The sequence below is a fragment of the Culicoides brevitarsis genome, chromosome 2, assembly GCF_036172545.1.
Source record: "Culicoides brevitarsis isolate CSIRO-B50_1 chromosome 2, AGI_CSIRO_Cbre_v1, whole genome shotgun sequence".
Taxonomy (NCBI): Eukaryota; Metazoa; Arthropoda; class Insecta; order Diptera; family Ceratopogonidae; genus Culicoides; species Culicoides brevitarsis.
The window spans coordinates 29044619-29168930 of NC_087086.1; the positions used below are offsets into that span (position 1 = coordinate 29044619).

Genomic DNA, 124312 nt, shown 5'->3' on the forward strand with positions numbered 1-124312 from the left:
AAACGGGAAAATTAAAGAGGTGAATGACCTTTTGTGTGTAAAAATCGGTAGAAATGTATGAAAAACTCTTCAAACGATGTCTAATATATGGGAAAATTTTATTTTTAGATGGATTTAGACAAAAAAAAAATAAATAAATTTAAATCGTTGAATTGGCGTTTGATGAAATTGAGTTTTGGATTGATTTTGTATAAGATATTAAATTCAGAATAGAAAAAGATTTAAAAAAATCAATAAAATTTTTATTAGATTTAATATTTGACTCTTGAAGTTAAAAATTTTCATCCATTAACAAGAATTTCTCATAAATTTATTTTAAAAATTTTCAAAAAAAAATTTTAGACCTAAAAATTTTATTTAAACAGCTGATTTCAAGAGATTTCATCATAAAATATTTAAAAACCAGTCAAAATTATATTTTTTTATAATTTTTTATATACGGAAAACATTAAAAAAAAAAATCATGATAATTTACCAAATTTTTTTTAAAATAATTTTTTTAATTTTTTTTACTATCACTTGCTCAATTTTTTTACAATTAAATAATTTTAAAATAGAAAAATGTCAAAAATTGAGCTTTTTGACATTCAAAAAAAAATTGATTTGTATTTTAATCTAAAAGAGTAAATTAACCAGTGACGAAAATTTTATCCCAAAAATCTTACGAACAATCATAAATAAAAAATTGCGTCACAGCGAAAAACATATGTACATACCTTCCACTCGTTCGTTCGGTCATTTATCGTCGTTGGAGGTGTCTTTGAACTTGATCAATCTCATAAATTTTTTTGCTAATTTTTTTATTTTAAAATATTTATTAATGACCGAAACGTTTATAAATAAAAGCAAAAAAAAAACAAAAAAGTAGGTCTTTGAACTTGAAACACTTTCCTCCCTTTTTTCGAATTTCATCGCAAAACACCCGAAAGTTGCTCTACGCAATCGATGCGCTACCGGTCCTTCACCTTTGCCGGTCATTACTCATTTTTGGTTGTTGCTACACACAAAAAATCGACTAATTTGGAAGACTCATTGTTAATATTCGGGTTTTTTGTTCTGTATTATTAGAATTATTGATTTAATGTCAAAAAAGGTGTACGCACGTTTTTTCCCGTACGCCGCGGTACTTTTATGAGTAAACACGGAAAATGGTGGCAATGAACCCCAAAAACCAAAAAAGGTTTCCGTTGCGTGAAAAAGACACGAGGGTGATTGGTGTAGGTCAATGTTAATTCGGATTTTTATCGCGTTGAGGCTCTTACACAATTTTTTTTTCTTTGATATTTATTCAACAAAGTGACACTGAAAATTCATTTCAACTCTCTCTCTCGCTCTGTGTCGTGTGGGGAATTCAGTCGCATCTGTGTTTGCTTATCGCTTTGCACTGCGCACAAAAGGCCTGCACTTAAATGGCATGATAAGCGAATCGGATGCACATTTTCATGGACGTTGCGTTAAGCCGAATGTAATCGCTTGTTGTCACAGATTTATCGAGTGTGTTTCGGTGGAAAAAGATAAATATTTCTATTCCGGATTTTTTCATTTTGCGTCGACGGTTATTTTGATCAAAACAATCAAGAGACCGACAATTGCGATAAGAGGAGCGACCTTGAGTGCAATGCGTGTTTGTGTGTGCATTTTGCATGATTTTAATTTATGGACGATGGGAATTCAAGTGTTTAAGCTCCCACGTGAAGTTGCGAATAAGAGAGGAGAAAGTTTCTTGATAAAGTGGAGAATGAAGAGGTTTGAATGGAAGTTGAGTAGATCTAACTCCTCTGTTAAAGGGCTTAAAAATATTTAAAAAAAAAAATGAATTTTAATTAGACACAAAATTATTATTTTTGAATTAATTTTTTTTCAACGAAAAACTTAGAAATTATTAAAGAATTTAGATAAAAAAAATGTTGAATAATTAAAAATTAATAAATATGAAATAATTGCAAAATCAACTCTTTTATTATTAATTTAAAAATAATTTTAAAGAATTTCGAGCTTGGATTTTTTATTGCTTAAAATTTGATTTAACTTCATAAAAAAAAAATTTAAACAACCTATTTTTAACTTAAATTATTTAATATTATTTATTCAATCATTTTAATTTTTTTTTAAATATTTTTTAAATTTTTTTTTTATTTTATTCAATATTTTTAATAAAACAATTAAATTAAATTATTTAAATTAAATTTTTAATTAAATTACATTAAATAATTAAATACATTAAATAATAAATAATTTTAATTGTAAAAAAATTTCTTTGGATATTTTATAAATATTTCTTTAAAAATTATTTACTGTTTAAAAATAATTTATGTAATTTTTATTATTTTTTTCATAATTTTACTTAGAACGAATAATTTTTTTTAATAAAAAACTTGTTTGTTTATTGAATTTAATTTAAGAACATTTTTCTTGTAAAAAAAGTATGTTAGTAAGTGCAAGAAATAAATGTAAATAATTTCAAAAAATAATTTATTTAATGAAAATTATTTTCAAAGATATTGAAGTATTATTTTTTTTAAAATTTATTTTGAATTTATTACAAATAAAATTTATTTTTTTATTAAATTAAATAATTTTTTTTTAAATATAATTCATAATAAAATTTAAAAAAATCAATTTTTTAAAGACTTAAAAAAATCACCAAAAAATTCTTCCAAAAAATTAAACCACTTTCTATTTTTTTCTGCGTAAAAAACTTCACCATAAAAAATTCTCATCATTTTGGCACGAAATCCCAATTCTCTCAAATCCATCAACAAATAATTCTCTCTTTTTTTCACATGCAAATTCAAAACAAAAACAACATAACACAACAAAACCGCCAACAGAATAAAAAGAAGACCTCAACATTTTTTCTGCATTTACAGACACACACAGTTTACGACACGGCACGCAATTATAGACATAAAATGTAAAATAAGACAGAAACGAAACACGACAAAAACGAACAAGAATAACATAATAAGGAAAATAGAATATTATGCAATACTTTGGCATGTAAAATAAAGTTACGGTCGGCTCTCTTTTTTTTTGCGCTTGCATGTGTGTTGCATTTTTCGCATATTTATCTTCTTCATCTTCTTTCGAATATTTAAAGTTTTTTTTTGCACTGCACTTCAAAATTGATCGAAGGACTTCCAAAGCTATTTAAAGACAATAAAGCACCTAACTCGTTTTTTTTTTGTCATTAATTTACGTCGTTGTCGATCGCTCGCAAAAAAAGCAAATAAAAACAAAATAACAAGGAAATAAAATCTGCATCGAAAATCACGAGCATATCGTTTTGTATGGATAGCCAGCACACAAAACATCACCTTGGGTTTTCGTACGAAATTTATCTATTCATTCATTCAGCTCTACGCGTGTTTGGTGAGCTCGTCGTTGTCGTCGTACGATTTATTACACTGCCTAGCGGTTGTTTGTATCAACTAACACTCATACTTTATATTAATCATAAAAAACTACATTACGAAGGTCAATATATTCTAAACACGATTTGATTTGCACTTTTTTTTCCACTCACACAAGTCATATGGCTCTGTGACGTGGAATTGCAGCGGTCAGCAAATATTTTGGATTTTTATTCGGTACTGCTTCAAATTGCGAATCTACTTTCATTTTCTAGCTAACTCGGAGTCATTGGCTCAAGTTTGCAATTTCACGGTAGAATGGACGAGGAAAGTACTTTATTTTTAAAATAATTCGATGGGATCACCTGAGTTCACATGTGAGTAGCTCATGTGGCTGCAAAATGTTTGCAAATAATGAATTTTAATTGGATTATGTCAAAAATGTCTTTTTTTAAAGACGTTTAAATCAAGGGTCAATGGAATAAACCGCATATATGCAATCTTTTGGCTGAATTGAATTAAAAGTGAGAAAATGTGCGAAAAAGCTCCATCTATTTACGGCGTTGAAGTAAATAAGGCATTTTTGAACATCTCGTCAATCTTCTGTTTAGTAGAGCCTCTGGAATCCATCCGTTGAGGTACAACATGGATTTGGTCAACCTGGCATATGACAAATTGAGGAAAACGCGATATTTATGTATTATTACATCGACAATCGATACCATAGTGTTATCTAAACTCAGTGGGACGAAATTAACTTTTTTTAATGCCCTGAGGTCTTGAAAATAAGGCCCTCAAACTTTTATCTGAAAATTTAATAAAATTTTTATTTTTTTTGCAAAAAAATTTTTTTTTTCATTTTTTTTTCAAAAAAATTAAAATTTCGGAATTCCTCTATGTAATAGTTTGAGGGTCTTATTTTTAAGACCTTAGGCCTTAAAAAAGGTTATGTCGTCCCACTGGGAAAGATTATGGTCAAGTTGGCTGACGCATAAATGAATTACCGTCGTTTTAAAGCGACTTAACAACTAAGCCTGTAAAAGTGTAAACGATCCTTGTTTCTTGTAAACGATAGAAGAACCTTAGATAGAAACGGGTCATCTGAGGAGTGGTTACCGAATGTCAATGAGATCGGAATGAGCGAATCGGAATGTGATATGGAAGAAAATGAGTCGGAAGAAGGAAACATGGATATAGAAGAGTCGGCAAAGGGAAAAGAGAAGACGGCATTTAATAATGAAATGATGAATGATATTTAATGATGAAATGGAAAATCCTCCAAAACCCGGCATCCCAAAACTCTTAAGAAACGAGCTTTTGAAAGACCAACTCCGTAAATTATTGGATAAAAATAAAGTAAATTGCACAGTGACGTTTAAGGATTGTGATTCAAACAAAAAAGGATTGAAGCTTCGAGGGTACTGCGTAAATAAAAAGTATCGCAAAAGAGAAACCCCATTCGAGCACGACAGAAAGTTCAGCGCATTTGTTGAAGGAAAGAATGTGAAAATGATGACTAATATAGAACACGAAATAATTCACAAGTATCCAACAGCGCGCTATCAGTCGGAATTTTACGAACCTCCTTAATTTAAGATGTACTTCTTAAATATAATAATAAAGTACTAAGGAGTCAGCTTAGTACAGTGGTTAGCGTATCGGACTGATGAGCGTAAGGTCGTCGGTTCGAGACTTTAAATCATGAAAAACTTTTCTGACTCCAATCGGGCTCAAAATATACTAAGATCTTTTAGAAACCCTTTGGGACCTTCTGGGAGAGCTGAGTGAATTTTGAGGGCGCCTGCTTGGGATGACAGGTACGATTTCACGGCTTATGATTTCACAGTATGAAGTACAATAGGACTCTTTAGAGACCGCGGTGCGAGCCATAATAGACCCTACCCTAAATATAATTTTCCCTCCTTTCACTTGTTCCCCTCCCCCTCCATAGAAAATTTATCCATTTTAAATGACTCACAAAAAAACTGCATATGTGCGATTTATCCTATTGACCCTTCAAATATTTTTGTTTTCTATTCCGGTAACGTTTTCGATGGAGACGTCTGGTAGACGACGCACGAAATTCGCACAAAAGTTAATCGTCTTGCACGAGTTATTCGCACACCGAAGAAACACTCGTTAACACACAAAAACTGAGTAAATTCTTTTAAGGCCATTATTAATATTATTCAAGGTAAATTAAATCATTCAAAAGCTATTCCACTCAGTGTCAACAACAACAACAAGTATTTGCATGCATCTCGTTTCGACGTACTCCGACTGGATATCCGCACACATGTACACGATTAAGTTTTTTTTTCTTTTCCTCATTCGATCGTTCGTTCGTTCATTCAAGCAGCATCTTTTGTGTCGTGTCGTTGTCGTCTTTGCGGAATCTTCCACATGTTGCTCGCTCGCTACCTGACGCATAAAGGAACGATGGATGGATGACAAAAAAAAAATGACGTGCGAATAAATTTTACTTTCATTTTACGACATTTTATTGTTGTTACAAGACCGATCACAGCACATTAACTCGCTGATAAAGCAAAGCGCAACAAAAAAAACTGTTGCGTTAATAAATTGCATGACAGGCGAGAAACGAGATAACAGACAAACCGCAGTAATGAGCGATAAGAGAGACGACGACAAGCGACTGTGTTGTGGGATAGGTCAGGAATTTATTTCAATTTTTTTTTATTCAATTCAATTTCATTATTCGAGTAAATCGAGTGAAGGGTCAAGGAGTGCATACAAGGCAAAAAAAAAATCGAGGCATGACAGGAAAATAAAAAAAAATAAAATCATTATTTCCATTTTTGGCGAATTAATTTTTATTTTAGTGCGACACGCGCTCGTAATAAGACAAAACAAAATAATTCAACACTTTAAAATTAATTCATTTCCGGAATGTTGTTTGAATATTTTTATCTTTCAAAAAATTTTAGTGCATTTTAAATTCGGACAAAATGCATGATTTGCCATGCGAGATAAGAAAGAAGGCAACGAAAGAATTTATATTATGGAGTAACCTTCAAATATTTTTTTTTATTGAATTTCCTTGTTTTTTTAGAGGTTTTTGTTTTTATTAATTTTTATGATAATTTTGGGAAATTTTTTGATAATTAATTTTTTTCTGTGGCATTGTCTTATTTTTTTATTTGAAAGGCAAGATTTTTATTAAATGACGTAATTTTATAGAAAAGAAAAGTAAGAAAAACTTTAAAATTGGTTCCGGAATGACAAACAAATTTTGCACAAAAGTACTCTTGAAGGTCCACAATTGATCATGAATTTGTTGAATTTTCCATATTTGTGCAGCTTAGCATCTTCGAATGTCATGAAAACCTTGAAAATTACATTTTTGCGCATTTAAAAATTATCGTTTTTTTTTTGTTAATAATTTGAAAGTGACCAGAAATATTAATTTTTAAATGTTGACAAGTAGTAGAAAAATTAATAAAAATATTATAAATTTATCAAAAAATGAATTATTAATTATGGGTATTTAAATTAATTTTTAATAACTGTTAAAATAAAATTTTAAAGTTAAAAAATTTAAAAAAATAATTAAACAAATTTTTTAAAGTATTTAAAAAAAAAAACATGTTTGAAAATTAATAAAAAAAATATAATATTTTCAAAAAATATTATAAAAAATAATAAAGATAAAAAACAAACAAAAGTTTGCGACAGAAAAAGATGAAAAATAATTTTTATTTAATTTTTTTTCCAAAAATTCAATTAAATGTAATTGTCAAAATTAGACAAAATGAGTCTCAAAAAATTAAAAAAAAAATTTAAAATAAAATATTTTTTTAAATGAAAAAATAGTTTATATGACAACAAAAATTATAAAATTATTTCCAAGCATGTTCAAACTGCTAAATCGCTAAAAACATGCATTCTTCGAAAAAATCAAGTCATACTGAAAATTCGTTAGAATCATCTTGACTATTCGACTACCTTAGTGATAAATTTAAGCTCATCCTTCAATCATCTTCAACTGCTGAATTTTTTTCATTGCTCAAATGGAAACTCCCATCATAAAAATTTAAATTTTATTCACCTTTCGAATTTCTGATTACAAATTATCATAACTCACTTAAGTTGTCACCTCCGATCAAACTGTAATTGGATAATTCTTCAATTTTCATATTTTTTCAATTAAATTGTTTTTTTTTCCATCAAATGTGTTGAAACAATGCAAACGATCGGTAATTAGCAGGTGTTGATTGCTAATGATGATTTGATGTGATTTTAAAATAATAAACACATTGTCAGTTAATTGCAGTGCCAGCATGTTCGGTTCCTTTCTCCTTTCTATTTTTTTCAAATCGAAAGTTCTTAAGAGAAGAAAAATTGTGAAATCTTGTGAAATAATCTCGCATAAAAAAATAAAAACTTGAATCACGTTCATGCCGTGCACGATGTACGCACAAAAATCATTGAACAACAACAACAACAAAACAGCAAAAAAAAATCAAAACGAACGATCACTCGCTATTATTGTTGTTTTTTTAGAATTGCACTACACAACGAGCGCTACACGAGATACTTGGGGGTATCCTTGAATAGAAACATTTCCTGAATCTATAAATGTAAACATTTTAAATAGTATAATATTAGACGCGTCGTCGTAAAATGCCTACATTTTCAGGGGTGGTAGCTGAATTTTCGCCAAATTTTTCACGAAAATCTAAAATTTAACCAATTTTTGTAAAAAAAAATAAATTTTTTAAAAAGAAAAATTAATTTTTTTGGACAAAAATTTGAATTTACGTCCCTGAATCGCCTCATCGTGTATAAGTTTCATGCATTTATTTGTCGATCGTACGCTTTTTAGTAAACAACAGACACACAAAATCTACGAGTCAAGTCTCAAGTGTAGGTATACATTTTTCAAGTATATTAGAATATCGTAACATAGTCAGTCAGTCACTACTAGATATTTTTCTCTCCTCTACTAAATTGTGATGTGAACAACATATTTAATAGCATTGTACTTGAGATTTAGTCGAGTATCGATTAAGATTGCAATTTTTCATGTCATTAAAGTCTATCACGAAAAAAAAAGCTGTTGGAAGAATTTTTTTATTTGAATTGCTGAGCTGTGGGAGGAGGAGGAGCAGGATGGGGAGGACGATGAACGAGAAATAAGCGAAGAAATTCATTCCTTTGAGAATCGAACGTTGAGTGACGGAATGTGCGATTTTATTTTTATCTGTTTAAAATTACATTTGTTGACCTACGATTGAATTTAAACTTGGTGCAGGTCAGTTTTGTTTGTTTTTCGAATGTGCTTTTAAGGATACGCGCTTTAGAAAGGCGAGGTGTGACAGAAATGTTGTCAGTCACGTAAATACATGAGTGGAAAATTTTTTAACGTGGAGTTAAAATTGACGTCTTTTTGAAGATAAAATTTTTGATTTTTGCATAATTTGAAAAAAAAATGTAAGAAAAATAGTAAAATTTAAGATTTTGAGTTAAAATTAAATTTTATTTTTCTCTAAATACAGACAAAATTTGTGATTGAAGATTTTCAGGAAAATCAAAATATTTTTAGAAGAAATAAAAATTAGTTTTGAGTTTTTCATTGTTTTATTCACAAAAACATCGAAATTTTTATAGGAAAAAAAAATTTATTAATTTAATTATAAAAAATTTAAAAATGCAATTTTAAAATTTAAGATTTTTTAATAATTTAATATTTTTTTAAAATAAAATTAGAGACAATATCGAAATTTTTTAAAAATAATTTTAAAATAATATTTTTGACGATAAAAATAATTAAAATTAAATGCAGGTCAAATTAATTTGAGGTTATTTTTAAATTTATTATTTTTATTAAATTAAAATTTATTTATTTTTTTAATTAAAAAAAAAATTTTACTTATTAATTAATAAAAAAAATTTAATTATTAAATTAAAATCTATTAAAAATTAAAGATTAACCTCCTAAATTCATTAAAATAAAAACAAAAAAATTAAATTTAAATTAAATGTATTTATTCTTAAATAAATTAAAAAGTTTTTAAAATTGATGTTTTTTAACTTAATTTTTTTTTAATAAATTTTTATTAATTAAAAAAATTATATTCAAATAAAATATTATTTTCCTAAATTATTACAAATTAAAAAAAAATAATTTAAAATTTATTTATAAATTTTTAAAAATAAAAATATTTTTTTTTTAATTTTTTTTTTTTGGATCACAGCCAAATATTTTCAAGCCAAATCAAACCCACTAACGTCACATCCCTGTCATTTAGACAGCTAGAAAGGCATTAGAGAACGCAAACTTTTTACCATAAAGTTGAAAGGGATCAATGAATCACCGATTGTTTCTTTGTCCCATGCGAGTGCTTCTTACTCTCCGTCTCCACACACACACAGCTAATCGACATATTTTTTCCATATCGCCACACTTTCCGATTGCAGATTTTTATATTTTTTGCATGCACTTTTCGTGTGTCGTGTGCAGCTACGGCGCGGCGTATTGTCGTCGTCGTCGTCGTTGTCGATGCTCGAGGTATGGAGTGAGTAATGTATATTTTAAAATTTAATTGCTGTAATTTTTCATTATGAAGGACTTTGCAATTAAATGTGCCTCTATGTGTGTGACGTTCGGTGCGAGCAGCGACATCCACGTACAGCCACGTCTTTCTCTTTGAGTGCCGATATTATTAATTTTATTACAATTCTATTGATTTGATTATCGGCTCGCACACACTCGCTCATTTGCAAATAAATTTGCTATTCAATTGAAGAGTTGGGCCTTGAAAAGCGATTAAAAGCGTATTATTGTTACTCTCGAGTGGATGAAAGGTGTTTTTATTTCATTTCATGATGCTTTTGATTCAATTTTCTAACGACTTTTATTTTTTTCTTGTTTCTTTGCAGATTTGACTCACGATGAAGATCCGTCTCAGGAACCCAAGTGCTCTTTTTTAGAGGTAATTTGCTCGTCAACCCTCACAATTGACACAATTTGCTCCCCTCTGATCAGCAATTGTCCCACTTTCCTCCTCAATTCGACATATTTCCTGTCCAACGACTTAATTTCCATTTTTGGCAAGACAATTCCCATTTTTCGCAGTTTCGTTAGCGCCACTTCCGCATCCACGGTGTTCGCAAAAGCAACATTACTCGCACTCACACACTTTTTTCGGCGACGCCAAATCTCTTCGACCTCCGTGACTGCGACATTCCAGTGTTTGTCGAAGGCTTCAAGAAACCCTGTGACAGTGCCACGGACTCCGTGCTCTTTTCGCACGTAAATTCGAACTCGCACGCGATCGTCCATGTACTTTTTCAACGTTCCCAGGGGGCCTTCGTAACCGGCCTCGATGCGTTTTAGGAGATTTTTGCTGAATTTCGCGGAAGATTTCTTCTCGACGAGCTGCTGATGCGGCAAGAAACGACGTTCGACGGCATCTGGATCGACAACCGGCTTTTCGCGACGCACAAAAATGTTGTCGGAAAGTAATTTTGTCTCGAATTGGTTGTCGATTCGGTTGGCAGCAGCGCGCAACATTTGAATGTTATCGAAAACTTTGGGATTTGGCGTCATCGGAGGGTTTTTCGCAGCTAAGGCCTTTTGTGGGTTGAATTTGGAGCTGCACGGATCGATTTCTGGGTCGTATTCTGACATTTTTTACGGAGAAAAAGTGTCGAGTAAAGTTGCCTTGATTGTTTATTTTGAATTTTTGATATGAAAGGCAGCTGAAAATGTCTATTGGGACGTAAAAACGCAAGTTTTCGTTCAAAAGTTAACAAATCGCAGCGTTTTACTGCGATTTTGTTTGAAATAACGCAAGTTTCTGCACAAAGACGCTTACTTTGGGCTTGAAAGAGACATCAAAATTTTAACGATTTTTTAAAAATAAATTTTTCAGTCCTTTTTAATTATTTTTTTCAATATTTCTTGTTAAAAATGGATTTGTGCCAAAACTAAAAAAAAAATTAAAAAATCATAGAAAAAAATAAACGAAATTTAATAAAAAATGACTAATATAATATATTTAAAAAATTGTTCAAAACTAAAAAAAAATTATTTTGTCAGAAATTTATCTTTGTTAATTTTTTTTTTAAATTCTTTGTTGGAAAAACCGCAAAAAAAAATATTTTGATGAATCTTTAAACATTTTTTTTTGGCCCTTTTGACTTTTAAAATAAGTCAAAAGATTTTAGTTCGTTTTTTAAAATTTCATTATTTTTGGATTTTGAGCTCTCTATTTTTTAAAATATATTTTATGATCATATTTTTTGTAAGATATTGTTTATAATAATATATATTTTCGCATTTTCTCCGATTTTTTTAAATTTTTTATATCAAATATTTTTTTTTTACGGCGCATTTTTTTTGAATATTTTTTTAAATTTTCTTTAATTTTTTTTTTATATATTTTTTTTTTATTTTTATTTTTAGTGTATTTGGCCGTAAACATTTCATTAAATCAAAAAAAATAAATTAATTCATTAATTAATTAATAAAAATAAATTCAAATAAAAATAATTAAAATTATTAAAAAAAAAGAAAAATTTATTTTTATCAAAAAGAATTATTATTTTTTATAATTATATTATTTTTTTAAATTTCAAATATTTTTTTTTAAATTTAACGTTAAAACCGCAAAAATTTAAAAAAATATATTCAATTTTCCGTTACAGATTCACCAATCAACCGTCGTTTCGTAGCAACAATCACCAACTATGAGCCTTACGAGAGTTTTTTACAACGAAATCAACGATAAAATCACAAATAATCTGCCTTACAAAACACCACCAACAACGTTACTTCTTTACAACGAACATAATATAGACTGATTTTTAAATTATAGCGTTCCGTTTGACTTTTTTAGCGTAACGACAATTAATTTAGCGTTTATATTATATTTTTACAGCGAATTTTTCTCTCTCCAGGCAAGAGAGTGACACCCAGAAAGAAGCAGAAAGAAAGAGAAACGCAAAAATAAACTGTTTGGTGGAAGGGGAAATCGAAGGGGCGAGTACAAAATTCTTGTTGACACTTACTAAAGTAGCGTTCCAATTGCGTTTTTTATTTTTTTCTATTTAAATTTTCGAAATTGATTCGAAGTTGCTTTTTCCGTTATTTTCCAAATTTGATTTTTAATTTTTTTTTTCGAAGTTCATTGGAGAGTTTGTTAAAATTTTTCTCTTTCTTTCTACTCCTTTTTTTCCGTTATCCAATTTAGAGACCCTTTGTAAAAAAAAAGTTCCCCCAAAAAAAGAATTTTTCGAATTTTTCCCCGGGGCCGATAGACGAGAGATTCTACGCTGGCGCTTACGGCAACGAATTATCGTGGCGCCCTCGTGGCAATGCCCACACTGGACGACGAGTTGCTCTGGTGTCCCGATAACGATGGGCACATTGTCGACAGTCTCGGGCAACTTGGACAAGCGCTAGGACAACAGCAACTCCAACAGCAGCAGCAGCAGCAACAACAAGGGAACGAATGCATGGCAGCAACTGGCGACGATGGCTCGAATATGACCGCTGCCATGCTCGAACAGATGAACGCGAATGGCATGAATGCCTTGCAAGGAGTTGCCGACATGCCGGGCACTTCGGCAGTTTGCGATCAATTGAACACGATCGACCAGCTGCCAAACGATCCGGAATTTTTGATGCAAATTACCGAGTTGGAAAGCTTATTTGGCGAGAATTTGTTCCCCGTGAACATCGCCGACATCAAAGAGGAAAATAATAACGATTTGTCGCTCGACGACGAGCAAGATTATCTCACATCGACACAAAATGAATTACCAAGTTCTTCCAGTAACGAAAATCTGAATTCGCTGAATGGCGTGTCGCATCAACAGCTTCTCGTTTTGTTGCAACAACAGCAGCAGCAGCAGCAACAACAACAGCAGAATCAAGGAAGATACTCGGCAGCAAATCCACTTCTGGTCGAGAGACTTTCGTCGCCAAGTCTCACGAATTTAGACAGTTTAGCAAACGGCAATCGAGGACGACCACCGGATATCAAAGGTAAGTCCCTCAAACTCTTTCGATAAAATTCATTCAATATAAAAACGGATTACTCATTGCCCTTTTGCGGCATTTCCTACTTTGATAACAAACAATTAATAATGAGGTCACTCACCTGCTTTCGATTGCCATATCGATAAGTGTTTATTACATAAATCGCACAAATTTCCTTAGAAACGACGCGTTCATTCAACGCAAAAATGCAACTTGTCGAAAAATTTCTTGTATCATCTAATAACGAAGTGATCAAGCCAAAGTGCACTTTTTTCCGAATAAAAAAAAAATTTCGTGTGTTTTTGTTTGGATCGAGTGATTCATATTTCATGCAAAAATTATGAACTTTTTTTTAATTTATTGACTTTCAGTTCTTTAACACTTTTTCAGATGCATTCTGTGGTGCAATGACACCCATGTGCTTTTGTTGTTTTGTAAAATATATTTTTTGTTAGATTGTGGGAAAATTTAAATTTTTAATGACAAATGACAATGACATGAGTTTTTAAAGTGCGCTGAAGTTTTTTTTTATCGCTGTTTCTGTTGTAACAGTAGTACCAGTTCGATGGAATTGGAAATGTTTCTGCAAGCAGTTTTTTTTGTATCATCAGATTTTTTCGTTAATTTTTTTTTTGCGCAATGAGGATATACGCCATGCGAGTAAATGAAAGGAAGGTCAATGAATTTGGGGAAGGGAGTGGATTGAACGCGTTCTGGAATGTTTTTGTGTGTGGGAACGCCAGGTGATTTTTTTCTGAGAAATTTTAAAGTTTTTAAAACGTTGACCTAACAAGTGATTTTTTGATTAAAATGAATCATTTTTAAGATTTTAGGTTAATTTTAGTCAAGAATTTGAATTGTAATTTAGTGTAGAATTTTTTAGAAAATTATTTTAAAAAATTAAAAAAAAAATTAAATTCAGAATCAAAATTGGCTAAAAATTCTCTAATATTAATTCATAAAATTTTAATTTTTTTAATATTTTTTTAAAAATTTGATTAATTTTAATTAAATTAAAAAGTATTTTTGTAAATTATAAATTTTTGCATGAAAATTGAATTTAAAAATTTCTTTCATCTAAATTTACAAAAAAAATTTCAACATACTTACATTTTGTAGGAAAATTAACAAAAATTTTAAATTAATTTTGCTAAAAATTTAAATTAAAATTTTCAGGGCTTAAACTGCTTTCGACTTTTGCTTTTGCTTTATTGCTATTGCTTTGACTTAAGCAAAAGTTTTTAAAAACAATTTCTTTTGCTTAATTCGACTTCTTTCTTGACTTTTTCATTTTTTTGACCAATTTTTGTGTAAAATATGCTTTAAGGTGAAGAAAGTAAATTATTTTAGATTTTCATTCATTTTTTGTGTAAAAAACCATAAAAACTTTTGGAAAATAATTTGCTTTTATATTGCTTTTTTTGCTTTTGCTTTTGCTCAAGCAAAAGCAGAATTAAAAATTTTGCTTTAATTTTGCTTTAAAAGCAAAAGTCAATTAACAATTGCTTTTGCTTGAGCAAAAGTCAAAAGCAAAATGAATTTGACTTTTTACAAAACTTTAGTTTAAGCCCTGAAAATTTTTATTTATAAAATTTAGTAAAAATTTTTAGAAAATAAAAATTTATTAAATTCAATTAAAAATGTTGAAACATACAAAATTCTTTCATTTAAATCAAAATTGTTCACTTTCGTACAAAAAAAAATTTTAGGTAAACTACAAAAAATTAAGACTTTTTTTAACAATTGAAATACCTATATTTTCATAAGAAACAGAAGAAATTTTTGGCTCTAACAAGTTTTTGCTAAAAAAAAATATTAAAAATTGATTTCATTTATTATGAATATTGCTTTTCGAAATAAAATGATTAACACAATTCTTAGTATTTTAATAAATAGGTTTTATTAAAAGCAACAAATTTCATGGAAAATCTCCCAAAATTACTCTGAACCTAATTTATCAGACAGATTCTTCAGTTAAAGCTAATAATTGATATTAATGATATTAATTTTCATTGAGAAAATCAAAAAAAAAATTTTGTCAATAGTAAAAATCTTTTGCCAGATGACAAATATTTCTATTTCTAATCATTTTTACTTTAAATTTTTGTTATGCGATATAAAAACTTTGACATTTTTGACTAAAATCCTTTTTCAATCACCAATTGCTCCGAAAGCAAAAATCCTTTCACTTGACACCAAGAAGTTACCAAATATTTAATAATCAAGAGAGGAAGTGTTACAGTGTTTCTTCGGTCGTTCACTCTTCTTTGTTTTTATTTGTAATCTGGAATAATCATCGAAAAACTTCATCAATTCACGTAGTTTTGTTGCTCTATCAATGAAATCGCACTGCAACATTTTTCGCGAGTAAATCAAATAAATCAATAAATTAATAAATTTGTTACCTGATAACAAGAAGTCATTCAAAAAAAGCCCGAGCAACAAGGAATTCAAACGGATCTGCTCAACTGATAAGCAAACTCTTGAATGATCGAACCTCAAAAATGATCAAGATGTTTCCTCAATAAATTGGACCACCTTTCACTTATAAAAAAGGAAAAAATTGTTATCAGTTCTTAATTCCAAAAAAGAATCTCAATGAAATTCAAACTCATCATTTCCTTTATTATTTGATTATTTTTGAGGTAATTTAATCAAAAATCAATCAAAATATTGTCGAGTTTGGCAAGTTCAATATTCTTTCTTCGTGATAAGAAAGTTTTCAATTAATTTTATTTAGAAATTGAGCAAAAAATTCCACGTTGACAGTAATTTGTCGCGTCCCGTTAAAATAAAACGAATGACATCACTCACAAAATTCCCGATAAACAATTTTTTTGAGGTACGGCTGCAACGGATCAGCAGCGGTTAAAAGCAGTTGAAGGTCCTTTGTGTACGAAAAAAAAAAATCATTATTATTTTTTTTTATCTTGCAACATAAATAACGCAACGCTCACCTATAAAAAAAACAACACAAAATTGTGAGTTGCATATTTTTTCGATGTGCTTTTTTTCGCCGAAATAAAATTATGACGAAAATGTTTTTGGTCATTGTCCGCTACAAGGTAACTTACTCGCGCTCGCACTATCTCTCGTACAGTTGCTGCATGTGTCCAAAAAAAAAACGTAAAATTTTTGATTCAAATACATAATTCATAGTGGAGTTGTTGTGACGGTATGGTGGACAACAACCTTCAAAATCTTAAATACGTTCATTGATCCGAAATTTTTTTTGGTTGTTTGTGTGTGGCGTTTATTCGGTAAAAAGAGTTACGAAGGAACCGTAGACAATTTTTTGTGTGTACAAAAAAAAAATGAAAGTGAAATAACGAGTCGGTGCTTGCTGTGTCGCTCAGTGTGGATATGTTGGCAAACAACACCTTTTGGCACAATTTTTTTCCTCTTTTGCTTTACTTTTTTTGGGCATCACGTATAATTCACGCGTATGCCGAGTGAGCGAGCAACACGTTGTATTTCACAAGCGTACGAGCGACGAAGACAATAGTAAACATTTAACTCACGCCGCAATTGAATTGTGCCGAACACTGCTATAAAGTGTTGCATAACAATCGAGTAAATGGGTTTAATTGTTGTTTAATTGTGACTCGGGACGGGCGAGTCTTCTTGAGGAGTCGCAACGGAGACCTCCATGCATCTTGCAGGAGCTCAATGTCATATTGACTCAATTTCCGTTGAACTTTTTTTTTTCGTTTAGTGATTAAGCCATTTTATTTTTAAAATTATTATAATTTTATTTTTTCTGTGTGCGTCTGTACGAGAGAGAAAAAAAAATAATGCGAAGCATGTCGTAAATAATTATTTAAATGGAAAAAGGCACGAGAGTATTGGCACTTTTTTAGGATAAGGTCAACTAGAAATTGTTACGTTTTTGTTGCTCGTGTATACGGAGAGCGCAGTGTTCACTTTTTTGTATTTTAATGAATAATAAATGTCTAAACTTTTGTCGCATTGTGTGTCTCATGATTCAGTTTCCTATGAGCTGAAAATGGGCGTTGGAGGCAATCTGTCACTTGCATCGTTAAAATTTATTTCTAATTGCTGAGAATAATGGAAATTTTGTTTTTTCTACTAAAAAACATCATTTTTAGTATTTCGGTAGCGAATGATTTAAGTCACAGTGGGCCAAACTTGTCACAGTTGACGAAAAATTATTGTGATGAAACTTTTTTTTGAATTGTAATTTTAAAAATTAATTTTGAATCTTGAACTCAAAGCATAAAAATTTAATTTATTAATTTTTACTAATATTTATGAACGGGCACTTTTCTGTTAATCTAAAAATTTAAATTAGCTATCACTTCTTATTTGTAACCCAGGCAAAAATATGACCTTATTTGTCTGTATTCTTTTTTACTTACTCGTAGTAAATATTTTTTGATTTGATCATATTTGAACTTTTTGAAATCATTTTAAATTTTCAGACAACGAAAATTGGACTCATCATGTTCGAAGTTTTGCTTGTATAATTTTGCGAATTTTTGCGGGCCTTGAAATCATTTTAAATTTTCAGACAACGAAAATTGGAATAATTATGTTCGAAGTTTCGCTTGTATAATTTTGCGAATTTTTGCGAGCCTTCTTTCGGAATTTGGCTTCAATTTTTTTCTTAAACAGTACTGGTTCGTCCATTTATGTTTAAGTTTATGTTTAAGATTCTCTTATAATTGGCAGCAACTCAATGTTTCAAGGCATTAACCTCGAGTACAATCACGGATGTTGGTACAAAACTGCTAAGAATATTCCTTGAAGTTCATATATTTTTCGGTTCTGCCACAATCGGTGAGCACTCGATGTGAATGTTTTTTCATGGCATTCGCTTAAATTTTCTGAGGCAACGGAAGTTAGAATGACTAACTTCATCGTGGATAAAGTTGCTGTTTTTAAAAATATAATAATTTATGATAAATTTAAGTCTACAGATCTTTGAAATAAGTTTTTAAGTAAAAAAAGAAATATTTTGAAAACATGAAAAACTTACCTGTATAATTTCTATGACATTTTTTCAAGATTTACCTACCGTGATAAATTTGGCCCACTGTGACATTTGAAAAAATAAAAATTGATGTTTCATCAAAGAGATTCCTCAAATTCAGAACCTGTATTTGAGGATGATTTTAATGACTAATAAAAAATCTTCTCATATTTTTTGTAAGCCGATTAAAAGACTTGCTCATCATGAAAAACCGCAACACGTATCTTATTGTCGATAAATCGCTGTTTGTTTAACTAGAACGACATTCATCAAAACTGATTAAGACTTTGCTTCACACAGCGTGCTAGATCATGTCGCAGATAAAATTTCGAGACAACATCAAACACATCTATTCATCAACAACTACCGGCCACCGCGCAAAACTCCGGTTAATTTTTCGCAGTAAACACACAAAATCTCCGCGAACGCGAGACACAAAATTGATCAAAACCAGCTTAAAACTGTCTTCGTCTCGTTGTCGCTGTGCGTCGTGTGTACAAGCGAACAACTCACTTCGCATAAAATAACCATATTGGACTGGGTCATGGTCAGCAGCCTGTTTACATGACGTGCATAAGACCGTAAATACATGTCATGATGTTGGTTTTCAGTTTTTTTGAATGTTTATTTATTTTTTTTTTCGTATATTTTAAATTAAATGCAACCAGCGCACTCGTCGTTCATATTATTTTTAAACCTGACATGACGCTTCGGTAATATTTTGCGTTTTTTTTTCTGTAAGTAGGTGACTTCTTGATGGTTTTTTTTTCATTTCGTGTTTATGTCTTGAAACCAAGCAGAGGAAATGAAAAATTTACATACATGATGCATTTTTATGTTTTTTTTATGATTTTGATGGATTTAACAGATTTTCAAGAGAAAGAAGGAATTCGTTTTTTAGGGTTAGAGAACATGAAAACCCTTTCATCTGTAGAAATTTTTGAGATGACTTCCTTTTTTTTCGACTTGCATGTTAACACATTTTTAACATGTGTTCCGTTCAGAAAAGGTTAAATAGTTGTCAGTTGACATAATTTGTTACGTTTATGAGTTGAAAGTTACGTGTTGAAAAGGCGGAAAATGTTGATCAACAAGATTTTCAATAGATCGTTAACAGGTCAATAGTTACTCCTTTAGAAGCTCTGAAGGTTAAATCAATGACATTGAAGTGTTCATTTGACTCCCAGAGAATCTTTTAATGTTTTCTTGTGATCTCAGGTTAACTTCAAATCATACGTTGAAGTCTTTTATTTCAAACTTTTTCCCCCATTTTGTTTATCAAAAACGGCGTTAAACCCTCTTTCATTTTAACTCCAAAACGTCCTATGAACAAAAAAGTATCAGATTTTAAGTTAAAAGGTTAGATCAACCCCTCGGTAGTTAATTCAACCTATTAAGGAATTAATTTAAAATTTAAAAATTTCATCTTTACTCGAAACCTCATATGAACATAAAAAACGGATCAGACTTTAAGTTAAGGGGATACATTAACATTTTGAGAGTTAATTTAACCCCTTTAGAATTTGACATCCGCAGACCAAAAGTATAAAGAGGTTAATTTAATCCCTTTAAAAGATAAGATTGATTCCTTCAAAAGAAAATTTCAGCTGCAGACAAAAAACTTTAAAACCTTTCAAGAGATTAAATTAACCCCTTTTGAGGTTAATTTCTTTTGAAGGAATCAATCTTATCTTTTAAAGGGATTAAATTAACCTCTTTATACTTTTGGTTTCCGGATGTCAAATTCTAAAGGGGTTAAATTAACTTCCGATGTGTTAATCTAACCCCTTAACTTAAAATCTGATCCGTTTTTTGCCCATTAGACGTTTTTGGAGTTAAATGAATATTTTAGCAGCTTCCTTGCATCTCATTAAATATCTAAACCATTTTAAATAGTTCATAAAGCTTTGATAAGACTCTGTAGACCTCTTTTCTTCATTACTCAAATCCAGTCTCATCAAAAAAAATCTCAAAATTCTGTCTATCTTACACAATTGCCTCGCCATGCTACGCCATCATCGATCTACGAATAAAAAAAATGAATAATGCAAATATTATTTAGGTCTCACATCCGTAATTTTTTCTCATTCTTTATTTTTTTGATCTTTTAAAACAAACGAAAAATAAATCGAATCTGAATGAACTGAGCCACGAATGAAAGAAACGTTTTTTTTCATCATCGTCGTCGTCGTCGTACAATTTGCATGAATTTTCTCGCCCCGCTACCGCTTTTAATGAGATGCACTTAATTATGAGAGATCTTGAAAAAAACACACCGTTGTGTCTGTTGTTGCACCCGCGTAATAACTTTCGGAATTTGGGTCACCTGGCAAAAGATGCAAAACGCGCAGCAGAAGAAAAAAAAGTCATTTTGCAAAATATTGTAAAATCTAAATATAAAATAAAAGAGATGCAACGAACGACACGGGAGAGATATTTGTGTCAGTCAATCAAGATGATGTTGATGGCGCAACAATAATAGCATAACACATAAAGGAAGTTACCTTTCAAAAATGTTTATTATTAGCAACTTGTGTTTTTTTTTCTCGTTTTCTAGTTCATCGTCTGCACCGTTCGCTGCACTTTTCTCGTGCCAGCAAATGATTCATCTCTCGCGCGCACACACGAAAAAAATCAACTTTCTTTCATGAATGAGTTCAACTTTTCGTCGGGAAACGACTCTAAATAACGCAAAAGGAACATTAAATTAAATTTATTTATGAATATTTTATTCTAACACTCGTCGTTCGTTTTGGTGCACCGCGTCGCAAGAAAATCATAAGACATGCAAGGCGCGCGCGATAAGATTCCTTAATAAATGACGAAGACGGTAAATTACAAAATTTCATGCGCTTTGCTTTCTAGGACGACAACGAGCGACATTCATATTGCATGAGCTGAGTCAATCGCTCGCAATCAAGGGGAACGAAGATGTCATCAAACTTATTTTGTCTCAAACTCTCACAAAAAAATTGTATTATAAAATCCAGACGATTATCATAAAAGAGTGCAGCAGCAGTAAATTGTTGGAAAATTGCATGAACGTGTCCAATTTTTCCACATTACAGCTTGTCATGTACAATTCTGACGGGAAATGAATAGTTTTCATACGTTTTCGTGCACACCGAAGCAACAATGCCTTTGACTTCTGTTCTGTTCTGTGCAGAGAGATGCATGGCGAACAAGAAAAACGGGAAAATCACATGTCGTTCAGTGGAAATGTCCTTGAAACGACCCCAAAATGCGAGTATAACACTCTCATTTAACTCCGGTGTACGCTACAAGGCAACGCTGGCAAGATAAAGGGTGGCTTGGTTGTGCAGAGGGAACGTCTTTGTGTTAAGTCAAGCAACCACTGTACGAAATGAGAACATCAAATAAGACAATAAACAGACGCTACGTGGGATATTTTTGTGTTTTGCTACACGACGTGTGCTTTTATGTGTGAAATGAAAAGAGCAAAGGCCTACCTCAACCCCCATTAAGTTGAACTTTCCTTCTTGTTTCGAATATTTATCGTTGGCAACGGAAGGATATTTGTAGCGGATTTGATAAAGTGCGTGGTGAGGAAGGAATTAAGACGTGAAGCGGTTTTTCGTCTTCTTAACAAAAATTTAAAGTAATCTTCTAAAGAACTCTAGAACAGAGAAATCAACTTGAAAAACTTGACATGTTCATTAAAAAAAGTATTAAATTCCTGAGAAATCTTCAATTTCATACAAATTTGACCAATTTGTCAACAAAGAAAATTCCTATGAACAGACAGACCCTTAGAATCCGGTCAAATATCGTCCCACACAGCAAACTAACGTTTCATGGCTATAAAATTTACAACAGCCAGAAATGCGCATGCATGAATGGCATGTATACCTAAGCACATTCAAACGAAAGAGTGAACATCCGCATAATTGTCAACAACAAAAGTTGAACGGATGCGTTGGATTCTTCCTTTCTTCTTGCTTACTTTGTGTGCGCGCCCAACATACATCCTCTTTTTTTCTCTCCATTTTCTTCGTCGTCTTCAACATAATAATCGTCGTCAATAATCGTAAAAGTCAATGCTCACCTACCTACCTACAGCAACAACAACAACATCTACTTAACTTTTTCTATCTTTTACACTTGCAAGTAAATGCAATGTGCTCCCACAAAGTCATAAGACGAAGAAGAAGAATGAAAATGAGAAAGAGATAGAAAGATAGTTGTCGTTTAGTTTTAGGCACAAGGCCATTTCCCAAACAACAGCTACGCCGCTCGCTTACAGTTTACCTATTATAATAATGACCAATTAGTTTAATTGAAATAACTATGCAATGCAATTCAAGCAGCATCAAACCTTTTACAGCCTACAGTTTCAGATCGATGACAACAAACAGCGACGACGACGGTGACAACGACAACAGAATAGAAATAATGCGCGCTTTGATTGATTTTAATATTTATTTCTGTTACTTGCGAACATAATTCTCAGCACATCGCGCCGCATTCGTACACTTATAGAACACAGAACGCAGAGAGACAACAACAAGTAAAATTAATAATAAATAAAATAATAATAACGAGCACTCACTTATTTGCTTCACCTGACCGCCTTGACATGATTCGCAAAAATAAAATGCTGCTAGTTTGTTATTTTTATTTATTATTTCTATCTAATATAACTCTCTGACAAAAAAACACAACAACAACAACATACTTATAAAGTATGTACAGCGAGCGCGATACGAGCTAAGATACATCTACCTGTGTGTTGCACTTGAAAAATGGACACGAAAAACGCTTTAAAATCATTAATTTTATGGAGTTTCAGAAAATTTTAAGATTTTTTAAGCAATATTTAATGAAATTTTTAATAATTTATAAAATGTACAATTTTATTTTAATTTGGGACATTTCATACATAATTTTGTGTTTCGGCGTCGTTCATTTATGATGTCACTTATTATCTTATTTTATCGACCCTCTCAATAAAACATATGAATTTCGCAAAATGAAAAGAACATACAAAAAAAAAATGGTAAAATATAAGTTTCATGAGTCTTGACACGAAGAGCGCCAATCTACCCTGCTCGTCGGGCTGTCTGTAATAGTCGAGAAAATTATAGACAAAACTGGTAATACTTTATTCATTTGTCAGATGCTAGCAGTCAATCACTAAACTCTTATTTTTTTATATTTATTAAGTTTTTTGCCCCTCATTCTTTATCCAGACTTGGGACTGGCAAATACTTTGTTTTGAAAGCATTTGGTTAAGTTTGCAAAAGCTGATGATTCTCCCTTGTCGATGATCTTTTGACGTCTAGAGACGTCGTGCGGCGTAGTTCATGATGTTGATTCTAATTTTCTCCTCCAACTCATCTGGTGTGATGCCAGGGAACCAGGCATTGAGGAATCGCTCCTCTATTTCCTTGTAAAGGTTCGACCCGTTGAAAGGCACAGATGGATTTCGCTTCATCGAAAACTCCCAACAAAGAACATAACGAAACGAATGGTGAAACAAACGTCTCATTAGTCTTGACACAAAGAGTGTCAACCTGCCGTGTTCGTTCGGCTCTCTGTAGTAGTCGAGAAAATTAGCGGCAAAACTGGCAAAATTCGCTTCACTAGTCAGATGTTCTTCAATGACGTTATATTGCGTACAATCGCGGATCGGGAATATTATCGTGAAGCCAAGGTCGTCGCTAGTATAATCAAGCAAATGAGGTTCATCTGCATCAGGATGTCCCCCATTGTCAAATACTAGCGGATCCACATTAGCCTGCTCAGCGGAAGGAGAATGGGCACCCGGTTGCTGCACCACTTGCAACGGATCTGCCTCGTTCCCGACAATAGCTGGAGGCACCTGAGCGTCAATTGCCAATCCCCTAGTAGCAAGCTGCTCGCTAATGCTTGCCAGTTGCTCCTGCATTTCGCCTTGGTTCAGCTCGATTTGATCGACTCGCTGACCAATATGGTTGACGCGCTGACCCATAAGGTTCAGATGCAACGTAAGTTGTTGCATGCTGCCAACCATGTACTGCTGAAAAGTAGACAAACCTTCCGGCGCAACGAGCGAAACAAGCAAAGGTATAGCTGAAACAAAGAGTGAATTTTTGAGTATTTTTTTTATAAAAAAAAAATACCTAAAAATACTCAGACAAATTCATCACAAACCAACGCTAATTCAATTATTTGTATTGAATGCAAAGCTTGTTTAGTTCTTATGAACATTCTTTTTAATTTAGAAATTTTTGTTTATATATTTTTGCTTATGATATTTTTCACACTTATACTTACTGGAATTTATTACTCGAAGAAATCTAAAAATGACTCAAACTTTAAGCGTTTTTCACGTCCATCCATCTAATAATATCCAAGCATAACAAACATTAATAGAAACAAGTTACACGTATAAGCACTTTGTAGCGCACACCGTTGCATCGTGCACAATGCCAGTAATAGATACCGAACTAGAGTTCAAGAGAAGTTATATTTGAATGTCGAGTTAAACGATATTTTTTTCGCATTTGTTCATGATTTTCAATTATTACAGCAGCAACAACCTATGATTACAACTTTTGTCTTGTTACAATCTCAAAGCTGCACCGTAAATGGAACAGTCTCACATGACATTCGACGTTCTAACTTTCAGTTCTACTCTATGCGAGAATGTTTCTCGAAAAAAAAATATCAAAGGATATTACAAAAAAATGTTTTAAAAAATGAAGAATTGATTTACGATGTTGATAAAATTACAAATTTATCCCTTCCTTCCTCGTACAAGAAAAGGCATGAAGAGGAGACGACGACGTGCGTGTGTCAAGAATTTTAATTACAACAGATGTTGGCAATCAATTTTTGTTTCTTTTCTTTATGTTGAAAGAAGAAGAAGAAGGAAGAACGAAAGAAAATGAAGAAGAATGGGACAAAAGTGCAGCTAACAAGTGACGTAGAAGCAACAAAACAGCAGACAGAAAAGAGACAAAATTTAAGGAAATGCGTTTATCACTCGCTTGTATCTTTTTTATACGATTTTAATTTACAAACTGATTTTTTAATTTTTTTTGACTCAACGCCTGTCATCAAGAATGTTAATGAGGTAACTTTGGGTGGCATGCGCGGGTTTGTGTGTCCATTTTCGAAGGAATTTCGTGAGTATTTCTCACATTTCACAAGAAGCAAAATTTTATGAGTTATGAATTTGAATTGCCAAGTGTTCCCTTTTGCGCTTTCTGGAAAGGGAAACAATCGATTATGATAAACAAATCGAGATGTACTTCACCCAATTCCGTGAAGTAAACACTTGAGTTCGTCTGATATGCTTCCTCAGTAACACACACATAATTTCTTATCAAAAATCCAACGCGCACTCTAAAGTGCGTATTGAGACACCTTTTCAATTTCTTATCAATATCAATGACCCAGATATCCATATTTCATTTTATTTTACAAAATAAAAAATAATTTCCATTAATTACTTAATTATAACGCAGAAACACTTTTTTTCATTCATGTTGCATTAGACAAGCACGACAACATCGTCGCCCGCCGACAACAGCAATAGCAAGAAGATAAAAAGAAGAAAATGCAACAACAACAACAAGTGACGGTTTTGTCGTCGTTTCGATGGCATATCTTTTTGCATTTAATTTCTCTTTCATCTTCTTCATAACGCAACCAACTAACACACAAAATGCATGTGGCATAGTAACATTTGTTGTTTTGTTTGTTTATCTTTCGCTCGTGTGACGTACGATTCTTCAGTGTTCATAAAAAACGCATGCAATGCCAGTATTTCCACTTTCCTTCTTTTTTCATGCATCAAATGAAAGTGAGTTTTTCTTTTTGATAGCTCACTTTCATTATTTATTGTGAACATACGAGGCACTGCTAAGCTGCATTGATAGAGAAAAGACTTGTTTTGAAATTAATAACACCATATAATAAGTTGTTAGAAACATTGAAAAGGGGGCGATTGATGATTATGTGGTTTTCTGAGACGAGAATCGAATTATTTTGGAGGAAAATTAATTGAAATTATGGAAATAGGAGTCTATTTGGCAGGAGTCAGAGCTGAAAAACAATATGATTTAAGTTGAGTTAAGTCAACTTAATTAAACTAAGTTAAACTAAGTTAACTTAACTAAGTTAACTTAACTTAAGCTTACAAAATTTATTTTACTTAAGAAGATCATAAAAATGAGCTTTTGGAAAAAGCTTAAGATTAAGTCCAAAACAAATTTAAAAAAAAAATTAAATTAAGTTAATTGATTCGATATAATTCAAACGTAATTGATTTATACCATAGCTTAAGTCAAAAAACTAGTCTACCAAATTTTTGAAACCGACAACATATATTGACTTAATGCTAAAGAATAAGTCAAACAAGTTGACTTTTGGCTTAAGTCCAAAAAGCAATAAGCAGCTCGAGACAAACTTTTTAGTTTAAGTCACCTAAGTAGATTCTAAAAGTGAACTTAAGCCAAATATGATTGACTTCTACTTAGGTTAGGTTTGATCTAATGTTGATCTACTTATTAAATCAAATTTTTAAGTCAAAGTTTAAGTCATGTTAAGTTTTCCAAAATTATAATTTTTCTCATTAAAAAAAATCGTAAGAATTTTTAGGTATCATTTCTTTGAAAGTAACGATTTTTCATGAAAAAAATTATATTTTTTGGAAAAAATGTTTCTACGTCAAAAACTTAAACTGACTTAAGCATTCTCGCTCAAATTAAAGCTTCAAATTTTCTTTTGACTTAATTTTTTTTCTACCCTTGACATGAACTAAGAAATTTTTATGAGATTTTTTGATAAACTATGTTAGAAAATTCGCTATCGTTCCCCATAACAACATCAAGAGATAAAAATTTAATGCATTAATGCACTCTGATTGCACTTTTTTGTTGTTGTCTCAATAATAATAATAATAAATACGAAGCATAACATCAACAACTGCTAACTTGTACATTGTACATGCCTCGCTTATTAGATACTTTTTTTTACCTACTGCTCTATAATTGTAATTATTATTAATTTTTAACGTGCTTTAATAAATGAAAAGATAGACAAGACATAATTATAACATAACTTGCTAGTAGGAACGATGATGGAACGATATCCGAAGAAACCGAGAAGCGAGAGCGGAGAAAAAAAGCTCAAAACGAATTAATTAAAGTTAATCATTTAATAATTTCATACTCGATAGATGAGAAATTGCTCGTGGAAGAAATTGAATGACAAGTGTTGTTATTGTTTTGATTTATGTCGCTCGAGTCCACGGAACGACAAGCAATTAAAAAGAAACTTTTTTGCAAACAATTTTGTAAAAATAAATAGACAAAACACGATAAAAGTCACACAAAATTTTGCTCGCCTCCTCGACACTCGAAATTTATTGTCTGGTAACGTTGCCCTTTCTCCTCGTGCGCCAATTTGAGCAGCAGCCGGGAGCTATTCATCTCTAAAACTTTGACAACCCGACCATTATTAACAAAAAAACACCTAGATAGATGTTTATTAATTACATCATTCCACAGAAATTCCTCCTTTCCTTTCGCATTGTTGTCGTCGTCGTCGTTGTCGTTGTCGTTTGTCGGTTGTTGAGACACCTTTTTCAATGTCAAGGTGAAAAAGGGAAAATTTATACGAAACCAAAGCGAACAAAGCCATAACAAACAAGCATTTATCTTAATTTTGATTGATCTTTTGAACCTTTTTTCGTGTACGTCGCTCCTCCGTCGTCTTCTTTCAATTACCAACAACACTTTGTAATGAGGCGAAATTGAATGAACGTCGTTGTGTGAATATTCATTAGCACGCAGGTGGTTTTCCTCTCTCTCTGCATGTCTCTCGACAATCGAACGACGAACGAACGAGTTGCGAGAGGTGCTAAGACAATGCCTGTAAGAATGTCATTTTTCCGCATAATTTATTTTGTCTGTGATTTTTGCTGGTTGTTGTCTGTTCGAGTGTGCTGTCTAGCCGAAAAAACAAAAAGGTATCAAAAGTGTGTGGTGTGCTAAAGAAAAAAAGGTCAATGAAACCGATTTTTTTTTCGAAGCTCTCTAAGACAACAAACAACAACCATCAACCAAAAAAAAAACATCGACAATTGAACAAAAAACACAAAAAAAAAACTGAGAAGAAGAACAAGAACGGAGAATCAAACTGTAATAAAATTCAAATGTAATTATTTTGAAATCTTATTCCTTATCTAACAATAGCCTGCCAGTAGCGCAAAAAGTCATCCAACAACAATAAAAGAGCAATCCAAGCAAGCAATCGAAGCAAAAAATTGTATCCATTGCGTTGCATTTCGGACATCGTTTTGTTTGTTGTTGTTGTGGTTCTGTGGATTGTAAATGTTAGCAAATGACTCGATGGCAGAAGAGCTGTCATGCTGTCTGCCCAATTCTGGAATACAGTAATAAAAATGTTAGTTATTCTGGAGAGTTTTTTTACGAAAAATGCTCTGGAATGGTCATTTTTTGTCTTTCTGTCAAACAAAAATTCATCAAGTCTCAATTTTAAGGCATTTTTTATAAACAAATTTGATAAAAATTTATTTTGAGATGTTTTTTATTAAAAAAAAAATATTTTAAATAATAAAAAGGAAATGTAAATTTTAATTTTAATAAATTTTTTAATTTTTTTTTTATTTTATTATTTAAAAAAAAATTAAAGCTTTAAGTATTTTAAAAAAAGATGAAAAATTTCAAAATTTTTTATTAAAAAAAATATTTTTTAACATACTCAGACAAATTTTTTACTCAAATTATTTTAATTTTTAAAAGAAATAATATGGTTCAAAATAATTTTAAATTTACTCTTAGGTAGAATAGAGCAACAAAAATTTATTTAAAATAAATTTAAGAAATAATATTTAAAAAAAAATTTTTTTGATGCATTTTATTAACTTTTAATTAATAAATCAAGTTTAATGAAATAACTTTTACTAAAACTACGAAAAAAAATCGAATATTATTTATTTTAAATATTTTATTTTTTTAAGTAATACCTTATTTGTTTTATTTGCGTCTTAAAATCGAAATTTAAAAGAATAGGCTAAAAATATTTTTAAAAAATCCTAAAATTTCGATTTAAAAATATTTTTTTAAAAAATTAAAGGATTTTTTTTCAAATTGAGTCTTTAGAGAATAATTTTAAGTAAAAATAATGCAAAATTTATAAAAATTTATCAAAATTAGATTAAAAACGATTTAAAAGTGATTTTTTTCAAAAAATTTAGTATTTTTAATTGTAAAAAGTGAGGTTTAGAAAATAATATCAATTAAAAATATTAAAAAACCTTAAAATAAATGTACTTTTAGTCGTAAATCAATCAAAATTCATCCTTTTAAATGATATTTACAAAAAACAGTCAAATATTTGTTTTAATTTCCCCCACAAGCATAATTTCAGCAAAATCAACAACTTGGGAATCAAAAAATACGCTCATTCCAGTCTTGCAGTCCCATCATTAGCCACATAAAAATTAATTTTCCTTTCAAAATTTATTCAATTTGTGTGCCTTTTTTTCTGTGCGACGAGGCTTACCAAAGTTTTTTTTTCATGCCTCTGCACTACATTTTGTCTTGCTTGAACAAAAATATCACGGACGTTGAATTGCCAGAATTAATTTTTGTTTAATGGACAATATTTTTTATGATGCGATTCTATCGTCGCTCGTTCGTTGCTTGCTCGCATTGTGTCGCAACGAGAGAGAAAAAACTATCGTATCATTGTCTTTCCAAATCACGACAAAATGCAATTCAAAGTCTTATCATTTTCCCCTTGCCAGCCACAAACAATTCACTGGATTACAGAGTTTTACTATCGTCGTTCTTTTTTTTTTTTTTTTTTTGTCGAAAACAGTCATGCACAAAACTATTCGGATGGAAAAATTGTGAAGCGAGAGAAACGCGTGGAATGAGAAAAAGGAAAAAAGCCATAAAGACAAAATGCATTAAAAGTTACTGCCGAAAATGCAGTTAGTTATATTCACATTTATTTGATTATTTGTCTCTCTTTCGTTCGTTTCTCTGCCTGTCAGCGACGGACCCTCTTTAAGCATTTCGATCATGTCTCTGCGAATATTCCGAGCTAGATAGAACTGCTTGGTATGCATCAGATAGACGAAAAACCGCATTTCAAATGCAACGCAAGCCTATGAGCCGAGTCAGTTTGTCAGGGAAAGTGAAATATATTCACACAGCGATAGAAAAAAAAAATAGAAGAAAAAATTCATAACGAAAAAAAAGTAAACAATTTCATGCAATATTATTCGTATTTACTTGGGAACAGCAAAAGAAACGAAAAGAACTCATAAATAAAATGTAATGAAATGGTTGCTCCGACGTTAAAACTATGCCCGGAGATGCCGCACTGGAGAAAGGGTAAATAGACAAGACAAGACACTCTCCAAAGGGAATCAAGTGTCTAGCAACGCAAACTTTCTTCTTCTTCGTGTAGTTGATATTCCTGTGAAAAAAAGGAAAATGGACAACGCAAAAAATTTTTTTTTGACAAATTTCCTTACTCTCGACGTCTAAGACGAAGCGATTAACGAGCAATAAATCTACTGAAAAGTAGAAATTTTTTAAAGCTCGAAACAGGTCGATGTCATATTTCAATGTCAGACAGAAGCCAGACCTTTCGGTTGTTACAATAATAAAAGCCTTCTTCTTCTTCGTTAGCTATATTTATCACAAAACATAACAAAACAACAACAAACGAGCATACACACGAAATATTTGTGTATCTTTCCTTCCATCCTAGCTAGAAACGGAGAACGAGAGCTCGAGTTTTGATTTTTTATGTCTAGGCTTTTATTTAAATAGAAATAATATATTTGTGTGCTGTGCGATACTCAAATTCAATTTGCAAAAATTATTATAGAGAAAAGACGTGGTGGCTTCGTTTCGTTTTTTTTTTTATTTTGTTTGGTTCGTACGAACGTGTTTTCATATAACTTGATATTTATTACAACAATTTACAACAAATAGATCAAATTAGTATTGTCTGCCGCAGAGAAATGTTTCTCGTTCAGTACTTGGTTCAGACTTCAAACAGTAGAAAGTAATGCAGGGAGCAAATATATTTAGTCGAAGATTATTATGGATTGTACAAACTCAGGCGAGACAGTGGATTTGTGGGAACTTTTAATATGAGATGAGGAGCTCGGAAGATGGAAGTGACTGGCACTTTTGAAAAACTTTTTTTTATGGGTTTGGAATGAAAAAAATAGAAGAGATAATGAGTTTTTTAAAATAAAAGTTTTTTTAATTTTGTTACTAATTCTAGACAAAAGATTCAAATCTATGGATTGCCCGTCGGAAATTTAGGCCTTTTTTTAGACCCTCAGAGGCTAAAGTTTTCTTAACAGTTTTTCAATTTTTTGTAGGTTTTTTGAGAAATTTATTTTACAAAAATGATAATTTGAGTAAATTGAATATTTTATGGCTCAATAGTTCGATTTTAACTCGCTAATTATTGAGAAAATTCCATTTTTGAGCCCAAACTCTATTTATCATACAATTATTACAATTTAGTATATTTTTCCATGGAAAATATAGAAATTTTTGACTGCAAATCATAAAATTTACTCAATTTTTCTTTTTTCTAAATTTTTTTTCGAAAAAAATACAAAATGTAAGAAAACTGCTAAAAAAAACTTTAAAAGGCTTTTATTTTAGTCCCTGAGGGTGAAATGCTATTGATTCCTTTTCAAAAAATTAAAATTTTCCTCGAAATTTTCCTTACTTGAATTTCTTAAATCTATTTAGCTTTTTAAAAGCTTGTTAAGCCAAAACAGTTTTTCTTATGGCTAAAGTTTTAAGTTTGACTTAAGTCGAAATTAAAAAAAAAAACTTTTGACTTATTTTAACTTTTTCTTAAACTTAAATTAATTCTAAGAATTTTTTTTTTCTTAAACTTAAGTTTAAATTTTCCGTCAAGAAAGTTTTGTAAACTTAAGTTTAAGTCATAAGTTTTTGAAGTTCTGCTTTTATGAAGCTTCTTTTGGAGTTGATCATGCGCCTCCTGATGCTTTGAATCAGCAGAGGATCAACTCCAAAGAAAGCCGAATTGACCTCGATTTGAAGAAAAGGATTGATTTGTTTATATAAGAAATCAAATTGATGTCTTAAAATGAATTAACAAATACTATTTTAAAGACATTTAAGATCTTTTATTTTAACATTTGGACAAATTTTCGAAACAAAAAAATTTTCAAAAACTTTCTAACGACTTTTTTGAAAATTTAAAATTTTTGGCAAATTTCAAATTATAACTTTTTTAATTTTTTTCCTGTGAAAATTTAATTTTTTTTGAAAAATTGCAAAATATAACAAAAATTAAAGATTTCAACCAATTTTTGATGATTTTTAGTAATTTTTCTAATGTTGTTAAATTGGTTGAAATCTGTAATTTTTGTCATATTTTGCAATTTTTCAAAGATATTTTTCAATTTTCCCAGGAAAACAATTAAAAAATTATAATTTGAAATTTGCCAAAAATTTTAAATTTTCAAAAAAGTCGTTAGAAAAATTTTGAAAATTTTTTTGTTTCGAAAATTTGTCCAAATGTTAAAATAAAACGTCAAAATTTTTTCATTCTCCTTTTTTTGAAGAGCTCGTTTCAAGAACAAGTACTCTGTCAATTATCAAATTATTTTTATTTCGAATTCCTTTAGATTTAAATTTGTGAAGAGTGGGTTTTTTAAGAAGTCAAGACTTGGCTTGATTAAAAATAAAATATTTTTTTGAATTAAAAAGTTTTCAGCTTAAAATTAAGAATATTTTAAAGTTTTTGGTTTTTCAATTAAAATTTTAAAACAAATTAAGTTTTTCATTTTGATACAAATTTTCTCTAAAATACTAAAATTAAATCCTACTAAAAACTCCCATCCTACTCAGATAGCAAAAAAAATCAGTAATCTTCATGAATTTTTCGGTGCATGACAAACTAAATTCAAGAATCATTTACCAACTCAATTCCTTTCGTTCTTCTCTTAACTTTTGTGACTGTCATCAAATTTCCACACCACATTTTCCAAATTACCACCTCCAACAAAGAAAGCAACCGAGAAAAACTCCCTTCGTGCAATTTCCATCCATTTTACGCTTTTAAAAAGCAAAGCTCCGTAATATTCAAACATTTTGCCGAGCAATTTATCGCCATCACACCGCACTTTTCATTCATTCATAAATGCTTTGCAAAAACTCGTTGCAGCTGGTGCGCCTTTTAAACGTTTTTTTGCTTCATCTTCTTCTCAAAAATTTTAAGAACAATTTGTCGCATGCTAAATTTTGCTTTCCTCCTGAAAAAAGCGGGTCGGGTTGTAGTCGGCATACCTGAAGCGAATTCGGTACGTGTCGTCTGTCTAGTCAGCAAAAAATTGTTCTTTAACGTTGTGGGTGGTGAGAACGCTTATTTTTTGTCTTACTATTATTTTGTTACTGTCGACGTCGTTTTTTTCTTCTTCTTCTTCTTCGACAAAAACTTTTCAAAAATTTTTCTCGCAAGAAAACTCCATAAACTAAACTCTATCATTGTAAAATTTTGTGCGACATGACAAGCAAATTGCAGAGCAGTGCAGACGATAGAAGACGACAACGACGATGAAAACTGCAATGGCACGAAATGAATGGAATATAAAGTGAAAGTACTTGCAAGTGTCAATGCTATCTTTAGAGTTTAGAAGAAAATTGTTGCAATGAGAAGGCAATTTGTCGGAAAAACTATAGTCGGCTTAAAATGATTCAATTTAAAAAAAAATTAAATAAATTTTTATTTAAATTAAAAGGAAAGAAAATTTTTTGCAATTTTGAACAAATCCTTCATTTTTTTATTATATAATTTTTTTAATAAAATATTTATTTTTTTTTTAATTTTCCACAATTATTAATTATTTATTTTTTTTTTAACTTCAAAAAAAAATTATATATCATCTCTAAAATTTTTAATTAAAATTTTAAATTTGCATTTTTAACTAGATATTATTTAATAAAAATTTTAAAAAAATAATTATCGAACATATACCTAAAATATTTTTGACGATGAAAAATTAGATTTCAACCAAGAATGTCATAATTTTCCTTAACTTAAAAATTATTATTAATTATTTTTTTTAATTTTTACACTCTATAAATAATTATTAAAAAATTAAAATAACTGACAAACTGACAAAAATTTTGACAACTGTCATCTGTCAAAACAAATTCTTTGGACTTATTTAACTATTTGTTTTAATTTTTAAAATAATTTAATTAATTATTAATAATTAATTTTTTTGTGCCAAATTATTAATTTAATCAATTTATTTTAATTAAATAATTATTTTATAAAAAAATAATTTTTTAAAATAAATTTTAATTAGTTAATATTAATTAAATACATATTAAGATTTAATTGAAATAAATTTTATTTTATTTTATTTATTTAAATTGTTTATATTTATTTAATTTTTTTATTTAATTAATTTTTTGAATTGAAAATTATTTAAAAAATATTTAGCCAAAAATTTTTTTTTTTTACATTTTTCATCAAAAAATTCCTTCTTTGTGTAATTTTTCGCCTCTCAGACAACAAAAAAAAGTTATTCAGTCCACAAGAGATTAGCGACTTTATCTCTAAAGTTAAACTCAACTAAGAACTGTCTCTTCTCTGTTTTTTGTTTATCTCCAACATTGAGACATAAAGCTGTCCAATTTTCGCCCATCACGATAAATTACCCGAAAAATCTTCATTGTGGAAATGTTTTGATGGCCCGACGTCATAATATGCTGCGACTTGATAATTAAAGCAGGTACGACAAGGTGTCGACGACTATCATTCGGGGGAGATATGCAACACTTTACAAATTTATTCCATTCAATTACGCCACATTTGATGGTTGCAAGAGCGCGCGCGAGTCTCCTCTATCTATCCATCTATCGTCGTCACTTTTTCGCTGTGTGTGCGTTCGCTTGTCGTTGTATGTTGTGCTATTTCAGCGGATTTCGCGTCGCGTAGTGCATCTGTGTGCATTTATATACAACAAAAAATTTTATGTGTTTGCGACACACAGCCGAGATTCGCTCGCCCGAGTACGAGATTTGTTTCGCTCTGTACGCGGAGGCAATAGCGCGCATGGTGACTGTGGTATGCAGCCTTGAAATCGTTCGCTGCACTCGGTTCCCATTCGCATTCACTATCATTTTATATATATTTTTACTTATGTACATAAACATTTTATTGCTTTTTTTTTGATGTGCTGCTGCTGTTGCTGCTACTAGTACTGCTATGTGTGCAAATTTTTTTTTTCGTATGTTTAGAGAAGAAAAAATTTCAAAATAAGAAAAAATGTAGAAAAAAAAATATTTTTGTTGGCAAGAGGAACGACGAAAAAAGAACGATTAGCGATCATTGTTTGCTCTTTGCTCGTTATTTAGGAAGCAATTTGGGTGCAGAACAATTTTTAAACAATTACGACTTTTTTTTTCGTATTTCGCGATGCCAAACACAGAGACGATTTGACGCGAAAAGCAAGAAGATTCGCGCAAGAAGAGCAGCGAAAAAATAAATAAAAATTTTTATTCAGGGTCATTTGTCGAACTTGGAACAAACAAATATATTATTACTTCGGGTGGTCACACACATGCGAGTGTGCGGGAAACGCATTATATAACAGCGCGCAGTTATTGAATTAAATTGATGCAATAAGAAGACGGAGCGATCATCACATGTGCGACGTAAATTCTTTTCACGCAAAATAAAAAAAAATAATTTCTTGTTGTAATTTTACACGATGAAAAAAATTGCGTTGAAATTTTAATGAGTGACTTATCACTTTATCAACTTGCCTCGCATGCGGAGGAAAGTTATGCAATTCTTGCGACAATCTGTTGAATTTTTTTTTTTTTGATAGATAAGGAAATAAAAACGGAACTCATTTTAGATGTTGTTTTGTTCGTTCGTCGAGGAAATCTACACTGATAACGGAGGTGATTCAACATGTTTTTTTGATAAATTTTGTTCAAATAAAATACATTGTACTTGGATACAAATTTTTGTGATTTTCCGTGATATGCAGTGAGTTTCGAAAATGTAAATGTTTACGGGAATATTCTTCAGAAATATTTTAAGGATTTTTTCTCGTAAAAAAGAAAATTTTTTATTCACATTAGAATATTCTATGATATTTTTTTTTTTTTAGAAAAAGAGTAATTTTTAATGCGTTTTTCTATATATATTTATTTTTTATTACAAAATGAATTTCAGCTTCAAACAAAATTTCTGAAAAAAACTTATTTTAAAAAACTTTTTGCAACCAATATTTTATTAGTATTAAAAAAGGTCTAGAACGCGTTTTTAAGGAAAATATGACAAATTTCTGAATTTTAAAATAAAATAAAAATTATTTTATTTTTTGATTCTTTGCCTACTTTTTATTTTTTAAAATAAGGCTGCTAAATTTTTTTTCTATGTTTTTTTTCTAAACCTAAAATTAAACTAATTTTGTAAAATTAACCATGTTTTTGGCATTTTCCATATTTTTTCAAAAAAATTTCAAAAATTTTTTAAAATAATTTTTATTACAAACACAAATTTTCTTTTTAAAAAATATTTAAAAAAAAAAAATAAAAATTTTTTCAATCCTCAAAATTTTAAAAATTAAATTAAAGCCAACAATGTCCATCTAACCATTTCTGTTCAATTTAAGTGCCCTACGGATTGAAAAGTGTTGACATTAATCCCTTAAGTGATTAAATTAATCCCTTATTTCGTAAAAGGGATTCATTTAATACCTTAAGGGATTAAATTAACCCCTTAAGTGATCAAAATAATCCCTTAAGGGATTAATTTAACCTCCTTTGGAGTTGGTCACCAACAGCCCCAAAAAATTAATCCCTTTAAGTGGTTAATTTAATCCCTTAAGAGGTTAAAATAATCCCTTCAAGTGTTTAATTTAACCCCTTGAGTGATTAAATTAATACCTTTTAAAAAAGTATCGATGTCGTCAGAATCATCAAAAGGTATTAATTTAATCGCTCAAGGGGTTAAATTAAACACTTGAAGGGATTAAATTAACCGCTTAAAGGGATTAATTTTTTGGGGCTGTTGGTGACTAAAAAAATTAATCCCTTAAAATTAAAAAGTTGAACAAATTTTAAAAATTAATCCCTTAAGGTAAAATGAATCAACAATGTCCATTAATTTAATCTGTTCAATTTTCAAGTGTGTAATCCATAATATTTTACATGCATGCAGTTATGATTAGTAATCAAGTCACTTTAAGTTTACTCAATTGTCATTTATTGTGTAATTCAAGTTCTTGATCAATAAACATTTTGAACGAATATAATGAAAAAAAAATATTTAATAAATTTAAAAGTCTTAAGAATATTTGAAATTTCTTAAAATTAAATGGGTATTTTTAAAAAAATTTTTTGAAGTTCAAAAAAATAATTTTTTAAAATTTTATGTAAAGTTTATCTAATTTTTGAGGCGAGAATTTGATAATTTTCCAGTTTCTTGTTTTTTTTTTCTTTAAAAAATATCTAATTTAATATTCATTAATTGGCATGTATTAAACATTCTAAAAATCTCTTTCTTTAGTCAAAAGACAATTTTACGTTCACATGAACCATAATTTCGGATAATTTTGAAAGACTCCCTAATTAAAAAGTACAAATTCAAATAAATTGCAGTCCTTTCTAGAACCAAGTTTGCTCATAATAATTTAATTACATTGTAAAGCACAGATCAGAATCATGTTTTAATCATAAAAGTTCTGCTGAATTGTGTCACAGACACATTGCATTAATAAGCAGCTAATTGCCAGCAATCCATTTTATTTCTTACGCCAAGATAGATATCTCTCTTTATAGTTTTGCTAGAAATAGAAGGTAGAAGTACCTACCATGATTAGACAACAATATAAATTTATAAATAATGCAAAACACTTACAAATTCCATTTCTAGGTCTAGGCTGAATGACTGGTTGTGCCTGTACGGCGTTCGTCAAATCGTACAACGACTGCAAAAAAAAAAAGTTACAATTGCACACACAACGGCAAAAAATGACAACGACATGCAAACACTTTTTCGTTCGCGGTACGCGCGAAACATAAGTCATCAGACTTAGAATTGAGCTGCGTTCCATTCCATTTGATCAATTACTTTGCTCGGAGTTAACGTTCGCTCGTCGGTCGTTCGTTCGTTGTATAATGCATGCGAGGCTGAATGAAAATGTGCCTTGTTTGTGTGTCTATTTAACCCGACTTCTAAGTCAAGGAATGTTTTTTCTATGCAAATAACGAGGAGGCACATGATCGATTCGCGCTACGGACTGGACAAGAAAAAAAAACGACGATGAAAATTCTCTTGTGACGGCATTTATTTTTAGCATCTAGAATGCAATTAATGTCTAAATAGCGAATTTTTGGTGTGCATTTGACGCCCACCGACCTCCGTTGTTACATTGTTTCGAGAAAAAAAAAAGTTTTTCATTATTTAGAGGAATATCTACGCGGAAAATTTGCATTTTATGATTCATTTTTCGCGCGCGCGTTATTTTCGCTCGTTTACTCGGGGAGGGGTAGATGAACCTTTTTATTCATGACACCGATTAGATCATCAATAAAAATTATTTATTAGCGGACTCGCATTGTATTTTAATTGTGTTTTTGTTTTTCTTTGTCCGCGCCTCGTCGTCGTTGTCGTCGTCGTCGTAAAACTTTTGGCATGGAGACCCTTCGAAAAGTGTCACGTGACTCATTTTGCGCTCTTAGAACGCCAGCGACATGACTTATGACCATTCACTCCATAATTGGTTGTTCTAGATACGAAAGCCGTACCTTAACAAACAAAATAAATTCTTGATCTGCTGCCCGTACTTTGTGAATGGCGCAAATTTCTACCTGTCCCGTGTCTCTAATTGCAAAAAAAAAATGGAAAAAAAATTAAATCTTGCCAACCAAAGTATAAAATGTACGAACATGAACCTAAAAATGTAGTAATTTAATAATATTCAATGTCTCTGACAAACGACAACGAACGAAAAACTCGACTCTAAACAACAAAAAAGCGTACCTATGACAAGTTTGTGTGTGTTGTTTTGTAAAATTATTTGCAATTTTTCGTACAGAGTCGCATGCATGGAGAGCGAGCGTTGTTAAAATGAAATAAAATTTAGGTCATATCCGATTGTATTAAATGCAAATAATAATAATAATAACTAGTATGAAGTACACGTAAATGCTGTTAAATGATAGTTGTTTACAAGTTGTAATGTTACGATACTTTTTTTGGAGTATTTCAGCCGAGATAAAGACGCAGACCGTGTGACAGGAGTGGAAAATTTTTCGCTTCGACGAAATTCTTCTTGAATGGTGTCAAGAACGAAAGTGATCTTATCAGGAATTTTATACGATGGAACTTTAATAGAGCTTTTATGGGGAATATTTTTGCTTTTTATATTGCTAGAAACGAGAAAATTTTGATCTTTGAGAAGATTTTAGTCATAAAATAGAATGATGTTAAAAACATGTAACATTTTCAACTGGTTTTTGACAATTTTCTAAAAATGTGTTTTATTTCTCCTGAGGTTCAAATTATTTTTTTCAGAATTCACATTTATTTTTAGAAAATCTAGAAAAATTTAGAAAAAAATCAAATTTTGTTTTTTTTTTTCTATTTAAAAAAGTAAAATATTTTTGTCAACTAAAATTCCAAAATTTATTAATTTTTTTTTTAATTTAAAGCCATTTAAAAGATTTAGAAACAGACCAAAAATGAAAAAAAAAACATTTTGAAACTTAATTTTTTTTTTTCAAATTAATTTTTCAAAAATTTATTAAAAAATGCTAAACATAAAATTAAAATAAATAAATGATTTAATAATAAAATTTTGAAAATTATTTTTAAATAAATAAAATTTTAGAAACAGACCAGCAATAAAAAAAATTTGAAAAATAATTTTCATCATTTCATTTTAGACTTTTTTCTGAATTTATTTAATTTTTTTAGTTTTTTTTTTTAAATTTAATATTTATTTTAAAAATTAATGTTGTAAAAAACTTAATATTTTAAAAAATATTTTTTCACTAACTACTAAAATTTTTTTGCCTAATTCTGTTCACTCGTTAATGCGTTTTTAGGACAATTTTGTGTAAAAAATTTCATTTTATTATGAAAATCACCTAATATTTCGTAAATATTTTTTATTTTAATAAATTTATTTGACAAAAAATCGCATAGAAAAATTTCCCTACATTTTCCATTAAAATTACCTCATCCAATCACTACTGAACCGTAAATTTTCCTCCACTAGTTTATATAAACTTTCAATCGACTAGAAGAGAGATGTTCCGTAAGAAAAATACTGAATAATTTATCAGTTCGTCCCCAATTCATTTTTATTTCAAAAAGTTCTTCTGACTCTTGAATTTTCTTATGCCACAACGAGATTCAACGTCATTGTTTCACCTTTCACTCTGCGTTCTCACGATTTCCTCAGAACTTATCCAACTTCCTCGAAAGCAATTTTCCGTAATTAGAAACAATTGTTCACGACTTTAATCGCACAATAATTTCAATTAAATCAGCTCCGAGCGTGAATCGGTGACAGTAAATCGAACATGTAACGATGATTTAATTCACACATAAATTAATACAAAATTTTTATATTGAATGAATTTTACAAGGGAAAAGCTTTAATTCTAATGAAAAAGACGCCAATTAATTTTTTCTTTTTTTTCTCTATTTCCAGGTAAGAAAGACATGGACAAATTTGTTGCAAAAAAAAAATATTTTTGGTTTAGTGCGTGATTTCGCAGCTTGCCGGTATGTGATTTATGAATTTTTGCTAAAACAAAACAGAAAGAAAAAAATCGCAATGAATGAGATATTTATAACACGAATTTTGTAACAACGTGCTATTTTGAGTAATAAACAATCGTTTATCGTGTGTGACACACATCGTCGGACAACTAACAAAGACCTAAATAAAATAAAAAGTTTAACAAATAATAATAACAGGAACGTGCATTTTGATCACTTTTTGTGTCGTTTTTTTTTTGTGTAATTCAGCGTTGAAATGTTTTTTTAGTCCAAATCAATGCGTTCCGTTCCGTGAGTCGTTCTTATAAGAATGTCGCGGAGACGCCTGGTTCTTTGTTGCCAACTCGTGAAATGGAAAGTTATTTGACTTGGAGACAGGAAAAGTCCATGCCATAAATTAACGTCAGTTGGGCAGACTGTTAAAGTATCGTCAATTGTGTGGTGGGAGTGAAAATTGTTCTTCGCATTTCGAAAATTATTTCTCTCGTCAACAACAACGAACGAATAAACAGTTTTAGAATAAAATATGACTAGCAGCAGTAAAGAAAGTGGTTGAAAGCTAACAAAAAAAAAGTGAAATATAAAGTATTTCCTTTCTGTATAACTAAGTAGCAAGTTATGTAGTGATGTAGAACCCATTCTCCATGCATCTACCTAAAAATATTCAAACGATTCGTCTCTCCATCTCTCCAAGGAATAGACAGGACACGTACTTGGTTCGTCGCTGCTGTACCAAACTAACTACATAAAACGAGTTATTGTTTATTATTGTTTTGCAGTACGAACGACGACGACGAAATACATGTTTAGGTAGGCAACATGCAGTGGAATGAATAAGTTGGCTGTGCACGTCGTGTCGTAGTCTGGCTCGACTGTCTGCGTTCACAAAAATTGTTTCGTTGTAGGTGTTTTTTGTTGTTGGTGTGTGTCAGTGGCGAGTGTCTGTGCAACGTCTATCTACGCGATGTCTGTCTCATTGTACAGAAATCTTCGCTTTTGCACGTATTTTCGTGTATATAATCGTGCAAAAAGCAGTGGTGTGGCTTGGTTTGGATTAATTAGAGATTAGACTGTTTTCGATAAGTTTGATTCAAATTTTTCTTTTAAAACTGAAATTTAAAAATATGTTAGTTTTATAAATGCTTTAAGTGAAATTTCATTTGATTTTTTTAGAGGAAAAAAGTCAATTAATTTTACAACTTTTGTTGCTAAAAATTTTACTCAAAAGCAATATTTTAACTTTTTTCAAAAATTTTCTGAATTTAATTTTAACAACTCAAGAAATTAATTTTTAAGGTTATTTTATTGAAAGGATAAAAAGGATTTTACTCAAAGGTAATATTTTACCTTTTACCTATTTTACCTAATTTTCTGAAAACTACATTTAAAATAATTCACTAACTGGTAAACAACTCAAAAAATAGAAATATCAAATGTTGACTACTTTGTGACAAAAATTTAAAAAAAAAATTTTTAAGATTTTAAGAGTAAATTTTCAGCTCTGGATCAGTTGCAAAAATAAATAATAATATTTTTTTAATTTTAATCAATTTTGCTGAATATTTACTTTACAAAACTCGTTCTTCACTTTGTTTAACTTTCTAAGCTTATTATAGAACAAATAAAAAATTATTTCGCATAAACTTAAATTTCTAATAAGAATTCAAAACTTACCTGTGATACCTCTGCTGCACCTTTTCACATGTCCGCCTCTGTCCCGTGTACACACGTTGCATACACATATTCTACATATCGTCACACATGGCACGTACATGCCGTGCAATTCGCGCTACGTACGAGTGAAAGAGAAAAAAAGTCCATTTGGAAAGTAGAGGAAGGTCGTGTACTTGCATATAATGTACATTTTTTGCCCATGTATTGGTGTAGACGGAGATTATCAACATATTATTTATATATTTATATACATCTCGTTATGTACTTTGCGCGCCATATGACTATACACGTCGCTGTGCACGACGTACATACAGAAAAGTTACTCGGTTTCCACCGTGTGTGTTTGTTGAATATTTTGAACCATCATCATCGTCATTTTGACTTTAGAACGGAATGTGTTAGCACGCGTTTTTATAAAATACAAACTATCTACTTACTATTATTTTAAAATAAATAAAAAATAAAATAAAATAAATACAAAACAACAAAAAAATATATTTAATCGACAAATATCGCAAAAACATTGTAAAGGCAAAAATTTATAAAAAAAAGTGTAAAAAAGTTAAAATTATCACACAAAAATTTGATAATAATAATGCAAATAAATAAATAAACTTGAAATGAAAAATCAAAGTAAAATCTACACAACAACATTAAAAATAGTGAAATTAAAAAAATAAAATAATATTTAAATAAATAAATTATATTTAATAGATAAATTCACTTCTTGTTATTAATTATCATTATTATCATAAAAAAAATTATCAAAAAAATATATATATGAATATTATTATTATTATAAAAAAAATATAACTTTAATCAAACAAACAAAAAAAATATATAAAAATAAAAATTAGATCACATCTACCTCAAGTAATGTGCTGTTCATAAGAGATATAAAAATAATTAAAATATATAAACAATCGCATTAAGGAACGAAAACTAAACCGAAACGAAAGTGCAAAAGAAAGAAAAGAATATATATACAAATTATATATATATCAGGAATTTCAAATATGTGTGTTATGTGATTGAAAGTGAAATGTAACTTGCACACTTGCAATATTATTGCAGTGCGTGACTCACAAAATTATTACTCTACAAAGGTTTCAAGGATAAAAAGAGAAAAAAGAATTTTTAAGAATATTATACGAACTGTTAAATTATTACAAAATGTGTAAAAAACAGAACTAAGAAAATACCAAAACGTTATTCATCTAATAAAAAAAAATTAAATAAAGAACAATTTACGAAGAAAGTTTCTCAAATACCATAAAATGATGATGCTTCAGCATCTTCCTGTCGTACCAGCGAACGCTGCCAGCGGTACAAGTGTCATTTATCGCCACGACTCCGATCACGAGTTACACAGAACGTACCATTCGCGATCCAGCTCGCCCGTTCACACAGCGTCCTATGTGCGCGAACGCTCGCCCGTCATCATCAAGCGGACCTACAGCACGGAAGACTTGAAGCACTATGCGGCACGTGAGGGCGGCGCCGACAACATCGTTGACAGCGACGGCGATCACCATCATCGCGTTGTCCATCATCACCGAATTTATCCGCAACGGCGTTACGTGATGCTGCGCGACGACGAGGAAGAATACGAGCGACAGGCACGGAGTCCGTCGCCGCGCGTTGTCATTACGGAGGATCGTCGTCGACGGTATGTGGTATACGAGGAAGAAGAGGATTTGCGTCGTCGCGTCAAACGCGAATCGTCTGTCGATGCGGGCGTCGAAGAACCAGAGGAGCACGAAGAGCACGATCCCGATGCGCCGCTCGACTTGAGCATGAACAAGTACAAGCGGAACAACTCGACGAGCGACAACGGCGAAAGTGGCAGCGATTCCGAGTCGGATTCCAGCCGACATGGCGCATCGCAACGCAGCAGCGCCTACAAGAAGAGCTTAATGAAGCGTTATTGTGAGTATTATTACTCGATATTCTGCATTTTATTATTATATTTACGTCGCTTTGTGTTCCGCATAACACTCTGTTTGCGCTAATATCCTACCGTGTTATGACCTAGTTAATACTAGTTTTTTTTTTCACAAAGTACTCGCATTATGGCAATAATGCACAAACTTTGCCTTATGACATCCTTCCTGCATTTAAAAGCCGTATTAAAAAGGTATATTATGACTGAGTGTTGCAATAATAAATTCACACATGACGACGCCTTCTCTATCCGCTGCTGCTGCTGCAATTATTTTGCCCGAATTCCTCGACAAAAATTGTTTATTGAACTGACTCAGGTACCCCAAAACCAACTCCTTTTTTGTTCCTTTTTTTTACGAGATCAATTTTTAATTTTTTTTTATTTATTTTTATTACATTCAATATAAAGCATGAGAAGAGCGACAAAAAAAAAACTCGTCTCGAAAAATAGGTCACCGATTGTTACAAAATTATAAGGTACTTGTAAATTTAATGGAAAGTACGAAATATTTAGACGAGCGAATCGATTTTTGATCAATAAAATAGTGTAGGGTAATAAAGAGTCGACAAAATCTATTGAATTAAAAAAGTTTTGTAAAAAAAAACGAATAATTGCGTAACAGTTGGAGATAATTTGGAACTAAAGGAGTTCCTGTTCTCGTAAAATTTTTAATAATCGAAGTTGATGTCTCTGTTTGGTGACGAGATTTAGAGCAAGTTTCCCAGAAATTATAAAATGTTGTGACATTAAGTTAGGTTGCGCAAACTCACGCGTCATTCACGACCTTCTGCTTAAAAGTCGCTTCTTCGGAGAAGATCAGAAGAGAGAAAAATGAGATTTGAGTAACGCTAAAAATTGATTTTTAAGATATGAAGCTTAAATTTAAGGTTTTTGATAACAAAGAGACTGATTGATTTAGAAAAAATATTTTAAAAAATTGAGTAATAAACTTTTGAGAATATTAATTTGTCTTCTATATTATTAATTTTTTAACAAAATAACTTCAACTACAATAGAAGAAAAAAAAAAATTGAATTTTTTGAATTCACTTTAGGAATTTTTGTTGGAGAGATTTCTTTAGGACTCATTTTTTTTATTTTCCAAAAATATAAAGGGCCGAAGCTCAGAATTTTTTCACCAAATTTTACATTTGGGAGATTTTTTGTCTTTAAACGACCCAAATATACTCAAAACTTTTTTCAAACTTATTTTTCTTCCACAAAAATCTTATTTCACACAAAAAAAATCCTTTATCGCATAACATCAAAAAACCGCACTGTTTGTAAACTTATTGGATTTCATCGGCACAACATTTCAATTCGTGGGACGAAACATCCTTTCTTTCCTCGAACTATCGGCAAATTTAATCAATCACTCGTCTTACTCACAAAATAACTTCAACTACAATAGAAGAAAAAAAAAGTTTATTGATACAATTCCGTCTTTGTGACAAAGCGCCTCACAAAAGAACAGACAATATTGCACTAAATTCGGTCATATTTCAAAGGATTCAATTCAATTACCGGTATTACCGTTTTCGCCCCATTATACTGCAAAAAAAAAAGAATCGAAAGAAAGTGAAAAGAAATTTCATTATTTATTTTTTTTTGTGCAATTACGATCATAACATTTACTCCACAAAGCAACGAGTTGTAAGTCTTTGTCATGCAATTTTCTGCAGAAAAATAGCAGCCACGCTGATAAAGAAATTTCTTCGCTACTTATTGCCTTTGTTGTTGTTGTTATTGCAGTTAGTGAGCGAGCGCAGCATTGTTGATTGTAATTTATTGTGCTAGGCTTTGTTGTTGCTCGATGCACATTGCGTTGCATTTGAAAGAAATTTGCAAAGAAATTTTACCCGAGATGAAATAGAGCATGAAAAAATGTTTGATTGTGGTAAAAAATTTTCCAATGCTCTATAATTATTTGTTTTTTTTTTCTTCTTCTTCACTCTTCATGAAGCACTTTCGCCCAAAAAAAACAAAAATTGCATCTAAATTTAATATTTTTTAATTTTTTGTCACTTTTTGGGCATTTTTCTATTCTTTTTTTTTTTTTTGAAAATATTTCAAAATGAAAATTTCTTTAAAATATAAGAGAAGAAAAATAATTTTAAAAAATAGATTTTGTCACGTGACTAATTTTTTTCGTCTAAATTTCTAATTTTTGATAAATATAAAAAAAAATAAACTAAAACTGTAATTAAATCTCTTCAAAAAAAACAGAAGGGTTAAAAAACAAAAAAAAAATATATTTAAGAAAAGTTTAAAAGAATCACAAAAAAGTGTCGAGAAAAATTCCACTTTATATAATGAAGTGATAACATAAATAAACAAAAACGGCGTAATCATTTATTTAATATTTATAATAATAATAAGTAATTCAAACAAACTCACGACACTCTACGCCAAAGATGCGTACAAGCTGCTTTCTTGTCTCGAGTTTGTACGAAGGAAAAAAAATTTTTCGCATACAACGGCGAAAAAAACGCGAAAGAAAGCAAAAAGAAGAATCAGATGATGATGATACCTCGTCAAGTTCAAGGTCTTTCCAGTACCCGACCACAGTAACAAATACACGAACGAAGTGCGTGCTGCGTATCATCATTTTTTTTCTCTGTCGACAACGACGACGCACACAGTCAGCGTCGGACAACCCAACATTCCGGAAAATCGTTATTTTTTATGATTTTCATGCTATGTTGGGTTAGGTTCTGAAATGTGTCTCAAATCATATCTAATCGCCGTCTCGCGAGTCTATAAATATATATATCGAGAAGGTGTACACATATTGTTGGTAGCGAGTGAAATTGTTGCGAAAGATACACAGACACAGAACCCATAAAATATAAAAATAATCTTTTTTTTTCATTTTGGGTACCTACATTCAAATATTGGTTTTTTGTTTGTCTCTGGTGTGTGCTTGGTGAATGTCGTTGTTGGGAACGAAAGAGGTGAATATGATGAAAGGGAAATTATTTGGCACCGAAAAAGTTTGAAGTGTCATCATTTTTTTTGCTGTTGGGTTGTTACGACAGAACCCGATCGATGAACAAACAACAGAAAAAGGGAAGTTTCTTTATGAAAAAATGCTTTTAAAAATTTTTAACGGTCAATTTTCAAATTGACAGCTGTCAAAAATCCAAATTTTGACCTAAAAATGAATAATTTCTGTGTCAGCCGCTCCTTTAAATATTTTTTTTTATCGACAGACGCCACTTTTGATGATAACAACTCAACTCGTTCTACTTTTTTTTCTTTCACTCCATCGACATTTGTTCGTCACATTAACCGAAAAACAATTTCCTAATTCAGTTCAAGTCCGCTCATTGGTCCCATTTTCTGTGACAATTTGTTCACCGCGACTAGATAAAGCCGAAAAAAAAGCTGTAGATGGATTATGCAATGCGTCAAAAAAAAAAACATAAAAATGAGTCGGTACATTTGGAGTACAACCTAATACAAATAATGATAAAAAAAAATGTCTCTGTAATTTGTTTGAATAACCGAAATTTCAGGTGTCTTTTTTTATATAATTTTTATTATATTTTTTTTTTCGAAATGTTTACTTAGAATATTGCATTTTTTTCGGTGAAGTATTTTTCCGTCGTTTTTTTGTCATTATTTATCTTATCAGTTAACGCAATTCCAGTCACAATTGCCGGGCGGTGTAATTATTTAATTTTTCTCTCTCTCATGAGACAATGACGATGAAGTTTATTTTTTTTGTCATAAATATTCTAAAAGCTTGACCTTCGACGAGATTGTCAGTAATAATCGATTTTCCCACCTACAACGGATATTAACGGTACGGTTGGATGGAAATATTGTTTTGTGCTGGCAACAAGTAATGCTCTAATTATTAACGAAGAGTCTCATTAATGTTTGAGTGGATGATGATAAGTTTTTTTTTTGTTTCCGTGAATCCGTTCTAACCTGTTGTTGCATGAAAAACAGAAAAAATGTCTCTTACGACATTTTTCTTTAATAAAAACTTTGAAAAAAAAAATATTTTAAATCCTTGAAATGTAAAAAAATAGTTTTGTTTCAAAAAAAAAATATTTTGAGTGAAAAAAAATTAAATTTAAAATAAATTATAATTAAAAAAATATGATAATTAAATTAAAATTAATTAATTAAAAAATTTTTAAATTATTTTTTTTTAATTTTAATTTAAATTTACAAAAAAAATAATTAAAATTTTAATAATATTATTTTTTATTTTAATTTTATTTTATTTTAATTTTATTTTAAATTTTAATTAAAATTTTAATTTAAAAAATATAATTAAAATAGAGAAAAAATAAAATTACAAAAGATTTAACTTCCTTTTTAAGTCAAAGATAATTTTTTGTGCATTTTATTTTTTATTTAATTTTTTAAAACCGGATTTTAATTTTTTTTTTTTGCTTTTATTGAAAATTTTTTTTCTTCAATATTACGAAATATTTTCCTCTGTTAACAATTCACGAAAAGTAATAAAAAAAATAATGAAATCTTGTCAAAAAAAACTGTCACAAAATTTTCCTCTAACTTTCCCAGAAAAGAAAAAGAAAATTAATAAAAAAAAAAGTCAACCAAGTTTTATAACTTACGATCCCTTTAACGTTCATTCAAGATGCTCTTCCATTAAATCTAACATCCATTGACAACCAGTCAAGTAGTCACGCCGCCATCGTATCGGAAAACCACAATAGCTCGCTAGACCCGTTTTCGTTTTCTTACAAAGATAAGCTGTCACTCTTATCGTCGTTAACTATTCATTCACGTACACAAGCCGTAGTAGATTCGTGCCCGCGCATACACACCGCCATATAGCTGTTGATGTTGTTAAGCTAGGTCATGGTCTATACTTACTTAGTGACTTACATGAAAAAAAGGCGATTGTTTCACGATTAGATCGGAATTTTTTTTTCGTTCTCGTTCTTGCTCTCACTTGAACTTTTATGAGTGTGTGAGTGATATGAAATCCGGTACTTGAACTGAAAATAAATAAAAACGAACAATAAAAGTTATGACTCTAAAAAAAATTATCCACTCAGTCACACACCTTTAAAATTTGCAACATTATATAACGTTCCATATAAATTTTTTTATTATGATTTTTTTTTTATTTAAACATTCAGTTGCGTCAACTGTATCATGATCTTTACAAAACGCGAAAAAAAAACTAGGCAATGTTGTGTACCCAGTGTGTAGCTTACGGCGTAGACAGCACGAACGGCATGCTATATGCATAATATTATATTATTAAAACGTTGTTGTTGTTGTTTATAAATGTAAATATGTACTACATGTAAGTTTCTTTTCATTTTATTCACATCAATAAAACAATTCAGGACAAGGTCGATTGCCTTTACATTTATTTATTTATATTTTTTTTTCGACGCAGAGAGGCGAGAGACGCATAGAGAGATATCGAGAGAAAAAAATCGAGTCACATGTGCAAATTAAATGCACTTTAATGATACAAAAATTAGTGCGAAAGATAGATTTCTTGCAATTTTCATACAAAAACTCCGTAGAAGAGGAAGTTTGAGAACAAAGCAATAATTTTGTGACGCTTCATTGCTTTTAAATATTTTTTATAAAAAAAATTAAAATAATCAACACAGAGAAGAAGAGTTACATCAATTGTACTTGAATCCACTAAAAATCACTGTGTTAGTTGTGTCAGTAGTCTAAAAATATTTAATAGACAGAATTTGAAAAAAAAAACACATGAAACGAGATGAAACAATATTGATTGCGGAAGTTCTTCTTTTGCTGCGTACGGAACGCGTTCATTTATGATATCGCTGGTAATTTAAAATAATGCGCGAAATTCTCTGAATGTTTATATGGGAGTGAGATTGAAAAACAGGAAAAGCGCGAAAGGAAAGACGTAATTAGCTGGATGAAATATTTTTTTTAAAGTACTTTAATGACGACGAGAAGAGCGATCGATGGGTGTCTGGTTTCGAACATTAATTATTTTTTTATTTTAAAATTAAAAAAAATCTTCAAAATAATTATTTAGTTTTTTAAAAATTAATCGAATTATGTTTTGATTTTTTTAAAATCACAAATTAAAAAAAAATTTCGAAAAGTTAAATTAATAGTTGAATAAATTTTTAATATTTTTGTTTATTTTTAGACATTTTTTGACTTAAAACATAAAAAAAAGCTCTTAAATTTTTGTTTTCGAATTTCGAAAATTTGAGAAAATTTTTTTCTTGAAATTTAAAAATTTTTTAGTTATTTTTTTCAATTTCGAAAATTTTTTTTTTTTTTTTTTTTTTGAAAATTCTCTTTTTCGAATTTTTATAGTTTGAAATTCTTTTTCGAAATTAAAAAAATTGAAGTTATTTTATCCAAACTTTGAAAATTTGAAATTCTTTATTTCGAAAATTTAAAATTTTCTTTTTCGAAATTCGAAAATTTGAAATTTTTTGTTCGAAATTTGAGTTTTTACCGATATCGAAGCCAGAAAATGTATCACGAACGTTAATTCTCGTCTGTGACTCACTCTTCGTCTCGTTTTCGCGTCAAATTTACCAAATGAGAACGATTTTATTCAATAAATATTCGAAATAAACACAACATACACACAATTTTTTGATCGACAGAGGACAAAAAGGTGAAATCAACCGACTATCTAGACATATCACATAAAAATAAACACAAAAACCACTTTAATAGGCGCACACATCCGTACACACTCGTACTTTAATAAATCATAAAATCGTTTTTCCTCGCCGGAATGCCTGTAACAAATTTCGTCACAGCCAAAAATGATTTTTGTTATTTCCTTTTTTCTCGTGAACTGAACAAGAAAGAACCTCGTCGCTGTCGTCTCTCGTCTCCCTGTTGCGAAACAAACAGCCAAAAATTGAAAAAGAAGACGAAAAGTAAAAGCAAAAGCGGAAAAGAGGAAGTGATAGGAAGTAAAGTTATGTATATAAATAATAAATAAAATGAATAAAATATGTGTGTTACCTACCAAAAAAAAAAAAGAGCAGAGCCGAGTAGGGGACACAATATGCCGGTCGTTCGTTCGTCGTTGTCGTCATCGGACGATCGAATCGAATAAATGCGCTGTAATTTTCAAAGCTCGTTGTACAATAAGCAAATGTGTGTCACACATATGCGAAAAGTGACTGCCTGAAATGTGAAACAATGAATCGAATATAGAGGCGTTTCATTTATTATTGCACGAAACAAATATCTCCGCTCTCCCTGAACTCAATAAAGAATCATGATGGGCGATTGAGACGCGGCGATTGTAATCGATAGGCGAGAAAAAATGGCAGATTCTAGCGCATTCTCGTTGCATGTCACAAAACATGACGGGGTCCCATGACGGAAGTTAACATCGAGTCACTCTACAAAATGAACCACTTTTCTCCATCGCATAGCTCCGTACTTTGATGAATAAACACACAAAGTTACTTCCACATGGCGGGCGCACGACACACATACGAGCACCAAGCAACTGAGCGAGCAGCGACGTAAATACATGCAAAACATTATAATATAAAATTTAGCCTAAATAACGTCGAGTGTGACGTTTTCCGTTCGAAGACTGAGGGAATCAATAAAATGTTACTTTTGTTTGTTTTTCGTGCGATAGACGACGAAATAAGAACAATCAGCTGTTAATGAGAGAATTCAGAGCAGCGCGTTTTTTTTGTTTTTGGGTGAAGTCACATTCACTTACAACATGAAAGGCCTTGTCCCAGAATAGACGTTCCCAGAAAAGAACGTTTCGCTGCAATTGCTCGCGTTGAGTCACAATTAAAGTAAACAAAGGAGAGACACGAAAAACAACGCAACTCCGGTATCGGGGAATGGTGTTAAATAATAAAATAAAAAAAAACCTACTTATTTTATGATTTCACCGGTTTTGCTGCCAAAAATTTTTTTGGAACGAAATTGATTCATTGTTGAATGTGACGATTGCTGTTCAAAGGGAATTTTTTATAGAAAAATTGGGAAAAATGCTCCAAAGTGGATTTTGAGGTCTTATTGATTTTTAAGCTTACTAAAATATGATTTTAATTTATTTTTTTAAAATTCTATTAAAATTTATTTTGAACTTTTTAAATTTTTAATTTTGAAATTATTAAAAATTGGTCAAAAATTAAAAAAAAAATCATTAAAAATAATTTAATTTATTTTTTTTATTTATTTAATTTGATTTTAAAATATTTTAATCAATTTATAATCAATTAATTATTTTTAAATTAAATATTTAATATAATTTAAATTGACTTTAATTTAACTTAAAAAACATTTTTTTTCTAATTTTCTAATCTTTATTTATTTATAATTTCAAATATTACATTTTTTTGTAATTTTGAATAAATAATCCTTCAAAAAAATTTTTCTTTTTAAAATTACTTAAAAAGTTTTAGTGTAAAAATTTTTTTTTGTCAAGTTTTTTAAAATCTTTAAAAAAAATTCAAGTTTTTTTCTGAAGAAAAATTTTTCATTCAAAAAAGTGCTTTTATCTCTACTTTTCTAATGACTTTCCAACAAACAAACAAAAATAAGTTTCTTCATAAATTTTCCATTTTTGGCCAGAAATCATTACTTTGTCTGGTTCATTGTCATTAAAAACAAAAAAAAAAAAAAACAAATAACAAACAATGAAAAAGTCGCGTAAATTTAGATCGAATATTAATTTAATTGTCTTTTGATTTCCTTGTTTAATTCACGAAAAAAAGGCAAACAATCAAATAAATTGAAATAAATAAGCGCGAAAGTGTTGGTTGAATGTCCGCACACTGGAAATTATGTCAATTTTTCTGCATTCTGCAAAGAAAACACTCCGTCGTCGTCGTGTACATTGATCTTTGACGCGCGCGATGCGATGTGACTATAAAGCGATGGACGAAACGGAATTTTCTATCGGAGTTAACAACAACAAAAATCACTCTCACTGCGCCATTAGCAATGCATGCAACACATATTTTCATTATTTTATGCAAAAATTTCTTGCAGTGTTTTCTCTTTCATTCATGTGAATTTATTTTTTTTTTTTTTTGCTGTTGTTGTCTTGACTGGCTTCTTTTGCATAGAGAGCGATAGGCACGCATACAAAGTGTGCATGTGGAAAGAGAACGAAGTAATGCACTTTTTCTTTGGAAACGGCGCGCATGATTGTTAGAAGAGTGCTTTGCTTTGTAAAAGTGCACAAGAAGACGTTTGTATGGCCAGCAACTTTCTATATGCACAAATAGGTTAATAATATGCCATTTTTCTGCATGCAGTCTCGTGCAGCGAAAAAAAACTAGACAAACGCCTTTGTGGACAAGAAACACGTTCAATAAGGCGATAAAGAGTCGGTTCACTTGCACTTTCAAATCTAAAAATTGATTTTTTGAGGATTTTAAGCTTTTCGAACCACTCTAAAGAGCTTAAAATCCATTTTCCCGCCATTTTTCCAGTTTTTGCTTCTAAATGTCATTAAATCCAGCCAAAGAAAGCACGTAGGTTGTCAAACATATGGGTCGCCACGATCGATTTCATGCACCTACCACGCCAGTGCAATCATTTATGCAATTCAAGTTTACTTGGTTAATACTAGCAACTCCGTTAACAACATGTCAACAGTTTAAAATACCTGTAGAACCACTTTCCATTAAGTTATTTTTCCACAGTTTATTGATCGGATACTTGAAATTTCTAAAATTTTCCATCCGTCATCGATCCGTCCCTCATTCATTCGTTTTTTTTTTTTGCTTCGTCGAAATCTCGCATCGCCCAGAAGGTAATTATGTGACAATCGTAGATTTGTCGCGCGCGACCTAGTAAAATGTTTGCAATTCACTTTTTTTTCGGTGGTGTTGTAAAAAAAATGATAGTTACCATTATTTCTGAAACAACCGAAAAAAAAATATTATGCAAGAAACTACGACCAAAATAAAAACACAAAAATATCAAGGTCTCCGCAGCTAAGAGTTCATCACCTTTTCAGCGGTTTGAATTTTTTTTTTCGTATATTTATTCAAAAAATAAAATAACATGATGGTCAGTTTCGTAATGCATTTACCGGCATGGTTCAAATTTTATTTTTTTTTTATTTTTTGACAATTATCGCTGGTCTTCGTCGTCGTAGTGGTCAACAACAATTTCAATAATTGTTCCACCAGCTAAATAAATAAACACACGGCATATCCGAGCAAATGAAATTATTTTTCTTTTTCTACGAAAAAATTATTATTATGAAGAAATAATGTTCAAGGTCGTCGAATTTTTTTTTTCGTTTGTGTATATATTTATTTATTTCTTCGCGCAATATGTTCATTCACTGGCAACCAATTTGTTGCTGCTGCTGCTGCATATAATCAACACAGCAGAAAAAAAAAGATTTTTGTCGATTGAATCTATTTTCGGTGAACCGTCATTATCAACGCTTTGCTGCGTTGTATTTGTGAAAGATTAAAAAAACACGGTGAATCTGAATCTATTATCATCAAAAAAAAAACTAAAAATAGGTTGCTGCAATATGTTGCTGCTCTAGCATTGGTAATCGACGGTTATCAGTTTTTTTTTATTTGGGGTGATTTTGATGATAAAATTTTCGATTGTACGTGAAGTGTAGGCGATTGATATATTTCGATGGAAATTATTAGACTAATGGATGGTTCTCAGGAAGAATTGTGACGTATCTACATGAATGGATTTAAATGGCTTTTGGATGATTTGAGGAAATATTTTCAGATTATTTAGGCTTTAGTTACAGATTAATGGAGTTATTGGCGGAGCTGTGACAAGAGCGGATCGAGAGAGGGGAGGCCAATTGCACCCCCCTTTGAAGCTTAAAAAGCACTAAATATCACAAAAAAGACACAAAATTTAACAAAAAAGGTGATTTTATATAGATTTGCACCCCCCTTCGAGGTCCGCTGATAGCCCTTTAGATCCGCCCTTGAGCTGTGAAGACTTTTTTTTTTGATTTACAAACTCTTGTTTATTGGAGATCCAATAAGCCAATGGCGAATCCAAGAAAAAATTTACAGGGAAGCGATTTCATACAAAGTTCAAAATTTTTCCCGCAAATTTTTGAAATTTGTATGGAAATATAAGCTATTATGGGGGCCTTATATGCACCCAGCCCCCTCCCCCTGGATCCGTTTATGCAATAGACACCTTCAGCGTTTTAAGAAGAGCCTTTGATACATCATGTTGAGATCTTTTTCTATTAAGTTCGCTCAAACCATGAAATTTAAAGTTATATTATTGGAGCCGCTTGAATAGCCATTTAATTGTTCCTAAAGTACATGCAGTTGCTTGAACAATCTTGAATGATATGTCTCATTGTTTATATTGAACTACAATCGCAGTTTGGAGAATCTTTGTCCATTAGTATTTAACTTACATTTCTATAAGACTCCGATACTAATACTCATGATTTTTCCATTCACTTTTTAAGTATACATCGAAAGATTGTTCTTCAAAGATCCATCCATAGATGTGAATCAAAAGATCTCCATGAAAAAATTCAAAATAATTTTAAAATGTTGAAATTTCACTCTAGAAAATATCAAAATAGATTCTTAATCATTAAAAATCACCTTAAATTTTTAAAATCGTTATTTTACGGACCTTTTTTGATCCTCAAAGTCCAACAAGTCAAAAACTTTGCCACTTTTTTGCCATTGAACTCGATTTCTCTCGCCAATTGGCTAACATTAACCCGCTCGCGTCATGCCTTCACGATAATCAGTGGTCACATATCACACCGGAAATCTTCTATTTATTCCATCCACTTAAAAACTTGACTACTAAACTTGTTTTAGTTTTAGTTCATCTAACATCTAGCCAATTGTATGTACCTATGCTCGCACTTTGTTCCGAAAAAAAAAATATTCAATTAATTAAACAAAAAAAAAACCTTCACATCGATGACGTTTGTCGATGTTCAGCTACTTACGCGTATCTACATTGCGCGCACTCATTTTCCGTTTCTATGCAGGAATTGCAACTATTTCCATTTTCTGTGCATTTGCACACGGCACTCCACGCACACACACACACACACGGAGTGTAGCATTGTTTTGTATCGTTTATCCATTATCCGAGAGTCCGTGTGTGTATGTGCGCGCGCGGTGCATGCGAAATAGAGAACAAGGGTATTTCAAGTGCATTAGTGCATTCAACTTTGCGCTTTAAATATATTTATTTACCTCTAGAGAGACTTCGTATATATTCGCTCTCCTCCGTTGACGTTGTTGTTACTACTTGCTATTCGTTGCTGCTGCTGCTGCTCTTTTTTATGATGATTATTTCTTTCTATATATTTTTTTAAATGATCATCTTGTTATTTTTTTTTCTTCAATTCCATTTCGTTCCGTGCGGTGTGTAGCGAGTGTCTCTAACAAACAAACGATAAAATAAAAATAATATAAAATTGTGTTAAATTTGACACAAACAGATGATGATGATGCCAATAAAATGTGCGAAACACAAAAAAACAAGGAACAAAGCAGAAAAAATTATTTATTTTTATTTTTTTAAATTTTTTGCTCTTATTATGAACTTGCATCACACACACACAAGTCACATGCGGCCGATTATTAAAGCGGCAACAAATTTAATTATGTGTCAAAAAATGTTAAAAATGACTCAGAGACACGAAAACATGTTGGCATATAGCAGAAGCAGTTAGTCCAGATACATGTGCGCCCGAAAAAGGAAATAAAGTGAAAGTTCGCGAAAAAAAATCCATTACAACATAAAACGCTTTGTACCTGTTTCTTACTGCTTGTTTGTTTGTTTACGGTGTCACTCTTGCGAACAAATAAAATACACACGAAAAATTTCATATAATATTTATTTTTTTTTTAAAGTTTTTTTTTCAAGCAATTTTTGAATTTTTGGTCGAAAATCAAAATTTTTTCAAAAAAAATTTTTTTCACTAGACCGCATTACGAAGGAAAAATCGCTCTTTCAATATGTCTGTCTGTTGTATATGCGGCACTGTATAAAATATAATTTTTAGAAAATTTCTGCCGAAAGATTAATCTTAACCGAGAAGGTGTCTAAAACTACTTTTGTTATATTTTCCATGTTGTATCATGAAATTGCAGAATCAAAAATAATTTGCTTTCTGATGGATGTGGTAGCTTTCATAAATGTATTGATGAGTAATTTGAACATGAAAAACTGGAGACTGTCATCTTAAGAGCAAGTCGCGTCAATTATGCGTAAATTTTGACGTTAAGTTAGAGTTTTTGAAAAAAAAAATTCAAGGCAACCCAAAGCTACAAGTTCTTCTATTGGACTTGTCCAAAAATCTGATCATTTTTGCGGAACAAAAAACATAAAATTTTTGTAAACTTTCACGGCTTAGCTTAGAGTAGCATAAACAACGAGGCTGACGAAAATTATTCAGATTGCAATTTATCAGAGGGCAGTTAAGCTTAACATTCAAAATAATTAAGAAAAGCAGTAGCAGGAAAAAAATGAAAAGAAAAAATTTGCTTCTAACAATAACTCTAGAAGTTGTCAATATTCCAAGTATCTTGTCCATCAAATATAAGCATGTTACCAAAATTTGTAACTGCTGTAAAAATAACTAATAAAAAAAACGATAGAAAGTCAGAATATAATTGTTTGTAATCAAATCAATTTTTTTCTACCTTTTTGAAAAGAATGTATAAAAATTTAAAAAAATGCGCTCTAGTCAAACGTCTCAAAAAAAAATAATTACTTAAATTTTAAAATTCTACAAGATTTATTTTTACAACACACAGCACTGACTGAGTGAATGAGTGAGCGAGCGAGCGACGTCGTTGTAAATGCGATAAAACCTTGACCCAATTGTAAATATCTTTTTATTTCGTATTTTAATATAAATAACAAACAACATGCAACAGCATGCACTTCATAAACTTGTAATATTTATTTAAATTGATAATAATATGAATGAAATTTTTTGCGAATGTGTGCGAAATTGCCGTACGCGAGATCATTCTCGCATTACTACTACTGGGATGGAGAGTAAAAAAGATAACTGCATCCATTTCATAATAATAATAAATGAAAATATTTGTACTTAAATAATAACAATAATTTATTGTGTAAGATTATGGAATAAAAGTGTGATATACTAGAATGGAATATGGATGGGATTACGTCGTTGTCATCGTTGGTCATTTGTTGTCTCGTTGTTCTGTTATGCGGGTGATTACAGTTAGGTGATGAAGGGTGTGTTTATTGCAATTGAATAATGAACTTTCGTTGAAGATTTTATTCAAGAGAAAAATTTACTTTTTACGTTACTTGAATTTTTTTCGTTGCAAGTTTTTGAACCAAGAAATATTTTTTAATACATGTTTTATTCACGTTACGTTTTAAAACTAAATTTTTGGTTAGTCCAATGTTATGACCTAATTGAAAAGGAAAATTCATCAAGTGAATTTTTTTTTCTAATTCTATAAGTTTTGACTCCTTACTTTGTATTGATAAAAATTGATCTGTGTCATAATTAAAAACAATTACAGATAAAAAAATCATTTTGACGTCATTTATGAAAATATTGGTTTTAAGCCATATTTGTTAAGTAAACGAAACGTAGTCAACAAATAAATATTCTTAAAATTTCGAGAAAAATTACGCTATATTGAGCAAACATGGATTATTTTTAATTTTTTTGTTAAAAAAAAATGCCAAAATATTGGTATCAAAGTAGTGAAAACAAGAATTTATTCCTCAGTCAATGACCCCTTATCTCTAATTGTCACTAAAATCACTCTTTAGCTCGAGCTCTAACTGTAAACCTCCTTTTCTAACGAGTCTCCAGCAACATTCACACTCAATTTAGTGCCAATTTGTGACTTATTCTCTGCCATTATACGTTTCACTTTATGTTTCGACAACATATTGTGTCTGCCTTTATCCTTTTTATCCACTTGCATTCACTTCATTCCCTGGCTGCAATGAACCTCTCCTACTTTGTCGTCTCCGTTTTGCAGCGCACAGGCAACTTTGTCAAATGTGTCTTTTGCAGCGACGACCGAGGCAACGTGCTCTGACGGTGCAAAAAACAGGCGCACGAGACATTCGACAAAAAAAAAGAGTCCATTGGCACAAACTCCGCATGTTTATGTCAATTCCCAAAGCACTAAATTATAATTTAGAAATGCAAGTAATGGCATAATAAATGTTGTCTCGTTCTCAAATTATCGCGTTTTGCTGCCTTTTGTTTTGTCATTTTTTTTTTAAGTTAGTGTATCGTCTGTATGTCGCTCGTGTGACACATATCAGTTCAGTGACTTTCGGTTTCGATTTGAATATTTTTTTTTTGCATCAAATTGTTATGACACCATGTCTGGAAAAGTGTTTTTGTTCCTCCAGCATGTGAAAATGTGTGTGGCAGCATGAAAACGGGAGTGTTACTGGGATTACGAGACACGCAACAAACGCAGTGGTGGAGTCACATGTTTTTTGGGATGTAAGGCTGCTCATAAATTTTTTGCTTGGTTTGAATTAATTGGAATAAATTTGAAGCTTGAAGGGGCCCATTTTGATGACAAATATCCTTGACATGCTCGCAACTGATTTTTTTTCCTTGAACGATGATTTAGATTGTTGAAAGAGTCGTTTCCTGTCCGTTGCCCTTTCTTTCTTTCCTTCGTTCCCCGATTTTTCTTCTTACGTAGTATTTGTCTAACTCTCTTATTATAACAAGAACTTTCCCTTTGAATTTCCGTTTCGTCAATTGAATTGAGTCACACAAGCACACACAGACGAAAGTGTTGAGGAATGGAGAATGGAGAACGACGAAAATATATTCACTGTAAAATTACACCACAAAAATGTCTAGGCTTCAGACTTCGTTTATAAAGCATGAACAAATGTTAAATTTGCACCGGAGGAAGGGGCTGGAGGGTGACGATGAACGCATGTACAGCAATTTTCCAGGGTGGCTCGTCTCGTACGTTCGTCACACTTCGTGCCACGTCGGAGCTTCGGTCGATATCGGAAGGAAGGCTGTAACACCCCGGTTATAATGTTATTCACTCTCATATCCGAAACACAACAAAAAAATCCTTACCTCATTCCGCCTGCTTTTCTGACATAATCCTCGCCCAACGACGACGACGACGTGCTGTGTGTGTGTGTGTGTGCGTGTAAACACACGAAAAACTTCCAAAGTACTTTATTTGTGAAATGATGTCTAGCCGTATTGATCCATTTCATTTTCAGAAGTTGACTGTAGGCACATGTTGTAGCTGCTGTACACCCAAATAGTTCGGTAGCTCGTAACACACAAAAAAAAATATTTATGAGAACCAGACTTTTTATATACTTTTTTTGACAATGCATTGCCTCTACTTACTTTGCGTGTGCATTTCACGTTTTGGTATTTTCTAATGCATTTTCACTCTCTTTCTCCGTGCACGCGGCAACAAATAACTAGGTGTGTCTGTGCGAGATATGAAAAATAATAAAATATAAAATGATGATAATGGTGATAGACTTAAATGAAAATGAGAGTTTTTCATCGTGTTTGCTTGCAGTGAAAGTTTTTCTTTTTGCGACAATAAAAAAGTTAGAGACAGACGACAGCAGCAATGTTGTTGACGAAGAAAATATGATGATGATGATGATGACAACGACGACAAATGATTATTATTATTATGCCTTCTTCGTCTGTGATTTATTTTGATAGCCTGTAAATTAAAGCGTCGTTAGAACATTTACGTTTGAGCGACGAACGATAAGACGCGCCAATTTGTACTTAATTTGATCGAATTAAAAGCTAATCCAATTATTTTTTTTCTTTTTTCTGTCGTTCCAGTAGATACGGAAATCCCCATTTTACCGCAGTCCCCGAGCCCAAGTCCACCGGATCACAAATACAATCAGCATCAGCAGCAGGCGCAACAGCAACACCGGACATCCAATAATTCGCAGCAGCAACAATCATCGACAAATGGCTCGCAAATGCAGGCGAGACCACTGCTGCATGGGCTCTTGAGCGGCACGCACATACCAAATACTCCGTATCATCATCATCGTGGCTACAGTACATCGAGCACTGGTGAGTTTTAATTAGATTTTACAAATTTATTGAGTTGTCTTACCCTTTTTTGTGGGTTCTGGTCCCTCGATGTTGTTTTTTTTTTCTTTGACAAATTACGACGACGATCATAAATTTTCGTTTCTCTGACTTTATATTGAAATTTGAGCTTTGAAGATAATTTTTACTAATTTAGGCCGCTCCAAATTTTTTTTTTAAATTTTTGTCCCATGCCCCATTTCAAAAGCCGAAAATCCAATGGGGCAAAATAAAAAAAAAATTAAAAATGTCATCAAAATTGATTATTTTTTTAGCCTTTTTCTATATTTTTTCAAAGAATTTTCAAAACTTTTTAAAAATATTTTCAAATTTTAAGAATTTTGGTATTGAAAAACGAAATTTATCATGAATTTTCTTCTCTAAAAATATTTTCAAAAAAATTATTTTTCAAAATTTTTTGACAGTTATTTTTACGATTTATTTTTTGTTTAAATTTTTAACTTTTTAACATGAATTTTCAATTTGTTTTTCAAAAAAATTATTTTTCAAAATTTTTTGACAGTTATTTTTATGAAATTTTTTTGTTTAAATTTTTAACTTGAACTACTCAATGTGAATACCATAAAAAACTAAAATATTCATTTTGTATGAAAAAGTATTTCAAACCCTTTTTTTATTTTGCCCCCCCCCTATTTTGAAAAAAATCTTTTGGGACTAAAACATCAGAAAAAATTTGGAACGGCCTTAGCTTAAGAAAAATAATATTTAGGATGATAATTTCAAGTTTTTTAATTTTTAAATTTATGACGAGTTTGGTCTCCTAAAACGTTAAATTTTGGCTTTCTAAACTTTCAAACTAATTTTTTTAGACTAATATTAATTCATAAAAACTCAAATTTTTGCTCTAAAAGTGAATTTTGAGCTCGAATGACAATTTTATTTCATGTCAGACGTCAATATTGAGACATAAAGTCAACATGTCAACCAATAAAATAAAATTTTATGCCTAAATGGCGATTTTCAATTGACAGACTGTGCTTTGTAGGCAATTTTCAATTCATAAAAAGTACATTTTTGGTCTTAGATTAAATTTTCGTCTCAAAAAAGAGCTTATTCATGTCCATCAAAAATCAATTTCTTACCTCATCGTAACTTTTGCACCTTGAAAACCGTGCTTTACCCTTGCCATCATCCCTCCGTCTGCAAATGCGGTCCTTTTCTTGAACTCCCATCAACTCGCACCGCTGCAATCAAAAAACAACCGAAAAAAAATGCAGATGTTCATCTCATCATCTATTCAAAATATTACCTAAAAATGCATTTTGATATCGCATTATCACCATGTCATGGTCGTTCATCTCCTCTATTATTACAAAATGCCATATAAAAATACAAATTTTAGGTAAAAAAAAAATCCGAATGAAATCGATCGATTATAATTTTCTTCTCTTTTTTTTTGCATCCCAGACCCAAAACCGAAAAAAAAATGATTAATTTTGCCAACACATTGCAACAATATGCGAGACAAGTCTTTTATTTGCATTTTGGGTTAAAAATGAAAATCAAATTTATATGACGAAAGTGTTGCAAATGCAGGCGCAAAATGATGATGCAAAAAAGGATCATATTTTACCCTTTTTTTTCCACAATTTTGTAATTTTTTTTTTTCTTTTTTGACGTGACATGTTCTTGGGCGTTGTTGCATCTGCACCGGAGCGTTGGCTTGGCTTATTGCGCATATTCACCGAGTTTGGGTTACAATTTCACTTTTATTGTTGATGCAACGCGCGCTTACCCGAAAAAAATGCCACTCAGACATGCAGATGTTCGTCCGTGCTATTTACTTATCCTTTCAATTTCACTTCGAGTCGCAACAACGCATTGACAGACATGCAAACATATACTCGAATGTCACAGCAAATAATTTTTTTTTTGTTGTTGTTGTGTACTTAATGATGCAAAATGCAATTCTCTCGAGAGTATTAAAGGATTAACCCGAAAATTGTTCTTTGTGTCCGTTTTTCGGGCGAATTTGAGGGACTTTTGTGTTGATTAAATAACATTTTGTCGAATTGAATAATAAAATGTGTCAATATTTTTCAACACACACAATACGGGCCAGACGACGATGATTGAATCAAATTGTTTAATTGTACGGCGGACGACATCTGTTTAGGGATTGGATTGGAATTTCATTTAATATTATTAATAATGGCGACAAAAATCGACGAAAAAAAACGTAATAATGAGGGAAACTCGCCTCGACATGATGTCGTCCATTCGTCACGAGGGATAGGGAGGGAACGCCATTAAATTTTCCCTGGATTGATTCAATCATTATTATTTGAAAAAAATCATCAAAATGACGGCTTTCATGAAAAAAATTCAGAAAAATTCCAAATCTTTAAAAATAATTAATTTTTTTTAAAGATTTTAAATTTTCTTTAAATAATCACTTAAAAAACGTAAAAATTGCCCCATTTTAGATCTAATTCGCTGCTAAAATCCAAATTAAGACAAATTTACGTTTTTAAAGTGATTTTCATCTCGCATCTTTGTAATGACAGAAAGTTCGTTAAAGATCCAGTACCTTGATGGTCAAAATTATTTGCTTAGTTAATGTTTAGTCCATTTCGCTCTCTTTTCTCTTTCACTAAAGACAAGCAAAAAAAAAATCTCGTAAAAGCACGAAGGGTGAATTCTTAACCCTTTTTATATTTTCCGTTGATATCGTCATCACATGACATGCTTAAAATATCCTTTCGGACTTTATTGTTCATTCTTCGAACATTTGATGAAGCAAGAAGGAAAAAAAAATAAAATTTTTATATTAAAAGATTCCTTGCACTAAAAAAAAAATTATGTCTTTGATGTCCATTACCTGATTATTATTATTTATTGTGTGTCGTCATATGAAGTTGTTGTTTTCTTTTCTTGCAAAAATTCTGTCGAAGCGAAAAAAAAAATAAGGGAAGAAGATTGTCTTTTGATTTTGAGTGTGGGAAAGGAAGTGGTTGGTAGCGAGTTGTGTTGTTTTAATATGTAAATACGACGGAAAAAAAGGCCAAGGGATAATAGAAGAAAGAAATGATAAATGGACAATGGTCATCGTCGTTTACCCTTCCTTGTTGTTTGGGTGTGCTGCATTGTCTTCTTTCCTTCCGTCATTCCGTTCGTCTTTCTAGCGATGATTGAATTAAGGATCTTCTTCTTTCGTCTTTGTTTCTTTTTGTTATTTGCTCGTTTGACCAAAAAGATGTTGTTTAGAATTTGATTTTTTTTTTGTGCGCGCGGTATTCTAATCAGATTGTTAAGGATGATGAGGAAATTTAACGAACTTTTTTGATGCTAACGGCGATTGTGACATTTATTGCGGAGAAATTTTGTTGACAGGAAAGAATTTTAATGTTACAAATCCCACAAAAAAACTGGCTAAATTTTGATTTTTTCTGAATTTTTTTCTAAATTTATTTTTCTACGAAAAATTAGGCTTAAATTCTATTAAAAACTTATCAATATTTTTCTTCCAAGAGTTTAATTTAAAAAAAATCAAAAAATTATAAGATAATTTTTAAAAATTATGAAAAACTTTTTTAAGCAAATAATAATAAGCAAATTTGAAATTGTTTACTGAAAATTCAAAAATTAAATTATTTTTTATTTTATATAATTTATGGATAAAATTTTCACAAATCGAAATATTTTTAACGAGTCTGGATTTTTTTTTAAATTTGAAATTACTTTAATTAATTTTTCAAAATTTTTTCAATACAAAATTATGTAAAAAAAATTAATTTTCGGTTCCAAAACAATTTTTAAAAATCCAATGATTTATTTAAAAAAATCACAATTATATATAAAAATTTAAAAAAATTATTTTTATATTCGAAAATGTTTTTCTTTAATTAAAATAATTTTTTAAATCAATTTATTTTGACTCCTTTCAAAAAAAAATTATAAAAAAATATTCCATTCTAAAACTTTTGTCACGATAAAAAAAAACTCTTTCTGCAAAACCTTGAACTGTCAATTTTTGTACCAAAATTCCAAAATGAAAGTCCCTGTCGCTTCATTTGAAACCCAACTCCGCATTACCGCAGCCTGTTAATCGTTCGTGTCTATTTGTAACATTAGACGTAAATTATTATCGATCCCGAACATCACAAAAAAATCGTAAATAATAACAAACCAAACCCGAAAATCATTAAAGGATGCAAAAAAATCCTTTTAAACGACATAATTTTTACATTAAAATCCAATCTACTTTAACACACTTTTTATACCCTTTTTCCTTTCAAAACTAAAAAAAAATACATTTTTTATCTCATTTTTTAAGCACATTTACACACATTTTTTACATAAAAAAAAAGTCGATCGAAGGACAGAAACACATGCTCCACATAAACTTTTATCTGTCGTACATGGAATTGGATCAGAAAGAAAGGAAAAGTGCAGTTGCATGGTCTGACCCGAAATAAACATTCGTAAACGATTATTTAAACATTATCTCATACATCACATGTAGTCCTTTTGCCAATAAGCCGAAACCAGACACAATATTTGCTTACATGCATAATAATATTAACAAAGTCCTTTACCTGCATCGTCTTAATTTGAATTGCATCTGTTTGAATTCAATTGACTCTTGTTCATGCACAAGAAAAAAATCTACAGGTAAAGGGGTGAATTTTTTAAAATAAATATTGATGAATCATGCTGCAATGGACCTTCGAAGGGGATTTTTGTGTGAATTTTTGCAAAAAGTCGATGACCAGCAATTTTTTGCTATTTTCTGAATTCTGAATTAAATAACAGCAAACAATGATTAACGACTTCTTGATCTAAATTCCAAGTTTTCAGGAATTATTCAAGTAGAAAGTTCCTCTCTCACGCGTATTATTTCTTATAATTTTTTTCCTGTAAAAAATGTAGACTAGACACCTACAAAAAAAAATTAATATAAAATAGAAATCGCAAAAAAAAAATTTAATCCTTACCTGATTCAATTTGATTGCCTTTCTTATAGAGAAACTTTTATCGAAGATCCATTGTTGTGTCTAAGAATCGAGAAAAAAAGGTTCGATCGATCGTTCGTTCGTCTATCAAAACTCTCACCTGCACAAATGTTAATTCCTGGATTGATTTCATTCATTGACGAAATTTTTTATTTTATTTTATTTTGGCACAGCAAAAAAAAAGGTCGTTTTTATTAAAAATAAAATTGGAATTTTTCGATGTGACTGCTGAGAAAATAATAACCCACACATCAAATTGAAATCAATTGCATTGATGATGATGATGATAATCATAATTTTTTGTTGTTGTTGGAAATTGCAATCGTTTACCTGAACGACCTGCTGTGATCTCTGCTGCATTCCCAATTGTACTTTGATGTATTTAGAATATTTTTGAGGGTAAACAAAACTCTTTTTTTTTCTTCTTCATGCGAATCGTATGTCGATCGGAAACAATGTGAAACGAAGAAAAAGGGTCGTCGTCAAAAAAATAAAAAATTTAAACCTTTCATGTTTATTTTTAACTTTTCTGGTTTTGTTTGGAGATTGTAGACTATTTCTATCCCACGCGTTTTTTTTATGCACATTTGTTTACTTTATTAATAAATATTGGTTTACTTACCTGGCAAATTCTTTCTTTGCTTCCGTAGGTTCATTGCCACCCAGTCCAGCCGATAGCGGAGTATCTGACGTCGATAGCTCAAGTTCCGGCGGGCAGCCATGCAGCGAGGAGCTGAAAGCGCGTCTCAGTATGCCGCCACATGCAGGCGGCGGCACCCAAGGAGCTCCATCATCACAGCAGCAAACGAATGGCGGCAGCATTGCCAACGGTAACAGCAGCAACAACGGACATTTACCACACGGAACATTTTTACATCCCAATTTTTACCACAATTCACAACCGTCAGCTTTAAACCGACTATGGAATCGAGGGAATTTGTCGTGTAAGTTTTTATCTCTTTTTTTTTCTTGAATTTTACGTCATATCAGTGTTACGCATTCAATTCAAGGTCACTCGTTATCGTATAAGGAACTCTCTTGCTTATTAAAGTTTTTTTTTAATTTATCGCGAGCGCAAAAAAAAAATAAATATTTGATAAGAGGATTGCACCGAAAACAATTTTTGCATCGTACGAGTGTTGAAGGCAGGTGTAGAGTAAAGTAGGAATTGATAAGATATTAGCTACTAAACGCATTATCAAAGACGAGAATTTTTTACGACAATTGTCACAAACAGGTCATAAAGCGGAGATAAAGATATTTGCATCGAAACAGCTTTATTTTTTTGTGTGCTTCCTCGTTTTGATAAGAAAAGATTTTCGGGAATTTTTGACCTTTTTCAAGGTCTTTTGCGATTTTTTTGAAATTCACTTTGAGAAAAAAAATTTAATTAAGATTAATTTTTTTTATATTCTAAAAATTTTTTAAAACCGGAAAATTTGTATCAATTCGGAAATATTTTATCAGTTATTATTTAATTCTGATAATTTTTGACATTTTTGATTAATTTATTAGTTAACCAAATTTTTTAATGATTTTTTAAAAATTAAAAAAAAAATATTTTCATAAGATATTGGAATAAATTTTTAATGTACAAAATTAAAATTTTTAAAAAAATTTGTATTTTTTTAGATAATTCTGATACTCAAATATCATTTTCGGGTACAAATTTACGAGCTTTAGAGAAGAAGTGATTTTAGACTGCCAAATTACTTGACAAATGGAGCACAGAACTCATTTTATTACAAAGGATTAAACGAATACAACAAAATGAAACGAGTAGTAACACCTTCGACTGCCTCTCGAAAGCTTTCAGAAAATCTCAAACTATACGTTAAAAATAACTCATTCACGTGAATTTATGAAGCTGATTGGTTAACATCATCTGTAAAAGAAAGACCCATCTCCAAAGTAGCCCATTTCCCATTTTGACCAAAATTCCCATATAATCGCATGCAAAATCGACGCAAATCCCTCTCAATCACCTACAAATCCACTAAACTCGCCGGAATCCCATTAAAACCCATACTTTAGTGTCTCCGTCAACCAAAATGATAAATAGTTACCATTCCACGCTAAATTATGACTCACTTACTCGAAACCCGTAAACAAATCTGACTAGACAGACATTTCGTCACAGAAACAAACAAAATACACACAAAAAAAAATCGCATTATTCGCGTCTCCGCTTCCTCAATTCCTCGCAGCGCGCAGCGACTGTCGTATGATTAAGTACTTAACGAAGCAAAACCTGCCTGGCAAACAAACAAAATCGCCGAAAAAACAAGTTCTCCTGACATTCTTGGAAATTGTTCTCGCGCGCACTTCCACGCCGCGCGATTTTATTAAAATATGCAAATCCATCCGATTTTTTTTTCTCTATACTTTTTTAGATCAGAATGAGAAGAATCCGAACCGAACGTAAACAACGATTGGGGTTATTTTTATCGACCACAACAAAGTAAATTATTTATCAGTCGATTCCTTTTTTGCGTGTTTTTGATGTTGACAGACGTGTGAGACAATTTTTGTGCGCGCCTTAAAAGACAAAAAAAAATCTTGACAATGAATTTTGCATCACACTAATGCTTTTTTGTCTCTCTCTCGCGCGCTCTGAAGGCATTTTTTTTATTGTTTTGTGCGGCGATATTATTAAATATACAGAAAATTTGCAAAGCAAATGTTTGGCAGTGTAGTGAGTCGAGTACTAGTGACAGAAAAAATATTCCTCTATGGTCATCGACATGTTGTCTTTGCATTTTATTCTGAAGGTTAAGAGACTAACGCGGTCAAATTTTTCACTTTTTGTCGATCTTGCGGTCATCCGATGCGAGATTCCGTAGGAGGGTGCGGTAAATTAGACGCAAATAACGCGCTAATGACACAATTTCAGTGAAAAATGAAGTTCCGCAGCAGCACGAGAGACGCAGAAACACAAACCTCTTAAATCAAAAAAAAAAAGTCTACATTAAAAAAAATAAAATTTATACCGGAAATTGTTATATTTTGCAATGTAATAAATATAATTGTGTAGACAACAACGTCGATGACGACGACGACGAGGAGGCATTTGCGCTATAAACGCGTATTTCTGTGTCTGACATACACGCACAGCGCCAGTAGATAGATAGACAGAAATCTGGATTTAATGATGGAAAACGGAAATTAGATGCTTTATCACTTCAATGGCATGGCATGGCAGGCAACAGACAAGCAAAATTATCGAAGCATTTTTTTTTTTTTTTTTGGGAAAAATTCGTCCAAATATTTGTCTGTCTTGCGATTAATGTTAAAGAGCTTGTCAATATTGTTATTGACAGACAATGCAATAATTTTTCTTTTTTTTTTATTGTGCCTTTAAATAATGACAAATATTTATAATAACATAAAAATGTCTGATTATTTAAGAACACGACATCTTTTCCGTTCTTCTTTTTTTTGTATTTTTAGCCATAATTTTTTTCTTTAATTTTTTCCTCATATTTCTCTGGAATGGAAGAAATTAATATTATAATAATAATAATTTTTATTATTTGTGTGACACATTAGTCGAACGATCGTCGTCGTCGATGTCGCGAAAAAAATTCTTATAAAAAAAGGCGTCAAAGTAATAACAAGGATTAATGATTTTGCAAATAAAAATAAATAAATTTTTTTTTTCGGTGCACAAATGAGAAGACATTAAATAAATTCAAAGTAAACAGGATGGAATCTGCAAAGAAAAAAAATCTTGCATACGAGTGGAAAATAGTATAATAATGGGAACGATGACCCCGTAATTATTGGGTTACGCATTCGCTAAAAAATTTCCTCCGCGCGATTTTTTTTTTGTGCCTGTCTTCGAATTTTATCTGTTTTTCGGCAATTTGACAAATTGATTATTATTATGGGCGACGGGCGATGCGACAGACAAGCGTTGAGAGAAAAAAATGTAGAATTTTTCGAGGAGGAGGAGGAAAAAGTTCTTTCATAATTTTTAATGTAGAATTAACGTGCAACAGAGATAATGACAGGAATTCGCATTAAAAGTGACATGCGAGAAAATGCAATTTATGCGAAATGGATTAACGTCGCATTTTCATGAAAAATTGTTTCACGCAGTTTTTAAAGAAAGAAATTTATATTTTTTTCGGGAGATTTTCTTGTCACCGTAAAAGGCGCTTGATGGCAGTATTTTTTGCGATTCACGTTTAAAAAAAAAATTGACAGAATTTTTTAAATACATATATAATTATACATATATCATATAATTAAATTTCCATTAAATATTTAAATCAATTTTAATTAAAAGATTTATTTCTAATTTAATAATTAAATTTTTTTATTAAATTTTAAAATGGCGGAAATTTTTAAAAAATTCTAGAATTCTGAATTTTAATTTAAAATTAAAAAAAATAATAATTTAAATTTAAATTCAATTAATTTAATTTAAATAATTAAACAAATTTAATTATTTAATTACTAAATTTTTAAAATTATTTATTTAAATTAATTTGAATATAAATTTAAAAAAATAATTTAATTAATAAATTATTTAAAATTTAAAAAATTAATTTAATTTTAAAATTTTTTTAATTAAAATTTTCAATTGACATATTTTTTTTAAATGAAAAAAAAATTATTTAATTAAAATTGATTAAAATCCATCCCTCATCGTTCTTGTCCCTTTAATTGGTTTTCTATTGAATTCCGAAAAAAAATCTAATCCTCAAATCGGTCCATACAAAAATTTCTTTGCATCTCTAACCCCGCCTCTCTCCTATTCTTTTGAAATCCGTACAAATCCCTTTCAAATAGAAAACTAGAATTTTAACGAAGATCGGAAATATCGAGAACGAAAAAAAAAATGAAGAATATCTTCCACCTAGACAAGAAGAAATAGGATCTCATTAATATTTAAAACATTCAAGCACGACAAAGACGATAAAAAATTATTATTATATTCTTCCTGTTTTTATTCTGCAGAAAAATTAAAATAATTGCAGAAATTTTTTTGCTCGATTTCCTTTTTGCCTTTTTTCGTGCAAAATTCTTCCATTTATAATTTTTTTTTATTTTGATTTAAAACGAGCTTCCTAAATTTTTTCAACGGAAATCGCTCCAAAAATGACGTAACAATAATTAATTCTTCCACCTGTGGAATGTGGCTTCTGGATTCAAGTTCAACTCGCGCAACAACAATGCAAAATTTCGCGATCTTCGTCGTTGATCTTGATCGCATCGATATATTTATCGCAAAAAAGCAAGAAAAAAAAATAAAAAGAGGAAATAACATGTCCAATACACACACTTGCATGTACGAGAAGCAACAAACGAGTAAAAATATAAATAGTTTTTTACACACATATTTATGTTGCTTTTCTGCAGATCGAGCTGTCGATGCACAAACGTTTCTCTAACATCGTTGTCGTTGTCGTTGCGTCGTGCCACAACAACAAAGCACACAACTCGAAAAATGTACAGAATGACCTTCTAAAGGAACGATCACCCTAGAAATCCACTGACATTAACTCGCTTGGCAGCATGGATGTGTTTGTGCTGCGTTCTCTGTGCAATTTATGTGCGCGAGAAGTATTTTTCTTCGTTTTATGTGTTTTTTGTTTAAAAAAAAAACATTTGAGTGTAGCGCGATGTCGATGATTAGTTAGTTCTGTATTAGCGCAAAAAAAAAATAAGAAACGACGACAACTAAACATTTTTTTGCTGTTCGTGCGCCGCACGCTGTATGCAGTAAATGCACAAAATATTATTTAAAAACAAGACGAATATTTTTTTTTCTTATGGCAAAAGAAGACTTTTGTGTCGTACGTGTGCCCAATAGAATTTTTTTATTGTTTTTAATTTTTTTGTTAAATATTTTGTTTTTTTTACGAAGCGAAAAAGATGAACTTGAAATTGAATAATTTGCTCGCAAGACTCAGGAAATAATAATAAAAAAAAAATTAACCCACGAACGAAGTTTGTGGAATTTTTCAGGAAACAGATAAGACTTGACAGAAATTACGCAGGTAGAATTTTTATTAAGGATTTTTTTTTCTCTTCCGAGTCATTTGAATTAAAATCGACACGAACTCGAAATCGATTTCGATATTTTTTGTGGTGTGTGTCGTACGATTGGATGTGATTGGATTAGAAATTCATTTTTCGTCTGTCTGTCTAGGATGGTTTGGATTCTCATGAGATTTTTACAGAAGAAGAAATTTTTTTTTTGAGTAATTGATGGTTTTGAAGGTCATTCAAAGTGCAAATTTTAACCTTGGTGATGACAGTGAGGTGACTGAAAAGATTTTTTTTTTTTGACAAATTTATTATGCGGTTAATTAGTTGTTTATTTGTTTTATTGGTTGAATGGCAGAGTGAAGCAAATATTGGTTATAAATGTCAAAATAAAATTTGAATTAATAAAAAATAATAAAGTTACTATTGAAATTTGAATTTTTTTTCAAGTTTTCAAAAATTTTAACGAAATTTATTATTATTTAATTATTTTTTTTAATGAAATTATTTTTGAAAATAAATTTTTTTTTATTTAAAAAAAAAAACATAATTATATAATTAAATTATAATGTTTAAAATAAAAAAAAAAATATTATTAAATTTAATTAAAATAAATATTAATTTTATTTTATTTAAAATTTTATTTTAACTTATAAAAAAATAAATATTTTGCTTATAAAATATTTTTTTAAATTTAATTAATTTTTTTTATTTAATTTGATTTTTTTTTAAATTTGAAATTTATTTTTAAAAAATATATTTAATTAAATTAATTATATTTCTTTTAAAGTTATTATAAAAAAATAATTATTATTTATTAAAAAAAAATAAAAAATATTAAATTAAAACTTATTGAAAAATTCATAAAAATCATTCAAAAACGCTCATGATAAGATATCATTTTAGCAATAAAATTTACTTTCTTTGGATTTATGATCTCTATGAAAAATTTTAAAATTAATTAATTTTTTAAAATTTATTCTGAAATTTTTTAAAATTTTTTACCAAAAAAAATATTTTTTCTGTAAAGAATTCGTAAAATTTTCGAACAAATAATATTTTTTACAAAAAAAAAAAAATTCCATGACCTTGAAATATTCCAAAAATAAAACCGAAACTTTCTTTTCTTTCCGCAATCTTCAATAGTCACGTCACGAGAACAATAAAAAATATAATTATATCAGCTTCCCATTGTCAAGGTCTCTGTTAATGCTCTTCTCTACTCGACTCTACGACATAACAATAATAATAACGACACATACACAACGGTTAGTAAATAATCTCGCGCGCGAGGCGAGAGAGATACAAATTGACCGCTTTTTTTATAAAGTTATTAAATTATATAATGATTACATTTTCTTGCCATTCGTTTGTCGTTCTACACACAATTTTTTCATTTATTTATTGTTCTTATCAGTTTAAACTGCAACGTTTATTGTTTTGCCTTTTTATGGGAATGTTCACTGTTGGTCGGTTGTAGGCCGCAAAAAAAATGTAAACTGTATCTAAGGCGAACTTGGATGCTTTTGACATTTTTTGTGTAACATATTGACACTCCTTTCGAGTCGTAGCCAGACATGTAATCCAATTTATCGAGCGGACGGCACAATTTTACATGGAAAATTGTAATCCTTTGAATATTTTTCCATTTTATTACGACAATTAATTGTTCTGCTGCACTTTCGTCTGACATAACGTTGCAAGTAAACATAAAGCAGGCAAATGCCCTGACAAGAGGCGACCTTGAATTTCTTTCGAATCGATATCGAGTGACTTAGATTGTCGTAGCGTCGCAATTTCGCTAATGAAATAAATCACCGCCGTTGCCAAAGAATGCGGATGTGACTTTTTACCGACAAAAATTATGTAACGACTTAAAATTTTCGCTCTCTCTCAATTTTTCTCACTTTTTGTTCTTGCTCTCTTTCCAGTACCAGACAACTACTACCCGCACTTGATGCAAAGTGGTTACCAATCGTCGCACTTCACCTCATCGAACTCGTCGTCTGCCGCGGCAGTGGCTGCAGCTGCCGTCGCCGCCAACCAACAGTCGTCGGCATCGTCACGTAGCAGTCTCGCGGGCTTGCATCATCCGAGCGTCGCAGCTGCCCTGTCGCAACACCATCATCTCGGACCCAGTGGAGGCGCCACGGCGCATCATCATCACCACCAAAGTGTGATCCAGGCGCCCACCAGTAGCTGTGATGACCTCTCGTACATGCTGGACTTTGGCTATCAGCCGCGCAAATTGAAGAAACCCAAGAAGCCGAGAATCGAGATGGGCGTGAAGCGGAAGAGTCGCGAAGGATCGACGACATATTTGTGGGAATTTCTGCTGAAATTGCTGCAAGATCGCGAATATTGCCCGCGTTTCATCAAATGGACGAATCGCGACAAGGGCGTCTTCAAGCTCGTCGACTCGAAGGCAGTGTCGAAGCTGTGGGGCATGCACAAGAACAAGCCAGACATGAATTACGAGACAATGGGACGTGCATTACGGTACTACTATCAACGCGGCATTCTCGCGAAAGTTGATGGCCAACGACTTGTCTATCAGTTCGTTGATGTACCAAAAGATATTATTGAGATTGATTGCTCAGGCACTTAAACAACGAACTTTATTATTATTTTTTTGTTTTTTTTTATTTTATTTTTTTGCTTTAAAAGACATCTTCTACAATTTTTCACAAAATAATCAAAAAATTTCGTTTTTTTAACACGAAAAACACACATATAAATATAAATTATAGAAAAAAAATATTTATTTTCATCGACAATCAAAGTACAAATTATTTAAAATAGTAAGAAAAAGAATAGAAGTTGACAACAACCTTGAGGAACTGCCCTACCGTACATACATTTTTTTAGTTCCTTGCTTAAAACTTGCTCTTTAATAACAAAATATATGAATCACTGCCTATTTTTGCGTTTGTATGTCCGTCACTACTTTCTCGTACTTTGAACAATTTTTCAGTTAATTATTATTTTATTAATTTTAATTATTAAACAAAAAAAAAATGTAAAATTAAACTAAATTTAAAGGTTATCGGTTTCATGATTTTTTTTTTCAATTTTTGTATAAAATAAATTTTGATCTCAAAGTTTTTGTTTTGTTTTTTTTTTTTGTAAATTTATAAAAAAAAATTATCATAAGGAATTAAAAAAAGAACATGATAATAATGGAAAATATATCAACATACATAAACAAGAAAGAAAGTTGAATTGTGATGCCATTATTTGAGTAAAAATGATGGAGATACCAAGAATTTTTGAATAAATTCTAATTTTAATTATATTAAATAAAAAAATTTGTATAAAATGTAATTTTTTTTAAGGAAAATCCAAGAAAACTAACATTAATTTTAAATTAAATTAAAGAAAGAATAAAAGATGAAAAGCATACAAAAGGAAGAACCTTAAAAAATATTAGGAAATAAACACGGTTAGTTCCATGCAAATCATAAAATGATAAAAATATAAACAGTTCCAAAATTGTTTTCTAAAAAAAAGATTTTTTTTTTAATTATTATTTATTTATAATTTTTTTGAGATACATAAAATATAATTAAATACTATAAAAATAAAGATTATGGCTGTTTGTGAAATAAATAAAAAAAATTTAGGATAAAATTTAATCATAATGTGGCTCAAAAAGAAATCAACACAACACATTACTAAAGTTAAAATTTAAAAATATTCGTCTTCTAAAAACTAATCTTATATCATAAAGAATATTATTATACATAAAAATAAATAAATAAAAAAGTGAGTCAAGTCAACCAAGACAACGAACAAAAATTATAAATAATATAATAACAAACAACAACAACAACACAAAATGCAATCAATCTCTGTAGTATTTTTTTGTATAAATAATAAATAAATTTGTTGCACGTCCAATATATGAAAATATATATCTATTGGTTTCATAAGTTTAGTAAAAAAAAATCAAGAAGAAGAAAAAAAATAATCAGTTTAATTAAGAATTTTTAATTAAATAAAATAAATAAATAAATTATAAGAAATTGTGAATGGAATTTATATACATTATAAAATTATATATTAAATAAAAATCTATATATAAAAAGTTTTAATAATTAATTAAAAAATTAAATAAATAAAGTTACATAAAAAATGTTATAAAAAAAATCTTGTATTTTTTCCGTACAATTTTTCCCCAAAATTTAACAAACAAACAAAAAAGAAAGTTCGCTCAGAAAATTTTTCAAATTATTTTTTGGATTTGTTCTAATATTTACTAACAAAAATAACTAACATTTATAATGAAAACTAATAAATATATATGATAAAAATACATAAATATATATGATGATGAAATGGACTGAAAATGCAATAAATGTTAAAAGATCATGTGAAAGATCGGAGAATAGACTTTTTGGAATAAAATCTAAATTTAAAATGATAAAAAATTAATCACACGATTAAAAACCACTCTAGATAGGCGAATTTTTTACCTAGCAAAAGTAAGAAAACATTAATTTTTAACCATTATGACTTACTAAAAACTTTGCGTTCATTTTTGGCAAAAAAAAAAGTAAGTTTCTAGTATTTAATACTAACACGTCTTTGTCGGCGTGGAAAAAAATATAAATTTAATCAAAAAAAAAAATATTAAGGTAAAATATTAAAATTAAAAGTAAACATTAAACATGAAAAAACAAGTAAAATTGCTCTCTTTGTGCTGTTTTAATGATAAAAGTGGTAAAATAAATTATTGATAAAATTTAGACACACACAAAATTTAGTGTAAAAAGTAATTTTTAACAAATTTTATTGACCCACATTGCAAGACTGATTTTCATGATAAAAAAAAACCAAGACATCTCCATCATTTGTAAATTCATCAGTACATCCGTAGTGAATAAATGATTATAAGGAAAAATGGGTCATTAAAGAATCAGTCAATTAATTGAAGAAAATGTGAGCTTTTCAGCTTACGAAATATTAATTGTCCTTCTTTTTATCTCTATCTCTCTCTCTGTCCTCTATACTATATTAAAAAAATAAAAAAAAAAATCTTAGCAAAAAAAAAACTAAAAATAACACAAAAGTGAATAAATGTTTAATTGTTGTATATTTACGTCCATATTTACACATCGAAATAACATTAAAAGAAAAGTAAAACATTAGCTTGAATTTTTGCGTGTTTGAAAAATTCAGAAAAAAACAACTATCAAAATAATGATTAAAAATTAGTCAAATCTTGTTTAGCAGAATTTTTGATATATAAATCAATTTAAAAGTATATTATATATATAATGAAAGTAAAAGGATATATTTAAATGTTTCAAAAGTAATAATCGGTTTTTGTACACAAAACAAAAGTAAAGTAAAGAATTTATAAATAAAACAATTTGAAAAATGACACAACGGACCTCATATAAAGAAACTGCCGATACAAATTGAGCGAAAATAAAGAGTATAAAAGACCTACAAAAAATATTAAATTAAAGTTTATCAAAAAAATATAAATAAATATAAAGCTTTCTACCATAAAATGGACCAAAATTGCTAAAAAAAAAATTATCATTTATATATATTTGAAAAGATGAATGAAAGGACGGCCACTAGTCAGAGTTACTAATTTAACAAAAAATTCTTATTTTTTAATTTTTCATAAAAAAAAAATATTTAAAAAGTTATATGACAAAACAGTGCAATCAATAAAATAAAACAAAACAAATAAATAACTACAATATGAACGATCGTACAAAATACAAAAAAAAACTACAAAATAATAAAATAATAAAAAAAATATATATCAGTCCAAAAAATCAATCAATAATACAAAAAATCGCAGCCTTTTATCAATCTTATCAGTTTTTTTTACGAAACAATCTCCATACGAAATTTATTAAGAAAAAATATTAAGACTTGCAAAGAAAGACTCGCTGTGCAGAAGATTGAGCCTTGATTGTAGAAGATTTATATACAAAAGCGTTGTCATGAACGTCTTATAGCTCCCGAGTAAATTTTTCCTTCGATCACTAAAATTTATAATATTAAAAAAAAAACTAAACTAACGATAAAGAAAGTATTTGTATCTCAAAAATTGAAACATGACAACTCTAGAAAAATTTACCGTTGAAGAATTGTTATAAAAAAAACACATTGATAGAGAATAAATGTTGGAAAGACCTCCTTTTTTACTAAGAAAAAAAAATAAATAACATAATACTAATGATATATGAAATAAATAGCGAAATTGATAAATGTTCTATAAAGTAAACTAATAAACTAAAAAATAAACAAAAAAAAAACTAGTAAAATTCGCAGATGTATTGATTGTGTCTAAAAAATGGTGGAAGAAGCCAATAATTAATAATAAAAATAAATAAATAATAATTATAAAAGTAAAATCATTCATATGTCATTTTTGATCATCATATATAAAAGTTTATATTCTAACATATATTATATAAAATATTATCGTCGCCAAAAGTTGTTTAAATTTTTTACATCAAAAAATTACTTCTTTTATTGATTGATTAATACCATGAAAAAGAGAATCAAAATATTTGTTAATTTTGTAAAGTTATAATAGTTTAATTTTAAGTTATCACAAATAGTAAGAAAGTTGTAAGATAATTTGTATAAAAATGTTAGTTTTATTGATTTGTAAATTTTTGTTTGTTTTTTTTTTCTTTCTTTATAAATTAATAAATGAATAATGAGTATGTTAATAATATATGAAGAATTTTGTTATTAGTTATATTAGTTTTATTATGTCATATAAAATAATCACAACTAAAGTAATTATAAAGATTAAAATTTAATAATATAATAAATAAAGACATCGTGTTTTCTTCTATACAAAAAAAAAGTATTTGACATGAGTGAGTTTCATTTTTCTTTACATTTGATGCAAATTTTCTTTCTTATTCACTTTTATGATATATATTCGGTAACATAAATAAATGTTTTAGCATTGATGTAGAATAAACGGTAAATATCATTTAAAATTGAGGAGTACGAAAATGTGAAATTTTAACTTTAGCGAGTCATTGGTAGATGGCGCGCAAGATAGTAGGGTGAATATAAAAGATATTTTCAGTAATTTCGAAAGATTTTTGATATTTTTGTTAAAAAGTTTAAATTTAACATTAATATGAAGGTTTTAAAAATCTTTTCAAACCATTAAGTTTTAAAAGTAATAAAATTTAATATTTTGTTTTTAATTAATTGTTCAATTTTTTACAACTTTTCTATAGTTTAAAATGGGCAATTCCATTGAAATACTCGAAATAACTTTGCGAGATAATTTGCGAGACACTATAAAAAAAATTTAAAATTTTCTAAATTTTTGAAGAAAAAATTTTTTTTCGAAGTTTTTTGTAAGGTTTTTGATTGAAAATGTTTAGTAGATGAATTAAGCAACTAACATAAGCTATTATTTCTGCAAAATTTGTTTAAATTTCTGAAATTTTTTGTAAAAAATATTTAGGAATATTAACTTTATTTCGTATTTTGACCAACATATGAGAGAAAAATAAATAAAAATTAAATGAGACATGGAAAAAAGCTAAAAAAAAATGAAGTAAGTATCCCCCGAGTAGGATGGCTGATGAGTAAAAAATAGAAACATTTGGCAAAATTTTAAAAATTTAATCCTTGGTAAAAAAAAAACTACTAAAATTGAATTTTAAATATTTTGCGCAAATTTTCATGTTTTTTACGCATCATCTTTCGATTTTCCATCAAATGTGTTGTTGGAATGGAAATACAAAAATTTTACAAAATAACTGAAATTTTTTGTTCAATTTTGAAATTTTCAACAACGACTCATGTTGTCTATTAAAAAACTAATCATCTCAAATAAAGAAGTCTTTTCACCTTTATTTCACATATTTGAGGACACAAAAAAAAATTGTAGAAAAATTAAACTAAGTAAATTGCTCTAAAAATTATTTCTGATGATTTTAACTAATTTTTTACCGATACTTTGCTTTAACTAAAGATGTTTTTATGAAATTAAAGAAAAACTAAAAACATAAATTTACACACTTTGCCAATTTCATTTTTTTGTTCTTTGTCGTTTTTAAATTATTCATTTCAATTTTATTTTGGGTAAAAAAAGAAAAAAAAACTTAGAAATTTTAGTAAATTTTGAACGAATAAAAGCTTACAATGGTTGATTTATTCACCTGCTTACTATTTTCAATCATAAAATTAACAAAAAAACATCGAAAAAAAAATTTCCTCCAAAAATTATAAAAATTTTAAAATTTTGCATGGTGTCTCGCGGACTTATTTGCTTGCGAGACACCAATTTTTTACAGTGTATATTTTTTCCGATTTATTAGTAAGAAGCTAGTCCTCCAATATAAATTTGCTCGCTGATGCCTTTGATCTGCTGCAGTTAATACTTTCTAGAAAACTTACACAAATACAAGTTTTGCGATACTGTTATTCACTACTGCTGATTCTAATTCAATTATTTGTATCGAATGCAAAATATGTTAATGATATTTAAGAAAACCTAATAAAAAGCTGTATTTTTTCAAATATTTCAAAAAAAACTTACCTTTTTAAAATTCTTTCAACAGTTCTTTAGTTTTTTTTTTGTACCTTGATGCAAAATTCTAAATTAATATAAACAGATATAAAAAGAAAATGAACATTATTTGTGCTAGTTATTGTTGATAATTCTGCGATTTTAACATCCTTTATGTAAGACAAAAAACAGTTTTTCTTCTCAAATTATTTTTTTTTAATTTTTATCGTAACCGTAACAACGATGATTGCTCACTTACCCATCTCCTCTGAATTTTCCCACAAATTTCTCTGCATTTTTTTCCGAATATTCCAACCTTTTGATCACCAAAACCAGCAAATTGCAACAATTAAGAAGGGATTAACTTTTAATCATGTGCCCATCATCAAAACCTATACAAAACACTTTGTCGCGTCGTTGTCGTTGTCGTCGTCATCAAAACAGTTTCACACACAATTGAACCCCCTCATTTCGTAATAAAATAGTCAAATACTGAAAAATCAGATGAACTAATAACAACAAGAAAATCAACAATAATAGACTGTGTTGTTGCCTTTGCTCATGAATTGGCCTAAAGTTAATAAAGTTCACCCCCTTTTTATATTTCAATTCATTCCGATTCCATTTAGTTATCCGACCGATTGATAGAGTTGTTTATGGATTGATGACAAATTTAATATCCCCAACAACTTTATTTACGGGTAAAAGTGTGTGTGTGACGATGATAAAAGGCAATTGAGGCAATTGTGGTCCAACCCTCGTCGTACTCAAACAGAAAATGATGAAATTTATATTAAATTATATTATCAATTCCACGACTGGCAAGATGTTTACTTTGCTGCCTTACGCACAAAGTAGACAAAAAAAATATTCAGTGAGTCAAAAAATGTTTCTTTCTTTGATTGACAATGCAAACACTTTTATTGCACTTTTCTGTTTATAGGTCACGTGAACGGACTTTTCCCTGCCCCGGAGCTTGTCACACAGCAAATAAATACAAATAATAATATTAAAATACAAAATAATTCGGCAAAGTAATTAAATAAATGTTTGATTTGAGCATCAATGGGATCAAGAAAATCTGTTGTGAGAACGAAAATTGAGTTAGAAAATTTTGTTTTTATTGAATGTTACTTTTAATACTGAATTTAATAATATATAAATACATTATGTGGGAAAATTTTAATTAAACATCAAGATTTTGAAAATTATTAATTTTCTTGCCTGTCACTCACTTTTACTACAAAATATAAAACTTTTCGATCGATTTTACATTCATTACACGATTATTATTAAATAAGTGTGTGGTGTTAACATTATTAATAAAATGTTGAGTAAAAATCTATAAATAACGTTGTGTGTGCACTTATAAGGTTGAAGGTGTTTTCTTCGTTTTCTTCATAATAATTTATTATAATAATGTTCATTATTCGAAATATTTTGAAACTTTTCATTATTCTTGATGCATGTTTCCGAGTATAATGATGAGGGCGATAAAAACTGCCACGATGATCAAAATGCAACAAATTGCCACTGTCACCATGATTAGTCCGATGTTCAATTAAATAACGTCTCTACGATTTTTTTTTTTTTTTTTTTTTAGAAATAAATTAAAATTTTATAAATTTAACTTACCACAGATTTTCGTGTAAAAGTTGTTTATTTACATTATTTTGATGATTTTTCTATTTTCAGCGGAATGACCAAAAAATATGGATTTTTACGACAATATTTTTACGATTCGCTCGTGCGGTAAGATTTTTAATTTTCTAAAAAAAATAAAATAATGATTTTTTTTATGTTACAGAGCAAAAATTTTACATTCTATTAATTGTTCAATTATTCAACAACTAAATAGACAAATTGTTTAGCTAAAACATCATCGTGAGATTTTTTTTACACAAAAAAGCAAAAATTTTGTTTAACGGAATATTTGTACTTGTTACCAATATTATTAATGATTGCGGTGATGATGTACGTTGCACATACTTGTGGGATTCTGATGGATTTTGCCGGAACATAAATTTTACACAAATGATTTCGACAAAATTTTAGAGGAATTTGTGCATCGGAATTACTCCAGCCTCACACACTCAAGCAAAACCCTTTAATAGTATAGTACGCGACGTAGCCACGAAAAATGAATCAAAAGTAATAATTTCCAATTAACGGTAATTAATTTTTGTTTATTCGCGATGCGCGGCTGTAAATGTAACCGCGGTGTTTGCGCAAATTTTGTTTGTGTTTGAAATTTTGTCGGACAAATGAGGTTCAGTGGAATGATTTTTTTTTTGGAAAGCGATTGAAGACTAAAGGAAAAAAAAATAATTTGATGGAATTCGATCATTGTTTCTAAGGCGTCATCCATTAATGGCGTCGGCTAAAATAGGGCATTTTGACTTAAGTCTTCCAGAAGTCAAAACAATTTTATTTTTTCGAAAATTTTACAAAAAATTTTTTTCTCTCAATTGGTTTTTAGCTCAAGATTAGTTTTGAAGAAAGTTCTCAATTGAAGAAAGTTAAAAATCTTTGATTAGTTCTCAAGAAAACAACATTTTTGTTTTTTTAGAAGTTTTGAGTTATAAAATGATTAAAAATGATAAATTAGAGCCCTCTGACAAATTTTTATCCATTTGGAGCAAAATTTGACAAAAATGGCTTTGACACAGTTTTTGATTTAGTTTTGCTCTTGATTTAGTTTTCAAAACAAAACTATGTCAAAGAAAAAAAATTTTTTCAGTTTCAATTTTTTTGCAGTTTTGAGTTATAAAATGATTAAAAATGATAAATTAGAGCCTTCTGACAGATTTTCATCCATTTGGAGCAAGATTTGACAAAAATGGCTTTGACACAGTTTTTGACACAGTTTTTGATTTAGTTTTTCTCTTGATTTAGTTTTCAAAACAAAACTATGTCAAAGAAAAAAATTTTTTTCAGTTTCAATTTTTTTGCAGTTTTGAGTTATAAAATGATTAAAAATGATAAATTAGAGCCTTCTGACAGATTTTCATCCATTTGGAGCAAGATTTGACAAAAATGGCTTTGACACAGTTTTTGACACAGTTTTTGATTTAGTTTTTCTCTTGATTTAGTTTTCAAAACAAAACTATGTCAAAGAAAAAAATTTTTTCAGTTTCAATTTTTTTGCAGTTTTGAGTTATAAAATGATTAAAAATGATAAATTAGAGCCTTCTGACAGATTTTCATCCATTTGGAGCAAGATTTGACAAAAATGGCTTTGACACAGTTTTTGACACAGTTTTTGATTTAGTTTTTCTCTTGATTTAGTTTTCAAAACAAAACTATGTCAAAGAAAAAAATTTTTTTCAGATTAAAAATCAATTTAATTTTTTTTTTATCCATTTGCAAGATTTTTACAAAAATGGCTTTGACACAGTTTTTGATTTTGAGTTATAAAATGATTAAAAATGATAAATTAGAGCCTTCTGACAGATTTTCATCCATTGGGAGCAAGATTTGACAAAAATGGCTTTGACACAATTTTTGACACAGTTTTTGATTTAGTTTTGCTCTTGATTTTGGAAAAACTTATTTGACTTTTGACTTAATCTTTTGCTTTAGCCTAAGAAAAGTCAAACAAAATCAATTGACTTAAACTTTTACTTAAGCAAAATTCAAAAGCTTTTTGTCAGTAAGTCCTTAAGCATAAGTAAAAGCATAAGTACCTTAAGCATATATAAAAGTCAATTTATTTTTGTTTTTTCGATTTTACTTAAGATTAAGTCAAAAAATGTTTCAATTATTTTACTTAAGTTCAAGTTTTAGTCAATAAAGTTTTGTAAGCAAAAGTAAAAGTAAATAGTTTTTTCGGCCCTGTTATTTTTTGTTTGTTTGATAAACCTTCGAAAAAGAATAATTTTCTTATGCAAATTTGTAAAAAAATAATTCACGTAACAATTTATTAATTATTGACTCAAAAAATTACAACAAAAATTCAATTCCAGAAAAAAGATAACTCAATTTTTTTTTCTAATAATAAAAAAAAGTAAACCTTCAAATTTAAAAAAAAACTTAGAAACAAAAAAAATGACATAAACATGACAACCTCATCTTAACATCTCAATTTAAAAACAATTTTCATTCAAAATTCTTCACAGAAAACTCAAAATTAACTCGGTAATATAATAAAACATGTCAAAACAAGCAGATGTCCAGTCCAAAATCGGATAAAATCTCTCTCAATTAACGATTAATTGCCATTTCATTGCCCATTGTCCACACAATTAAACTTGAATTTAATCTCCTTAATCCTTTTTTTCATCCTTTGAATGTCCAGCAACTGCCCAAATTCTATTTATTGTCGCATTAAATCAACAAACAACCACTATAAACATCATTTCTCTCCCAATTATAGCACATCACTGAAAAAAAATTCAATCTGTCTTCAAATGCCCACGTCAATTGTTGTCATCATCGCCAAAAAATTTCGTTATTTATATTTTTTTCCCAAAAAATACCTCAGAAAATTCTCTTTTTTCTCTCTGTTTTAGCAAAAAAAAATTACGAAAAATGAATCACTTCATAAATGGCAAGATCGCGCTTGTCTATTTAAAAAAAAAATTAGATCAACAAAAAAAAAAGATCAAGAAAATTTCTCTTGAAGCGTTGCCCCATTCATGAAAAAAAATTTCAATAAAAACAAACTTTTTACTCTCTGGTCTTTGATGCCCGTTTATGGAAGTGCGTTCGTTCTAAAAATATTCAAAATTAAAACAGTGTGAGGCACGCTCGCATGGAAATGCATGGACGATGACGCGTTTTTAGAAAATTATGAAAGATTATTAATAGATTGTCTGCGCTGCGTTGCGTGTGTTTGACGGTAAATGACTTTCGTGGTCATATAAGTGCATCTGATGCACTTTAAATTTTATTTTTTTTTTTTGATGGAAGTCAGAGATTGATTCCTTTTTTTCTCGTGAAAGATGATGAACCTGTTTCTGTTTTTCTTCGGTCCGAATTTCCTCCAAAAAAATAAACTATTTTTAACTCGCCTCACACAACTATTAAAAATCTAGGTTTTGGATCCAAATCCACGGCTGTGTACATAATAAGTAGCATGATGATGACGACGATGATGTTTTCCGTTTATTTCTTGCTCTTTTTTTTCTATTTTTACCAACACAGAAAGTTCAAACATCCAAACATAAACAAAACGCCGATTACGCGAAGAACAACAACAACAACGCCAACGACGACGAAAAGTTTTTTTTTTTCGGCGATAATAATAATAAAATTACGAGAAAATGTTATGAAGGTGTTTTTTTTTTGGCTGCTCGTCGTTGCTCTGTTTGTGGTGCAACACTCTCTCTTTTTTTGGTCGACATTTACGTGCGCGGTGTGAGGGCGTTGTTCGTGTGTGAGAAGCAGAAAAAAAGTAATTATTTCGAAAAAAAAAAGATTTGAAAAAACTTGCATGGATTTTCCAATACCTAACTCGGGGCGACATGAATGTGTCTTGAGCCGATTGTTAGCCGAACGTCTTTCGTCTATTTCTGACGTGTGTGTTAGTGGAAAACTTTGTACCTCTCGTAGTAAAAAAAAAATTATAAGCTGAGGAAATTTCTTTGCTGTCAAATGTTCATGGAACGATTTTTTGGGCTTCAAATCTAATTTTTTTTTACTGAAAATTGAAATTTTAATTGAAAATTTTTGGATTTTTTATAAAATTATTTCAGAAAAACTCGTTATCAGGTCAATTGTGGCCTTGTTTACGAATTTATCGTGATTTTTTCATAATTTTTCAGCATCTATAGACGTATGTGGTTGTCTTATTTTTAAATATTTTCGAAAAAAATGACATAATCTTCGTAAAAATTCGGCTCCTGTGATACTGAAATATTATTTAAGAATTTTCGTAGATGTCATTGTATGAGATTTTTGGACCATTTCTGTATGAGTTTCTGTAGGTTTTTATGTTTTGTGATTCCAAAGATGTCCATAAAATTGAATTTTTCTCATAATTTAAGATTTTGAATGATTTTTCTGAAATTTTTAGAAAAATTTAAGAAAAAATGATTTTTATCGAAGTTCGATCCATTCAAGGCTAGAGAAGCAGCGATGTTCAAAAATAAACGATCGATACTATTAAAGGGTTCCCCACACACTTTTACGACACACCATCACACACAGACACCCATCATCTAAGAAAGTAATAAACATATTTCCAACATCATCGCGTAAAAATGTTAACCAGAATGCCAGCGGCACACAGAACATATGAAAAAATTTCTTCGTGCTCCTATCCATATACGGTTTGACTCACATAATCTATTTTTATCAGAGGCACGAAAAAAAAAATTTTTTTTCGGGAGAACATACAAACAAACACTTTCTTAACACAAAAAATTTATCGCAACTTATTAACTTCGGGCAGCGTATGGCGGGCATCGCGTAGTAAGTGGGAAAGAGATCTCCGAGTGGAAATCCGTTGCATGTGTGTGTGTGCGTGTCTCGCGTGGAAAATCTTTCTCGCGATCCGTTGCTGTATGATCGACAGTGGCCAGTAATGATCGGAGTATATAAATCCCGGGGACGCTGCTTGTCGAGGCACAGTTCAAGTATTGATTTTTTGGTGAACGGACGCACAAGAACAAACAAAACCTATTCAAAATGTGTGACGATGATGTTGCTGCTCTAGTTGTCGACAATGGTGCGTTTTAAATTCTAAGCTGAAAAAAAAAGTTGAAACAAAAAGTGAAAAAATCCGAAAAAAAATTAAAAGAAAGGAAAAGTGAAAATAATTGAATAAAAAAATAAAATAATTTTTCAATTAAAAAGAAAAATTAAAAGACAATTAAAAAATAAAATTAAATTGAATTAAAATTTAATTAAATTGAATATAAAAAAAGTTAAAATTTAAAAACCAATCAACCAGGATTAAAAATTAAATTTTGATTGGAAAAATTGCTCAGCAATTAAATAAAATTTCATTCATTATAAATTTTCATAAAAGTCAAGTTTAAGATTTTCTATTAAAAAATATCAAAGTAGTAAAAATAAAATTTGCAAAAATAAAATTTAAAATAAAAATTAAAATAAAATTTAAAAAAAAAATTTAAATAAAATTGAATTTTCTTGCAATTTTTGTCAACAAACAATGGTTGACACAAAAAAAAGAAAAATTATCAAACTAAAAAATTATTTAAAAATTTCAACAGTAAAATAATAAAATTAAGAAAAAAAAAATTTCGAGCATTTTTGATAAAATAAAAAAAAAATAATAAAAGTCAAGGCCTTCAGCCAAAATTTTTCGCGTTTAATAAAATTCTCAAATTTAAAAAATATGAGAAAAATGTAATTTTAACGCATTTTTTGTTAGATAAAAAAATTCAAGGCCTTCTGCCTAATTTTTTTTCGCGTTTATTAAAATTTGAAAAAAAAAAATGCGAAAAAGTAAATATCGCGAAATTTTAACAGATTAAAAAAATAAAAATTAGGGCCTTCAGCCGAAATTTTTTTTGCGTTTATTAAAATTTCACAAAAAAAAAACGAAAAAATGTAATCTTCGCGTATTTTTGTTAGATTAAAAAAATCAAAATCAAGGCCTTCTGCTGCGATTTTTTTCACGTTCAGTGAAATTTTCACTTTCCTCGGATTTTTCACACTCAGCGAACGACAAACAGCGAGATGACGAAAGCTCGACACGGAAACTCTAACACGTTATTTTTTCTCCCGCAGGCTCCGGTATGTGCAAAGCCGGTTTCGCTGGAGATGATGCTCCACGCGCTGTCTTCCCATCCATTGTCGGTCGTCCACGTCACCAAGGTGTCATGGTCGGTATGGGACAAAAGGACTCATATGTCGGTGATGAAGCCCAATCCAAGAGAGGTATCTTGACCCTCAAGTACCCCATTGAACACGGTATCATCACTAACTGGGATGATATGGAAAAGATCTGGCATCACACTTTCTACAATGAATTGCGTGTTGCCCCAGAAGAGCACCCAGTCTTGTTGACTGAAGCCCCATTGAACCCCAAAGCCAACCGTGAAAAGATGACACAAATCATGTTTGAAACCTTCAACTCCCCCGCCATGTATGTTGCCATCCAAGCTGTCTTGTCTTTGTATGCCTCTGGTCGTACCACCGGTATCGTCTTGGATTCCGGAGATGGTGTTTCCCACACTGTCCCAATCTACGAAGGTTATGCCTTGCCCCATGCCATCCTCCGTTTGGACTTGGCTGGTCGCGATTTGACCGACTACTTGATGAAGATCTTGACTGAACGCGGTTATTCCTTCACCACCACCGCTGAACGTGAAATCGTTCGTGACATCAAGGAAAAATTGTGCTATGTCGCCTTGGACTTCGAACAAGAAATGGCCACCGCCGCTGCCTCTACCTCATTGGAGAAATCCTATGAATTGCCCGACGGTCAAGTCATCACCATCGGAAACGAACGCTTCCGTTGCCCCGAAGCCCTCTTCCAACCCTCATTCTTGGGTATGGAATCCTGCGGTATCCACGAAACCGTCTACAACTCCATCATGAAGTGCGACGTCGATATCAGAAAGGACTTGTATGCCAACACTGTCATGTCTGGCGGTACCACCATGTACCCCGGTATTGCTGATCGCATGCAAAAGGAAATCACCGCCCTTGCTCCATCTACCATCAAGATCAAGATCATCGCTCCCCCAGAACGTAAATACTCCGTCTGGATCGGTAAGTTACTCTCTCATTCTCGCACTTTTGCCAAAATTTTCACATTCTCTCTCTCTTTCGCAACACAGGTGGATCTATCTTGGCTTCCCTCTCCACTTTCCAACAAATGTGGATCTCAAAGGAAGAATACGACGAATCTGGCCCAGGCATTGTTCACCGCAAATGCTTCTAAATTCATTGAACAACTTAATTTCATTATTTCTAATTTTCTTATCATCCATTTTATTTTCAATCTTTGTGTTTTTTTGAAAATATCAAACGTCTTTTTTGTACAATGACATCCAACATCCACGAAAAAGAAAACAACAACAACAACAACACCAAAGATCAACCGCAGCATGAATAACAAACACACGCATCCAACCATCAAAAACACTTTTTTAGATACGGATAAGTGCAAAAATACCTATTTTGTTAATATATAAATTATATTTATACAAATAAATAAATAAATTATTATATAATTATCTTTATAATAAAACCAGTTGCAACATTACTCGAGTGGCCTTTTCCTCGCGCGCTTCTCAAATTTCCTCCTCCGCCCACATCGCCGACGCGTTACTCAATCTTCCCGAAACTATTTTTAACTGTTACACAACCGAGCCAAATTAATATCGCGACACAGAAAAAATTTCCACACATTTTCCACGAAAAGCACGAAAGAAAACACTGAAACGTCGTGCGATGAGTAAGTGATAAAAATAGCCTGGAACAGAAATCTTGAGCACCGTGCAACGACGAGAGATTTCGTCATCGTATGGCGTGCGGTATCAAGTGAAAAGCGACCACATTTGACGATTTCTTCCCATTCACACTCATAATGATGCTCATATGGCGTCTCGTCGTGCCGCGTGTACAAAAATAATCCGACAGTGATATAATTTTTTGTGTGTGTTTCTGTAATAGGGCAGTAAACATGATATATTTTTATTTTATTTTAAAAAAGTGTGTAATCATGAAAAAATCTCGTGAAAAGTGGCGCACATTTGAAACAAATTTATAGGGGGAGATGGGGCCAAATCATAACTCAAAATTCAAATGCGTGGCGCATACAGAAAAATGAAAAGTTCTCGGGATTTTTTTCATGGATGTGTTAGAGAATTTAGTTAACTTTAATTTGGCGCTTAGAAAACTCAATTATATCCATTATTAAGAAAGTTATGATCGTTTTAGTAAAAAAAGTCATATTTATGAATGTGCCCCAACCGTGGGGTGCATTCATAAGTCCCTATGACACAATCGTAAATAACTGTTATTCATATGGAAGTCAGTTTTTTTGAAATGTATTATTGATCTACGATTCTCAGTAAATTTTTTTCTTCACATTTTTCCATTAGCTCATTTTATAGCAAAGACGTATCAGTCATATGTTTATGAGTGAAAAATGGGGTTTAGCCCTTTTTTTGGCATCTAAGTCTTTTTCGCAAATTTTTTTTAAAAAAGTATTTCTAATCATAAAAAAAAATCATCGCTATACTGAAAATGCGACATTTGAAGTCACGCAACAATTTTTCTCGATTTTCTCCGAAATGACAGAATATATCAAAAAAGTGTCTTCTGTGATTTAAAGTACGAAAAACTGCACCTTTCGTAGAACAACATTTTTTGATTTGCCCTTTGTAAATAGGCGTAAAAGCAATTTATGAAGTAGCCCCAGTTATGATTTGGCCCCACTTCCCCCTACGTGATGATGGCGGAAATTATGCGATAATGAACAAACTTGTAATATTTTTTTCATAAATCAGCAGAACACTCGTTGGTTGGATGCGATTTCCATAAATGGTCACGCAACAATTTTCCGCAAGATGTGGGAAAAACGAAAAGCATATGTTAGAAATCATCTTTTTTTCGTGTGTGTCTATTGAATAGTTGGAGAAAATGGGGCACATGCGCAAATATTTATGATTTTTCTATAAAAAAAAACGCTAGATTATTATTCTTTATGCGGATTATCGTGAGAAAAGTTATCAATCCGTTCACAAAAAAAATTAATGAATCACCACAGAAAAAAATAATTTAATTTGTATTCGAATCAAATTCAAATTTTGCACCAAGCCGAGTTAAGTCGAGTGTGTTTCATGAGTGATTGGACATCAAAAAAATTATTTAGAAGTTTCCCATGGATTTTTATTGGCGGTGGGCAAAGTGTAAAATTCGTATGAATTGAAAAAAAAATTGTTTAAAAATGTCACCAACCCTCAATATTCAATCATAACGTTTGTTAATCGCTTCTTTTCAATTGAAATATTTTTTTTTTCACTATTTATTTTATTATTTCATTTTTTCTGCAAATTTATCACATAAAAAGATCATCAAGGTGTATGTAATGTACAAGCGATTATTTTAATAATAAATAATAATAATAAAAAAATTGTGCATTTTTTTACAATTCAATGAATTTTTTTCGCAAGTTATTGTTATTGGCGATATGAGTGTGCTTGATATGTTGTGAGAGAGAGAATAAAATAAAATTAATAACAAATAAATAAGAATATTACAGAAAATAAAAAGGACTTGATGAGTGTTTTTTTTTTGACGAGAGCGCATTTTGTTAATTTTCTACTCATCAAGTGTTTTGTAACAGAAAACTCATAAAAACATTTTAAACTCTTCAAAAAGATTCAGAATTTTTCAAAATTATTTACAAATTCAGTCATCGGTCTACCATATCATATCATATATGGTTCTTCTTAAGCTGTCGACAATTGAGCTTTTGCATATGGGGAATTGATTTAATTAAAATTTTGTTGTTAAAAATATTTTTTTCTCACAAATAGAAAAAAACATAAATAATAACTTCAGAAAGTTTTGGACGGCTTCAGAAACTTCATTCCAGTACTCTGTACAAGCTTCAGTTAATAAACGGTTGATCGGAATCCCATAACAAACAACGGATCATATACTTTCTTGACAAAGTGTTTGTCATTGATGTTGCCCGTACGATAGTTGATATAATCATACACCAATGTCGATGGTCTCTCAATTTGTAAGTCATGTGCGATATTGTCCCAATCCATGTCGTATCTCAACAGAACAGCGACGACGAACTGGTTCTGACGGCTCAGCCCGTGATGGAGGAAGAACCGAATCACTAAAGACACTCGTGGATGTAGCGCGTTTCAGCAGACGTTCCTCACGGTACAGTAGGTAGGAAAAATTAAAATTGAAAAGAGGGCTTACCGAGTTGAAACTATGAATAAAAAAATATATTTAAAATCTCTGTAAAAAATAAATCGATTTTCAAACAATAATATTAGAGTTTTGATAATCATAGATCATACGGAGAGACACCACAATTGAGCACATTTTCTCTTAGAAACGCTTTTAAAATTATGGGATAAAAATAATATCTTTATTTTTCTGTGTTAACAACAGAAAAATGCCCCACGATGTTCAATTATGTCAATAAAAATCGGCTGATACTCTCTTTGTTGGTGTTCACTTTGCATTTACTCAACATTGCCCTCACTTTGATGTTTTTTAATAAATCAATTTGATCCTTATTAAAATACTTCTTTCTACGAAATAAAAAAAAAATATTAAATCATCAATAAAATATTTTATTTACGATATGAGAAAAAAATGCAATTAATTCCAATCAAGAAGGTTTTTTTCTCCGAAAAATATGAAAAATCATTCCCCACTAAATTTATGACTGTTAATATTATTATCATCATCATTTGAATTAATTGTAATCTATACAACAACAGCTTAAATAGCTTAACGTTAAACATGTTCGTTCGTTGTTCATCACAACTACTTGCCTAATAAAATTGACGCGACGAACAGTTGTTTGGGTTATAAATCGCTCGTTCTCCCTACAAGCAAGGGCGGCATAACATTTAATTAAATAGAGTTACAAGGTGTCTTATCAAAACAACAAATTATATTTTATTTCATTATTATTATGCTTGTTTTGTTTTGTTTGCTCTTTTACTTGTGCGTTAGATAAATTTTGGGAATTAACTCACCTGTCATTTGATATTTGAACAATTTTTTTTTTGTAACTAACTTGCCTCGAGTCATGATAAGTTTTTTTTTCTTTTTGCATAAAAAGTCACTTTGCTAGTCAAGAGCCCAAAACTGCGGTTCATTGAATGATTAAAGTACTGAAAGCACTTCAAAATTCAATAAAATTTGACGAATTTGCTCAAGGTCTTTTCCGTCTAATCCTTGTTTTGTGTACATTACTCGATAATTTCATATTTTTCCTTTCAATGCAAAAAGAGACGGTACCTAAATCAATTCCAATTCAATATAATAATAATAAAAAAAAATTATAAGACTGAAAATATTTACAATATAATATTAATGAATACAATTTCAAGTACTTACCCATATATTTTCCACTTGAAATACAAATAATATAATACTTAAGTGACTCTTCACCGCACATTCATGCTGCATTTACGGAGGAAAAATTTTGTCGGATTATTACGTGACATTCTAAGTGGAAGAAAAATGGACTGCTGTTGATTCTACCTCGCAAAATTCATAAAATTGATAATTTTTGATTACATTTTGTCTGGCAAAGTAAACTAACGGGTACAAAAAGATACAAAAAAAAGTTATTGAAGTACTTTTTGAAATGAACTTCTTTTGTGCGTTCTTCTCTTTTAATACGAGCTAATAAATTATTTACACTTTTTTGATTAATCAAAAGCAGCACAGTACTGGGAAGAAGCAAAAAAAAAAGAAAAACAAACATCTGGCAAAGTGGAAGCTATTCATTGACACGGAGGATATAAAAGAGTAATAACTGTTGAAGAGTCTTTTCCATTCATTACCTCTGAAGTCCCTTTGTAACGTAAACAACACACATGAAAAATGCGACTAAATGCATGTAAATGAGTTGATTGTGAAGAACAAAGACCTCCGTTTCTCGCTTGATTAAGGACTATTAATTTTTAATTAAACTCACTTTTATATTTTAATTACACTCTCATTCATTTGAGTCTCTTGACGATCCAATCGTAGAAGTAAGCGACACTTGCATAACCATCGGGGTGTGCAGTTCCGCATTCGTCAACGATAAAGTTTGCCACACCAACCAACTTTCCATTTGCCGTTGCCGGACCACCGGAGTCTCCGAAACAAACTCCTTCGTCATCAGCTGACTCGAGACACAAAATCCCATTTTGAACGCCGGTTACTTCGCGACATTTTTTCTCGCCCACAGCATGAGCTGTCGTGAATTTCAAGTCGAAGGAAATTTCATCTTCAGTTCCGACGCGACCCCATCCCGACAGCTCAACGACCGTATTGGGACCCACGTGATTTCTGCTCAGCTCGATTGGCTGTGTGAAATTGTCAAACTCGAATTTGTCGGAAATTTTGAGGAGGGCAATGTCGTTTTCAAAGTTTCCGTATTGGTGATGCGGAGAAATGCGACGAACACTATGAAATGTGCCATTTTCGAGATTTGTGGAGCCAGAAAGGACAGTTAAGGAACGTGTTGGAATACTAAAAAAAAGAAAATTTGGTGAAAAATGAATTAAAAATAGGAAAAAAGGAAACTTACAGTCGACCGTTGGAGTCATAAACGCAATGAGCTGCAGTTAAAACAAATCGTTCACCAACAATTGATCCTCCACAAGAGAAACGATTGTCTCGGAATAGGGCGACTTGATGCGGGAATTGACCTTCTTCGGCAAATTCACCGCCGACAATGCGTTCTTCGACTTCAACCGAGTTTATAAAGTTAAGTTCTTGTGCTTGACAAGTTATGCCTGCAATTGCTAAAATTACAATGAAGAATTTCATTTTGAATGAAAATTCTAAAATGGAATGACTGAAAATCGAAAGGAATGCAAAGCTTTTATATCAAAAAATCGAGGAAATTGGCAATAAGAAGAAAATTATTGAAATCTTTTAAGTTTTAATAGGAGAAAAATGGAGAATTTAGCAGAAATTAAGGTAAGTTTTTGTCTTGGTAAGTGATATCAGTTAACTTAAAGTGATTTGATAAGCAAACAATCTGCCTTCAAGTGCCTCTTGAAGTAGTTGTTGAATTAAGAGAGCCACTGAAATTATAGTTTTTGTTACTAAACAACTGAATTTCAATGAGTTCCGTAGAATTCATCAAAAAATATAAGTTTTTACTTTTTTTTTTGTACTTTTTTATTAGGATTAAAATTGATCAAATTTTTAAAAATTAAATTTTTAAAAATTTTTTCTAGTAATTTTTGTTTTAAAATAATAAACAAATGGAAGTCAACGAATTTTTTAATCAAATTTTAAAAAGCTTTTATGACAATTCTCTTCTTTTTTTTAGCACAGTGGGACAAAATGACCTTTTTTAAGACCCTGCGGACTTGAAAATAATGCCCTCAAACTTCTACAAGGAGATTTTTCGTAATTTTTATTTTTTTGAGAAAATAAAAAAAAATATTTCAAAAAAATAAAAATTTTAAAAAATCCTCAATAAAATTTGAGTTCTTTATTTTCAAGACCCCAGGGCCTTAAAAAAACTTTTTTCAGACCTCTAGGAGTACTTTCATTCAAATGGAATAGAATTTAAAAAAATTAGCTTTATTCGGTAAAATTTTTCACAAACCGATCATATTATTGCCCAATTTTTGTCTCAATTTACATTCTCATAAAAATTTCGAATAAAAATTATTTCCAGTAAATTGGCATCTAAATTACTTTCAATTATGTTTTTTCTACCGCAAATTCAATTACTTTCTAAATTTCTGATAAACATCTTTCGCTTTTGTGATTCCAACAAAATTGTCAACGATATCGCATTACCTCCCGTCTCACATTCGACATTGTCGCTCTCATTATGTTAAACGATACTTTATTTATCACAATACGAATAATAACAAAAATGCAAACAAAATAACATTTTCTATTCTCAAAACATTTTTTTTCTTTCAAAAAAACCGGCAATTATGGATTTTTTTTTCCTTTCAACATCTTAAAGAGCGAAAAAAAATCTTTTATTACATAAATTTGTGTAGATGTTCTTAAGTTCTGGGCGTCTATTTGAAAAACTAATAAATATAATCAAAATTGTATCAAATTTTCAACACAAAGCTAGACGACGATAGAACGATAAAAAAAAGTTGTAAATTACATATATTTGGACCACTTAATTTGAGGGTATGTTTTTGACATTGCTTTCATCCTCTCGTCGTCTCGGAACAAAGTAACAAATAAATGTTGTTTCCACACCTTTTTAGCATTAGAGTCGTAGACACAAACACACATATGTGAATGGATGACGACAAAAATTGCAGAGAAGGTTAAAGAAATCTTTCATTCATGCCTTTTTTTGTGTATGATTTGTGGGATGAAGATCATGCTGCGCTACAGACTCGTACAGGATCGCATTGAAAAAATTACAGGGATAATGACATGTGTGTTTTTTCTCCTTTCTTACGTTTATGTGTGTCGGTCTCGTCTCGTTCCTCCGTGATGATGATGATGATGATTGAGAGGACTAGTTTGTTAGTTTTTCTAGCAATTATCCTTTCAAAAGCAGGATTTGTTTTATTAAATTTATTTGCTTTTGTAGTTTTTTCTCTTCCTCCTCCGTAGATCCGTACACAAAAACTACAGAAACCGTAAAACAAATAAATAAAACACGAGACGAGACTTCTTTTAATTATGTTGCGGTAGGTCAAACACTCGTCAAAATTTATTTATTTTTTTTAAGACAATTCCCTGGCGTCGGAAGTGGTAATTTAATTATTGTTCGTGTCTTTTACCTGCGGAGTCCTGCAGGTCTCCATTTGCTAATGAAGGAAAAGTCATTAATTTCGTATTTGTTGGACACCACAAAAAAAAATGCAGGTGAAGCAATTTTTGTAATTTTACCACGAAATGTGACGTGAGAAACGTTGATTAAAGTTCAAATGTTCACTGAATTTGAATTAAATTAAGCCAAACTTCCGTTTCTCCGATGCGTGCATGAACTTTAAATTAATCCTCGCTTCACAATTGAAGGAACTTTTTGTCATCCTGAGAAGGAAACCGCATGCTGTGCTTTATTGTTATCGACTTTGATGCGAATTAGATATCAATTTTCTCATAAATTGATAATTTTCAATATTTTGTAAGATTCGAGATTTTTTTTCAAACAAGGAAGCTGTGAAAACCGACAAAATCTGTCCAATTTTTTATTTTTAATAATTATAAAAATTTAAATTCAGAATAAAAACAAAGAATAATTAATTCCCCTTTCTTGCAATTCAATCTGCATTATTTTGTTTAAATAAATAAATTAAACATCTGGCTAATTAAACAACTAATTAACCGAAATTACGGTCGACAATGAATGGATTTCATTGAGATCGCACACAATGTCAAATATTTTTCTTCTTGTGTGCCAAACAAACTTGAGTGACACGGCAATGCGAAAATTGTGAATAGAATTTAAATTAAAGCAAACAAAGCGTACGACAAATAAATTAAAATAGTGTCATACGAGACACATTAAGACATGTGTTATGTTAACAAGGGCATTAAACACTCTCTCCTCTTTTTTTTTTTGAAGTTTCTTGAAACAACTTCCGATCATTGTTGAAGAATTTTCTGCTCTCCAGTCTTCCAGTTCATTCAATTATTCCACTTGACTTGCTTATTTATTTCACACATTCTCAGTCCCTCTTTCACTCTCTTCTTTCTCCTCCGTCATGCCAATTGTGGCAAAAAAAAATAATTTGGGATAATCTCGTATTTTTATAAACATTAGAAGAATTTGTTCTTTGTCACTTTTTGTGTGGTTGTTACGGATTGGAGATGGAGTTGTTGTGACGATTGTGCTTAGTGTCACCATAAAAGCACTCAATTTTCCACATTTTAACACCGGTATAAAAGAAAGTCCTGTTTCGCATTATTGTTATTATTTGTTTGATGATTTTATTAAAATATGAGATTTTTTTTGAAAAAAGAAACATTTTTAAGTGAGAATAAGTACTTGATTCAGTTTTTGAAGTGGAGTGTGAACGATGTTCTGGGTCAAGTTTTTTCAAACAAAATTTTATTTTTAATGAGGTAAAAGGAGATTTTTTTCATATTTGGTCAATGGACCTTAATGAGTGTTAATAAGTGTGAAATATGCGAAAAATGGGTTTATCTCACTTCAAAGCGATTTTAGTTTTTCTAATTTCCTGTAAATTAATGTTAATGGAGTGTCAATTAGTTTTGAATAAATTTTTAGAATAGCCAAGAATTTTTTAAAGGTTGTTGAAAGATTTTTTAATTTTTTTGATTTTGTAAAATTCTAGTTTTACTTTTTTGCTTCAATATATTTTTTTGAACATTAAAATTGAATGATTAATTTAAAGAAAGCTTACCCTGTGCGAAATATGAACCCTGTGCAAAAAAATTATATAGACCAAGAATGTGTGTCTTAATAATATATACAACATTGCTAAACATCAAATTTGTTTACGGACAGTATGCATGTTATCATGATTCGAGTTTTCTCTAAACTATTAAAGAAATAAAAACCAAAAAAATATATGTAATACGAAAATGTATGTCACTAAATATCTGCAAAGAAATTTGATTTAACAAATATAGACTTTCAAGACAGCGAATATGAGGCAGGAAATGGCAGCAGTTCAGCTTCATTTGACTTCGTTTAAGCAGAAATGTCTGGCAAAGGTTGATCATGAGGGCTCGTCAATTAAGCCAGTACACCGACACTCAAAAATTAGCCTGTTCTCAACATAGCGCCTATTTCCCTAATCGCTAAAAGCGGGTTTCCAACAATATCTGTTTACAGCAGGAAAGTCTGCTAGAATATCTCTTCGATGTTCTGTAACACCTGGTCGATTAACAGTGCCTCATCGTACTGATGAGCATGTTTCTGCCATTAAGCAGAAACCCCTCTAGGATTAAGTGGAATGATTTTATTCTCGGCGGCATACAAGAATTGAACAACAAGTACAAAGTAAACAAAGATCAATTTTTCCTCATCTTTTCTAAAAGTCAAATAAGTTTTTCCAAATCAAGAGCAAAACTAAATCAAAAACTATGTCAAAAACTGTGTCAAAGCCATTTTTGTCAAATCTTGCTCCAAATGGATGAAAATTTGTCAGAGGGCTCTAATTTATCATTTTTAATCATTTTATAACTCAAAACTGCACTAATTTATCATTTTTAATCATCAAACTGAAAAAAATTTTTTCCTTTGACATAGTTTTGTTTTGAAAACTAAATCAAGAGCAAAACTAAACTGAAAAAAAATTTTTTCTTTGACATAGTTTTGTTTTGAAAAATAAATCAAGAGCAAAACTAAATCAAAAACTATGTCAAAAACTGTGTCAAAGCCATTTTTGTCAAATCTTGCTCCAAATGGATAAAAATTTATCAGAGGGCTCTAATTTATCATTTTTAATCATTTTATAACTCAAAACTGCAAAAAAATTGAAACTGGAAAAAAAATTTTCTTTGACATAGTTTTGTTTTGAAAACTAAATCAAGAGCAAAACTAAATCAAAAACTATGTCAAAAACTGTGTCAAAGCCATTTTTGTCAAATCTTGCTCCAAATGGATGAAAATTTGTCAGAGGGCTCTAATTTATCATTTTTAATCATTTTATAACTCAAAACTGCCAAAAAATTGAAACTGAAAAAAAAATTTTTGTTTGACATAGTTTTGTTATGAAAACTAAATCAAGAGCAAAACTAAATCAAAAACTATGTCAAAAACTGTGTCAAAGCCATTTTTGTCAAATCTTGCTCCAAATGGATAAAAATTTGTCAGAGGGCTCTAATTTATCATTTTTAATCATTTTATAACTCAAAACTGCCAAAAAATTGAAACTGAAAAAAAAATTTTCTTTGACATAGTTTTGTTTTGAAAACTAAATCAAGAGCAAAACTAAATCAAAAACTATGTCAAAGCCATTTTTGTCAAATCTTGCTCCAAATCTCTCCTTTAATAATTTTATTTTATTTTTACAAAATGTTTTTTTTTTGTTTTTTTTTTCTAAATAAAAACCAAACTCACCTCTTTTAATCCAGTTGACTTTAATAAAAACAACAAATATTTTCATTTTGATAATTACAATAATAATTCATTAGATTTATTTGAATAGTAATGCGCATTTTACATAAAATAATTTAAGAAAAAAAAATCACATAATATACCACTTTACTTGAACAACGAAGCATTCGTTTTCTCATGGTAACTTTCAAAAATTCTAAAATATTTTTTGTTTTAGAAATTGTGCTTTTGTTATTTTTTTATGAAAAGTGCATTTTTTTCTTCTACATCACTATCATTGCTACAAGATAATATTCAATAATAATACTTAATAAATTTTAATCGATAATATTTTTTTTATTTTATTTCTACAGCATAAATTATATATTTTATTAATCACTATTAATCCTAATTAATCATTATAACCATTTTTTATTGCATTTGACTGAATGTTTTCTGTGAGAAATATGAAAATTACTTTTCATTTCCGTCATTTTTGTCACTGCCCGGACTTCGTCGATCTTTGGGGCTCTGTGATGGCGAATGCGTCGAACTGCTGTGGTTCATTGGTGGCGTTGTCGGTGACGAAGTTGTCGTTGTTGTCGATGCAGTACTCGTATTGTTATTGTTGCTGCTGCTTGTCGTATTGGGCATCGTAGTTGCGGGTCTCGCTCCGGGCATCGACAAATTTTGCGGATATCCAAAGAGATTATTCAAGCCCATGTATTGCGACAGCAGAGCATGAATATTGGGCAACTTGTAGTTGTGCATGACATTGGGGTGAAGCAGTCCGTGATTGGTAGGCGGCATGAGTGACGGATGAAGAGCAAAATTCGCAGGCCAAAACTCAGCAGGAAGTCCTGGATGTCCCGCGGCAGCCAAATTATGCGCTAACGGCAATGACAATGGAAAGTCTGTGAGACCTGGAACGAGAAAAAAAGCAAAAAGAACATTAAAAATCTGATTAAATCTTGAATTTGTGTGAGTTAATTGTCTAAACAGCGCATTAGTTTGGTTACCCTAACATTTAATGCTATCATCATTTCATTTCATTACATTTTACTTATTTTCAGTTAAAAGGTGTCTGCCTATCTATACTTTATTTACATTATAATTAACTGATATTATCGACACATTTGTAACATATTTGAGCGTAATTACGCCATCCGTACAATTTAATGAAATGAAATGAAATTCATTCGTTTTTTTTTTGTGTGCTATTAATTGACATTTAATGATATTTCCACCGCAGTGACCAATACATACCTTGTTCATGGTGCAGAAACGCCGACGTATCTCGACCCATGGCTTTCTCACGTTTCCTCCATTTTGCCCGACGATTTTGGAACCAAACCTGCGCATTAAAAAATGACAAAATTAGTGACAAATTTTCAAAAAATATTGATTTCAAACAAGAAATCTAGACAGACACGTGACGAGAGTCCCTATTAACATCCAATTTTAAGCTTATATTGAATAATTTTTTGTGCATTCGTTTATCGTGAACCAATTACACGGGATTATTTTAAGCCTCATCAGCATCAGAATCATGTTTACATTCGAATTACACACAAAAAAGTTTAAAATACAACAAAAAAAGAGAACGAGTCGAGTACGAGTTGCGACTCAATAATAAAAATATAATAGTATCAATTGAGTTAAGCCCTTTTTTAACGGGTATTTTCTATTCTATTACACTCGATGCATATTTTACGTGATCTAAGTGAGGTAGGGAGCGAGAGAGAGTGACTCATTCAAGAGTACTTGATATTTTTGTTGCGAATAAAAAAGGTTAAATGATGTTTGTATCAAACAAAAATATGTTTCATGTAAGAAAAAAGGGTCATTTTCCTGCAAAAACGTACGTTTGCCAATCTTTAATGGGATATTTATTAAATATTATGACCTTACAAGAGTTCTTCATTCGTTTCATTGAAGACAAGATGAAGTTTTAAGTCGTCTTCATACGAGAAATCCGAAGAAAAAAAGGGAGACAAACAAAGAACTGACTGACGAATAATGAAATAATGTAATGAAAAGCCTGTTTGACAAACGGATTAATGTCCGACATTGGCTTGTGTGTAAAATTTTTTAAAAAATTTCTGTTTGACTCGAAATTTTCATCCAAAAAAATTATTTTTTTTAATTTTACGAAAATTTCTAAATTTGAGGCGACAAGGCGTTCATTTCTTTCTAAAGACCTCCGCCCAAATTAAAAAAAAAATCTTCAAAAAAAATTAAAACAATAAAAAATTAGTAAAAAATGGTATTTCGTCCCTTTTTCTCACATTAATTACAAAAAAAAAACTGTTAAAAAAATTTTTAAGGTAACTTTTTTTTCCTTGCACCTTTTATCGCAACACAAAAAAAATAATTATTGGTTTGACTGTAAATAAAAATATAAATAATATTTTTTTTAGTTTAATAATGATCACAATCAACCGAACCGATACGATAAAAATTTATTTATTTACCGAAAAAGATAAAAAAAAAATAGGAGGGATGGCGACGATAAATGCGATTGTTTATCAAGATAGTGTCATCAAAGGTGTTGTTTTTTGTCCTTTTTTTCATAATTTTTATGTTTTAAACAATTATTAGCTTTAATTTCGGTGACGGAAATCGTTCTAAGCAACGTTCCATTGTCGTGCAAATTTAATTTTAACACACGATGACGACGACGACGACGAGGAGAATAACGGGAAATTATCCCAATTATCATCATTAAATCGACATTAAAATGCTTCGAATAATGGCATTTTAGTTCTTTTTCCGGCACTTCCTTTTTTCATTCTCTTCCATTTCCTACTTTTGTTACGAAACGTTTTTATTTTATTATTGCCTCGTCTCTGTGTGTTGTGAGGAATTTCATTTTGCAGGCAATTATATTCAATTCAACTCGTCGTCGTCCTTATATCGTTCTCGAACAGTGACGATGGATGCATCTAACTCGAATATTGCGTCCAATTTACTCCCAATTAATAAATGACTGCACAATTAAATTTTAATTTAAACATTTGATTTCCATGGAGCACGAATGAAATGCGAAATGAGCCTAATGGAGATGTAAATTGTGGCCAATTATTTAGTATATTACATTAAAATGTGGATGTTTCCCTCCTGCTGCTACTTTAAACATTTTTCGCCGAGCAAATTGTAGGTGTTGATAGACGGATAATTGAATGGAATTGAAATTATGCTTAGCTTGTTATGTGCTGAAAAACGGAGGAAATGGCATAATAATGCATTTAAAATCTTTCTCTTCTTCTTTTTTTCTCTCCTTAATGGATTTTAATGACACTAATGAGATGTTTTACATTTGTATTCACATCGCTTAAGACGACAACGAACGTCGAGCGGGTGCGATGAGAGCTTTAAAATAAATATAATTAGGGGGAATTGTGCGATTTTGTTACAATTTTTTTCCAAGAGAAAGAGAGGGTAGATCACTAAATAAAGATTATCTATAAATTTTCTGTTGGTTTCCCCTTTGCACGTAATGAAATGTTTTGATCATGGTCGGCGATAATCATAAACGACAATAACAATAAAAATGTTCAACAACTGTATTTATTATTAAAGGATTTACATTAAAATTTGTCGTTAATGACGATCCCGGTGGAATACTCGCAACTATCAACCACTAAATCATATTTTTTTTGTCATTAAATGTGTTCCGAGAGGAAGATATTTTTGTGTCATTTGTTATGCAAATAAATAAATCACGGTAGTTTTTTTTTTGTAATTTATATTATTATTTAATAAAGTCGCAGAAAGAGAGTTTCAATTACAATCAACACTTATTTCATTTGAATGCGTAATCAGAGTCGTAATGAAGTTGTAATTGTGAAAAATTGAATTTTTTTATGAAATGCGAGTTATTTTACAGTAGCATAAAGGAAATAGAATGAAGCGTTATTTTAAAAAAAAAATATTTTTTGAGTTTCGAGGTCTGTCTAAACTGTTCAAATAATTTTCAGCCATTAAAAATTTAATTTTTATAAAATTTTAGTAAATTTTTGATTTTTTCAATTCAATTTTTTGACCACAAAAAATATTTTAAAATTTTGAATAATTTTGTTTTTAACAAATTTTTATTTAATTTTATAAATAAAAATGTTTTTTTTTTTTTGTAAATAAAATTATTTAAATAGTTTTTATTAATTTGAATTGATTATTTTATTTATTTAAAAAAATATTTTTTTGATGATCAATATTAAATTTACTTTTTTTGAACAATTAATTTTTAATAAATATTAAAATGAATTATTTTATTTGTGTTAAAATAAATTTAATATTTAATTATTCATTAAAATTTTAAAACAAATAAAAAAAAATAATTTAAAAAAATTTTTGGATATTTATTTTAAATTAAAATTTAAATTTTTTTAAAATAAAATAAATAAATAATAAAAGATTATTTTATATTAATTGTTTAAAAATTTTTGAAAAAATTATTTAATATTATAATTTTTTTAACATAATAAAAATAATTAATTTTAATAAACAAAAATTTTAAATTATCTTTTTTCTTAAAAATAATTTCAAATTAAAAAATTATCATCAAAGCCAAAAATGCACTCAAACAAATTTCAAAACATTGACTTTTAAGCACTTCAACAATAAATCTGTTCCATTTCAACTCATCCCGTTTGAAAAAAAATCCCTCTGAAGAATCCCTGAATTGACTCACATTTGTTTATTAAACGAATTAATTCCTTTTTTTTTGTAAGAACGGCGTTCCCGTTTTTCGATTCTGACAATAGAAAGCTTATTGCGCGGATCGTTTTCCGTCTAAATTAATCGTTTCACATTAAAATTCGAAACGAGAAAAAAGAATCGGAAGCACATTAACAACACATGACTTCACCCGACTTGAAACGCAGGAGAAAAATGGCAACATATTCGCAACAGAGACACGTGTTTCTTGTAACATTTTAAGCTAATTAACGGAACAAATTTATTTCCCATCTCTCTCTCGTTCATCTCGCATAATGGAGTGGATGATGGGTAATAAAGTAATAATAGAACCAATTACTGTTAAATCTCTTTTCGTGCATTTTCCTAAACAATTTTGTGTGATTTTCAATTTTGTGTGTTGAAAATTGAATTTTCCTATTGAAATCGTATTTTAACCCATTTCCGATTGCACTCAATTGTTCGAAAATTTTGTAGAAAATTTTATCTGACGTGAATTTGTCAGTCTCTCACACAAAAAGACGACTAACGCACATTTCCATATTTCGAGTAGAATTTTTACATAATTTTCTGGTCGTACCTTCCAGGTATTTATTTAATTATTCATTAATTGTCCATGGCGATAATCGAACGTAATGAGCTGACAAACAACAAGCTTGTTGTCCAATTGATTGGTACAACAAATAAGCCGTAAATTAAATAAAACCGTAAATAAATTGGTAAACGAGACAAACATGTTTAACGATAAACTGGAGTTAATTGACTCGAAAAGTGTCTTTTTTTACGTAATTAATTGTGGAAAATCGGGACCTACCTGAACTCGTGCCTCGCTAAGATCCAGTCTCATGGCAAGCTCTTCGCGCGTAAAGACATCCGGATATTGGGTCTTTTCGAATGCGCGTTCAAGTTGGTGCAATTGGTACGTCGTAAAGGTAGTGCGGCTTCTGGAAGCAATATGTCAAGGAATTAGTCGTTTTTTTATTAAAAATTACAAAAATTTCATAAAAATCTTTAGAAATAAAAAATACTTACCGTCTAATTTTGCGAGGACGTCCATTTAAATCTCCATGATCGCCATCCATGTCACCATCAGCCCCATATCCCAAATCGTCATCGTTATCCATGACATCGACACTGTTATCGTGATCACTATTCACATCGAGTTTCATTGTGTTTTCTTGATCTGAACCGCAAAAAAAAAGAAAATAATTTTTCAATTTAAATGCATTTAATTAAAATAAACGGAGATTGCCTTTTTTGTCATGCAAAAAAAAATTCATCATCATCATCAGAGAGAGAGAAATTTTCCGAAAAATGACACCCAAAAGAAGAAAATTAAATTAAAGCACCACATGAACGTCGCTCTCGTCATGTAGGTTCATATCGCTGACGGCCATGAAAAATAATTTAAACGATTCAAAACAAAAAATTGTATCAAAGGATTTAATTTTTTGTTGTGAATAAAATTTAAATTTATCTATTTCGCCGCGTTCGCGTTTCATGCAGCGCAAAAGGAAATGAAAAAGGATATTATTTTTTTATTGTCAGATTTTTGGCGAGAAATTTTCATGTCTCACTATGAACAAAAAAAAAATTAATTCAAAAAAAAAATAATATTGATACTCTATAATTAGGAGAACCCAATTGTAACGAATTTCAAAAAAAAAACGCAGCATGTCGCAACCCTTGCCTCAAAAAAATTCACATAATTTGCAATTTTGAATTTAATTTCAATTCGTTGCGTCGAGGGACAACAAAAAAAGGATTATATTTTACAGTTATTAAACTTTAAACAAGAATGATGGCAACTTTGAGATGATTTTAATTTTTTGTTTAATATCAAATAAGGATTTAATAACAGCGACCAGCGCAACATGAAAGTACTTGAAGTTCACAAGTGTTCAATTTTTTTTTCTCTCTCTCTTGATAAGGAATTATTAGAACAGATGGTCTATTGTTTCATGTGTTTGTTTGATGTTAATTTCTGATTTTTAATGGATTTCAAGAGTTATTTAACGACTAGAGCACGGTGGTCGATTACGGGGCCTGTTGCGTTATCCTTTTATTTTTTTTTATTTTATTGCATTAATTTTCGATTTTTTTTTTTATTTTTTTAAAAGAGGAGGAGGAATCAATCAATGAATCAGATGATGAGTCACGACTAAAATTAATCCGGTAAATTAATAAAATAAAATAAAAATGAAAAGGTATTGATATCTAAATTAACTTTTCTACGCTTTAACGTATTTAGATAAGTTTTTTTTTGTTTTTTGTTCCGACACGAAGTGGCGTTGAAAGAAACTCATAAAAAATTGAAGTTTTGAGCGTTTTTTAATTCTTGAACGTTCCTTAATCCAAATTTTTATGAGAAAATCACCTGGAATGCACTTTTAACGTGTGCCGTTCGTCACTTTTTTGTAATTTAATTTGTTTCTAATGATCCAGAACAGAACACATTTTTTTTTGTGATAAGTAATGAAAAAATCCATTAGCCACCAATTTTTTGTGTCTTTTCTTGTATTTTCTCTTCTTTCTTAAAAAAAAATTACTTGAAAAAAGACAAAACTCTTAACAAGATAAATTAATTTTAAATTATGTGTAATGATGTTATCTCCCATAAAAAGTTATGTTGGAGACGATGTAAAATATTTTTTTGAATGAAATTCTAAACGAGTGAGTCATCTCCATCCACTCATTATCAATCTCTGAAATTTCTATTTTTTTCCTGGTCATTAATTGATTTTTGTTTTTTTTTTTATTAATGAAAAGTGACTCATTGTTGTCCTTTTTTTGGCAAATTTTTCAGGTACAATTTTTTTTAAACAGGTTTTTTTTTTGCTCATTAATTAATGAATGGAATTGTGGTTTAAACTCGATAATGATTTTTTTTTTTTTGCAATTTTTGAGCAAATTTCTTACCGTTATTGTTGTTGTTGTTGATAATTTTCCTACTGTGATGGATTTGGTGCAATTGATGGTGATGGTGAACGTGATGATGGTGTGTTCCGAGTATCTGATCGATACTGTAAACAGCCCGCGGCTTCGATATCGGACTGTTGGCGGATGGCCTTAATGCACTTACTGCGGTAGCACTTGACATTTTGTGTATTTATTTATTTTTTTTTCTTGTTTTTGTCTGGATTTATTTTTAATTAAATTTTTATTTTTACTAGAATTTCAGCTTTTAAACGTCTGAAATCTAGTTTTTTCTGGTCTTATAAATTTTATTTTAATTTTTTTTTTCACACAATTTTTAATTTTTTTTTTATTTTAAAAAAATTTTTTCGTTATAAATATTCCATTAATTTTTTTTTCTAAATTTTTAACACTCAGAAGTATTTTTAAATAATTGTCGAAAAAACGGAAAATATTTTTGGTTCGCTGCTAACACGTTTGCTTGCGACAACTATCAACCACTGACTGAAATCCAGAAACCACAGTTCATCAAATATAAATAGAATTAAATATGTCGTGTCTTATTATAAGGGTGGTAATAATATTTAATATTCTTCGTTTCTACAGGCAGCACGTGACGTACGGAGTTCCCTCTTCTTTTTCTTCCTTTTTTTTGTTTCTTCATTCATTATTTTAATATTCCCTTTTTTCATTGAGAAACTCGTGCTGTCCCTGTCTGAGTCACGGCACACGGATGCAGGTAGAAAAGTTGTTGCCATCTCTTTCGTGTACGGCTCCCTCCCTCGACGAGGAAAAATTGAGTGAGTTGATATGACGACAATTTACCCCTCATTTTTCGTGCTTTTATCAGAACGTTGCGTCTCTTTCTCGCCCATGCAGGGTTAATGGGTGGCGTGAATGAAAGAAATATGTTTGGTAGAACAAAATTGTATTTTTTTTAACAATAATAAAATAAAACAACAATAAAGTGGCGTTCGTTCGTTCATTCATTCAATCAGGCGTTAAGCAATGTACGTGGATGGAAATTGAGACGATTTTTTTTTTTATAAATGATGGAAATCAATAAATGATGATGACTTTTTTTGTGTTCTTTGATAATGATTGAATGAATGGAGGTTTATTAGGATTTATTTTTTTCATCAATTTTGTTATTTGGATCAATTAAGGGTATTGATTTTAAAGGTGACTGAAGGGAACGATCGTGCACTTTTTTAAATTCATTTTTTTTTTCAAAATCAAAAATTTAACTTCAAAACTTAAAAAAACAACTTAATTTTTTTTTTAATTTTGTTTTTATTTCTTATTAAAAAAAATTACATTCTAAAATAAAATATTTTTTTTAATTCAAAATATTAAAATTAAATATTTAAAGATTTTTTTAATTCATTCTAAAAAAAATCTCAAAGTCTACCAAAAAAAATTGTAAAAGATTTTTTTTATTTTATTTTTTTTTTTTAAAAATTTTAAAAAATTTTAATTATTTTTAATTAAAAAATTTTTTTTTTAAAAATTTAGGAGTTTTGAATAATTTTTAATAAAAATTGATTTAATTAAAAATTGTAATAAGCCTAAAGCCTAATCTGAAAGTTTCGAATCAATAGCTCTAAAGTTTAATTTGAATTTTTTTTTTAAATCTTTAAAAGTTTAAAATTCTTTAAAAATAATTTTTTAAACATAATTTTTTGAACGTTAATTTTTAAAAATATTCTGATAATTTCTAAATAATTGCTTGGTGTCATCAACCATTTTTTTTTTTATAAATTTTTATTATTCATTAAAAAACGTGTAAAAAACAAAAATATGAACAACCTTCCCCTTCAATTTTCCGCATGGTGCATCACCAACAGGAAAAACTTCTTCTGTTTATCTCTTTTTGATGCACGACAAAAAACGGACAGCACGGCATATTGCGCTCCATAGCATTGTTTGTACATATAATTTAATATATTAAAACTTTATCAAACAAACAATATAAAAATATGTTTGTTATTTAGTTGGCTCATCCAATCATCGTCTCAGGAATTATCGCGCTTGCGTCTCTTATTTCTCTTGTGCATGAGAATTCGTGAATAGCATGGAAGAAAAATCCCTTTCATTTTATTCATTAACAAATAATGAGTTTATTAAATTCTCGGGAATTTTGGAGTCGTGCCACGGGACAAGCAAAAATTCCTTGAATCAATTGTTTTTTGTTAATGAAATCTTGTTTCAGGTAAAAAAAAAATTCTTGAAACTTTTATTAAATTAAATAAACAATGAATGCAATTAACCTGGAAGAAGAAGAAATTTTTCATTCATGATTGATTTTTGGCAAGTTTGGATGCAACTGAGGTCATCAGTCATTTATTGAATGAAACAAAAATGCTGCTCCAATTGTTATCTACCTGAAATTCGTACAGAAAGTGCCAGTATGAGACTTGTAGTCGTATAGAAAGGTTTGCTCTAGTTACTTTTGTAATAATAAATGGAAAAACAAAGAGAGTTTATGGTTAAAACTAATAATGAAATTAATGATGTTTATTTAAAGCGTTTTGTCTGCACATTACAACTCTCAGGGATTATTATTGTTAAAACGGATATCGGTAATTAAAAGTAGGTATAAGGTGTCTATTGTGTGCAATGTAAAATGGTTTACTGTCTTTCTTTCTTACTTGCTGCTGGCTGGTTGGCATGCTTGTCCTGGCTTGTGTTTCATTCATGGTTCATTTAGACGTGTTTCGATTTGGGTTTTGTCACGTTTCAATTTTCGGTTAAAAATTGTCTTTTAGGTCATTTAGGAGTCTGTCTGTTGAACCATAAGTCAGAAAATTAATTTTCGCGATTTTTTTGAAGTTTTCATCAATTAAAATAGTCCATCATACTAATGGAGAAGCCATTTCCAATCAATGACGTCAGTTTTGCGAACGTTTTTCGCGATGATAATTGTAACTAAAAAAGTTACTTCAACCAACCAATGGAGTCGTTACAGATTTTTGAAAGTTATTTTGAAAATGTAGGTCTTTTATAGAGCTGTTATGAATTCTGTATAGTGAAGTTCTTTTGTTGCGTGAGACGTGGAAAATGGATATTTTTGGCTTTTCTAAAGCAATGATAGGTTTGCGGGCATATGTTTCTTGGCAAAAAATGATCTACTCGAGACAACAAACAATTCTTGTGAAAAAAAAAATTAATAAATTTCGCCTTAATTTCGATTTTTGGCAATTTTCATGATTTTCAAGCAATTTTTGAATTTTTGGTCGAAAAAAAATTTTTCACTAGGATTGTTTGTTGTCTCGATTAGATCATTTTTCGCCAAGAAACATATGCTCGCAAACCTAACATTGTTTTAGAAAAGCCAAAAATATCAATTTTCCAATGTCTCGCGCACTTTTTTACTGTGTACTTTACTTCCAAGCCTATGAAGTTCAGTTCAGTTCATTTATTTCGACAATTCAAATCGTATCAGTCTTATACTATTTGGGGTGAAAAAGCCGGCATAAAAACCCATCTTTTGATTTCCTCTTAATGGCTATTTCTTAATTCTAATAATACATGTTTCTTAAAATTATTAGCAGACATTTCTCTCGAGTACACGTCACTAAATCGATTAAAAGATAAAGCACATCTATGAAAAATCTCTGATGCAGCAAACTCACTATTATGATGTCTCAATTCAAAAAAGCGCTCGCGTCTCAAATTTCTTGTTGGTTGATGGCGTATTAGTTTGGCTCGGAGCTCAGGACACTTAATGTTCTCACGTAGCAAATCAAAAGCGAACATTACTTCAGCTAGTGTCCTACGGTCTTCCAAAGAGGGCAAGTCTATGAGGGCCAACCTTGCATGGTAGTTAGGCAAGTGGTATGAAGACCATCCTAGTCCCCGAAGAGCGAATAACAGAAATTGCTTTTGAATAGATTCAATCTTTTGTGCGTCTTGTTTTGTTGAGGGATTCCATATAATGCTCGCATATTCGATAATTGAGCGAACAAGAGAACAGTACAGCATCTTCGTAATATACGGGTTTACAAGAATTCCAAAATACACTTTCGTTGACCAACTTTTTTAACAAAGACTTTCTCTGTCACATCGTGTCTGAACTTGCACTTTGAGTCATCATCTCTGCTGTATGTCTCCATGATTTTGCTTGAGGTTTCTTCAAAATTTGTCTTGCAAATTTCTTAACTAAGAACTACCTGACATCACAGCTCGTTGTCATTCATAAAATGTTTTGAACTAATTTCACATCATTTGCTTAATCTTTTGTTTTTATTAGAGTTGATGACAAACCATTTTAATACATTTTAATCTTAATTGTGTTTGTCCCATAATATTTTTCATATACACGCACCTTTTTTTCTGCTTGGTCATTCATTCATTTTCGCATTTTTGCTGAAACAAAAAAGAAAAGAAAGAGAGCTTCTTAAGATATAATACTAATAATTATCCTGAAAAATCGGATTAGAGGTGTGTTTCTCCTTTTTTTTCTGTTGGCTGCTTGGGTCATGTGGCGACGACACGTAAGAAGGACACGACGATAAAAATGTTTATCTAACAACTTATTGCAAAATATTTTATTTTGTTCTCGAGAGAGCAGGTACTTCATGTTACTCCCTAATAATACAGGAAATGTCTCGAAGATAAGAAGGGAGTGCATTTTTTTTAATAAAATGTTTATCGTTTATGTTTAACTGAAAAGTAAAAAAAAAACTTTAAATCTTCATCTAATCTTTCAATTTCGATGTAAAAATTTTATGTAATAAATAATAATAATAATTCTCTGTCGTCATCCTGCCTTCACTGCAAAGTCTTACAATTTATACAAGTAGGCAATTACACATCATCATCATCATTGAATATATTGAATAAATTTTCATCGCAGACTATTTCAATATGGTATATTTACTCTTTGGATTTATGCAGGTTGACAATCTCTCGTTCGTCGCTGAATATGTGTTATTTAGAAAATGTTGAATTAGTTTCAAGTGGGTTTATCAAGGAACATTTTTCATTTAAAATTGAAAGAAAATTGCTTTTCAACGATTTGATATTTGATTAGAGAGTTGAGCTGTGATTTAATTTTTTTTCTTCGTCAATTCAGATTAACTGAAAGAACTTCAATGTCATGGTTGACGCTTTTATTCAACTTGTCTGATTCTAACATGTCTTTAAAATGATTTCATAAATATTTAAAATGTTTAAAAAAAGAAGACTAAAATAGTTCAAAAATTAAAAACTTACCAGAAAAGTCCTTTGATTTTCTCTAATTATTTCTTAAACTTCTTTGCCTTTTCTTAGTATCAACACCTGTAAACAAAATGTGCATCTTACCTCAGAAATTTGCATTCAAAATGCCATTATCCAGAATCAGATCAAATTTAGGCTAATAAGACCTAATAAAATGTTCTATGAAATCATTAAGCTTCACTCGTATCTCGCATTTCATCTCAAATTTCGCCATTCAAAGCATTTTTGCAAGAAAAGCGCACTGGACAATGCAAACAATGTTCCATGTTTACAAATATACTTTATTGTTTCGGGGTTTTGTTGTGACACAACACAAAAAAATAGCAGTGAAGAGAAGAAGAAACATATGCAGATTTGGGGCGTTATCACACATATTGTTATGAGGTTTGCTCATGTTTTCTCCATGCATGCAAGTATTGTGAATGCAAAGGAGAAGTGTCATATTCGAGGAAAAAAATCTCTTCAATAATAAGTTAAGTACATGCAAAAAGGACGTGCGCTTTTTTTGCTTTTATAAAAACTTTTTTTTATTGTAGCTTGCGTAAGTAGCAGAAGGACGGGAAAGTGGGTGTTTATTTACTAGTATTTTGCATTTACAACATCAGCTGAAAGACCGAAAAAAGGTGATAAAAGACAAAGGTGAAGATCAAAGGATGATAATCAAAATATTGTTCGATGGTAATTGTAACATGTGTAGAAATGATGTTTTGATGCGGAAAACCATTGAAATTCAAAAGTAAGTAAATTCAATTAAACATTTCTATAAGGCATTGCATTTTTTCAGACCCGAGCGCTTTTTAATTTTAAAAGAGATGATTTTATTTAAATAATTTTTGGGCATTATAAAAATTAATATATGCAAAGGCACTTGCCCTGTGCAAAATTCTAACCCTGTGCGCCGACAAAACGAGTTATGATGAACTTTAATGTAAATTTCGAAAATTAAATAAACCAGAAAAGTATTTCTCATTTTCAGGTTTGAGGTCGAATATGAGCAATAATTTGCTTGCTCTAAATCAAACGTCTATTCATTTGCAGCGGCGTTTTAGACAAAACATATCGCAGTGCGATTTTCGATAAATTTAAGGTGTTTTAGTCAATTTTTAGTGCTAAATTGTCGTAAAAATATATAGGATCTGTTGTTTGCTGAAGGATTCCGGTCAAGCGTTGGTTAGACACTTTTTGTATCATCGCAGAGAAGTCGAGCAACACATATTTGTATGGGAGGTCCATTTTAGAGAACGAACAGAGTTTGAAAAACTGTTAGCTTTTGCTGTGAGTAAGTAAAACAACAAAAATTGTTCCTGCAAATACATTCGATCAAAAGTATGAAAATTATCACCATATGAGATGAGCAACGCTTGCTTCTGGTTGAGTAATAAAATCTGAAGCTGTTACAGACGGTGGGAGCGACTGAATCCACACTCAAAGGCAGACATGGAGATTACAGGCTTAGCAAAACTTTATTAGTAATTTACATTGGCAAAGAGTCCTCTTTTTCTTAATCTATTCAGATTTTTAAAGTAGATTCGTCTTCGCATGCAAATTAAATATGTAATTTTTACCGCATTTCGAAGAAAAACTGCGGTATTAAACTCGACTTATCGTGTGTTCCGGTGTGCCCCAAACATTTTTGTAAGTAATTCTTAGTTATTTGAAGAGACCCTGGGTCTCTGGGCATAAAAAAAAAGAAATTGAAAAAAAAATCTTTGACAAAGTTTTGTTTTGAAAACTAAATCAAGAGCAAAACTAAATCAAAAACTGTGTCAAAAACTGTGTCAAAGCCATTTTTGTCAAATCTTGCTCCAAATGGATGAAAAATTGTCAGAAGGCTCTAATTTATCATTTTTAATCATTTTATAACTTAAAACTGCCAAAAAATTGAAACTGAAAAAAAAATTTTTCTTTGACATAGTTTTTTTTTTTGAAAACTAAATCAAGAGCAAAACTAAATCAAAAACTGTGTCAAAGCCATTTTTGTCAAATCTTGCTCCAAATGGATAAAAATTTGTCAGAAGGGCTCTAATTTATCATTTTTAATCATTTTATAACTTAAAACTGCCAAAAAATTGAAACTGAAAAAATTTTTTTTCTTTGACATAGTTTTGTTTTGAAAACCAAATCAAGAGCAAAACTAAATCAAAAACTGTGTCAAAGCCATTTTTGTCAAATCTTGCTCCAAATGGATAAAAATTTGTCAGAAGGCTCTAATTTATCATTTTTAATCATTTTATAACTTAAAACTGCCAAAAAATTGAAACTGAAAAAAATTTTTTTCTTTGACATAGTTTTGTTTTGAAAACTAAATCAAGAGCAAAACTAAATCAAAAACTGTGTCAAAAACTGTGTCAAAGCCATTTTTGTCAAATCTTGCTCCAAATGGATAAAAATTTGTCAGAAGGCTCTAATTTATCATTTTTAATCATTTTATAACTCAAAACTGCCAAAAAATTGAAATTGAAAAAAAATTTTCCCTTTGACATAGTTTTGTTTTGAAAACTAAATCAAGAGCAAAACTAAATCAAAAACTGTGTCAAAGCAGTTTTTGACAAATCTTGCTCCAAATGGATAAAAATTTGTCAGAGGGCTCTAATTTATCATTTTTAATCATTTTATAACTCAAAACTGCCAAAAAATTGAAATTGAAAAAAAATTTTCCCTTTGACATAGTTTTGTTTTGAAAACTAAATCAAGAGCAAAACTAAATCAAAAACTGTGTCAAAGCAATTTTTGACCAATCTTGCTCCAAATGGATGAAAAATTGTCAGAGGGCTCTAAAATATCATTTTTAATCATTTTATAACTCAAAACTGGCAAATAATTGAAACTGAAAACATTTTTTCCCTTTGACATAGTTTTGTTTTGAAAACTAAATCAAGAGCAAAACTAAATCAAAAACTGTGTCAAAAACTATGTCAAAGCAATTTTTGACAAATCTTGCTCCAAATGTATAAAAATTTGTCAGAGGGCTCTAATTTATCATTTTTAATCATTTTTTAACTCAAAACTGCCAAAAAATTGAAACTGAAAAAAAAAAATTTTTCTTTGACATAGTTTTGTTTTGAAAACTAAATCAAGAGCAAAACTAAATCAAAAACTGTGTCAAAAACTGTGTCAAAAACTATGTCAAAGCAATTTTTGACAAATCTTGCTCCAAATGTATAAAAATTTGTCAGAGGGCTCTAATTTATCATTTTTAATCATTTTATAACTCAAAACTGCCAAAAAATTGAAACTGAAAAAAAAATTTTTTCTTTGACATAGTTTTGTTTTGAAAACTAAATCAAGAGCAAAACTAAATCAAAAACTGTGTCAAAAACTATGTCAAAGCAATTTTTGACAAATCTTGCTCCAAATGTATAAAAATTTGTCAGAGGGCTCTAATTTATCATTTTTAATCATTTTAAAACTCAAAACTGGCAAAAAATTTAAACTGAAAAAATTTTTTCCCTTTGACATAGTTTTGTTTTGAAAGTGTATGAAATTGCAAAAGGGTCATGAGGAGTACGAAAATGTGAAATGAGGAGTACAAAAAAGCGTAGATATATAACATCGAAATGCGGTATAGTATGTCGTTCTTTAGACCACTACTTTCTCCATTTTTTGAAGTTTTTTTTAGAATTCAGCTTTACCCCAGACATGAAAATTAAGTAGTAGTAAACACAACATCTTAAAAATGAACGTTAGTGTTCGAGGACAGACATTGAAAACCCTTGGATGCATTTTTTTTTTTGTTTGAAACGCCCAAAATATCTTCACTTCAAAATCTAAACATATGCATTTTCTAATAAAAAGAAGAAATCTACGATCGGACGTGTTAACAAACACACAAATAATCTTTTTATTATTAAAAAATTTGCTTCTGTGTTTAAAGAGGGCAGTCCAAACAGTTTTACATAATGAATTGAATTACCGCAAAAAATACCAAAATTACAAGAAATCGATTCTTCTCCTTACTGCTTTTATGGCAAATGCCGATAAGATGATCATCACATAATCCGACTATAATAAAATTTAAATATGTTTCGATACATTTTCAAATGAAAACTGGATGCAAAATAAAACGCCCCCAAGCCAAAGTAAGTAGCAGAAAACTTTTCTGCTGCTGATACCAATGAAACGTATTCAAGTTTTGATAGAGATCAATTTATTTATAATATTTACCCAAAAGTAAAGTTTATCTTTTTACTTTTGTCAGATTTGAGATTTATTAATTTTTGATTTATTTTCGATGCGGTAACGCACAGAGAACGAATATTAGTTGGAAAATTTTCATAAAATTGACGAATCAGTTTATTATATTGGTGCTCGAGGCAGTCGCTCAACCAATATATAATTTGATGTCAAAAGGAGCAAATCGTAGCTACGACGACGACACAACACGCAGAAAACATGAAAAGAGCAATAAAGTATGAATTTAATTAAACTGATTTACATTGCAGGAGCGCAAATAAGTGGAAACTATGGAATTTTCTAAAATTTTCAAGTAAGGGATGGGGAAATTTTTATCGTGGCTGCAATTATTTGCATTTTTATTCAGCTTCGTCCTCGGCATTTGAGCAATATTGCTGCTACTGCAACGAGAGATTGAGTAAGAATACTTGAAAATTTAATTATTCAGAATTAATTGCTTATTTTTTCTCTTAAAACGCAGTGGATTTCATTATTCAACTTGTTTCGTTGCAAATTGTTAATTACATATCTCTTTCTATGATTTATCTCTCGTTTTTTCATGAGTTGGTTTCTCGAGAAATTCTTACCAAATGTGGTGAAATTGTTAGGAGTTGATGGCAAAAAATTTAAAAGAATTTTTTTACCGCATTTCAATTTTTTTGAAAAAAATGCGGTATTGTGCTCGTGATGTCGTCCGTCCGTCCGTCCGTCTGTGTGGTGTGCCACTTTAACTTTGTTTGAATTAGCAGGTTTGGCGAATTCTTTTCAATTGACAGATTTGACAGCATATTTAAAAAAATTATCCGTTGGAAATTTAAATGAGTGTTCATCCGTTGGAAAATGTTGTCGATGAAAATTAGTGGTGGAAAACTTCGGGAAAACTCGGAAAATTCATGGAAAATCGGAAAATCTTGAAAAATTTCAAAATTTTAAAATGTTCAGGGGAGTCTCGCGAGTAACATGGAAAGTGAAAATTGATGAAAATTTTCGGGAAAACTCGGAAAATTCATGGAAAATCGAAAAATCTTGAAAAATTTCAAAATTTTAAAATGTTCAGGGGAGTCTCGCGAGTAACATGGAAAGTGAAAAATGATGAAAATTTTCGGGAAAACTCGGAAAATTCATGGAAAATCGGAAAATCTTGAAAAATTTCAAAATTTTAAAATGTTCAGGGGAGTCTCGCGAGTAACATGGAAAGTGAAAATTGATGAAAATTTTCGGGAAAACTCGGAAAATTCATGGAAAATCGGAAAATCTTGAAAAATTTCAAAATTTTAAAATGTTCAGGGGAGTCTCGCGAGTAACATGAAAAGTGAAAATTGATAAATATCTTCGGGAAAACTCGAAAAATTTATGAAAAATCATGGAATTGAACACATTGAAATGCGGTCAAGTCATTCGTTTTATACACGAATGCAATTCATTCTCGTTTTTACTTGATACAAAATTAATTTAAAAAATATTTGAAATATATTTAAAATATATTTTCATTAATTTATTTTTAAATTAAATTTTTCTCTTGTCATTTTCAAGTATTTTTCTAATCCAAAATTATTTAATGACAATTTTTTGAGCAATTTCACCCCATTTGACGTTCCCTTTTCTCGTATTTTCACAAAGGATATCAAATGAAATAATGAAAAAAGATAAAATTGCTGAAATGAACACTTTTAATGCATTTCATATCCATTACATGAACGAGTTGCAACATACATGCGCCTGCAACTGCCACAATAATATGAAAAATATTAAATAAATAAATGAAGATCTGCACACAACAACAACGAGAAAAGGATTTTTTAATGAAAAAAATTATTATTATTATTATTTATCATTGGCATAAAAACTAATCCAGTATGCAATTATTTGCACAGAAATTTATATTGCATTGTTATTTGATTCGCTCGTTTATTAATCTTCTTTTCTAATAATTGTCTGACTTGACTTCTGTTTCTGTTGTGTTTTTCTTTTACAATTCCCATGAATAACTCAATGGGTGGCGGATTGCAAAAAAAAAAGAATTTTCCTGTCTTTTACAAACTTTAACAACGTCCTTTTTTATATTATTTTAATCCAATTTTACGTAATATGTCTCATGGCCTTGTCATCTTCTTTTCTCGTCCTTTGTCTCAGAGAGAGAGTTAATGAAAAATGTTAACTGGAAAGAGACGAGCAAAAAAAAACAAACAAAAGCAATGTCGACAACCGGTAATTACGTGCATGGATCTGACAATGAATTTAATTTAAATAAAAAAAAATCATCTCGCTCGAATGTAGGCAATGAACTCCACTGTAAAATTGGAAGAAAATTTTCGTACAACGGAAAGGTTGAACAAAACACTTGATAAATTTAATTTTGCAATGAAATCAAAGCGCGAAAAGTTAGAAAAAGCAAATAAACGGAAGAAAAATCAAACGAAAGAAATTTGAATTGCTAATCGAGCATCAATGGTAATTTTAATGAAATTTTCGAGCAAAGTTTTAAATTAATTTTGTTACAATTTTAGTTTTCTGCGCGGTATTAATAGAGGAAAAATTGCGATTGTTACGAGAAGAAAAGGACGTTCGTCAAGGACTTTATTTCCATGTGAAATTGCTTCCGATGCCTCGAAACAAAGATACAAAGGACTAAAAAGAACAAAGCGATTTTTTTTTATAAATAATGTGCATCAATTTGACATCAAATAACATTATCTCTCCTGTCGTTGTGCGTTAAAGTGTGTGGAAAATTGTGTTTTTTCTCGAACAAAGCAGAGGAACTTGTTTATATTTGTGTTGCATTTGTTCGGAGATGCGAACAAAAAGGTTGGAATTATTATTTATGATAATTGTCCGCAAAATTCAAAATAAGTTTTCTAAAGAGGTGGCTTCCGATCACAAAAGAAGTGAATTAGGAGTTGTTTCAAAGTGATTTAGAGGAGCAGTTTTGAGACTTAAGGACATTTTTATCAATTTTTGACATTTAAAACACAATTTTTAGCAAGGGCGGATCCAGGGGGGCATGGGGGAGCATTTGCCCCCCCCTTTCAGCTCAAAATATACTAAAATTAACAAAAATACCCAAAAATTTTCAAAAAAAAAATCCGAAAATTGACAAAAAAGACCTGAAAATTGACAAAAAAAGAGATTTTTTTATTGATTTGCCCTCTTTCAGCTCAAAATGTACTAAAAGTTACAAAAAAGACAATTTTACATTTTTTTGCCCCCCCCCCCTTCAGAGCTCCCTGGATCCGCCCTTGATTTTTAGTCAATTTTTGAAACATTTAACAAAATTTTATCAATTAAACCTAACTTTACTCCATCTTTTAATAATTTTTGGTCATTTTTCAACCCCCAAACACTTTTATTTGTTGCCACATTCCCAGCCACCCCCAAAAATTACGCTGTTTTAATCACATGAACGAATGAGAAAATCACTCAAAACAGTTTCAAACAGCAAATCTTTTGTCTCTGTTGATGGTACCTTGACGACATAATAAACATAATTTCAGGAATTGATACGACAAAGACGCAAACGACGCAACGAGAGAAATGAGAAATATTGAAGAATGACTTTTCACAAATTGATGTCAAGTGGATCAAGGATGATGTTCTCTTTTCTTCTCCATTCAATTCATTGAAACGTGAAATAAAAACGTTTTTCAAAAAAAAAAAAAGGAATATTTAACGGCAATTAAGTTTATATTTCATTTTTCTGTGAATGCACGCGCGGCAATTGATCGTTTGTCGTGTAATTATTACTTTGTTTCGTTGCAAAATGTACGGAAAAAAACCTGAAAAGAGCACAAAATAAAGGAAAAATAAGTTTAATCCGGCACTCGAATGGAACGCAGCAAGGAGAAGGAGAAAACGAGTCAAAAGGAGGAAATACGAGCACTTTTATTAACGAGTATTGGTTAAAAATGCCATAAAATCGTATTTGAATTCGATCTGTTAACGGGGATTAATTACTTTGGCAGCTGCTTGAACTCGCAGAGTCTCCATTAACATGTGACTTGAGGAGCTTGCGACGAAAGAGGTGAGTGTTTAATGGATTATTTTCTTGTAAATAATGGTGTAAAAAGTATTATTACTCAATTGCGCTTTTCTCTTGTTGTACTTTTCTTTCTTTACTCGTTTCTGATTGCGCTCGCACTAAGTGAAGGGTGTGAGAATTTACGTGATTTCTATTCACTGAGATTTTTTTATTTGCTTTTCAATTTTTCACTCAGAAAATTCTTGATTTGATTATTTAGGCGCCAATATTACATTTTTATATTATTATGAATTTTTAATACTTTTCAAGGATGTTTTCAATCGTCTTTTATGAATGCAGTTCATTTAGTCGCGCCACTTGTGATCAAAAGAGAGTGGAAAGTTGCATATTTTTCATCATGAGATTTTTTTATTTGAAATTTTTCACTCAGAAAATTCTTGATTTGATCATTTAATGGAATTTAAAATTTTTCAAAAATTTTTTGGAATTTTTTATTAAATTTCATTTTTGATTTAATTTACGATTTTCGAACGCAAAAAAATTTAATTTTTTATTAAATTTATTTATGATTTAATTTACGATTTAATGCAAAAAAAAATCATTCTGAAATCCAATTTTTAAAATTAAAATAAATTTTTCTCATTAATTTTATTAAGTTTTCCTTGAGGCTTTTTCTCTTCTTTCTTTCCTTCGTTCAAACCAGTTCGCAACAAGCGAATTTTTATGCAAAAAAAAAACGAGAGAGAAAAACGTTAAATAAACTAAAGCAAATGAAAAAATGAAATGAAATTAAAAACCACAAACGAATTTTCATTTGACTTCACGCTCATTTTATTTCTTTGCCATTTATTTGTGTTAAAATGCTGAAATTTCATTAAATTTATACGACGTCGACATTTTTCGTGTTCTATGCAAAAAAAAAATCCAAGAGACAGAGAGAATTCAATTTTATTTAAAATAAACCGAGAAGACAAGAAAGCAAAAAAAAATAAGCGCACACACAAAAAAAGCAATAAAAGTAAACTTCATCATCAGTCAAATGCAAATACAGTCAAATTCAATAAAAATCTCTTTTTCTAGTTCGGTATGGCATGACATGGCAAGGCAGGGGGATGTTTGGTGTTGAAAATTAAATTGGAAGTTGGAGACACTGCGAAATGAAACAATTTTTATTAACTTTTCGATCCATAAGTTATTAACATTATGATTTAATTTATTTTTTTCTTTTATTTACAGAGCATTTTTTTTTGGCTTGACTTGAGACTGAAAAGTATGGCAAGTGTTGGATTTACGGTTGGAAATACGTTGCTCCTCCTAATTTTCCAAGGTCGCGTGCTTTTTGTTCCGCCAGTCGTTCCTTGTGGTTGCCATCGATGCCCAAGCCCATGCGTTCAATGAACTTTTCACCTCGGAAGCCATGCAACTGATGCAAAGAAATTCATCACTCATCTAGTTAAAAAGCAGAAATAACGTGAGAAAATTACCTCATAATACAACTCTCTTCGCTTCTTCGACACTTCCGGATCGAATTCGATTTTCATTTCTTGATGTGTTAGCGGAATGCCAGCGACATTGTATTGCAAGACGTCTTTTATCGCCTGTGCCAGCGTACAGTTTACGTCGTTCACGAAGATGGAAAGAAGAGTCAATAAAAGTACCTGAAAAAGGGCAGAAATTAAGTAAATTGTAGCGAATAAATATTTTGAAAGTAGGTCACACATGAGACATTTACAAAGAAACTGTAATTAATGCAGTTAATTGTTGGTAAATTTGTTCAACATTAGAGAGGTTTGCATCATTTCAAATTTATAGCAGTGCAAAACGAAAACGCCGTAAAAAGTAATTTAATCAATGAATCATCAGACAAAATTAAAAGTAAGCGTTAAATGCAAAAAATAGCAATGAACGTATGTCAAAGCGTGTCAATAGTTAATTTTGCAAGTACTCAACATACGACAAAAAAATGATTGTTTACCCAGAGAAATCAACTTTTGTTGATGACATTGTTAGCGATTAGAGGCGCTCATGTCAAGTTTGATGTCTTTTGTAAAAAAACAATTGTTATGATTGAAATCGATTTGAGATTCACGAGAAAACCTTATCATCGTAAAATAAAACATGAAACACAGTGGGCCGAATTTTTCACAGTGTGCTGAACCATAAAATTATATTTCAGATCATTTTTGGCTCAAGTTGCACAAAAACGTGACTACTCCGTGTATATCACTTCAGACTTTGATGCTAAGACTTGCTAAGTTGAAACCTAGATGGCTGTAAACAACAAATTGAGTTAGTGTGTACCAAATTCAGATTCAAAAGGCACTGTGGTCAAAAAGTTTTATAAAACATCTGTAACAGAAACATCTTTAATTATTG

At 30.3% G+C, this 124312-nt stretch overlaps 5 protein-coding genes across 8 annotated transcripts; 2 read left to right on the forward strand and 3 right to left on the reverse strand.

The window, feature by feature from the left end:
• Nucleotides 1-9591: 9591 nt before the first annotated feature.
• Nucleotides 9592-11058, reverse strand: LOC134831485 (U7 snRNA-associated Sm-like protein LSm11). Its single transcript, XM_063845220.1, has one exon. The coding sequence runs from the start codon at nt 11005-11007 to the stop codon at nt 10282-10284; it is 726 nt and encodes a 241-aa protein (XP_063701290.1). The 5' UTR covers nt 11008-11058; the 3' UTR covers nt 9592-10281.
• Nucleotides 11059-12593: 1535 nt separating this feature from the next.
• On the forward strand, nt 12594-75809 carry LOC134832169 (ecdysone-induced protein 74EF-like). Of its 4 annotated transcripts, none has more exons than XM_063846103.1 (4): nt 12594-13368; nt 61572-61814; nt 67459-67752; nt 74737-75809. In XM_063846103.1, the coding sequence occupies exons 1-4, from the start codon at nt 12696-12698 to the stop codon at nt 75411-75413; spliced, it is 1887 nt and encodes a 628-aa protein (XP_063702173.1). In that variant the 5' UTR covers nt 12594-12695; the 3' UTR covers nt 75414-75809. The 4 variants fall into 4 exon arrangements, with proteins under 4 accessions (XP_063702173.1, XP_063702174.1, XP_063702175.1 ...); XM_063846104.1 differs by having other exon boundaries at nt 61575-61814; XM_063846105.1 differs by lacking the exon at nt 12594-13368 and adding an exon at nt 43698-44764 and having other exon boundaries at nt 74737-75808.
• Nucleotides 75810-87892: 12083 nt separating this feature from the next.
• On the forward strand, nt 87893-90501 carry LOC134828344 (actin, muscle). Its single transcript, XM_063841283.1, has 3 exons — nt 87893-87990; nt 89019-90005; nt 90074-90501. Exons 1-3 carry the CDS (start codon nt 87951-87953, stop codon nt 90175-90177), a joined length of 1131 nt encoding a protein of 376 aa, XP_063697353.1. The 5' UTR covers nt 87893-87950; the 3' UTR covers nt 90178-90501.
• Nucleotides 90502-94863: 4362 nt separating this feature from the next.
• On the reverse strand, nt 94864-95781 carry LOC134830895 (serine protease SP24D-like). The gene is made up of 2 exons (XM_063844506.1): nt 95527-95781; nt 94864-95468 (listed from the first exon to the last, which is right to left on the reverse strand). The coding sequence occupies exons 1-2, from the start codon at nt 95766-95768 to the stop codon at nt 94952-94954; spliced, it is 759 nt and encodes a 252-aa protein (XP_063700576.1). The 5' UTR covers nt 95769-95781; the 3' UTR covers nt 94864-94951.
• Nucleotides 95782-101391: 5610 nt separating this feature from the next.
• LOC134828897 (paired box protein Pax-6-like) lies at nt 101392-108748 on the reverse strand. Its single transcript, XM_063841888.1, has 5 exons — nt 108568-108748; nt 106681-106831; nt 106463-106592; nt 102217-102304; nt 101392-101873 (listed from the first exon to the last, which is right to left on the reverse strand). Exons 1-5 carry the CDS (start codon nt 108746-108748, stop codon nt 101425-101427), a joined length of 999 nt encoding a protein of 332 aa, XP_063697958.1. The 3' UTR covers nt 101392-101424.
• Between the last annotated feature and the right edge of the window lie 15564 nt (nt 108749-124312).

Coding starts and splice junctions, on each gene's coding strand:
- LOC134830895 (XM_063844506.1), bottom strand. CDS start 95,768: ATGAAATTCTTCATTGTAATTTTAGCAATTGCAGGCATAACTTGTCAA. Junction 95,469..95,526: donor TATGACTCCAACGGTCGACT/GTAAGTTTCCTT, acceptor TCTTTTTTTTAG/TATTCCAACACGTTCCTTAA.
- LOC134828344 (XM_063841283.1), top strand. CDS start 87,951: ATGTGTGACGATGATGTTGCTGCTCTAGTTGTCGACAATG. Junction 87,991..89,018: donor TGCTCTAGTTGTCGACAATG/GTGCGTTTTAAA, acceptor TTTCTCCCGCAG/GCTCCGGTATGTGCAAAGCC. Junction 90,006..90,073: donor TAAATACTCCGTCTGGATCG/GTAAGTTACTCT, acceptor TTCGCAACACAG/GTGGATCTATCTTGGCTTCC.
- LOC134832169 (XM_063846103.1), top strand. CDS start 12,696: ATGCCCACACTGGACGACGAGTTGCTCTGGTGTCCCGATAACGATGGG. Junction 13,369..61,571: donor ACGACCACCGGATATCAAAG/GTAAGTCCCTCA, acceptor CTGTCGTTCCAG/TAGATACGGAAATCCCCATT. Junction 61,815..67,458: donor CTACAGTACATCGAGCACTG/GTGAGTTTTAAT, acceptor TTGCTTCCGTAG/GTTCATTGCCACCCAGTCCA.
- LOC134831485 (XM_063845220.1), bottom strand. CDS start 11,007: ATGTCAGAATACGACCCAGAAATCGATCCGTGCAGCTCCAAATTCAAC.
- LOC134828897 (XM_063841888.1), bottom strand. CDS start 108,748: ATGTCAAGTGCTACCGCAGTAAGTGCATTAAGGCCATCCGCCAACAGT. Junction 106,593..106,680: donor CGTCCTCGCAAAATTAGACG/GTAAGTATTTTT, acceptor TATTGCTTCCAG/AAGCCGCACTACCTTTACGA. Junction 102,305..106,462: donor TTAGCGAGGCACGAGTTCAG/GTAGGTCCCGAT, acceptor TTTAATGCGCAG/GTTTGGTTCCAAAATCGTCG.